We start from the raw sequence: 139282 nt of genomic DNA on the forward strand, positions 1-139282 counted from the left end.
GGGGACCCAGAACAGGAGCAGCACCCAACATACCCCCCTTGTCCCAGAGCTGCTGCCCTCTTGCTGGCTCAGCTGCCTCCTGGCTCTATCCCATTTTGCATTGGTGGTAGCCCAACATGGATCCCTACGTACTCACCCAGTTCTACATGAAGCCAGTATCACCTTTGTGCATCCCCAACGCCTCGCAATGCAGGGAATCGCACAAAAAAACAGTTCTTTTGTGTTCCCAGTGCAGAACCAGCCTATTCAACCACTTCTACCATGGAACCTGTGCCCTGCCTCAGTGTCCCTGTTGCCCTTTGGGGACAGGAATTGCATGTGACACTCCAAGCGTGAGTGCACCAGAGTTCAGGCGATATTTTCTTCTTTTTACTCCTTCCCTAACACTTTCTTTACTCCTGCCAGCCATGGAGCTGACAGGTATTTCATGGAGTTGTTACAATAATCCTGACATGTTGTTCCTGCACAGCGATCCTGGGTTTACAGCCTGCTGCTGAACAGCTAGAATTAGGATTAGTTTCCTCCCAGAAACTGCGAGCCTGTGCCAAATTTCACCTGCCACCTTACTGCCCTGTGGCTCAGGTCCCGCTGCAGGTAAATTTTCACTCTTTAAATGGCTCTGTGAGCACATTTTCATTACAAGCCATTCCTCACGAGGTCTCGTAGCACTGGGTATAAACTTGGTGCTGGACTGAGGACTACTAACACAGACTAGAAACTCAGGCTTTCAAAGGGAAGGCATAACACTTTCGAGCATTAGTGCACTGTTTTCATAAGTAAAACCACTTGAGATTTGAGGGGTTTGGTTTTTGGTTTTTTTTTCCTGTTTGTAGCTTCTCACCTGACCGATTGACTGGTTGCTTCATTACTGTACCTACATTCGAGGGTCCCTCCTGGCTGACTTGAGACACTGGGGCAAAACCTACAGCCGGCTCCACCCTGCTTGCTACTACCCCTGAATCATCGAGCTTTGAATTGAGATTGCACAATCCTCACCGGGCTGTTTGTTAACTTCCAGTACAGCTTAGTGGAAAAAACAGTATGTTTTCAGTAGCTATTTCAGCTTTGGAGCAGAAGCTGCTTGATTTGGGGGAGTATTTTTTCAGTTAAATCTACTTCCCTCATTAAGGCAGGATGTTGAAATATGTGGGGAGTACAAGGGATCACGGGCAGCAGGAACTCATTGCATTGAAAAATCTTTCTCAACAGGAGCTGTGGAACTTCCTCAATCCTGACTCACCAAACTCGGAGCCATTTGAGTGGGACCTCCGTCACTTTGCCTGTTCCTTATCAGCCTGCAGCCCCCGCGGGGAGCAGACCCTAAACCTGTTGCTGTTCCAACCGCAGCCCTGCCAAAAAGGGTCTCTGGCCGAGCCTGCCGGTTGAAAGGCACCTTACACCGTGCTTACTCAGTGCTAATGGCCAAGGGATTTACTTACTTTCTGGCTGCTGGGGCTGTGTGAGCAGAAAAACAAAGCAGCAGCTCCAGAACAGATAAGCCACGCCAGCAGAAGTACAATGACGTGATTCCAGGATGAAAATAAGCCATGCCAGCAGGAAAACGAATGATCCCAGCAGGACCTCTGCAGCGTAGATAAAAGCCTCCCAGCCTTGTTATTCCCTGTCTCATTTCAGTATTCCCCAGGGTAGCCAGCTTCTGGGGTAACGTGGGTTGGCTGGAAACCTGGGAGCAGCCAGAGGAGAGCACAGCCCCCATGCAGGCTCTTGTGCCCAAACATTACTTGGTGTTGGGACCAGAGGGGGTGAAGATGTTTCACTACAGGCAGCAGCTCTACGTTGAGGATAGACCTGAATAATCCCAGGTGATTCCTCAGGGATTATAAAATGGCCCATTTCTATTTCTGTAATTCCAGAGGGAAACAGACTGAGTCAGTAGGAAACCTTAAAATAAATACTACTGCTTTAGCACGCTTGGATGCTTCCGTGTCCTTTTGACATCTCGTGTCTGTCACATCTACAGCCCTACACTCTTTTTTTTTTTTCCTACTTCTACGCTTCTATTGTAAACAGCTAATCCCTCCATTAGTGTTCACCCTGCTTGTCCATTCTCCTACATACCAGAGTCCCATATAGCCCCCCTTTCTAGAGAATGCTCGGCCTCCCCCCTCTTCTCCCCTCCCAACGATTCCCTCCCTCCCCGAGCTGCTGATAGTTGCCATCAACTTCTTAAATCTTTCCACAAGTTCAGATATTTGAAGCTGTCAGCAGCATTAACTAGCTGCAAGGAAAACGATCCTTCCCGCCCCTATTGCCCCCTCCCGGGTTCCCTAGCACATCTCCTGAAATCACAGCTGAGATGCGGTGTTCAGCAGTCTCTGCTCAACAAAAATGCCATTAAGCAGAGCCTAAGACCTTTTGTACTCAGCCTGTTAGATATTCTTTCAGCTATTTAAAATCGCTTTCTTTTTCTGCTGAGCGTTGTTGCTCCCCTGCTAACATTTAAGATGGCTTTTAGTCACCTTTTTCGATCGTTTCCATCGTAAGGCAAGGAGGAAACACCTGCCTCCAACTGGGTGGCATCTGAAAGGGCTTTGTGCCTGTTGGTGCCACTCTGGCAGGAGCAGCCATCGGGTTCAGACAAGGGCAGGAAGCCAAATGGCTGGAAGGAAAGCGCTGAAAGAGACAGAACGCAGGCACTCCTGCCTATGGTGAGACTATAGTGTAATTTCCTAGTACTGAATCAGAAAGCTTTGAATGAGGCCATTTTAATTGTTTACTGCACTTTCTATTAGGAGTAGGTAATTCATTAGCAGGGTGAGGTCAGCCACATACGCATTATCTCAGAACAGCTGACTCATTTTAAAAACACACCCAGTATTGCCATAACACGGTGTATGAGTTTCTTGGAGACCAAAGGGGCCCTGCCCTTTGAGAAAAACAGGAGTAACAGGACTCAACTCTCGCTGGGAGGAGAAAATTGTCATTTTTTCAGTGTTCACTGGACGGTCAGTGGGACTAAGCGCACCTTCAGCAAACTTGCCAACACCAGGCTGTGCGGTGCAGTCGACAAGCTGGAGGGAAGAGATGCCATCCAGAGGGACCTGGACAGGCTGGAGAGGTGGCCCTGTGTGAACCTCATGAAGTTCAACAAGGTCAAGTGCAAGGTCCTGCACGTGGGTCAGTGCAATCCCAAGCACAACTACAGGCTGGGCAGAGAATGGATTGAGAGCAGCCCTGAGGAGAAGGACTCAGGGGTATTGGTGGACGAGAAGCTCAACATGAGCCGGCAGTGTGCGCTTGCAGCCCAGAAAGCCAACCGTGTCCTGGGCTGCATCAAAAGAGGTGTGACCAGCAGCTCAAGGGAGGTGATCCTGCCCCTCTGGTCCACTCTGCTGAGGCCCCACCTGGGGTACTGCGTCCAGCTCTGGGAGCCCCAGTACAGGAGAGACATGGAGCTGTTGGAGCAGGTCCAGAGGAGGGCCACGAAGATGATCAGAGGGCTGGAGCACCTCTCCTATGAGGACGGGCTGAGAGAGTTGGGATTGTTCAGCCTGGAGAAAAGGCTCTGGGGAGACCTAATTGCAGCCTGCCAGTACCTGAAGGGGCAACAGGAAAGCTGGAGAGGGGCTGTTTACATGGGCATGGAGTGACAGGACAAGGGGTGATAGCCTTAAACTGAAGGAAGGCAGATTTCGTTTGAATACTAGAAAAAAATTCTTCCCTGTGAGGGTGGTGAGGCACTGGCACAGGTTGCCCGAAGCAGCTGTGGATGCCCCATCCCTGGAAGTCTCCAAGGCCAGGCTGAATGGGGCTTTGGGCAACCTGGTCTAGTGGAGGGTGTCCCTGCCCATGGCAGGGAGTTGGAACTACAAGGGCTTTAAGGTCCCTTCCAACCCAAACCATTCTGTGATTCTATGACTTGCTCTGCTGTCAAAAAAAAATGAAAGGCCTTTAGCACTTTACCCTGGATTACTGCAGCATGGCCAGGCCTGGCTAGCAGGAAGTAGAGCCCATCTGCCCACCACACTGCTGGGTACCAGCTGCCAGGAGAGTGCTCCCCTGCACATTCACAGCCCCTGGCATATCATCCCTTGCCTTTTTTTCCCATGAGGTAAATTAATTTTTTTGGTCTATCAGTTTAAAATAGGTTTTTAAATCTCTGAATCATCACCTGAATCCTTCCCAATTTTCCGACTTCTGAAGCACTGGCTCCCCATAGGGCACATGCTTCTCCATCAGGATACGCTACTTGACAAATGCCTAAATCTCTTCTTGAAAGGTTCTTCCCAGAGACACTTCATTCAGACCTGTTCTCCCATTTATTCCCATAATTTGAAGGCTCCTTCTCTAGCCAACGCCCTGGCCAGAGGGCTCCATGAGGCCTCATTTATGCAAGAAAATGGAGCATGTAACACTGAAAACACACAATCCACACCACACGTTGCTGCCACCTGCTTTGGATGAGGCCACCCAGCGCGACCCTCTCGGCCACGGAGCCACCGCTGGGACGAGGCCTCCCGCGCCCCGATGCCTCCAGCCTTGCTCGGGGGCCTCCCTGCATCCTCTCACGCCCCCGGCCCTGGCTGCTCTCCACCCCGCTGGCTCCACAGGCCCGGGTAGGGGGGTGCGCACCCTGCCGGCCCCCCGGCACGGCAGACACCACCCGCCCCGGCAGCCGCTGGGGCTGGGGCTGCGCCCGGCAAGGGCCCACATTCCTCTGCCGCCTGGGAGAGCCCCAGGGCTGACCCGGGCCGCTGCAGAGCGACCTCTGCCACCGCCGCCGGCGGGGAGAGAGCAAGCCGGCCCAACGCAGCCCTGCGCAACGCCCCTGCAAAATGGCGGCCGCCGCCATCGCGCCCGCGTCGCCAGCCCCGCCCCTGTGCGCGGCCCCGCCCATCCATCAGAGGGCGCGCGGGAGGGGCGGGGCGAGAGCAGCAGGCCCACCCAGCGCGCATGCGTACGCGGGCCGACATCCGCCCGCGACTCAGCTCGCGCACCGACATGGCGGCGGCCGAGGGCGGTGGCGGCGGGGTGCGGCCGGACGCGACGGTGCAGCGGGCCGAGCTGGGGCCGCTGCTGGCCACGGCCCTCAAGCCGGGGGAATCCTGGTGAGCGCAGCCGGCCGGCCTGCCCCTCCATCCCCTTCCCCTCCGGGTGGCGGGGCCTGTGGGAGCGGGCCGGGCCGGGCCGGGTCGGGCCGCGCCGCCGCTGAGGGGGCCGCGCCGCGCGGTGCCGTGTGTTGCAGGTACCTGGTGGACAGCCGCTGGTTCAAGCAGTGGAAGAAGTATGTGGGCTTCGACACCTGGGACATGTTCGGCGCCGGCGATCCCGGCCTCTTCCCTGGGCCTATCGACAACTCGGGTCTCTTCGGCGGTACGTGCTGGGCCGCGGGGCCGCGGGCGGTGGGGGCCCGGTGCTCGGGTCACGGCTCGGGTTTGGGTGGGTATCTCCCGTGTGCAGTCGTCTCGTCGTGCAACTCTTGCTTTTGAAACCGTGTGTTCTGGGAGGAACGAGCCGTCCCGGCCTTGTAAGTGAGGAGGCTGGTGGTGTTTCTGCCTACCCGTGGGAGTGTTGGTATTTCTTACGGTCATGGTAGTACGTGTGTAGGTCTTGAGAAAAAGGCTTCTGTTTCATGCCGGGATTTCTTATGTGTATCTCCCTTTTAGATCCAGAAGCTCAGAGTTTAAAAGAACACCTCATTGATGAGCTAGATTATGTATTGGTTCCCACTGAAGCCTGGAATAAACTAGTAACATGGTATGGCTGCATAGATGGACAGCAGCCTATTGTGAGAAAAGTAAGTATGGGTGGACCAAGTTCTGGTTTCATTATCCGATGTCTACCAAACTTAGACAATGTTTATTTTGCTAGATGTGAGTTAAGACAGGATCCTTAGCAGCTCTTTGGAGATAATAACATGAAGTCTTTTTGCCTTGTCTGAAAGAATGACCTTCCAGTATTACAGTTAAAATACCTGAATCTTCAGTGATTCTCATTTGATAGGTTATATGGAGTGAGAACCATGAACTTTGTTCTGGTTAACTTCTTCCATTACGATTGTTTGAAGCGGTGCAGTGCTTTTATGTTGCGTGGAATAGTTTGTTGAAAAATGCAAGTTGTTAGTCAACCTTATCAGTCTTCTGGGACAGAATGAGGCATTGGAATAAACTGTCTTTTAGTACAGATGTCTTAGGGACTTCTTCTGGAGTTTAGGGTGGTTCTTGTTTTCTCTTCCAAAATTCTGTGATTCTGAAATCATGAAACATTTGTGATTTTGTTCTATAAGTCTTATTTTTGTTTGGCAAATGCAGTCCTGAATGCATTCTGAGTATATAACCCATTACAGAAAGTGAAATCCTCAAGTTGCTCTTTCAAAAATCGATCAGACAGTTGTTTATGGGTAAAAGGTTTTTTGTTTTTATTTTAGTCTTAGGTTTTTACACTAAGTTGGGTAGTGCTACTCTATGGAGTTTATGAAGGCTAATCACTACACCAAGCAAATAGTGTTGATATAATGTACAGAATTAATATTGCTTAAGTTTGAGTAGCATTATCTTACAGTAAGGGTTGCTTCAAGGTGTGCAAGACCCAGGAAAGTGTAGCATCAGAATGGTAAAAGGAAGTGAGATCCCTGTCTTGCAGGCCCACTCATGCTGATCCCTGGTACTGGAACGTTATAATTCAGTGTGGACTAGAAATTGTATGTAATGAGAAATTCTGGCATCTTCAGAAAGCGTGAATGATCCCACTCTGCTGGGTAGACAAAACATCTACCCAGAAGTGGGGGGACTGGAAAAGAATTCTAGCACATAAAGGAGACATCAATTTAGTAGAAACAGATAATTTCCTGAGGAATAGAAAATCTATACTGAGAAGGAAAACTAGAATTATTACTGATCGGTGCCTCTCTGAGTGAGGAGGCTTTTGTTCATGAACTGGCTAACTGCTTTCACAAAGCCTGGCATGTTATTACACGCTTCCTTTTCTGAAAAATCCGGAAGCTGGACAAGAGGTTTGGAAGCTATTGGGGAAACACTTGGGTGACAGCCTTAACTGTATGAGCCCTCTTTTCTTGGGGTACCACATGCTACTATTCAACACTGTAGTTCTTGAGGGCTAGAGCTTAGACCTAGTGCTGTTTTACAGACATGAGATGCCAAGTTATTGTGGTCCAGTTAAGAGTAAATTTTTAAACTTTTAATTTGCTATGAGAGTTTCTGTCTCTGTTTATTGTTAACCTGATAACTGAAGTAGATTTTTATATTTTAAAAATGTTGAAATATAGCAGAATAGTAGGTTCCTGGGATGTTAAAGCATCTTACAAAAACTATAAAGTGAAACATCAGTGGGACATACAAGCTGCAGCACTGCACCTGAGTAGAACTTGGTTGGTATCTGGTTTTAGTATTCTCCAGACAGCATTGGAAGTAAAGCACTTAAACTTGTGGTCCTTGAATGCTTCAATCCTTTTCCTAAAGATGAATCAACTGTAATTCATACATCAAAATATCCATAAAAGTACAATTTGGGAAGTAATTTTCAGGTATCTTTGTAATTTTACGAGCTGGTATTTCTTCCATCCCTGTGTGCCTGATGATCAGAGACACATACAGGAGGATTTGATTAGACTTACTATGGTTCAGGTTTCTTTTGATAATATTAAACTGTATTTTTTGGCCAGTCTTCTATAGAGTCCCACTGCAAAGTGTATTAATGTGCAGAATATAGAACAGTGTGCAGCTGAATGCATGGAGTTGCTGTCCAACAGGATGACCTGAGTTTTACTTTGACAGAGAACAAGCTAGCTGATCAGATGCTGTTTAAAAAATATCTGCAGGCAATTAGAGACTCTTCTTGCCATTCAGCCATCCTAATGGGCACAGTGATCTGATCAGAAACTTCTTGGAAAGAGTTCTTCCATTTCTGAATACAGTTCTTATTTGTTTCTGACTATAGAATCCTGGAGAATGGGAAGTTCAATTAAAAGAAAATCCTTCTGAGAAAGAAATGGAGAACTTGAGAATTTGTTCCTTTGCATTCTTTAAAAAAAAAAAAAAAGTCTAATTTGCATGTTAAGAAGCTGTTTAAGCAGGGTGTTTTACTTTCTCTTTCTGTTGTAACAGCAAAATACTGAAGATCTTTCCAAATGTGTTTGTTAATTATTTACCTTTAAAGCACCTTTCATATCTAATACAACTCTATAAAAGTTCAGAAGAAGGAAGCATAATTTGGCCAAATTCTCACAATAAATCTTAATGTTATTTCTTCATTTCTTTCCAAAGCTGTGTAAAGTTTTTTTTTCTGTCAAATGATACAGATGTAGGTCATAGCAAGTCTGATGTCATGCCAATAGAATGGACTAGAATATTTCCCTTGGAAGGGGCCTACAGTGATCATGTAGTCCAAGTGCCTGACCACTTCAGGGCTGACCAAAAATTAAAGCAAATTATTAAAGGTATTGCCCAAATGCCTCTTAAACACTGTTACTTTCAAAAATTACACTTGCTGGTTCAATGAAATATGATCTCAATTTCATAGACTTTGGAGCTGCAAAGAACTGTGGAGAGAATTGAGGCGCGTTTGGGGGGGGGGGTGTGTTTCACTCCAGTTACATCACAGTCGTCTCATAACTGGCCTCTGAAATGTGCTTTTCTTTCTGGCCTAATGTGTTTTTATGATCTGGAGGTGAAGAGTAGTGCCTAGTCTTACAGAGTACCTTTCTAAAAATAAGCAGAAAGCCAGTGGGATGGTTAATGTACCTATTGGAGTATTCTCTCGAATGTGAAATTGATTTGAAAATGACTCTGAAATAAAGCAATGTCATCAAAAAGAGTTCTGGCATATTTGTTTTTGCAAGGAGGCAGTAATGAGACAGACTTTGTGTACCATGCAGAAAAATAAATAATGCTTTGTCTTACTGTCATCTAATAGAAAGGATTTTACTCCAGTGTTCCAGGCTTGTATCTTTTTTTTTTTTACGTAAAACTGAGCCAAAGACTAGAGGCAAAATATATATTTTTTTTTTCTAGAATACTCTGTGATCAAATATTTTTCATGGATGACTATTTGACAGTACCAGTTCAGCTCTGATGATAAACCTTAGGAACTTGGAAGGAAAGCGCTGGGATTTCTTACGTCTTAAAAACAAAACCCCCAAACGAGCTGACAGAGAATGTGACTGAATCTGGACTTGAGAGCGAGTCAGTGTTCAGTTTATGGCTTGACTTGCAAGACTCCTAAAGACTTAAAATATTTAGACAAATGTACTTTGCAGAGGACTGCTCAGTATTTTAACTTTGTGTTATTTGGTTTATCGCACCTGCCTTCTGTTTGCAGGTAGTGGAATATGGTCTGTTTGTGAAGCACTATAAGGTTGAAGTTTACCTTCTTGAGCTGAAGCTGTGTGAGAACAGTGATCCTGACAATGTGATTAGCTGCCACTTCAGCAAAGCAGATACTGTTGGTAAGTAGTTCTCTGATACGTGAAGCTGTACTCTGATGCTACCTCAAGAGCTATTTTGTGCCCTCCAGAACAAAAACTGGAGCAAGTCTAGTGGGTACCAACAGAACAGTCACATTTGGAGCATGTCATGTGTGAGAAGAGGCTGAGGGAGCTGCACTTAGCCTGGATAAGAGAAAGCTTTGGGGAGACCTCGTAGCACCTGTGAGGAGGTTATTGAGATCACAGTCAGGCTATTATGGAGTCACAAGCAAGAAAACAACAGACAGTAGTCATAAATTGAAACAGGACAGATTCCAGCTGAGTATAATGAAAATATTTTCTGCATCAGGACAGCTAGACATTGGAACAGGTCTCATAGGGGTGGGGGAATCTTCTTCCTTGCAAGTTTTGAACACCTGATTGGATAAGCCCTGATCAGCTTGGTCCGAATTCAGTGTTGACCCTGCTTTGAGTGGTTGGACTAGGAACCTCCTGAGTTCTTCCAGCTGTAGTGATTCTGTGTGCAATGCAGGAAGCTGTGGTTAAGAGCTTCGAGGAGCACAATGCTTACTAACTCATGTTCATAACATCTTCTTAATGGCTCTTTCTACACTTCTTCCTGAAACTTGGCCGCTCACTCTTGCTCTCTGTATCGTTGCTGTATTTTCCTGTGTAAAAATGCTGAATTTCAGCTGCCATGTATGTATCCATAAAGATGGGGGGTTTTTTGTTTTGTTTGCTGTATGGCCTGACAACAGTAACTGAAAACACTTCCTTCTTGAACTTATGTTTTCAAAATGATGACTGTTTCATAGAAGTTGGCCTTTGGACAGAAACATCTCAATGTGTTCTGAACGTTATTGGTTTGAAATGCAAGATTGCAACCAGAAGTTTTTCATTCTTTCAGACTAAATATTAGACAAGTTATATGAGCAATTGTAACTTCATGATACGTTTTCTACTCAAAAGGATCTTGAAGGATCAATGGTGTACCTCCTTGCTGAATGTCTGACTTGTCAGTTTTTTCAAAAGCACTCATGTTTTAGGCGTTTTGGTGTTTTGGGTTTTTTTCTTCCTCTTGAACAGCTACCATCGAGAAAGAAATGAGGAAACTATTTAATATCCCAGCTGAGAAGGAAACTAGGTTATGGAACAGGTATATGAGTAACACTTACGAGCAGCTCAGCAAGCTGGATAGCACTGTGCAAGATGCAGGGCTTTATCAGGGTCAGGTAAGTGGCCTAATTTTTTATTTTTATTTTTTAGATTGTCACGTACAGCTTTCTGATATGTGATTTTTTTCACTTTTATGTACTTTGAGCAAATATTGAAAATGTGATTTGTTAATGATTTTGCAAAATGTGTAGCACATTGGCAGTTACCTTTCTTTATTACCCAAACTCTCTTTCAGGTTGTTCTAATAGAAGTGAAAAATGAGGATGGCACGTGGCCTGGACAGCGTTTCCTCGCAAAGTAAGCAAGCAAGCATGTTCTAATGGGTTCTAATATTTTGTCAAGCTTGTTCACTTGTTTTTATTGACCATGTGTTCTGTGAAAGCCTAATTATTATTGACTATTGTTGATTTCTTTGTTTTGGGTATATTGAAGGAAGAGATAAAATCTTGAATATAAATATTCTTCAGTGGTTCTGCTGCTGGTTTCTTGTTGTAGCAACAGTCTTCTGTTTTAAAGCCCATTTCAGATAGGTTGTGTAAGGATTAAATAGCTTAGGTTTTTACAGTGCTTAGGAGACAAAAGTGCTATTTACATTGAGCTAGTCTACTTAAAAAGCTACCTTTGCAGACTGCACGGTGGTGGTGAAATCTACTATTGTAGAACAAAAAGAATCTTGGAGTATTTTTCCAAAGTGAAAGTGAAGTGCCAGTAGTGAATACTCAGAGTTCTGGTAGTTCGTCCTTAAAAAGGGTATACAAATAGCTTAACAACCTCCCCACTGCCCAAGACAATTAGAGCCTGTAAATATTACACAGATATTATCTCTCTAATATCTAATTTAGAGAAGAGATGAGTACGATGCGGGGGGGTTTGATGAAATACTGTATGTATAGAGTGCATGGTGTAGAATGGAAGTTGCTTGCAATGATAAAGAACTGCTTTTATCCAGTCAGCCATACTACAGAAAGTAAAATCCTGTGGTTTTACTAGTCTGGCCTACTCGCTTTCCCCTGAGTAGGCCATCAGATTCAATAAAGAAAATGCTTTTCTTTACAGTACAGTTGTAGAGCTTGCTGCCAAGTGATCTCATTTGAGATCAAGATGTTACTAGTGTTAAACTTGAAGAATGGATAAAGTAGGTCAGTGAAACCTGTTTTGAAACAATTCTGCACTTCTGAGATAGAATACTGGGTAAATGGATCAGGAGAATGTTCATAGGATTATAATGAACTTTTATCTCTAAGAGTACAATGTGAAAAGCATCTAAACATTCATATCATGTACATAATTGAGTACTTGTTGACAGCATTAGAGAGGCAGCTGTGCAAGACCAGATCATAGCCTTTTGTTTCCATGTGAAGCAAAGCTAAAAAAGAGCCCTCTGGCATTCCCCAGCCTCAGTCTTTTCTTTTTTTTCAGTGGCTAGTCTGATAGGTAAAGACTTTAATTAACCTCTAGTGACATTTGAATGAAAGTGATTATCAGTATGCAGATTATTTTCTAATGACGTAGAAATAAAAGACTTGCTTGCTATAATGTAGAACTTGTGAAATTTTTTTACTTGATGCTGATAATGGTGGCTGAAAGAATTGTAGTAAGTCATACATCTAGGATTATCTGTTCCTTTGTACTTTGTCTTGGCTAACTATTTCCTTTGCTGTTATCTCTGTTAGTTAAGAAACTTAGCTTGTATATTCCATGTAATGTTTTCCTTATACAATTGGGTGTGTTGATTTAGAAAGTTCCACTCTCTGGTTCTTGTGCCCTTGTTTAGTCTTGTAGGTTAAATGCATAACTGTTCAAAAACACTGTTTGGGAAGACAAAGAGGGGAAGAAAAAGCTGGACTGCCTCTGCTCTTTAAGATTGACGTTGCTATGTGCTGATCAGCACACAAACTGCTGATCAAATGATAAGGACCTTTTTAAATGGCCACAGCAAAGGCTCTTTCTCAGGAAAGCAGTATGCTTAACGTCTGGGTTATAATGAGTCCTGCTGGATTAACATTATGGCTTTCTATGCCAGAGATGGCTGTGTTGTGTAATGCAAGCTGGGTAGAAAGACTGGACTTTAAACTTCTTTCTGTGTTTGAAATGGAAGGAGGAAAAAGTTGAGATCTCACTCTTCCATAGACATATAACAGAAGATGATGATGAGCAGTAAGTATTTTCCTGTTAGGGTCAGTGATGTTTTCTATGTCATAAATGTCTTTAAGCTACTAATATTGTACAGCAGTTGCCTTGATAACTCCAAAAACTGCATATGAATCATACTCAGACTATTGAAAAAGAGGAAGGCTGTACTGGATCTGGACCAGGTGTGTCCAGTAGCCTGCCTCTTAGTGTGGGCACTAGCAGATGCACGTAGGAGGAGGGAAAAAAGTTCCCTGTAAGAAGAGGGCATATTTAGCAATGCATCTGCTATAGTATGCTGCTGTCGTCCAGCAGCCTGCAGTTCAGACTCTTCCTGAGACAGCTGAGTCTAGATATTTATGTTGAATATATGTTGGTGGTCCGAGGGGACTTTACTTTTTGGTGCTTCCTCTGTTGCATGTCATCATTCCCTGTCAAATGTGAGTGGGCTGGTGGTAGTCTAGACTGGATCATTTGTATATGTTAAGTTTTCTTTCTGCTGCACTTTCAAGGGTTATTTCATAAAGCTTTTTGCCTATTTTTAAGGGATTTATATTTTAAAAGGTAATGAAGCTTTTTTTGTTACTTAATATGTTCTTAGCGTGTAAGCTAAATTTAACTTCTATTTCTTGAATCATTGGCATTGCTCCATATTAATGCATTTATAATTGCTCTGTGCTTTCCTTTCACATCAGTCATAATCAGTTATGAAGTTTACTTGGTTTCTTTCCCTCTTTTAGCATATCTTCATATGAATGCATAAATACTTAATACTCTGTAGCTTGTAATTTAATTTGATGTTTTCAGTATTCTCCAGCTAGTTCTCATGTTTTATTGAGAGTCCTTAATTTTTTCAAGACATTCTTTTCTTAAGGCTAGTTTTGTATTTCATTTAATTTTGAATACGCTGCCTAACTTCCAGTTCCCTGTGAAGTTGAAATCCAGCAAAACAGTGCAAAGATTTCTTGCTAATCTCAGGTTGAGTCTTTTACATAAGTTAATCTTGAAGCAGCATGGATTTTTTTTTTTCCTTTGGAGAGCAGGAATTCAATAAATAAAATAATAAATAAAGCTTTTCTGTATAATTTTAGAATTTAGCTGCTTTTTTAACCATGTTCTTTCATTTGTCAGATATCTCAGCAGACAAACCTCAAGTGAAAGCATACTCTGTGACTTAGTGTGTTCTGAGTTGATCTTTTAAATTGGTTTGTTTGTTGGTTTTTGTTTTCCTTTTTTCTGGAAATATTAGATGCCTGTACTGCAATGAAACATTGCCAGCACTTTAACTGTTTCTGTGAGCTGGTAAAACACTCACTAACGTAGAGTGTAGGTTTCAAATCTTGTTACTGGGTTGGGATGTGGTTTGTATTTCCACGGGTGTGTTTGTGCATATACGTACTGCATTAAAGCAGTATTACATGTTTAAGACTCCAGATTAATGACTATAGTACAAACTTGTAGGGACTGTTTATATGTATAAAATCTGTGGGTGATTGTGAGCAATTGAACCAAACAGAACTGGTGAGAGAGGAAGAAGGAGAGAAGAGTGGCCAGAGGGAAGGCCCAGAGTTCCCAGCCCAGAAAAGTATGAGTGTCTTATCCTCTGCGCTGATGAGGTGTTTAGGGTAGGTTACACTGTATAAATATTACAGAAACTAATTCTGTAGTAAAGGAGGTTCTTGTCTGTAGGAAACAACTGATGCTTTTTGGAAGCCGAAGCTTCCAAAGTGAGTTGGAAGCTGCATTAACAGCATGGCTGAGGAAGCTTAAGTGAGACTATCACTCTGAAAACCTGTTCTGCTCTTTTGTGAGGCTAAGCAAGCCTACAATGTTGACAAGCTGTTGTGCTTTCTAAATAAACATACATTTTGAAGTTCTGAAGGATTTGAGTACTTCTAGCTGCATCTGTTGTCATCAGGAACTGTGAATGTTTTGCGCTGAGGTGTGGTTTGGAAGAGAGTTGAGTAACTCCAAATTTTAATCCTATCTCAGGCAAACATTTTGCTCCAATATTCTGTTTCTCAGATGGAGAAAATACTGCTTAGCCAAGACCATGGGGAACTTCTATCTTTGGAGATCTTTCTTTGGGCCGCATCACTATAATACTAAAAGCTCACGAGAAAGTTTTTCCGTATTTAGAGTTTTGATGGCATGAACCAAATGGGGTGTAGAGCTCTCCGCTGTCAGTAGAGGAATGGTGAGCATCTGTGTTGCTGCCTATGTGCCAAAAGAGGCCTTGGAAAGCTGGGAGTTCATGTCATTCACTACTCGCAGACTATGTGTATATGGGGTGAACTGTGGGGTGGGTGGGTTCCCTATAGTACGGATTTTTCCCCACCACTTGCTGCTTGTCAGAAGCAGTGGCTCCTACTAGGGGAAACTGCTTTTCCACATGTTTGGCAGCCTTCCGTATGTTTTCCCAGCCATGAAGCTGGCTGACGTTCTACTGAAAAAATGCTCTTGAACTCCACAGCAGCCCTGGGTGGTATATTCAGAGTATGCCTGGCCACTGTTGTTAGTTTGCTGGTCCCTAAGGAGCAAAATACTTTCTTGTTGTAGTAAAAGCAGTTTCAAACTACTAGACAAGGTTTCAGAAGAGGGAATGGATTATACTTACTCTAGGAATTTCAGAATTGGAGGTGTACTTTGTTTCTGAAGGGAGATTATATCAGTGACTCTGGAACTTAGTCCTCTTTAATTGTTACGTACAAGACTCCCAAAATAAAATCCTGAGCTAGCAGAGTTCCAGCTCAGTCCTAGCACACGCTTTTTTTTTTTAATTTTCTTAGCACAAAAGAACAAGAAATTGTGTCATCTATAAAAATAGCAGGCTTCCATCAGGTATTGCATTTGAAAACAGGAGTGAAGTTGTATTTCGCATGTGCCTGATAGCTGTCTGCCTCCCTCTGCAATATGCAGCAGGAGAATGCCTTTTGTTTCTTCAGTTGCTGCTAAAATTTTCTTGCTGTTTTGTCTTCCCGTTCTTCTACTTACTGATGGCACTGTATACTTGGTGGACTTCCCCCGCCCTGGTACACTCCTCAGTAAAAATGTTGAGGAGTTGTTGCTTAGTTCACCCATCTTGTAACACCTGTGGCTTTTATCAACTACTCTGTCTTGATTTAGGTGTCTGTTCAACCTGATACAACATTCAGTGATATTACATGCCAGAAATTACTGCACAGTTTTAAGACCTCAGTGATTGATGTGTATTTTGTAGATACATATTACCATAATTAAATGCCCTTTCATATTTAAAATTAATCTCCTTCCCCCATTTCCTTGTGTGCTAATGCTGAAGGGGTCCTCTGAAATCAACTGGCTAAATATTTTGTGGGTAGATCTTTATTACGTGATTTTTCAAGTGCTTGAGCTTGCAGCAGATGCCATGCATTCAGAGTAGCATTGAGTATGTAAGATAAGTTGAGGAGGCTTTTGCATGTAAGGATTTTCTAAATGAAAATCCATTATGGCTTCTGCTTTGCCAATTATAAGTACTAGCTTTTCCTGTTTTGACAAAAACTTTGTCACAGTATTTTTAATATTGTGTTTGTTTTTTTTATTTAATATTGGTAATTTAAAGGAGGAGGACTAATTTTACTGTATGCTTTGAAAGTAGCCTCAACTGAATTGAAATATTCTTCCTATCTGTCTTCCATCCACTTGAAAGCCTCTTACAGTATTTTTTCAAGCTCTTCAGCTTAGCAGTTTTTCTACTTACCAACGATATGGCCTCATAGTTTCTGTACTAGATTAATCTAACTTTGTCCTCTGCATGCTGCTAGTCTCCAGATTTCTCCTCACTTGTCATTTGTGTGGGTTTTTGAAACGTTGCGTGGCAAGATGTGAAACGGCCATCTTAAATTGGCAGACGGGGTGCAATGTGCATCAGTGTTGTGAAACGTGATGTCATATATGTGGGGATGAAGAACATGAGCCTGAAATACATGCTGGGGTCTGTGGGAATGTGATTCCAGTCCTGGTTCAGTCTCCTGAATGTGAGCTTCTATAGCAGCTGTGAGACAAAACCAACCAAATAAGCTCACTGGTTCAGTAGGTAAATGCTGAGTGTGCATCAGAAGACTTTTTTCATAACTGGCACACTGATAAAACTGTGTGTGGAATCATCATGTCCTGTGAGGTTGTCAACAAATTTGAAAAGTAGACTAATGAGAGGTTTCAGAAGGAGCCAAGTGAATTGTGGAAGAATTAGCGAATAACTTTTGTGCTAGAAGACTTAGAAGTTAATTCTCACTGATAGACTTTTAAAAGTTGATTTTAACACTTAAAAGCTTCTGTGGGATATGAGAAAGGCAAATTGAAGAAGGAACTCTACAGGCGGCAGATGGAGATGAGCACAAACCAATGCCCAGATGATCAAGCCAGATACTCATGCTGCAAATGAAATGCAAGTTTCTTCTGCCTGTAAGGGTTATTGATCGTTGGAACAGTTTATCTGTGGTCTGCTGGATTGCTCTTGCTGGCCACTGTGAAACCGTGATAGTAGATTTTTCTAGAAGAGGTATTTTAGCTCAGACAGGAGTTACCTTGAGAGACTCAAATTGTGCTTAAGCAGGAGGACTAATTTAGCAGTCATACCATGCAGTCTCATCCTCAAACTTGTGAAATTATTTTCTCAAATCCCTGAACTGTTCCATGGTTAGATGAAGTTTTTCTTTGCTGTAGTTTACTCCTATATAGATTTTGTTGATGAAATGTAACTGAATGTGTTTATCCCTGTCAGAAACATTGCAGTGGTGATCAAAGGGAAGCTGCAGGAGCGTGGCACCTTCCCTTCCAGTGTCTGTTGTGCCTACAAAGAGCAAGCTGAGAGTAGTTTCAGTGGTAACCCACTGAGTAGCCCAGAACATTTTGGAAGGTTTGGAGTCATGAACTTCAAAGAAGAAATGATGTTTATCTCTTCAGAGCAAGGTGTTGGGGCCTCCACTTCCAAGGGAGCAGAAGTCACATACTGTGAGAGACAGCAGTGGAGGGGGCAGGTGACTTTGACCAAAGTCTGCATGTTCCACAGAAACCCATTTCGGGGCATTGGGGATAAATACTTGGCATCCAGGACTTCTGTTGTCACCTTTGTGTGCAAATGAGTCTCTGTGAGAGCCTGCAGTACTGTGGGGTCATTAACAATAGCTTCCTAGGCTTAAAATGGCAAGCTTTCAGAGAAAAACATTTTTCTTAGCTGCTATCTGTGCCTTTCACCTGGAATCACAGCCACCTTTGTGACCATCTTATGAAATGCAGGGAACCAATTGTACTTAGTAAATTCTCAATCTTTAGTTATTACAGATAGATTAGTAACTTGTAAAATTTCAGAGTGCTTAGAATTTTTATCTTCCCAAGTGTATTGACTTATTTTTTATTTTTTATTTTTTAAAAAACCCAAACAACCCCCCCAAAAACCCACCACTTGGAAAACTGTTGGCCTCTTTTTTGTTGTTTTACTTCTTACATAATCCTTCTTCATTTTCTAACAGGAATTCACTCCAGATCCTGTTGACTTTGTAGGTAGACCTTTCCACGCTCTGTGACTGGTCTCTTATCTTTACTTTCTGATCCATTTTTTATCTTCCCCCATAGTTCTTGGCTTTTTTTTGTGTGAGTAGGATACAATCGAAGTACTTCTTGGAACTCTTCAGTTGCCATCTGACACTCGATAATGCACTTGCCTCTATGCTTGTATTGGAAATTTTGAAATTTCTTCATATTATTTTCCGAGCGTCTTAATCTGTTTTCTCACTGGGGTCAAGCAGAGGTGCTATGTTTTCAAGTCTAGCATTTTCTAGATTGCCTTTCTTTGCTTCTAAATAATTCACTTCTATTTAAATCTTTTAAAAATGTGTTCTTAATGGATTTACAGGCTATTGTTAGCTTAATTATTTTATTCCTGACCCTTGAAACTCCCACGTGTGGACCGTGAGTCTGATAATTGTTTTAGTCTAGATCCTCTTGTTCTCTCACTGTTCCTGTCTTTGTGTCCAGATAGTTGTGAGGTTCCACCTCCAGCATGTGATGACCAGAAGGTCATGTGTTGTCCCAGAAATGGTTGTCTTAGTTATTTTGGTAGATCTGCTCATTCTTGCTAGTATACTTTTCAGTATACTTTTTGGTTGTGCTCGCTGGTGGTTTGGTGGGGGTTTTGGGGTTTTTTTTTTTAAGCTTGCTTCAGGTTTAGACTGTGTTTGGGTTTTTGTTTTCATCCGGAAGCTCCTGTTGTAACTTGTTTCCTTCTGTATTTATTTTACTGCTATGATATTTCCAAACTGTCCGGCTGTTCTGCCTCCTCTTGGCCATTATGGCTTGTTCTTGGTCTTTTAGTTTTTGTTCCACGGAGGTTTGCTAAGACTGTTTTCTTAGTAGCATCTGAGCTGTGAATATGTGTTTTTAGGTTGTATCCTTCGAGAATCAGGGCCACCTTAAAAGAGCTACAAGAACAAGCTAAAGCTTGAGGGCACTGTGCTGTGCTTTGGATGTGTTAGCCACTGTTGTCTGGCTGTTGGTGTCCTGCACCTTTTTGCATTCAGTTTTGCATGTTTATTTGGGCAAAGATGGAGAGAATAGACCATTTCCCAGTTAGCTCTTACGATAGAGAAATTAGTATCAAATTAGTTTCTTTAAGCTTATTTATGTAGTACTATCTTGTGGTTTTGCTTTTGTTACAGAGCCAAAGCTGTCTGTGACAGAAGATTGTTGAATTTTAGTGCCTTGGTGGTCTTTTGTAACATTGTGTTCCATTTTTTTTTCTGGACCAGGAGAGTAGTAGTGTGGAATAGCCTGGGATTCACAACTGGATAGACTTGAGACTTATGAGCTGCTTTTAATCCATTTCAATATCTCCAGTCTCAAAATGCTGAGGATTGCTATGTGCGCCACATGTACACAGCAGTGTGTCTTGCCTCCGAGCAATGTAGTTGTATCAACTAGGCTCAGTAACAAACTGTTTTGTGCCCACCCTGGTTATCTTCTTACTAATTAACGTTCTGTTTGAGTGGGCGATTTGGGCTTCCAGCAGGGAAGGACTGACTGTCACTTTTAATATGGGGTGTTTTGTGGTCTTAAGATGGGGATTTTTTTTTTTGCTTGCTTGTTTCAAGGTGGTTTACTCAAACTTAAAGCTTGCTTCCCTGTCACTCATACCATCCAAATTGCCTACTTATTTCAGTCTGGGGGACAGATTTTGCTTTAAGCAAGAGTTGTGCCTCCTGCTTCTGATACCCTTGTCTGAGGTTTCTGTTCCAGACAAGTGTTTGGAAGTGTGATCACACAGATCAAACCAGTAAATTCTGTGTGTGGGAACTAACTGTAATGTGGCAAGTCCTCGGAGTTTTGCGGGAGGTGGGGCTGGGGGTGAAAAAAGTAGTAGCTCTGTTTCTACTTCTTTTTCCTTTCTCCCAGATCAAGCACTGCAACTAGCAGAAACTTTACTACCTCTTCAAAATCATCAGCAAGTTCTTATTCCTCAGTGTCTGCCACTTCTGTCATTACTAACGGTGATAGCAGTAACTCCTATGGATTGAACAGCTCCCACCTGGGCAGGGGGTAAGAGCAGGAATGTTCTTTTTGTTTCTTCGTCCTTCATGTGAATAATCCTGTGCATCCTTGCCTGTATAGAAGAGGAGTGGGGTGGTGCCCTGTGAGGAGTTCTGCTACTCTTGTGTTCCTGTTTATCAAACTTTGCTTTTGAAACCACTGCATTCTGCTATTCCTTGCTCACTTGCAGAAGTAGCGCATGTTCCAGAGCTTACTAACTACTAGAGCATTGCCTGATTTTGAGGGGATTGGGGGTATGAGGGAAGGGATTATATTTTTTTCTCCATCTGCCAGTGTGGTAGAAGCCTTTCCAGCTAGAGATCACAGTTTTCTTACTAGCTCTTACAATATATCATATAGGCTCAGATAGACTCTTGTTGCATTAGGACAGTGTGCTGTGTACGTGTAGACAGAGGAAATTAATGTCTTATGAGCCATAAATTAATAATAGACTGTGTAATGATTAATATTTCCAAAGTTAGCACATATACTTCACGTTGTTGGTATTCAGTATTAGCCACTATGAAGCAGCAGAAACATGTAAGCTGGTCAAACAATTTAATAAACAGTTTTTTGACTTGTATTTGATGTGACTCTTAAACAGTATTGAGACTTGGTAAACTCATTGTGGAGTTCACCGTGTTGTCTTTCTTCCAGAGGTTCTGGATTTGTTTGTAACTCTTACAGCTGCAGGGACAGTGCTTCCCTGTCACAGCCTGGACTCTGTGGACTCAGTAACCTTGGAAATACCTGCTTTATGAATTCGGCATTACAGGTAAGAATTGGAAAGAGCCCTCTTTAGAATTAAATAAAAGGCAGTCTCGCAGAGATTATGGATTAAAATCTGTGGAAAGCAAAGCATGTTTTAATGTGATTCAATGAGGAGACTGCACCTGGAATGAAACAAACCAACCAACCAGTTCATACTTAGTTTGGTTTATGTGTACTATAAAACATTAGTACATATAAAACGTACTATAAACGCATTAGTACTATAAAACGTAGTACAGTACGAAGGGCTGGATCTGAAATACATGGCTTCTGAAAAGGCTATGGGGCAAGTCATACTAAACAGATGCCTAATTGTAACGTAAGGTTCCAGTACTGTGCTCTGACAAAAATCGGTGGACATGGAGGACGTTTTGACTTGTGTGGGCCATGTAAGTGATGTGAGCGTGTCACTGCATGCAGTTCTGGGGTTTGTGTTTAAAGATTTTTGAAAAATTAAAGAGTATGAAAAGCCAGGCGAAGGGTTCAGGGTCATTGTGTGGGGTGTTAAGGTTGTAACAGTTACGCAAAGCTAATAATTAATAGTATACTTTTTAAACTTAATCTCTTAGGTTTATTTGGTTCATTTAAAAAAAAACATACCACAGAAACTTGTTCAGGACAGTTGTTTGCTAAGAAATTCAAACAAAATATGAGCCAACTCATGAACTTTGATTTAAGCAATGGGCAAACTTCTGGTGTGGTGCTAGTGCTATGTCATGACTTCTGTCACTCTGGTAGCTTTGACAGCTAGAACAGCTCTTAAAATAACTATAATGCATTATGCGTGTGGTATTCAGGATACCGCAGTAAACTTGGACTGCCTCGCTTTTTTTTGTTCAACGTGACTTTATTTTCAGTTGTATCATAGTAACCTTAAACCACATTATGTTCTCCTCAACTTTATAGCCAAGAGACAACTTTCAAAATTAATTTTGTCAAAGTAACTTGATCTAAACACACTTCAATCTTAAGTTTGAAGGCAGAGTAGTCATGTTAAGGACCAATTTCTTTCTTCTATTTACCATTAGGATTTAATTTTCTAGACATTGGTATTTCAGATGCAAATTTTTGCCTTAATCTTTGGAAGTTCTTGGAATTTTGTCAGCAACAGTCTCAGTGAGAGGCTGATGTCAAATGATAACAGTCTATAAGCACTTTAATGTAATTTGCCTGGAGAAAGACACTAACACCTGGGCACTGGAACTGGAAAAATTTGATAGGAAATAAATTCCACGAGGTACACATCAAGGCAGTGAAAGTGGAATTGCCTGAAGGACAGGACTGCACTTTGCTGACTCTTTCTGGATTTCCATGTGTAACTGTGCTGGAGATCATGTACCTACACACAGCTGGTGTAGCACTGTACAGGCATCTGCTACAGGTCCTGAAATTTCAGGCAGTCAGAGAGAGCCCAGTTTAATATTTTCTTGATACTACAGTGCCTTGAAGCCCTAGTAATTTTGATCATATCTCAGACTTGTCTCTCTTTTTGTTCACACATCCAAGTCTTGCCTTACTTATCTGAGTATCACTTCTATAAGCTTTGAGTCTTTGAATTACTGAATTAGGGAAACTACTTCCTGTGCTAGTTTTACTTGTGTCCTGAGGTTTATGGTGATTTCCCAGGATGTAGTAAATCATTACCATGATACACTGATAGTAAGTGTATAAATGGGAGAGTAGATACAAAGTGGTATCCTTCCTGCCTTAAAACTTTGTTAACGTTTTGATGTGGATTTTTTTTAATGGCATTTGGTTCTTTGTAGGTCAATGTATAGCTTGTGTTTCACCTCAAGGAGGAACAAGGACCTCTGTTATTCTCACTCTTCCCTATATTAGGATTTCAAGGTTAGAGAGTGACTGTGGGATGTAGACTTGAGAACATTAAGGTGACATCTCTAAAGACATTCCTGACCTGTTCTGTGCAAATTTCTGTGTAATGCATCAGTAAGGTAGCTTACCCTACCACCTCAGTAATGTGTGGAAAAACAGATCTACATACATTAATTATAGGAGTTGGTGAGTATTGGCAGGACTGTGATTGTAATCTTTGCTCTTCTGGCATGTGCAGGCTTGTTTTTTTAAAATCAGACTTCAGCATTACACCAAGAGACTCAAATTGAAGTGTCAGTGGAAGTTACAGAACAAATTAACAAAATGTGGAGGGACATAATATGAAGAGCAGATATCTTCCTTCCAAGAAGTCTGATAGTTTTTTTCAGAAGGTTGTTTCCTGTTTGCTTTCATGAATTATTAAATACAGTAACTTTAAACACATGCTTGAAATTACTCTGCACCAAAGGAATGGAAGGTAACAAGTGTGAGGCCAGTTTTAAAGAAATTTCTGAAGGAGAACCAGAGAGCTGCAGACCTGTGAGCCTTATGCCTTAAGCTAGATAAACCAGTAGAAACTGCTCAGAGGGGAAGCTTACACTTGGGGACAAATAAACCGTGTAGGAGGGAAGCCAGTGTGGCACCTGCAAGAGAAGCCATGTTTCAGAAATGAGCTGTTAGTCTTTTGAAGGCTGTGGTATTTGGTGGTGTTTGTTTTTATTTCAACCATGCTCTGAGTTGTACTCTCCCAATAGATCATTTTTTTTCACTAAATATGTACTCAAATTCGGTTTCACCAGATTTGGTAATAGCTTAGTACACATTCCAGTGTGAAAGCTGGGTTTGTTATTTTGTTGTCACACAGATTTATTGCCCTGTGCGGTAAATTCATTTTCTTAATGCTTTTTCAGTGTCTGAGCAATACCCCTCCTCTGACTGACTACTTTCTGGAAGATAAATATGAAGCTGAAATAAATCCGAACAATCCATTGGGGATGAGTGGAGAAATTGCAGAAGCCTATGCAGAGCTCATTAAACAGATTTGGTCTGGGAGACAGTCTCATGTGGCCCCACGTATGTTTAAAGTAAGTACTCCATTTTCTTGCAACATCGGTCTTTGACAGAAGAAACAGTGAAAGCCCGTACACCTTGCACATGTTTTGGTGTTATGAAAGCAGTAATGACAGAATTGCTTTGTTGTTGTTTCATGTTTTATGTAAATGCTTTTCAGGGTACAAGGAGGAACTTGCCAGTGAATAGCGTCATACCATGGAATTGGTTACTGCTCTTTAATGTTAAATGCCTTACTTAGTAAATGACCTTCCAGCCTGAGAGCTTTTTACAGATGCATCAAAATGATTTGCTAGGAAACTGGGCAAGGTCATGTGAATTGTCAGCTGTGAACTTTAATGAGCGAGAAAAGGTGTGCAAGTTATAAATTTTAAAAATGGAATTATAAAGTGGAGAGCAAAATGCATCCCCTTGTCTATAATGTTACTTCCTAGTGTAATGTTCCCAGGGCTTCAGTGTAAAGAGCTGCTTTCAGCTGAAATACTGCAATGTAGCAGTTGTATATGAACCCCTAGAAAAATTGTAACTTTGTCTTTTTGTTTTAAACATAATGCAAAGATGCTCCAGTGCAGAACAATGTAATTAAAGCATCCAAGAAACACTAAGAGTTTGCTTCTGTAGTGCGATCTCTATATGCTGAGGAAGAATAACATCCCAAATGTGTGAAATAAGCAATGACCTGATATTAATGTAAATGGGCATCCTGTTGCTGTTTTGGTTTTGCATGATACAGTCTCAAGGTTGAGGGTATATGCTTTTGAGAGCTAGAGCAAAAGTCTTACGGACTACAGAAATCTGTCCTCTGTAGAGTCACTGAAACAACAAGATTTTTTTTAATTTCTGTGAGTGGGAGTTGCTGGCACATCATCGACCACTACTACAGTTGTTTCTGTAAACTCCTGTTCAGAGGAAATACGTGAATCTGTGGTGCACATCAGTAAAAGTGTCTTAATGTGGCCTCTTCTTGTTTAAGACTGGAATAGGAATTACTCTTTATTTCCTAACAATTGTTGCTGATGTAGTGACATTGTTAACTATCTCTGTAACATATCTCTGTCATCTTGAATGGTTAAAATGTACGAAGCATAATTCTGCAAGTCTGTTGGACTCTGTTTATGAGAAGACTGGTGATGGTCACTGGGACTGGCCACACCTTCAGTTAATTGTTGGTTTTCCTGTGGGACCCCTTTCTGTTGTTGTTGGGGTTTTTTTTTGGTTTTTTTTTTTTTTAGAAGCAGGAACACTAAAAGGCAGTGTAGTGAGATAGCACTTAGGAAATAAGAGGCAGTATATGGGTGTGCTGTTCCTGGTTCTCACTAACCCAGGCTGTTATGTTTCTTAGCTTCATATCACAATTTTTAGAATAGCTAGAGATTACTGTGGTGAGGATTTCTGTTTTAGTTTTAAGCCAGTTTTGTTAGTTCATAAGTATCTTCTGCAAGCATTTTCCATCTTGCAGCCCACCTGCTGGAAGATGCTATCTTATAGCAAGTCTGCACTGTGAGAACTGTAGGTTTCTGAAAGGGAAATTAAAATACAAAAATGCATCAGGTAGATAGGTTTTGTGTTCTGGTTGTTTGCAGGTTCCTAAATTAATATTGATAACTTAAAATTTCTAGCATCACAGCACTAAATACTTTTTTCCCTCTCAACACTAGTTAGGAAAATTATTCTGGCACCTTTACTGTATTAGCGTCCAGTTCACTGTAGTCTACCGCTAACATAAGGTAGCGTGGAGTTGGTCTCGGCAAAAGCCAGAACATGAGTATTTTTATTCCTGTCTCTTGTGCGTAGGTAATTTTCACCCCCCCCAACTCTTGCCTTTGTGTTTCAGACGCAGGTTGGTCGATTTGCTCCTCAGTTTTCAGGATACCAGCAGCAAGATTCGCAGGAGCTCTTGGCTTTTCTTCTAGATGGCTTGCATGAGGATTTGAACAGAGTGAAGAAGAAGCCCTACTTGGAGCTGAAGGATGCCAATGGCAGACCTGATTCGGTATGGTGCCCTTTATTTGAGGATAGGGCAGGTAGTGCTTCTGAGGGAGTTTAACTGGGGTTTGTGACACTTCCTGGCCTTCCTGCTCACAGGCCACACAAACGTCCTCCCTACACAGCAGTGTAACCTGGGAGGGGAGAACCCTATTGTGCTCTATGACCCAGCTGACTCTTCTTGGCACCTTGCGACACGTTGCTGTTGCTCTGCCTTTACAGCAGAATGTCTGTTCTTGTACTGGTGTGCAGGAAAATGTGCTTATGATACAATACTGATGTGGTTATGCAGTGGAAAGGAAGGAAGTTGATCCTGTGACATAACAGCTACCTAAAGTATTAGGCTGTAGTTACCACCATAACCTTTCCTCCTGACTACTTGGGCCCACCTTCTTCCTCCAGATAGATTGAGCAGCAGCTTTTAGCATCAGTTTGAGGAGGTGCTTACTGCGCAGGCCATCATAATTGCATGTGGACTTGAGTGGAACTGGGAGCATTCTCACATGCAGGTGCAGGGGTGCTCCTCAAATAAGGGTCTGACCACGTGCCCTGGACATGGCATTGTAAGCAGCCATTCCAGTATCCCACTGGTAGACAGCAAAGTGTCAAATGAAATGAGCTTTTAGGCCAAACTTCTCATGTGTGCTCCTTCATGGCCTCTAGAGAAATGTAATCCATGAACTAGATTTAAAACCAGATTGAGTAGGGTGCATGAAAGCACTGGTCAAGAGAAGGAGAGAACCAAGGAAGAAGTGACTTGGTGCAGTCATGGATCTTGATGAATTCCTAGTGTTTGGTGAGCTACCTGCATCTACTTAAGGAGCTTAATTTGATTTTTCTCCTTTCTGGTGCCGTGGAAATGGGTACACTGATATTAAAGTAGCTTTATATTTTTTTAACTTAAATTTGAATTTAAACACCCTTGGGCTCCAGTTACCCACTCTACCTAAATAGAGAAAAGTAATTATCTTATGCCATTTTCCTGACAGATGCCAGAAAAGTATCTTCTGTTCATTTTTCTCCCTGCCTTTTCTTGATCCTCTTATTTCCCAGTCAACATCGATATGTGAGCCCCTTGTAGACACTTCCTTGTTCCTCTGAAGTCAGCAAACACCATGCTTACATTAAAATGAGACACATAATAGTGAAATGGCTTTCCCTAAGTGAGCTCTCACTCTCCTAATCAGGCTTTTACCTCTTGTCACAATACAAACAGCTGCAACATACTGACAAAGGCAGAGTCTGGAGTAAATATATTAGGTGGAAAAATGCTTCAGGAGCCTCTAAAAGCCAGATGCAATAATTATTTTTAGGAAGTATATGTGACTAGTTATTTTTCTTCTTAACTGGCAATAACTTCGTGTCTTTTGCCTTTTCTTGCATAATATAGTGCATGTGGCAATGCCACAAGAAGTAGTATATTTCATCTTTTTTTTTTTTTCCCTCCAAGAAATGCTGATAATTGTGGGATGGAAAGGATGCTCAGCATGCCTTTTATTTTATTTAGGTACTGCCCTCCCCCTGATGTAAGAGATATACATGTGTTTGTCTTGCATCCATATCACTGCAGTTGTTGGAGCTTATTACTCTGTTCCCATCTCAGCATCCTGGTTAGTGACAGTAGCATTGCAGTGAGTGTCTATCTATGGCACTTACTTAACTTGAGATTTATATAAAATATATGGTATCATACCATAAACTAAAAGTCTTATGCTAAGAAGAGTTTCTGATTGCATTGAATAGACAAATGCCAGTTATCAGATGCCCTTAGGTAAGGAGTTTATAAGTTGTATTGTGAAAGTCTTCAAGGGATTGTAATTTATCTATTTTTATACTATTTTTGTGAGACATGGACCATCATTTTCCAAGAAGAAAAACCTCTACTTTTTTCTCAGAAGCTGTAACTGCAGTTGTCTTTCAAAAGCAGAGGGCAGCAGTCCATTCCTCATGGAGGAGAGTGAAGCGTATCTTGTTAGCAGCTTGCTGTCCTGTCTCTGTCCCCTCAGCTCCATTCTTGCTTCTAGCATTGTGTGCAGCAAGGAATACCTGACTCAGGTAAAATAGATGTATTCCATTTGACTTGATGCAAAGCCTTAGTTTCACTGAGGAAAAAAATCCCAGTGTGTTATGCTGGACACACTGGTAGACCAACCCTTTCTGTGGAATTTACGCATCAGCGTCAATTTCCTGAGTTTTCTTTGATTCCTGTGCTTGCCATGCTCTGGAAATGTTTGTGAGAAATCACTTCTAATTTTATTTTTTTTCTCCTTTTTTTTAGGAGGTGGCAAAAGAGGCCTGGGAGAACCATAGGCTGAGGAATGATTCTATCATTGTGGATATTTTTCATGGTCTTTTCAAGTCTACCCTTGTTTGTCCCAAATGCTCCAAAGTTTCTGTGACTTTTGATCCCTTCTGTTACTTAACCCTTCCGCTGCCCTTGAGGAGAGATCGTCTCATGGAAGTTACCCTGGTATATGCAGACCCACAGCATAGACCTGTTCAAGTGAGTCATGTTGAAGACACAAATTTCTTTGTCATCTGAGTCTTTCTCTTAGGTTTTAAAGTTGAGACTTTTCAAGTAATCTAAAGGGCATTGATGACCACTTTTGAGTGAGGTGGGATGGGTTTTTAAGGTAAAAACTGGGCATTGAACATGTGAAATCAAGTGGCTTTGTAAAATCTCAGTTTGTGAGACTAATGTCATGGGTCAGCTGGAAGTGGCTTAACTGTTCTTGTGATGAGATCACCTGTGTGTGCTGTATTGCTCCCTGAAAGCAGTAATGAGTTTGTTTTGGCATGTTCACCTCATTACCTTGGAAAATGTAAAGGGTTTGTTTGGGGGAGCAGGTTTTGTGTGTTTTACTACTGCTGAGCCTGACCAAAGCAAAAGACCAGCTGTTAAGGCTCTTTCATTCCCTCCAAATCTCTGCTTTGTATGGTAGAGCTGAGATCCAGAAGACCTTTAAGTGTGCAGCTATGACCGCACAGAACTTCAGCAGAACTCCTTTAAATTCAAGTTAGGGTTTTTTTGGTGGGGTTTTTCTGGTGGGGTTTTTTTTTTTTGGTAGTGGTGTTTTGGGTTGGGTTTTTTTTTTAAATATTTTGCACTCTGCCTTGCATAGGTTTATTTTGCCTGGTGTAAGCATGGTGCTGTCTTTGTTTCTAGTATCGGGTCGTGGTGCCGATGATGGGGGCCATCTCGGATCTGTGTGAATCACTCTCCAAACTCTCTGGTGTTCCTGCAGAAAATGTAAGGATAAATGCAGCACAGTAGTTTTGAGAAATGTTTGTTCTTGAAGCATTTTTGGTGACTTAGATTTCGGATGGATGATAAGTTCAACTTAATGGACTAGTGACAAAACCCTAACATGTTTGAATGCCGTTCATTTCTGATAGTGTAGTTTTTTTAGTACTGACAGATGTTCAGTGTCTGTTTTGGGTCCACCTCTTCTTGGACATCTTTTAATAACAATGGGATCAGGTGAGCTTTTCCAGAGGGAATAGTTTTGTAGTTCGTGGGATATTTTCAGGATGCCAGTGTAGTACTTAAATATATTTCAGTTAATTATAGATGTGAGTGGTCTGTGCCTGAAATCCTAGCCTGTTGCCACTTTGCTGTTGGGCTCTGTGTTGTTGTTTCCACCAGACTGACTTGCAGCTGTTGGAATTGCATCTCCTCAGTACTTCTGTAAAATCGGTCTGTTGTTTGCTTTGTTTTTCTGATCCATCTTAACAAATACAGCTGATTAGCTGCTGGGCGCTGTTATAGAAAACAGCGCTAATGTTGGTGTGCTGAAAATTGTGATAAAGAATAGGAATAAACTGTTGCTTGAATTTAGTTTACATAAATATATGTAAGCCTTTGTTATAATCTCTTTGCAAATATCACTTGCTGTTCTAGATGGTGGTGACAGACGTGTATAATCATCGATTCCACAAAATCTTCCAAATGGATGAAGGTTTAAATCATATCATGCCAAAAGACGACATCTTTGTGTGAGTAAAGTGGGAAGATGCCATGATGCGAAGAACGCTACAAAACATTCACTTTGGTTTCAGGATGTAAACCCCCAATTTTTTTGTTTTCCCCTCTCAAAACCTAAGCCTTCCTATAGACCTTTTGCATGGCTTAGTGGTAACGCAGTACTTCTCCTAGCAGCAGAGCAGTATGTACAGTGCTTAGTAGGTGTTTTCCTAATACAAAGGAAGTCATGGCCCTGAGTAATAATGAACATTTTGTTTGGTCTGCATTCTGCAGTTTGGAACTTTCTACAAGCCTATTCCAGAGAAGAAAGCTCAAGCTTACTGTTCTTAGGCCCCAAATCAGCCAAAAGCCTTGGAGCTGTTACTAGGATAGCATGAAGACTGTTGTACTCTGCCTCTCCTAACACCCAATGTAGTTGTTCGAGTACCTAGCCAATCATGACTGGAGGTTCTTATAGACTCTTGACTGGCACTTACACTGTTTGTGTCTTAACTGTGGTTGTGAGGGACTTCGGCAAAGCTGAGGATTTGGTTGTGCTTGTTTTTTCACATAGATGTGGTGGATGAGATGTCTCTAGTCATCTGAAATCTGGTGAGAGCAAAAATAATGTTCCTCTGTTGTAGCTGGAAAATGAAAATTATTGCACAGGAAGTACAAAATAGACTTTGAGGCTCACAACTGAACCTAGGGCTTGTGAGGTCAAATCCAGCCCTTCATCACAAGTCCAGTCTTCATTATCTGAGAACGTTCCAGTTGTACGGGTGTTGCTTCCATAAAATTGTTGCGCCAGTGTGAAGTTCTGCTCTAATATACTCTAGTGCAGCGTGTACCTTTCGCTGAGTAGGATGCTGTGACATACTGTTTGGTGCTATTCTGTCGTGCTCATTGCTGAGATGCAATGTCTGAGTTTTTCTGAAAGTTCTTGCATGCTGTTGTTTTCTTCAGTGGTAGCTAAAGGTGTGGCCAATTAGGATGCGCAGGAAGGACATTTAGCTTCTGTGAAATTGTTTTGTGAGGGTATTGTAAAGTGTTAGGCTGTAAGTTTGTCTCCAAAGCTAGTAAAACACTGGAAAAAACAAGAAGTGTGATATTACAATGGTAACTACAAAAATACTCCACTTTCCTACAAGCATAACATGTTGTATATCCCTCCACGGAAAACAACTGTGTCTGAATCGGGTCTGCTCTGGGGTGGGGGGAAGCGTTAGCTGAACTGCAGCTCCATGTGTATTTTCCTTTGCAGTCCCCACGTCCTTTCATGTGCCGTTGCAACTGTAGATGAGGTGATGCTGTGAGTCATAGTGAACTGACCTGGATTAAAAATAACCTTTCAAGGAAGAAGAGAGGAAGTTTTGCTAATCCTGTTTTTCCATGTCAACCCTCTTAAGATGTTTTCAGCACTGTGGGGCAAGAGCAAGCAGCCATGCACCAGGGCAAGAATTAGGAGAAAGCTGCTCATAGGAACTCCCTTTAACAGGTGATGCTGCCAGGAAAAAGATATGTGAAGTAATATTGTAACCTACAGCGAAAGCACAGCATTCTTTTATTGAAAGGGAGTCTTGTCTCAAAAAATGCAACAGAGAAACACTTATTCACTTGTTATTTAAAGGCAAATGTGTAATTACTTTTATTGTGAACAATCTGCTTACCTTGTCTGGTTATAAAAAGTCTACTCTTAGGTGTTCTAAGATTTAATTAAATCATTCAAGAAATGGTAATAGTAGTGTGAAGGTTCTTAAATTCCACTGTTTCCGTCTGTTAAGGTCTTGTATCTGCTGAAGCGGCTGTGAAAGGAGGGATTGACAGTACATCAGTTTTGTGTTAAGACTGGTAAAAGGGGGCAGCGATCAGGGTGGGTCTTCAGCTCAGGATTTCTGAACTGCAGATTTGAGTGGTTCTTTAGGAATTTTTACCCTTTTGCTGTTGCTTGTAGAGCCTGAGGTAATTAGGCTGTGAGAATGTCACTGAAAGGACTCGGGTGGATTAAGACTAGCTGTGTTAGGTTTTTAGTTCATTGGTGTCTTGCAAACTGATGACATTAAGGCTATGCTGAAGGCATTTATTACTCTCTCTTTTTTTTTTTTTTTTTGTTTGTTTGTTTTTTTTTTTTTTTTTTTTTTTACTCCATGTGTTACGTGTTTCTACTATCTTTCTAAGAAGTTATGGATTTCTTTAGTTTTTCCTTGCAGGAAGTGTTTTTAATTTTTCTTTGTATTTAGCCCATGGTCTGAGGAATCCTTGAGATCTCTGAATTAAAACTGTTCAGTAAGTTGAAACTGTCTTGTATAAGTTTTTTCAGGCTTTCTAAGCCTTAACATTAAAGGCTGTGAGAATTATCTGAGTTGCTTTTGGAGGGGTAATATTGTCTGTTTGGACTTGGTACATCATTGCTAAAAGTGCCTAACTTCCAAAGTAATTATTGTCCTGTTGGCTTCAAAACCTGTTTTCCATTGGGGAATGCACTTGTAGCCATGGAGGTGCATCTCTGCCTTCTGCTGCTTGCAGAGAGGATGATTTTACACCTGCTAGAGAGGAGTCCTGCACAGAACCTCACCCTGGCATTTCTAGCTGTCACATTGGCCGTTGTACATTTTCCTTCAGTGCTGGGACTTCTATTGAGTTACCTCCTTGCTCTTTTTGATGAGGAGCAAATGCATCTACCACTGCTACCCGCCTTGGGGCTGGACCCAGACACTGCAGTGCGTGCTCTCTTTGTGGGTCTCTCCAAAACCAGAGCAGGAGCAGCCCCGTTCACTCTTCCTGTTGATTTGTTCCTTCTAGCCTAACTGGTTTAGTGTTCTTAAATATTATTGTTTTGATGTTTTTTGACGTGAAAACATAGCTTATGCTTCTCCGAAGTGCTGGCTGAGTAACACTCAGCATTTGTTCCTGCACCTTAGCTGGGTTGATGTAACTGTGGAACTAGACGATAACCTGTGTCAGGATTCAGGGCAGCATTAAAATAACTGTTCTTTTGTCCAGCGTGGAGTGCCATGTTGCTCTGCACACAGCTGTCCTGGTGTACGTGTGGAAGTGGCTTAAGTAGGGCAGGGATGGATTAAACAGAAACTTCTCAAGTGCTCCTGAAGTTGTTACCTTTCTGGCAGAAGTTATCAACAGTAATCTGTCAGATTAGGGCTTGCTGCCTTCCTGAAGATGCCATGTGATGCATGGCTGGAGAATGCAGCAACCTGGTGGTCGTATGTTCATATTGCATCAGTAACTTCAGGAGTTTCTGATATCCCAGCAACTTACCTTCTTGGATTACAGGCAAATATCTTGCTGTTTACTAAGTGGAAGAAGAAAAAAAAATGTTCAAAAAAAAATCTTAAGTCTTTCAGATTCTTCTACCTTTGAAGAACAAACTTGCTTCCACCTGAAACTAAAAATATGTAATTGAAATAATATATAGTTGAGAAATATTTTGTTTCCCTAAAGTCAATGGAGACTTGAGTGCCTTGTTCCTTTGTTCCTTGCTCTCCTTGTCCCCCTCTAAACAGGACTTTGCTCAGAGTCCAGCAGATCTTCCACCTGTGATCACCTGGGTGACTGTCTTCTGTAATAGAAATCGGTTGTTTCAAAGGTTCTGAAGCTTCAGGGTCTTTTAGTAACTTAAACTGGCAGTGCTTGCCTTCTGTATGTTTCTTAGCATCACATTAAGTTGTCTCAGGACTGAAAAATTTAAACATAAATGGTCAGTCTCTTGCAGTATTTCTCCAGGTTTGCTTTGCTGAAAGTGGTAGCCAGACCTGGGTCTGCACGTGAGAACAACATCCTCACTAGTTCTACAGGCTTCTGATTTTGGGATACTGTGCGCTAGCCAGCTAGCAACGAACGTCTCAATTCAAAATTCAAGGAAGAATCTAATACTGTAGAAGATCTGTGCCCCAGCAGGGATGTGATTTAAAAAACAACAAACCACAAACAAACAAAAACAAAAAAATCACCAAAAAAAAAAAAGTACTTTTGCACTGTTGTCTTGCTTTCTGACATGAAAGTTGAGACTTAACAGACATTGGATTTAGCCTCTGTATTGGTTGGTTTCTGAGCAGAATTTTGATTTCCATGAAATGCTTCAGTTGTAAATGTCACTGAGCAGGAACTCACACAACATGAGTAGCATAGCTGAAATGTGCTTTATTGTTTTTCTTGTATTTGCTTGACAGAGGACACGGTCTGCAGGCACAGATATTGTAGTCCAGACTGTACTGTTGATGAATATTTGTGAAATGTGCAATACGTGGGATGTATAAAATATTGAGCTTGCTTTTTAGATGATTTCAGTGGTTGGAAAAGCTGTATCTTTTTCCTGTTTTCATAGTAGTGTATGGAGACAGACATGTTGATCTTTCTGTGATTTTTGCAGGGCACCTTGGACATCTTGAGACATGCATCATGAATTTTCATGTCCTGCTAAAGTGGTGGGAGATGCTGAGTCTTAGGTGATGGGGGGAAGAGGGATGAGAATTGGAGTCCCTTTGGAATTTAAGATGAATGGACAATAATTTGGAAAAAATAAATCTGCCTTGATGGGCTAAGATATATTTTCCTTTTCAGCTGCTCAATTTCTGGCTCATTGGTTCTTGTGATGTATTACCTTACCTGTTGTGTTCTCTGATAGTAAAACTTTAAAAAGAAAAAATGCAGATCTTACTGGGCTTCTTGATATTTAAGTGACTTTAACTCTCAGATGCATCCTGAAATGAACCTGTCTCCTCTTACACAAAAGGACAGAACTATACATTTTCTTTTCCAGGTCACCCGAAAGGGGAAGAGAATTTGGGACTGGAATTCTCCAAGCCCGTTCTTTCACGAGCCTTTGCACTCATCTCTCTCTCATCATGACAGGCTTGGAAATGTAGCGTAGTCCTGGTGCAAGATATGTTAATATTTAGCATCAGAGAAGAGATGATGTGCTTGCAGAACAGAGGGGTTTGATAAGAGCCTTGAAGCAAGATCACTGGCACAATGTGTAGGGGCAGTGCAGCCAAAGAACAGTGGGACTAGCCTGCTTCTCACAGCATTGTAATGTTTCTCTCGAGGCGTGTTGTTCCTGTGAAAGAACAGGGAGGTATGTGGCAAATAATCAGAAAGTCACTTAGTAAAGGTGGTCTGCAAATCAATTTGACGATGTTAGTTCAGTGTTTGTGCTGAATGCTCTCATTCTCCAGGCTAAGCAGAGAACAGCATGCAGCACATAATCAAAATGCTTACTATTTCTTTTTCTTAGGTTCTGTGAAGTCCGGCCCCACTAGGACCTCCGGCTCCCGCTCCAACGTAACACCCACGCATGCACCATGCTGGTGATATCACATCACCCGGGGATCCTGCTGGAGCTTGGAGCCGGCCTACAAGGGGTCAGGTAAGTACCGCTTGAAAACAAACTCCACAGCCCATTTCAAGGGTATCACTCTTAGTATTTCTTCTTAGTTCTCAAGGCCTAAGAAGAAAAATGTTTTGATGGATAAACTAGATACCCCTGTTCTCTTAGCCTGGCTAATGGGGCATAGAATATAATATGTATTCTTTACATTGATAAAAGTTTCACAAATTGATTTGCAGGTCACCTTTAACCTATAAAAGTGTGTATATTTGAATAGGATATATTTAGCTTGCCATACGTACCGTGTTTTCTGCCTTCTCTTACAACATGCTGTGTATTATGTTTAGATGAATTCATGGTCTTGAAAAACCATGATTGGCTGCGGAAATGTCAGGTTTGTTAACGTGACTGAGGCTACAACAGTTACAGAACTGAGTTAAGTCAGCAAACCAGCTAGTCCAGTAGTTCTATATGAAAGGTTTGAGGTGTGCGAGATCTTGTAGCAGACTGATCCAAGAAGTTTGTTCTCGCTTGCTGAAATTAGTGTTTTCTTGTTTGAAATGAGGGTTTGTGTCCTTTCCAAAATTAACTTGTATTTTTTTAAGGTTTGTAAAAAGAATCTTGATGGTTGAATTTGCTCATCCTTTCTAATCTTGCTCCTCTAAGATTGGCAAAGTCCCACGACCAACTTCTACAGGGCAAAACTACCTGTTGTCTGAAAAAGTTACATTTGCAGTTTCTTATCTCCTAGTTTACGTGGCTGTATATGTGCTGGTATTATGAAAGAAAGCGAACAGATTAGGAGTATTTCCACTTTGTAGAAGAGATCAGAATGTGTGCAGCATTTTCACCTGTTTTCTTCCTGTCCTCTGTTCATTCTTATTGTCAACTTTTGAACCTATTGTAATTTCACAGCAGCATCTCTGGGTTGGTGTGCAGTAGTAAACCTGTTCAGATGGATCTGTTTGTCAGCTTCTGCAATGGCATTTTTTTCTACTGTTCTCTGTTCTCTTAAAAATATACTTCTTGGTTGTTGCTATAGACTGACTTGTGATCCACATAGTGTTTTCCAGCTGGAATTAGTATCATAGATCCCAGCGCTCGGGAGGGAATGTTTCAGTAACACACAACATATATGTATTAGTTTGGTGTTTAGCTCAGAGTATTTTTTTTCTTTCAGTGCCCTTTCATGTTTCTCTACCTTGTCTTTCTGTAGCTTTACATGCTCCTGTGCACTTGCTTAACTTTAGTTTGGAAGGGAACAAAAGTTGCCTACTTCGTTGCTCGCTGCCTCCTTTCTGAATTATAACCACAGACCTGAAGCCTTCATAATGCTGACGAAGACTGGTTGAGTCCTACCCTATTGCTTCACAGTTTTCAGATGCTTTTCAGAGTTGTCATGAATTATAAAGGCAACCAGCCAACTCTGACTTCTAAAACCATGTTGTGTAGTCTGGTGTAGCATCTTCTTTATGTTCTATTATTTCAATTAAGTTGTAAGATACAGAATTACAGTGTATTGTTCAGTAATTCGCAGTATCAGCCTTATAGCTTTCCTTAAACTACAAATAAAGTATTTTCTTTTAGATTATCATTTTTTTAGGAGGGACAGCTCTTGCTTAAGAGATTCAGAAAACGACAGATCCTGATATTGAAATGTCTGCCTCTAATATTAGAATGTAAAAGCTGTTCTGAGGTGGAGCGGGTAGAGGGGCACTTGAGCAACCGAATTTGTTATGTTTCAGTGAGAAGTGTGTGAGATGCTCTTTTGCAGAGTGTTTTAGGGGTACAGCACGCTGTTTGTGATGGATGACCCCTGCATATCGGTAATACTTAGCTTTTTCTTTCTGTCCATCTGTTCCATCGTGTGGGCGAGGCTGCATTCAGCTGCATGAGGGTGGAGTATAAATGGGGGCCGCATTAATTGCTGCTTGCAGAGCAGCGTAGGTGGTGTGAGAGGCAGTCACAAGAATGTCAAGGAACGTGTGTGTGTCATGTACTGATCTGTTTTATAGGAGTTCAGCTTAAGAGTCTCACAGGACCTGGAGTTAATCATAGATGATATTCCAGGACAGAGTATGGTGTTTTGTTATTTAAACACTGCTAAGTAAAATAATTTACCTCTCTGTGGTGCTATTTCTCTGGAAACTTTAGAAGGTGTGAACTGTATCCAGTGCTGGTGTCCAGCTGAATAGCATTGACAGCCTAGAAAACCTCAACAGCCCTTTGTGTTGGACTGTCTTATGTTGAGTCTGATCTCTAACGCTGGTGGGCTGGGCTGGGACTCTCTGGAAGGATATTTTTCTTCTGTACTCTACTCATCCAGTGCAAGCCCCAAGCTGCACAATCCCTTTGTGTTTAAGTAGGACTGAGCAGAACTACAACTTTGAAATTTGTTCTTTTCCCTGCTCTACAGGGTCATTTTGAACACAGGAATAATAAAAAAAAGTGTTTCTTGGCTCTTGAGAGAAGGGAAGTGACTTCTCTACTGTAAGAGAGCTGTTAAGAGTTGGTACATTCAGATACATGATTGTGGTTTTGGTCATTATACGTAGTGACATCTTTCATGAAATCTTTCTTTCTCTTTCAGTTTTAAGAAAAGTTGGGGACAGGTGACTCACCAAATTAAAGAGCAGTGTGACTTGGCATTCCTGAAAATGAATCTTTTGTAATGAATAGTCTTGAAGCAAACAATGTGATAGTGTTGGACCACGTGGTTTCTTTTGACTCTGACACCTGCAAATATCTTATTTGCTGTTTTGCCAGTAGCACAAGCTGTGTCTCAGTCTACTTGCTGTTCTCCAGAGCTGTTTGTTTTCTTCCAGAATGTTTTTCTGGTGTGTTTACTGACCTTGGATTTTTCTGTGAAGCACATGTTTCCAAACTCTTGGTTTTCTGAAACGTTGTCTGCACAGTGATGTGAGCTCAGGCCATTAACTGTACAAGAGGCTGGGAGAATGCAAGACCCAAGGTATCAAGAGGGTTTCTTTCTCAACAGGGTACGGACACTGTCTGAGGAATTTCAAAGTGCATTTAGTATTTTTCACTGACACTGTGATCTGGCTGAAGCCACATGTAGTTGTCAGGGTGATGTCTTGAGAGGTGAGTGGCAATAGGGATGTGAATTAGGAATAAAGACAGAGGGAAGGTGGCAGTCACATCTGCGGTAGGTACGTCTCCTGTGCCGTTGTGAGCTATGGGAAGCATTCAGGAAACTGCTCTGTAGCAAGAAGACAGAGTACAACCCTTTTTGTCCTTCTCAGGAGGACCTGGTGGAGATACTTGTTAGACTGAGTTCATATTGGTTCTACCTGCTGTGCTTCTTGGTAGTGGAAATAACCTGTGGAAATACCTGTCTTTCAAACAGATATGAAGTTTGCAAGCCAAGCGAGGATGGCTCGGAGTATGTTACTCTCTCTGTTTACTTTCGGGAAAAGACAATGAGGCAATCCAGTAATACTTCAGGGACCGTACTCTTTGGTCAGCCACTATTAATATCTGTGCCAAAACACAAGCTCACTGTGGATCACTTGTACAGTGTGGTTTTGGAGCAGATCAGGTAAGTCACTTCTGTACCTTTGACTCCTATGCAGAGTTCTAGTGACCGCTTATTCAGTTACACTGCAATAGCATTGCTGTGTCCTTGTATAACGGGAAGAATTTTTCTTTATTTGTGTGTGGCATGTAAACCAGTATTTGCATTGCATTAGTGTCAGGAGGCCCCAGGGACATTTCAAGGTCCTGGTTTTTTGGGCTCTGTAAAAGCAGACTGTAAGATAATGCTGGTGGCAGTCACAAGGGAAGCTGTCTGCTTGGTGTTGCAGAACAGGTTAGGAGCAGAACTTAGGCTGTGTTTTCAGGGCTCTCAGATGGGGCCTCCATAGCTTATTTTTACCTTTTCTATCTACTGCTAGTAAAACTTGGAACAAGCAGTGAGAACAGAGATTTACTGAATTGTTGTGGGACAGCAAGAGCTGATGGAGGGGGGTGCTGTTGTTCTGATGTACAGCTTCACTATGATTGTGTGATAAACACATTCCTTCTCTTTAGCCGCTATGTGAAACTCCCTTTGGCAGAAGAATACTCTACACCCTGCCCAGACAAAGGAACCTGCAATGGCTCCAATGGTGTGGTTGAAGGTAAAGTCCTTTCACAACTGGCTGGAAGCTTTTTAGCATTTAAAGCTTTTTATTAGCATTTGGTTTGTGCTGCGTGTATTCGGCTTAAGTGCTGGGTTTTTTCCCACAATGATTAAACCATGTTATTGTGTAGGACTTCTGCATGGTATGGTGAGAATTCTTGTTGACCATTTTCCTTCCAAGGGAAATCAGATGTGCGTAAGCAGCAGCAGGAGAACAAGGTGTGGTGTGCATTCGGGGAAGTCCTTGCTTCTCTATTAGGTGGTCAGGTGCCTCCCTCCAGAGGCAGCTCCTTTCCTAACATGCCTTTTAGTGATAAAAACTGGCCTGTTAGGTAACAAAGAGTAGTTCTGGAGAAATAAAGTGGAAATGGTATTTTCTGTTTGTGGACCTAGAATCACAAGGTCTCATTCCTAGGTTCGATGCTTACAAGGAGGCTTACAGTGCTGATGGCAAATGCATGTTTCCCTTTCCTCTTTAAAATTATTCACTTGTGCTGCTCTGAGAGTAACAACTGGAACAAGTTAAATAGGAAATTTTAAAGGGGGGAAAAGTTCTGCCCATTTTTCTGAAAGAATGGAAATAACTTTCCTGGAGACTTACATATTCCCTAATATAAAGACACCCAACTGCAACCCTGCTGATTCTCTCCTGGGATGTTTATTAGGGTGTGCTATCAGAAGGTGTGACTGCTAACCTATTGTGAACTAAGCACTGTCCATCATGTTTGATACCAGGATATAGAACCCAGCACATTACCTGGCATCTGCTAAAATTAAAAATACAGCTTCAGATGTAGTGGTAGCAAGCACAGATTTCTTTTTATTGGTGTCTTTCATTACTTTTTGAGTAATCAGTGTGTGTCATAACAGGCTCTTGCAAGCAGCTCTTCATGTGATGTGTCAGTCTAAACTTTCACTGAAGCTCTTTAATATTGTGCTTATTTTAAATTTTGCCAGGTGACATTGAAGAGATGGAGCATCAGGATGGCGGCCAGGAAGGCAAGGAAAATCTGGGGGAAGTTGATCCCTGCCACTCTGAGGGCTGTATGCAGATCGAGTCAGCGAGAGACCTGCAGCCTTGCAAGAAGCAGTACTTCACTTTTAGCCTCGTGAATTCCTCTGGGACTTCTGAGATAAACTCCATTGTAGAAGGAAAAATCTTAAAATTGAATGGTAATTATTGTCTTGCTATCTTTTTTTTCCCTTCGCCTTGCACCTTTGCAATAAACGTGTTTCTTCTCTTGCAGCTTTTTCTGCACTTGCTATTGATTGGGATTCTGATACACGGAGGCTACTTTTTGATGAACAGGAGGCACAGGTTGTAGTATGCTCTTTACTTACAGCTTATTTATGAAAACTTGCATGGTATTTTAAAAGATTACAGTAAATGGTGAAATGTAGCTGTAGCTCTCTTCACAAAAATTGTAGTCACCAACATATATTTCCATAAAATCTTCTAGAGATAAGGTTTATAGATCTGTAATTGCTAATGTTTCCAATGTTTTCCAAAAAGTAGACATTTTAATTTCAAAGCTAAGTAGTCTAGCTCAAAATCCACTTGACAAACCAATGAAACAAAAAATCCCTCAAAATTTGAAAGAAACTTGAACCCAAATGCATAGAGTCTAGTAAAAAGCTCAGTATTCTGTCTGTGAGAGTTCTGCTGGGTTGTGTTTTGTAATAGAATAACCTGTTGTTACTCTTTTGTGAAAAAAAAACCAAAAAACCCAAGCCTCACCAACTTTGAAGTAAGAATACAGGTTTTATTTTCTCTTACTGACTGTTCGTAACGCAAGAAAGGAGTGACTGGGAGCTTGAGATAATTGTGTGGGTGGGGAAGTGGGGATGCAGAAATAGGCAGCATGGTGGAGGTGAGCATATTCTTTTTAATGATGCCAAGGATTACATTTGACATGGAATTGAATAAAGTATTAATCTCTTTCACTAGGCATTTGAAAAACATGGAAGTATGTTACAACCACAGAAGAAGAAGGCTGTGGTAGCCCTCAGAGACTGCATAGAGCTCTTCACTACTATGGAAACGCTTGGTGAACATGACCCCTGGTAAGAGCCTCTTTCTGCCTGCCACATTTGTTGTAAACCACCATAACTATTTGAGTTCACATTATTTGTCATGAGATTCTGGTAATTTCTTTTGTCTTCATCTGTGAGAAATCTATCAGTTTGTGTTAAGTCATTGACTCAATAGGCTGCAGATGTGGAGTTAATAATAAGTGCAGTTAATAATAAGTATTTGTCTCCTGCCTTTATTTAAACAAAAAAAAGAAGTGGTAGCGGGCACGTAGGTTCCAAAGATTAGGCTATTTTTAATTCTCCAGCATACACCTGTCTTCCAGACAGTATCAGAGGAAGCAGTTGTGGTAATAAAGAGTGAAAGCATGTGGCTGCTTTAGGGTTTAATTATGTATTATTTCTGGCTTGAACCAGTCCTGAACTGCTCCTAACTCTACTAACAATGCTAGTCCAGAGGGGCTAGGTACAGCAGATCCTAACTGACCAAAATGTGACTACTGTGTGGGCAGGACATCTTTGGAGGCTGGTTGCTAGCTGTGTAAGAAAACGACTTGTAGTGTAGTAGGTGATTATTTATTATTAATTTCCAATTACATGTTATAGATGTGTTTGCAACTGTTACCTGAGCTGCATCAGGAGATAATAAATAATGGGACCTTTAAACCTTTTTTCTTTATTTACAAAAGAAAAATTAATCTTTGTACAATGTTCAGTTAGCACACTTGCCATAGGACATTTTGCCTATAAAGTGAAAGCAAGTTGCAGTTTGCAAACCTCTGAGGAAATGTATTCACCTGCGTGTTCCACAAGTCAAAATGCCTTCTATAAGGCAGGGAATGAACTGTGCAATTGAGGCATCTTTTAATGGGAGACCAGAAGCTTTTCTTTTAATGTAGTCATTCATTTCCTTGTTTGTTACTCCTTCCTCAGGTACTGCCCTAACTGTAAGAAACATCAACAGGCCACAAAGAAGTTTGACTTGTGGTCTTTGCCCAGGATTCTGGTAGTGCATTTAAAACGCTTCTCGTACAGCAGATACTGGAGGGATAAACTTGACACTGTTGTGGAATTCCCTATCAGGTAGGAGTCTTCCTTCAAGCTAGGAAGAGCTTGAAGCAGCTGGTCAAGAGAAAGCTAATTCTGATGTTACTGTTGGGTGGGCTTGTTACTACAGCTGTAACTGGAACTCTGTCTTCTGGGTTTGAACTGTAAGACAACAAGCATGAGTCGAGTTGATTACTTTTTTAAAATAATCTGAACTATAATCTAATCAGTTCTACACATCTCAAAACACCAGTTACTAGCCAGTACTGTTTCTTCTGAAATTAGGTAAAACCATGTGATTCTGCTGAACCAAGAGAACTTCTACAGAGAATTTAGCAAATCTGTTTGGCAGAGCTGCACTTGTACTTGTGCAATCCTCAGTATTACAAGATGAAAGCCTGCCGCATTCCTCTGCTTCTGCTTGTCAGCATCCTGCTGCAAGATGAAGCGTATTCCTTACTACTCCTGTCTCACTTTTCATGCCTACACAGGGACACTGAACTGTCTTTTATTCAGCACCTGCCTCTCAATCTTTTGGGAGCACTTGATGTGTTTACCAGGACGTGCCCTGTGTGGGAGGGGTAGCATGCCTGGTCTTCACCCTAACAACACACAGCCATTGAGCAGCAGAGCGCAGCCTTTTCCCTCCAGTTCTGCCCACCCGCAGGACTTTGCTGGTGTCATGCATCACTTTTCTAAAATGTGCTGATTATTGGTGTACTGATACTTTTGGATTTCCTTCCAGGGGTTTAAACATGTCCGAGTTTGTCTGTGACCCAAGAGCAGGCTCATACGTGTATGACCTCATTGCAGTTTCCAATCACTATGGAGCCATGGGAGTAGGCCACTGTGAGTAACTGCTTCTCTGTTCATTGTACACAAGGAAATCTAGGCAGAGGGGTCATGGGAGGGCTCTGTGTGGTGGAGACCTGCAGTAGCCCTCACCAAGGGTGTCTAGTCCAAAACTTATCAGGTGAATATCATATTGGAAGATAATGCCTTTCCTCTTGGGATTTGCAGAGCAGCTAGTTGGTTTGTGTGGTTTGCAGCTCCCCAAGGTCTGACTCTGATGCCTGTGGGACCTTGGTTCATAGTCATTCGTGGGTGTGATGGTGTTCCCCAGTTTGAGTTGAGTCAAGATTTTTCAATGCTGAACGTGAAATTGTGGAAAGAAGCCTGTTACTGGAGAGTGCCGGGGAGAGTCTGCAGCGTAAGCTGTTAGCGCAGCTTCAAGGCTCAGCTCCTTGCCCTGCAGCACACCAGAGGGAAGCTGTTTGTCCAGTGTGGGCACAGCGTCGCAGCTGCAGAGCAGAGATCACCAGCAGTCAAGCCAGCTGAGCAGGAGCTTGCCAGGTTCCCTTGGTGGTGAGGCAAGGTCTGATAAGTAGCAATTGCCCAGAGGCCAGGAAGGCAGAGCAGAGGGTGTGCCTTGTCATGAAGCTGAGTGTGTGATATCTTTCTGCATTTCCAATCCTGAATTCTGTTTGCTGCAATAGCAATTTAAAGCAGATTTTTTCCCCCCCTTTCAGTTTCCTTTGTTCCAGACTTTTTATAAAACAAGCCACAAACATGTAGTTGTTGGGACCTCTTGGTTGCACAGCTGGCATTAGCTTGCAGTAGAATGTCTCTGACAAGGGCTCATACAGCAGTGAAAATGTCGTGCCATCAGGGAAAATCCCCCCTTTTTTTTATATAAGACAACTCTGTATTTTCTACCACTGGTTTTGTTGCAGCATAGAAGAAATGCATCTGTAGGTGGAGTTCCTGTATCAGGTGTCTGTGCAGGTTCGTGCTGTAGGTGACACTTCCAGAACCACCTAGAAGCATTTTACTATGAGAAGATGATGACCTCCCATGTGGCAGTATATGTGCTTAGCTCATAGGGTATGTTGCTGTTGGATAGCATTAGCTGAAGGGGGTATGTTTTGAGGCTGGAGATCATAGTTGAAGTCTTGGAAGAGACTTTGCAGGACTTCAGTCCAACTTTCTTCTTGAGATAGGACTCTTGCAAGCACTAGATCAGATCCATCATCAACAGAAAGCTTCTCTTTCATGTGAAAAATGTGAAAATGCAGAGCCTTAAACTGCGTGTTTGGAAAACTCTGGCTCGAGGGGGGGGAACAAAACACTGATTTTTTTTTTTTTCCCTAAGTTTCTTTGCCCTAAATCTCAGCTATCAGAGGTCAGTCTGGTATGTGGTTCATGATTCTAGGCTATCTGGCCCAGGTAGCGTGTTCTAGAAGATGTGTATGTTGGTGAACTGGGTTTGGGGTAGTTAATGCCAAAACCAGCTCCTGGCCTCACACGAGCTCTCAGTTTGAGTCCCGAGCACCTCTGGTGCAGCGCAGCTGGTGTGGCGTTACCTACTGGTCTTCCCCACAGTACTGAGCTGCAGTTTCTTCTCCTGACAGACACTGCCTACGCAAAGAACAAAGTGAATGACAAGTGGTACTACTTTGATGACAGTAGTGTATCTGTGGCTTCAGAAGACCAAATAGTGGTGAGTATTTGGCCTGAGGCTAATCTGAGTTTGTGCTGAAAGCGTGGTTCCCTGCTTTGGGCCTTACGTTTCCAGCTGAGCTGTGTGGATTGTTTCAGATGGTTTTCTTCTTTGTTTGGTAGACAAAAGCTGCGTATGTGCTGTTTTATCAGCGCCGAAACAGTGAGGAACATACTGCCCCATCTCCTCCCCAAGAAGAGTGTGACGGCATGGATACCAACTAAACATCACTGCCAGCACTGGGCCACCACATTAGCGGTCACTCTTCTAAAGCCATGCCTGAGGCGTCTGAAAACTTTTCTTCCTTCTGTAGGAGTCAAGCAGAAAAATCTAGCACTGAAAGAGTCAGTGCTGGGGGTTGCAGAATAGCACTGGAGAGCCAGGAATAGGTGCTGACACTTGGGTGTTTAGAGGCCAAAAATAATATATATTGGAGCTTCAATAAAGTTCTTTTTAAAATCTGGCTGAGCTGTGTGGCTAGAGGCAGGGGTTGGGGCTGAGCTGGGCTGGAGGTCTTGGGCTGAGGGTGTAGCTGGGGTCGGGAGAGTACAGCCTGGGCTGGAGGTCACAGCGGAGCCTTCTGGGGCCCGTGGAGGAGTACGGTGGGTACGATTCTGTGAATCGGTGAGGGGGCTTCCTGCCCACCCTCTGATGTTGCTGCTGGGCCCTGCCTGTGTCAGGGACGCATGCTGCACCCCTTCTGGAAGCTCAGTTCACATCTCTCTGCCTCTGGCCTGTCTGTTGCAGTCTCTCCCATCGTACTTTGTTCCCCTCACTGCACAGCAAACATTTCTTTTGTCCTTTCACTGATGCATTTGAGACTCTTCTGGGCAGTTTTGACTCAGCATTTTTCATGTGAATGCTGAATCCTGTAATGTAGGAAACTTCACCAGAAGCACATCATACCTGCCTGTGCATCATACATACCTGCCTGTGTGGCTGGCATACACGTGATGACAGGATACAGTGGCTCTGGCTCCCCTTCTTCTGCAGAGAAAACATCTGAAAGGTTGGCAATTTCTTGTTCTCTCCATCCATCTCCTACACCCCTCACTTCCAGCTACTCTGTAAGCATTTTTCTGCCTCTACTGTTTCTCCTATGGTTTGTGCAGTGGCAGAATTTTTATTGTTTTTTTGCTCATTTACGTGGCTCCTTGGAGCTTTTCCTCCAGCAAAGCTCAGCACTGTGTCCCCAGAGCTGTCATCTGTAAAGGTGACAGCCCAATGCAATGGATTGTGTGAGTTTTTAGCCTTTTCTCTTGCAACTTTTGGTTTTGTTTGTTTTTTTTTTAACTGCTCTTTAAGCCTTTAGATCCCCCAACCCATCATCTTCTGTGAGGCTGTACGTGTGATGCTCCTGTCCGAGGTCTCTCTTTGCCTTAGCTAGCTGTTCCATAGTTCCGCCCCATCCTTTTGGCACAGCTGGCAAATGCTCTTCCCTCTGTCCCCCTTTACTGGCTGTTACTGGTAGGACTCAAGTCCAGTCCTCTTGAATGAGGACTCCTCTGACCATGAGATCTGGTCAGTCCTCAGTGGAAAAATGGCTTCCCATGTGGAAAATGGGAAAAACCTAGAGCCTTAGTCTGTGTTTTTTAGGGGAAGGATCAAGGTGGTGAACCAAACAGGAGGGTTTTTCCTTCTTGCAGCCAAGTGCATTGACAGAACACAAGGCTAAGCCAGGCTACTGCTCTGCTTTTTTTTTTCCTTTCCCCCGAAATGCGTGCTCGCAGCCACTCTGTCCTCGCTGTGTGCAGTCCAAGTGGCTTCACTGCTGGCCGTAACCACTTCCAACGGTCAGCGTAACAGCAGTCACCCATTTAACTCCAAATACGCCAGCTCAGCTCCCTTCCGCAGCTCTTGATGCCAAGCCCTGTAGGAAACCGTTGTGTGCCCATCCCCGCACCTCTGTTGTGCTGCAGCTGAGCAAAAGTCCAGCCAGCGACTTGCTGCCTTGTCCTGCTCCAAGCAACGGGGAGGGTGGGCAGTGATGGGAGGCAGGAGGGCTTCCTCTAGCTGACATGCTAGTCTTGTAATCCTCTTCTGCCGAGTTTTTTCTTTTAAAGCATTGACATTTGAATTTTGAGATCAGAATTGCTTAATGCTTCTGCTGTTCTGGTTTTGGGGTTGTTTGGGATTTTTATAACTCTTAATATTTCATTTCTTTGTTTTTTTTTTTTCCTTGTTACTGAGGGGAGCATCCAAAAAGCAATTGTTAAGCTGTAGGACTGCACTGAATGACTCTGATCAGCATTTTTTTTTTGTTTTACCCTGAAAAAAAATAATGTGGGTATTCCAAAATGGGGAAGAGAGGAAAAGGAGGAGAGTAAAAGACCTTTTAAAAAGAAAAATCAATCTGAAACAGCCTGTGTTCTTCTCCTCGCCTCCCTACCTGTGCTGACACTGAGAAATGCATCAGTGGGGCTAAATCTCCAATGCTCAGATGCTGAACAGACTTTGTACTGCAGAAAAAGTGGCCCAGCTCTTACTTTCTCTGTCTCTGAGCTGGTGGGCTTTGGCTGGTGCGTGTGTGTGCTCTAATACCAGACCTGTTTTTTAGACTAGCACTTTGTAAGTGGCTGGCTCTATTGTACAAAGAGGAAAATTAAAGAGTGGTTTGCACTGAAACTGGGTTTTGTTGTATTTTCAGCTTTTGTGATGTGACCTGAGATTGCTGGTTGTGGGGATGCCCAGTGCTCCGGGAGCTGGGGAAGGCGAGTCCTGCGGAGCCACCCCCCCGCTCTGCCTGTGGGGATCTGGGAGGAAAGCAGCCCTTGCCTGCACTGCCCTGTACATCTGAGAGCTCGTGCTCGCTCTGGGGTTGCCTTTCCTCACCTGCAGCGCTGGGCTGCTGATACCTGGTGCTTTAGCAAAGCCCATCCTTGCTTCTCTTTCTGTGATGCTGGGCAGGCTCAGCTACGGCTTCCTCGTCATTCCTCTTCCTCTGTGGATCTCAGGGGTGACCTGGCTTTCCTTCTGTCCATTTTCTCCAGGGGTATCAGAGCTGCTTGTGGCTGTGCCACTGAAAGGGTTGTCCTGCAGTTGCAACCTGACCTAGTACATGTGAGCAGGCTGGAAAAAACAAAGTGAAATGCAAGAAGCTTGTGTGCGTTTAACACTGGTGTGCGTGCAGGGAATCTGTGGGATTCGGGTCAAGGCAGGCTGTGAAGCCCCAGTAAGAAGGTTTCAAGTCTTCATGTTGTGATTACAGTGCAGTAGTGGAGGAGGTTGATCTTAGCTGGAGCCTCAGAGAGGGTTAGAAGAGCCTTCATGTAGAACAGCAGGCAGTGAGCTTCGCTATGAAATGCTGACCTCCAAAGTGTGGCATGAAACAGGAGAAAGGGAAAGCGAAGTGGCAGCTTTTGGATGTGGAGGTGTTTGGGTATTCTCTGTCAGCGCGCAGGCTCGCAGGAACGGCTCATGCAAGAATGCCGAGGGCATGAAGTGAAATTAAATTCCCCATTGCAAAATGGATGGAAAAATAACCTGAAACACTAGTTGTGTCGTCAGTGAAGCACTGTTGTTAGCATTCAGGAAGGAGGGCTCTGAGGCAGAGAAGAACATCTCAGATTATTTTGGTAAGAACAGAAAACAGACTATGTCTGTTCTGGCTCAGCTCCTGCTTTGAAGAGAGTGTGCAAGTGCACCCTGAAACAAAGGGCTCAGAATAAAGGGTGGGCAGGGAAATAACAGCCACAGAGTACAGAAGATCATCTGTTTGAGAAGCATTTCCCTGGGTTAGGATGCTTCACCCTGGGGAAGGGGGATCTGAGGAGCTCCTGCAGGATAAGCCAGGAATAGTTGCTCCCTGTTGTCTGCAGTGCAAGATGATGGTCAGCAGGAGGCTTAGAACAAGATGAGTATTTATTTATTTCCCCTACCTGAACAGGGACTACAGTGAATGGCCAGGCATCTTTGCTAGATCCTACATCCTGCTGCTGAGGTGTTTATAAATGGACTGAGGAAGGATTAAATTAACAGGAAAATAGTCTGTGTGTTTGCTACCTCTGCACAGAAATGCCATCTCTGGTTCTCTGCTGCCCAAAGACCTCTGAGGAGCTGCTCTGCCCAGGAACAAAAGCAGCAAGGGCGGGGGGCAGAAGTTGCCCCCCATGACCACTGCTGTATCTACCAGTGGGTTGGCCAGGGCAGAAGCAAGCAGATGGGATTTTGCAGCGCTGAGGAGCCTTGGTGCAGGCTTGGATACGGGAGGAAGGTGATCTGTCCCGTGCTTTGCCATGGGTAAGTGCAGAGTATCTCCCTCTTGCTTTTGTTTTCTTCTGAGAAAGCTTCAAACCCCAATTACTGTAACAGGAAAAGAGTATAAAGAGGAAGGACAACCATGGCTTTCAGAAACCCAATCATCATTATGAGGATGCATTAGATACCTTGTTGCTAAGTCAGTTTTGAATTGCTACCAGGATGATGATGATGTCCTAATTGTTCAAAGGTAAAGGACAACTAGCTCTGCATTTGTTTAAAAGGATAAAACCAGAAACTTAAGCACTACTTGTAGTTTTTCAGTCTCATGAAGTTTTAAGTTAACTCAAGCAAGCTTGCTCTTTGCATACTAGAACTGAAAACTTCAGGTCTTCTCTCCAGCATACATTTTGTAGGAAGAGAAACAGAAACCCACACAGAGAGCCTTTGGCTCAAATAGAACATACTCAGTCCTGGGGGTCAAATCACGAGTTAGAACTGCTGTTACCTAAACATGGTGTTTTCTTTTATTCTCAGCCTTGCTAAAATACATTTAGTTTTAAGCATCAGATTTCTTTTCAAATTACTTTTACAAGAGACAAAAGTATATTCTCAAATTCAGAAGATGGAGGTCTGAAGTTCTTCCTTAAACATGCCTTCAAAATGGAGGTCTTTTGCCATGAGCTCCTCTTCTACATCTTCTAAGGCCCATTGATGATCAGTCAATTCTAAAGCCTCCCATTCCGTCTGCATTGATGATAAACAGAGGTAGAGAAAGGAAAGTAACACAGTATTAGTTAGACAAGAACTACGCAAAGCAGTGCTTACCTTTAAAACTGCAACAAACCCCAAGTTTTATTAAAAACATCGCAATCCTGTTCTCTCTCTGAAATCAGTGTTCTACACTTAATTGGGTATTAGTTGGTCAATACAAGTACATAATAGAAATTAGAAAAATTACATTATCTACTCTTTGAAAACCCTCTAACCTTCTGGAATAGTCCATTTCTTCTAAAAAAGCTGTCTCTAGAAACACAGCCAAGTCTACTCTGGGGGAGTCAAGTGCTTTGTGGTTAGTTAATTCTTTAGTTCAGAGACCTCTGACAAAAATAGTTACAGGCCAAAAAATGTTGCAACTGCTAAGAGTTGATGTGCCTTGTTAGACTGTTCTCTGACCAACAAGCTCCCTGGAGCTGCAGAGTTTATTAATTCATTAAGCCCAGTGTTCATAGCAGCCCAAGACCTAAGAACAGAATTTCATCCTAAATAAGAGAATGATCTCCCTCACTACTCATCTTCCACCAACTATGAACACAAATCTCTCCTCCTCTTAGTCCATCGAGTGTTGCTCCAGTAATATTGTGGAATAAGCTGCATACAGCCTGCACAATCACATCATGTGATGCCCAGCCAGAGATTTGTATTTCTTGGCCAGAACACTTCTGCAATATGGGCTTGCTTGCTTTGTTCCTGCTGGGACCTCATAGCGGGTTTAGGTCCTTACAGGGCTGAACAGCAAAACCGCTCTGGGTAGGCAGTACCAGAAAGGGAGCGAAGGGATGTGAGCCAGGAGAGGGCAGGTGCTGGCTGTAATCACACCTCAGTGCTGACAGTCTGTGACAGAACAGTCGCTGCTCCAGCAGTGCTGCAAACCACAGCCACCCTCTTCCCTGGCTGCGCCTCTGCGTGGGTGATTTTTTTTTTTTTAACCAGGAAGGTTACTGAATACAAGAAACTGCAGGAGCAGACCATCCTGACTTCCCAAGCAGCAGGTTGTGTGTGGGTAAATCTCTGCTATAGTATGTAAAAACAGAAACCAGGACCTTCCCTTCGTGCATAAACTAGGGTTGTGAAAGGTCGAGGCAGTCTAATAAGCAAGCACCTATGGAGACTTCTTAGGAGAACTTCAAGACACAGTCAAATCCTGACAGATTTTTCCATTGAACTAACTCAGTTTTCTTACCCAAGGTCCATCATGTGCCTGCTGGACTTGTGCTCAGCTGCACTATTAACCCAACTTTTTGGGAGCTAGCTTCTGCTTTGGAACTAGATCTCAAGGGAAAGAAAAAAAAATTTTCCTCTGCAAAAGCAGATGGCACATGAATTCAGCTTTTGTATCAGGAATGACTACTCAGGTTTACCTCAGGCTGTCACGGTAACTAACTGCCATACCCTTCATCAGCTGTCAGCTCTAAGTTTAGGAACAGGAGTTCCCAGAGCAGTTCCCTTACTTGACGCAGGGAGAGGCCAAGTTATATATAGCCTATGATCCTGTGAGCGCACAGCAAACAGGCCTGAGGTGGGAATACTGTACCTTAAATGCTTTGTTGGTATCTGCTGGCATGGCCATTGCTGCCCCTGTCATTTGTTCTTGCATCACCCTAGACTGATCTGCAGCTACAAGAGAAACAAGAGGTTGATTTTTGTGTCATTTAAACAGCATTTCTTGGAGCACAGTGCCACCAGGCTGGTTTCTAGCTATAGAATAGCAAGTTGCAGAAACACCCGGAATGCAACGCTAACGTGCCAGAAAGTTCTCACAAGACCTCTTGTTCCCACCCCCTACATCTTGGCTAAATTTACATAAAATATGCAGAAAAATTGAGAAGACAGTCTTCTCCATTTGCAGTAGCCCCAGAAACAGTATCTGTCCTGCCCCATATCTAGCATTAAGAAATCTTTACAGTTTTCCTTAAAACTGATCCTTACTAGAAATAAAAGCAAGCCGGAGCACAAAATTTCTGCACACCAATTTGATGGGAAGGAAAGCATGGGTTAATTACCAGGGAAGTTTACAAGCAGTCAGCCAATGGCTGGTGCAGAAGATTTGGGCACTGGCTGCAGGTGATGTCAAACCTGGCCAGTCGAGAGTAACCTCACAGAAGTGAGAGGGGCTTTCAAGAGGTTTTTGGCTGGAAATTTAGAAATCCTTCCCCAACCTCCCTTAGAAGTCGTACCATGGAAGGAGATGCCAGCTCTTTCACAGAAATTATGGTGTCTTACCATTATCTTGGCCCAGGATGAGAGTATAAATGCTTCTGAGTCCAAACACATTCAAGAAGTACCAGGAAGCAGAGCTCACCCTGATAAATCAGAACAAGCGTGGTTGATTTCAGTTCAGAGCTGGCTCATAACCTCATTTCAGAAGCACGCATAGACCATTCAAGGGTTATTAAACACATTCAAAATTTTCCAAGTGACTATTCAACCTTGCTTGCTGAGGACACAGGCTTACCAGGACGCATCTAAAGTGAGCAGTTCAATTCCCTGCTGCAACATTGGTTTAAAACGCAGCGTCAGAGGAAATGGGACCTTTGCTGCAGGATTAAAAAAAAAAAAAAAAAGGCCCAGTTTCACAAAGTGCAAAGCAAATGGCAAAGTGAGTAGTTCTTTTATTAAATCTAACAGTAGCTTGCAATGCATACAGTAACAAGTTAACACATACTTTTCAAAAAGCCGTAGTTCTGTATTTATTTTAATATGAAAAGACTTTTTGAAACTTAATCAGATGGCCAAACCAACATAGGTATTGTGGGAATGCCTTTTGTTAAGGAAACAGTTATCACGTAAACAGTAAGAAAAACCCAGACCTGTAAATTTAAGGAAGTATGTTTGATGTGCACAGTGACCAACTCCCTGGACAGGTTCAGAGGAAAATCTACTGTATCAACTTTAAATTTAGGCAGTTTTAATAAATTTAAATATTGTTTTTGCCACTACAATTGTTCCTGAATACATGAGGTATTTTTTTGTGACCATGGCCAGTACTCTGGAAACAATTTTCCCTCCTTTGCTATGGAGCAAGGAAATCAATGCAGTTCGTGGAGTGAATAATGGCAGTGCCACAAGCTAAATTCATGCTGCTTCCAACAGACCGCTTTCAGGTAGAGAAGCCAAGCTCTGACGCAGCCCAGACTCTCAAGGTCGCCATCAGAAAGATGGCCAGACCCATGGCCTGTGCTATTCCAGACACTTACTTGTGACAAATCCTGAAAATGTCATGTTGATCCAACCACCAATGAGGATCATAGGCAGAACGTTGGTTACATTCCCCTTCATCATATCTGTCAACATGGTAGGATCTGCAAATCGTAGAGTTGATGTAAAGTAGCAGTGTATCACAATAAAGGCAAACAAGAGATTACTTTACCTCGCTGTCAGCTATTTTAATTACGAAACTGCATGAGAGGTAGCAGTCCTATCCCACTATCTATCCCATATCTACTATTTTCCACTGTTGTAAAATACTTTGCTGCTGCCAAAAGGGTCTTGTGTTCTCTGCTGTGTCTGACCCCAGCTGCTTTGTCTGTGTTTGACCCCATCCCTTGCTCCAGATCGCTGAACTTGCTGAACCCCTCCATGAGCTGATTTATCTAGAAAAGGGAGAATGAACTATCCAGCTACTTTGCTGCTGAGGTATCTGGCCACGTTAATAAGTTAAATCAATTCAGAGAAGGTCCTGCAGGAGCTGGGACAAAAAACTGACGAAAAGACCCGAGTGAGAGCAGGACTTCCCATTTCTGTCAGCACTGAAGTGGTCATGGTCTTGTGAGACGCTGCAGGCAGCTGGAGGTCAAAGTCAAGCAAAATGAAGTGACCTAACACGTTGCTCCCAAAGAGAGGGATCTCGCTCCCGCCTCCTCCCTAATGCCCAGCTGCACAGTCCCACCCTTCCTTGACAGTCACTAAGCTCTTTGCAAAGTTGATTTGCATTGCCACCTTGGCAGAAAATTACAGTTTTTCTGCACGGCTATATTTGTGGTACCTTAGCATACCTGTCATCGGTGAAGGAGGCACTACCTTTCTTTTTGTTTTCTTAAAAAATCCATCCTCTGGATTATTAAAAAAATATTTCCGGGTCAGGAAAGACTGAAAAGAAAAAGAGTGAATGCCAATACTGTAAGAAATTAAAGGACAGAAGCATTATTTCTTGCTTAGACATGCAGACATCTTATAAGCTCTTTCATAACACATCCTTCTTTCTTGGAGAGGTACTTTGCTGCCCCTATGCTCTCAAGCTCCTCGCTTTTCTGTTTCCCTGGATCCAGAGTACCAGATCTCTGGCTAATATTCTTAAAATATTCTAAGAATTCTCTGAAGAAGAATCCACATTGATTACAGAGCTTTTAGTGCTTTGTGCAAAGTTCTTGCTGGCTCAATACCGATACGGGTATATCTGGTATTTCCATTCCCCCGAGCTGACTTCTGGATTGTACAATACACATATTTCGCAGCCACTGAGCTAATATGAGCGACTGATTTTTAGTTCAGCAAACATTCCAGCTGACATTGCATGACTCCCTCGTCATTCCGAGCTTTTATTAAACCCTTGTGTGTTTCTTAATAGGTATTAGACACAACGGTTTGGAGACAGACTTCACTTTCGTGTGTAGTTAAAACACCAAGTAGCGGAAGCTAAGATTAACACCAGGGAAGAGACATGTACAGAGGTCCTGTGTCCAGTTCTCCTAAGCACCTGCTACCCACCGCACTTCTAGATGCTACTCGGGGCTGGGGGAGCCGCAGCCAGACTGTCTGACCCCACGGGGCACCTCTAACCACGGCACCCCACTAACGCAACTCCTCGCTTTGTGCTCGTGTCCGAGTTACCCTCTTTGTGAAGCATACAGCCATTCAGGCGGCTCCGTACCTGTTTGGGAATGTATTTTCCGTTTTCCCGAAGGACTCTGCTCCGAATCAGGACTTGGCTGGAAAAGAGACACGTCGCGTTAACGGCACGGCCGCAGGCGGGACCGGGCCCGCCGCTGCCCTCCCCGGCCGGCGGGCGGGAGCGAGCCGGGCCGGGCCGGCGGCACCCAGGGAAAGGCAGGTGTGAGGCGGCGGCGCCGCGGCCGAGGGGGCCCGGGCCGAGAGGGGCCCCGGCGGCGGCCCTGACCTGTCGGACACCTGCTCCTGCGTGAGCCTCTTGTCGCTCTGGAGGAGGATGGAGACGTAGTGCCGGATCATGCCCACGAAGAAGGTGATGAAGACGATGGGCAGCACCACCCACAGCCGGATGTTGGAATCCAGCAGCAGCTCGGGTTCGCTCATCGTGGCGGTACCGCTGCCGGACCCGGCTCCGGCCGCCACCGGGCCGCCCCCAGGCCCCGGCTCCGCTTCCGCTTCCGGGCCCAGCCCTTCCGCCGCCGCCGCCGGAAGAACGTCACCGCGCGCCGGTGGCGGGAAGCTCGAGCGCGGGTCAGCGCCTCCTCTGCGCCTCGGCCCCGGCCCGGCGGCCGCCGTGCTGCTCGCAGCGCGGGTGAGGGGCCTTCGGCGGAGGAGCATACCCCGTCCAGCCCGCCCGGGGCCGGGGTGGGTTGGGACGGCGTTTCTGAGCCGCGTTTGGGCAAAGCCTGCCCGTTTGTTATTAAGGGCGTAAAACCAGCTGTAAGACTTGACGGCCTCGGGGCCCAGCTGGGCTCTCCTGGCAGAGGAAGCGGATAGAACCAAGCTCAGGGTGCTGACGCTTTTGTGTACTGCCCTATAAACCTGCAGGGGAGGTAAGTTGGCGGCCGTGGGAATTTCCGAGCATTTGGGAGTAGATATAATAAAGAGAGGACCACCCGGGACCAAACGCTCCTCTTGGCTTGTCAGTCTGCACCTCGGGCCGGGGAGAGCTGCTAAAGGCTCATCACGCTTTTTCTAATTGTTCCGCTTCTGCTCTGGTATTTTATATAACGCATTTTAATAGGCTCTGCCAAATAGTTGAAAATAAACATGAGATGATCAGGCATATTTTTTTTAATATTTTTTAAGTTTTAAAGGCAACCCAAGGCTTATTTTTCCTTTTTAATCACTATCACCCACCAAAAGAGGACGAGTGAGATGGAGGTTTGTGCTGACAGAACTCTTCTTGCAGTTGTACTGGGTTAGGAACCTGAACGGGGTCAGTTAACATGGCTGGGCTTGTAAATACTAAATTGCTAATCCTTTGTAGCTTTGGGCGTGGGGAGAGGATGACAAGTTCAGATCAGTGGATACCATCTGACACGTCTTAGTTACTCAGTTTAACTTGCCATTTGATTTGCCTGGTATCTGAAAGAAAAGCTGAGCCTTGCTTTATGGGGAACTGCATTTTAGAAGAAGTGATGTATTATGCTCTAAAATCTCAACCTGTACAGCGGTGTGGTACTGGTTAACCAAGTCATCTGCCTGCCTTTGAGCAATTTCAATTTCTGGAGAATTTTCCTTCGCTATTTACTAATACATTCTAGATTTGCTTAAAAAAACCCCTGAATTAAAGTCATGTCTCCTTTGCTCACTTATCTTTTTCCTGTGTTTTTATAGGCAACAACAAAGGTTTTGTTACCATGGTTTCAAAAAGGAAATTGTCAAAACCTGATACTTCTGGAGAGAGCTGCAAGACAGACTTGCCGGGTAGGTGCTCAGGTATAATCTTGTGGGGAACGGAGACTCCTTGGTTAGAGGCAGTGGCTGCTGGGCGAGGAGAAGGCCAAAATGATGGTTTTGGTAATGCTAATTGTTAATTACACTGTTGATCTTTAAACACTTTTTAAAATCATAATAAAACAGGAATGCTAAAGGCAGTGCCATATCTCTTCTCAGTCCTTCTGCCCTCATATCTTTGATCGGTGTTTATCATCTTGATCAGTGTTATCTTGAGCTTCCTTGCCTTCAGAGTCTGCAGATTAATCACATTTGATCAAAACTGGTATCTATAAATCAAACCAAAATAAGCTCTCTACATAGCTGGAGGGAAGATAGTTATATTTTGCTTTAGCAGATGGGTGAGTACCTAGGAGACAGGTCTGGTGGTGGGAGAACCTATAAAAATTTGAGCTTTTCAGGCCAGAGGAAAGTATGTGCTCTGGCGTTGCTCATGATCTGTTAGTGGGTATGTCTCCCATGGGAGTAAGCCACTGAAGGTGCATCTTAACTATCTTTGATTATGGATCACTAAAAGGGTGAGTAAGAAATGTTCCTTTCTGGTGTCATGCTGCAGGGCTAACTGCTCTATAGGATCTGTGCATTGGCGTCTGAGTCGGCTAATGACTGTGTCAAATAGCAGTACAGTTTGTTGATCTGGTCCCATAAGTATTCCTGTGCTCCTCTAATTTCTTACTAGAAGGTTAATTTTGAATTAGTTGTTTATATGAAGGATCCTTGCTATTTTTATTGCAGAGTATATTTGATGTAGCATGGCTTGTTTTCTCAGAAACAAAGAAGTCACGGATTTCTGATAAAGAAAATGCCCCTGCCCATGGTGGAGTCGAGAATGAGGGAGTCTTTGAAGAGCTCCTTAGAACGTCAGGAATTATACTGAAAGTTGGAGAGGGACAGAATGAAATAGGTATGGGTTTAACACTTGCTCTCTCTGCTTGTATCTGAAAACCTGCAAAGATGACTGGTACAAAGTGAAGATGCATTTTACTTGCAGAGCAAAAATACTTGAGCCAGCTTGTTCCAAAGTTCAAACAAACCTTTGGCCTATTATTTGTTATATATTTCTTGAATCGCACAGTTCCTGTTGAATTCAGCGCATCGCCTAAACTCCTTATACCAGCTTTTTGGGTGTGTGCATGCTAAATCAAAAGACTTATATATGGGAGAAGATTAGACTGCATCTGTGAGTATTGAGTTACAGAGGCAGAAGCTCTGAAACAGGAAAATGAACATGTTGCATTGCCTTTCAGCTGACAAGGCCTTCAGGAATTTTTGTATTAAGCCTTTTTAATGCCATTATCTACTCTCATCCCAGACTGGAGAAAGCACAAGTGGTGATATCACTCAGGCTTTTGCTAACTGGACTTCTCAATAGAGCAAATGCAGAAGTATTGGTGGATAGGCTTGAGAGCTTGTATTTCATGTAGCTGTTGTTATGATGTTGTATGGATAAAATGTGTCTGGTTCTTTATTTTCTTTTTAAACTTTCTCCTTAGCTGTAGATCAAATGGCTTTCCAGAAGAAGCTCTGCCTGGCTCTGGAGAAGCACCCTACTTACCCAGGCGTAAGTGATGGACTATGCTTTGGCAAGAGCCAGCTTTAAAACTGGTTGCTGCGTAGCAAAAGATGCAAATGCAGCTGCCTGTCCCCACTAGTCCCATACAAAAGTATGGCACACAGTAGCTTATCTTGGATTTCAGTGGTCCAGACTCTCTAATTCTCTCAGTGTTGCCGTCCCAGCCTTTTGGTCCCATTTTCCTCCTGCTGTACCTGTCTCTTCTCAGCTGTTATATCTGAATAGTCAGACATCGAGATGACCAACATGTGCCTCTTAAACCAGTCTTGGTGTGCGTGCTCCAAGTTTGGTTTTGCGTAATTCCAAGCAAAAGTGCTGCACTTCCACCACCTCACCCTGTCAAAGTAATTAATTGGCAATATTATTCAATAGACAAAGACTCTTAAGGGAGAAAAATCACTTGCTTAACTTTCTAGTGGGAACTGTGTTCGGTTTTGCGTTGGCTGGGAGGGGGCAACATTAAAACTGCCACAAAGTGGTGCTCCTCTCCAGTCAACAAGCCCAGTGTGAAGTCCTGAGGCCAGTGATTTGAATCCTGCAAATGTGTTTTGGGCGCAGCTCTTGTCACATTAAATGTTGCTGTCTCAGCTGAACAGGAAGAAAGGCAAAGCCCTTTTAAATCAAAGGGGAATGTGAGAGCGTTGCTTTAGTGTTATTTTGTAGAAAAAGTGGTTGCTTTTGGAAATGGTTTAGACTAGAGTTAATTTATTATCCAGCGTTCCTTCCATCACAGTTTCTGTCTGTCTGCAGTTCCCTGGGTAGCTCTTCCCTGTTCTCATCTGTTCACAAACAGCATCCTGAAAGACAGCAGCTGATCGGGGGGCCTTTTCAGGAAGTGGGTAACTTCTCTCTGCTTTGCAGGTTGTGAAGCAATTTATCAGTGGCTTGGAATCTCACATCAAGGACAGAAACCAGTTCAAGAACTGCCTCTTGCCGTGCACTCCTACACGGACTGAGGGGTCAAGGTCAGAGAAAATTTATTTTGTTGTCCTCTTCAGTCAGAGCCAGTCTCTAGTTAATGTCATGTAATGTTGAGCAGAGTGGAGGGAAAGGCCATAGCTCCAGCTGATACTCAACAAGACTTGTTTCCTAAGCAAAAGTGACTAGTGTTGCTATTTAATAGCAGTAAGTTTAAAGTGGTAAGTCACAGAATTTACTAGCTGCCTGTTGCGTACCTTGGGCTCCATGGCATTTTATGGCAAGAACCAAATAGTGGGGAAAAAGAAATTGACATAGCTGGTGAAGGTTTTTTGACAATTTTTCCAGGAGATACAGCTTAATCACAGAGACTTTTGCATTTCCAGCTCACTCTAGTCTGGTAGAGAGTAAGCTCGTTCAGAGCTAAAGTGCAGTCTTAAATTTTTTTTTGTGTATCTGTGGTTACCATATGTTACCATAAGTCGTTGTAAGTGGTTTTTTTTTTTAAAAAAAAAACAGTAATGGAAAGAGTTACAGCCTATTCTTCTAACACGTTTTTATTACAATTGTGGTGGAATCTTTCGTCTTGCAGGACTCTGGTGCACTCGTATTGTGAAAGCCTCATTAAACTGCTTCTTGGAATTAAGATCTTACAGGTATGGGCACCTTATTCTGCTCTTTACAGTGGTGTTGATTTACTTAGGCATCCTTTTGCTTATATAAGTAAGGGATTAATAGAACTGGTTTTGAGGCAGATGAGCCTGCATCTGGAATAGTGTCCAATTTCTTGTTTCTTTAGGGGCACAAAGATGCTCAGGGCCTGGAGCACCTGGCATACAAGAAGAGACAGAGGGAACTGGGTTTGTTCAGTCTTAAGAAGAGAAGATTAAGGGAGATTTTGTGGTCTTCAGATGTCTAGTTGCATGGTATAGAGCCAGACTCTTCTCAAAAGTGAACAGGGGCAGGATGAGAGAGGCCCAGAGAGATTGTACATCCTGCCTGTATGCTCTGCTTCTATTAGATTATGTGGAGAGTTTATACCACTCTCAGCATTTGTGGTTTTCAGCTGTCAGGCTGTATGCCTCCTTTCTGGCATGAGAGAGGAGATTTCTTATACAGGAAATATTTTTTTATTTGTCCCTTTGAGTCTTTTATTCTCTGTGCATGTTTCATCTTTTGTGAAAGATCAGTTTTGGTGGCAATGCCACAGCACAAGCGGTAAATCGTCATCCTAACACTGTCTTTTTGCCTTTCTTCCAGCCTGCTGTCATAACACTGTTGTTGGAAAAGATCCCTGAATTCTTTTTTGACATGTGAGTATACACTGTCTTCTCTCTGCCTTGAAATGAGATTTCTTCTTTTGGACTCATTTCTTTCTCGTTAGAAGAGTGTTTAACACAGTCACAAGGACTGAATTGTTTTCGCCCAAGAATTCTAAAAGATCTTGCGTGTAAAAGTGATAAGCTGTTAATTGTGCTGTGAACTCTTTAGTAAGTCTTAGAAATGGATGATCTTATGTTTGTCTCCTATCAAGCTGTAAGAAGAGTGAAGTTTTTTCTATGTATTAATGACCAGTTAAAAATGGAAATGAAAAATAGAAATAAGTGGTCCATTTTGCAGTAGAAGGAGGTTGCTGGGATGGCCCATGGAGATCTAAGTTGTTCAGCATGTTTAGAAATGAAAAAGGAAACGAAAAGTGAGGTCACGATTTATGGTAACAATTTCCAGGATAATCTAATCTAAAACTAATTGTAAAGAACAATAGATTTATTTTTTTTCCAGTGGATATCCTACTGGTTTTTGTTTTGTTTAATGATGGGCCAAAAACCAACACTCATTACAGGTAATCTGTAACCACACCTGTACTGACCGGCCAATTTCTCCCAAATCTGATGTAAAAGCATAGACCTTCAGACCTTTACAGGTTTAATCCAGTTGATGCCTGGACAGAGGACGTTCAGTTTATTGACTTACTGTAGGAAGGGTTGGAAGAATTTGATTTATCCGTGCAATTTGGCAATGGCCAACTGATTAATACGTATGTGCTCACAGACCAGCGTGACCAGAAGTTACGGGGGGGCGCATCTTAGTACAGCTCCGTAAACCTTGTTTTCGTAAAAAATCAGACTAAAAATAATCCTGATTGTATAAACACAATGACAAACTCAGTGTTTTCATCGAGGAAAGGTATCTTGTATTGGTGTTTCTTTTTCTTTCTTATTTTTAGTATCAGTTCCATTCTTAGCAGTAGTCAAAGCAGCAAACAGAGTATGGGGAACAAAATCACATCACATCACTGTAAATGCATGGTACAATCACATTTTGAATGTTGCATACACTTTTGGTCAGGCTGTCACAAAAATATAGTAGAACAGTTTCTTTGTAAGTAGGGAAAAATATTCTAACTAAAATAGAATTCTGCCTGCCTTCAAAGGAGATGACTGGCAGAGAGATGATAGATGTCTGTAAAAGCAAGAAAGATTTAGAAAAGTTAATTGAGGAAGGTTTAACCACTGTTTCTAACTATGCAAGGCAGCAGACAAAAAAACCCAGAAGTATTTTTTCAGATAATGCATAATTACCCTGTCAAATTCAGTGTTGGAGAATGTAGAGGTTAGAAATTACACACAGTTGTGTTTTTTGTTTTGGTTTTTTTTAAGGCTTAGGGAAATTAATGGAGGATAAATGTACTGCTGGATAGCAGACATGGAGTGGGTACCAGCTTCTGCCTTGGAGATTTGCTAAACTGCTTATTGTTGGAGACTGAATGGAAACTCTGTGAAAAGATCGCCTTGTTACCCTGTTACCCAAAACTTATTGAAAACCGTCTAATACTGACTGCAGTTGGGGACAGGGCTACTGGGCTCAAAGGAGATTTAGGCTAAGCTAGTGTAGTCACTGTCACGGTAGGTAGCACAGGAGATCTGAAGTAAGGTCACAGTATATGTTTTGCTTTTTGTGCAGTGACTTAGGAAGTTGTTGTTGGTAGTGTATTGGAACAGGCTGGTAGTATCCCTGTTTTGTCTGCATAGCAAGTAAGAAGTAGGGTTCTGCCTAGATGGTGCTAAAATCTGTAGGGATGTTAATGGTATTTTCATAACATGGTTTTGATAGTTGGTTAATTTGAATTGAATCTCACGATCCTGCAGCAAAGCTTTTGAGTCTGTCTGTAGGTCTGACTAATCTGTGTTTCACTTTCTGCTGTTTTAGTGTGGGCACCTTTGGAACAAATTTTCCACGGCTCATTGTCAATCAATTTAAATGGCTTGACAGGCTTCTTGACAGCCAGGTGGGTACTGATGGTGCAGTCACATCTGTGTTTTTTCCAGTCAAATTCACAAATGCCTATCAGGTGGGATGAGATCAATTATTATGCTAACGAGAACTGATAATGTCATATTTACCTGCTGAAGGAGAGATTTAATTCTTTCTGGTTTATTATGCTTGCATTCAGTGACTTTTGAACATCCCCTTTTACTATTTTTCTTCTTCCCTTTCTTTTAGTCTCCTTTTTCATAAATTTGTATCTGTACATATGTATCCACATGGGTGACCCCATTTTAAAGCTGTTGCTGATGGGAAGTTACAATCCCCTCTTGCTTAATTTTAACAAGAGATATTGGAGATTTGGAGATTACTTGCAAGCACTTGGGGATTAATTCTCTGTTCCTGCTTTGGTGGTTCTTTTCCTTCTTTCCCTAAGTGAGCCAGTCTCTGTGGGTTACTTTGTACTGGAGGGCTGTTACAAGAGAGTTCTGGAATGAACTGAATCAATGTCCGGATTTAACCCCAGTGGGTAACTGAGCACCATGCAGCCACTTGTTCTCCTCTCCTCCCCAAGGGGATGGGAAGGAGAATGAAAAAACAAACTTGTGGGTTGAGATAAAGACAGTTTAATGGGATAACAGAGGAAGGTAATAATAAAACAAGTGATGCACAATTGCAATTGCTCACCACATGCAGAAGGAGAAAAAAACACCAAAAAACCAATCTGATACCCAGTTTGTTTCCGAGCAGTGATCCCACCTCCTGGCTAGCTTCCCCAGTTCTATACGGAGCACGATGCTGTATGGTGGGGAATATCCCTTTGGCCAGGCTGGGTCAGCTGTCCTGGCTGTGCTCTCCCAGCTTCTTGTGCACCTGGCAGGGCGTGGGAAGCTGACAAGTCCTTGACTTAGTGTAGGCACTACAACTACCTAGCAACAACTGAAAACATCAGTGTGTTATCAACATTATTCTCATACTAAATCCAAAACACAGCACTATACCAGCTATTAGAAAGAAAATTAACTCTATCTCAGCCGAAAACAGGACAATCAAGAAGTCATACTAAACACTGAGAAGCTTGCTGCTGTGTTTCTCAGTTTCCTTTGCTCACCAAGGTAGTTATATCCTACCTGTAAAATACCATAGTTCCATAAAAGTCTATGCTATGATTCACGACTAACAGGACAATAAGTTAAGGGACAGTTGGCATAAATCCAGACAAATGACTTACTGAGAGACCTTACATGCATAATATCATTGTCATGCTAATAAACTGCTTGCTTATGGTGAGACTCATGCGTTTTATAAGTGTTCCTCTTGTCTGCAGGATCTTGTCAAGAAGTTAATGCAGATGGTTAGTGTCTCTCCAGTACCAATCCAGCATGATATTATTACCAGTTTACCTGAGATCCTGGAGGATTCCCAGCAAAGTGAGGTTGCCAGAGAGCTCAGGTACAGATGATTCTGTTGGGTTGGTTTGTTTATTTGGTTTTGGGTTTGTGGTTTTGGTTTTTTTTCCTCCTTTTTTTTTTTTTCCCCCTTACACTTAGCAGAAAAGTACATCATGCATTACTGCAGGTTGCACCAGGACTGACTGAAGTAGTAGGACAACAGTCCATTTCTGCTAACAGTAACATTTCAGGACAGCTAGCACTGGCTTAGGACACTTCATTTGTGTTGTTATGCTGTTATAGAGAGGTCTAAATGCTCCAAAAGTGCTTTTATCTAAACAAATTATTAAATTCTTGACTACGTGGATACAGCACAGGTAGAATCCAGTTAAATACTCATTACTTTTACTGGATCAGTCTGTGACCAGTCACTTGGATATTATTATAGACAGCTTTTGATTTGGCTTGGATTCTGCTGCAGAAAGGGTCAACATTGTTTTTATTAATAAAAAAGCCCCCACACCACAAATGTGTATGAAGCAGAACTTTCTGGCTATTTTATATATGTTTCTCAAGCATATTTACTGACCCAAAGAACAGGGGGACCTAATACCAATAGCTGTCCTCCCAGAGAGTGCTACCTTAAGCTATCCCTTACATCTGTCTTTTTTTTTTTTAATAGTGTATTCATTTTACACAATAATTTTTTCAGTAGTCTTAGCCTATATTTAATTTTACACATAAGTATTTCTAATTCTTATCATTACACAGATCACTTACATTTGTGCCTGTGCTAATCATCTTTTCACATCTGTGGTTATTTCAGCCTACACCTGCAAGTAGTGCATCCTGTTCTTCTACCCTCTCAAAAGTAGTTGTAGCTTTGTGTTTCCATTCTCAGTTTACTGTCTCAGCTGCTAGATAAAAAAGCCCCACACTAATTTTTTTAATGCTAATCAAACTCTTCAGACTTCTGTTTTCTCTACGTATATTTTTTTCAAAGCTGAGAATCTAAACAGTATCAGCAAGGCATATTTATTTCCATATTCTTAATAGCCTCTACGCATATCTGATGTGGAAATGTACTCATTGCTTGTTGCAATGAATTAGGGAGCATAAATAGAGTTACCAGGAAGCTGAAAATGACATGGTTTTCAACTAAAAAAAAATAAGTAGAACTTCTTGCTAGAGAAAGTTTATAGAAACTTAGATGGCAGCCGAGAATGATTAAATTAATTTCAGGAAAGGAAAGTCCACAAGGCTGTTAAACACAGCTGCAGTCCCTTGGTCAAGAAGGTGCCAAACCACTGCTTGCTGGAAGCCAGACCAGTTTATATAGGAAGCATTTCTAAATACTTGTCCGATTCTTAGTCTGTTTGTTCCCTATTGATCAGTGCTGGGAAAAGGACGCTGAATTAAAAACAGATGTCTGGCTGGACCTATTGTGCCTTTCATTACATGGTTGCAATTATTAGAACAAATACTGTGACTAGGGGAGAGGTCACATGTGAGACAGATTCAGTCCCTGGCTTTGGTAGCAATCTCAATTACACTTTGCTGATGGCACGTCCATGGGACAGAACTGTGGCTAGAAGGTATCAGGCCTGAGTGATGTGTGTGGTTAAATCATATACCAGCAATCTCACTATTTTTTTATATTTATGGCCAACCCAGGACCTTCCAATTTTCAAATTCTTGCTTCAGGTTTGTACCAGGTCTTTGTCCATGCTCCCCGTGTTTACAAGATTTTAAAAAGGCAGATTCTTCATATCTGCTTCTATCACAATTCAGTGTGTTCAGAGAGGAATGATAATTTAGCGAATAGTTTTCTGTATCCAGTGGCATATTTTGTTGTCAGTTTGAGAATTATTTTTTTTTTTGCAGTGACCACAAAAACTACCGGAATCATGTAATTTACTAAAGATCCATTCATAGCACTGTTAAGAGGATCATTTGTTTTTCTTTTCCTTCTGTATCAGCTGCTTACTAAAACAGGGCAGACGGCTAACAGTTCCAATCCTGGATGCCCTTTCTCGTCTGGATCTTGATGCAGGGCTTCTGGCTGAGGTAAGGCTTTTACTGAGCAGTTGAGCAGAACCCGGCCCCTGCTTAGCAACATGAGAGCTAGAACTGTTCAGTCATTGGAAGTATTTTGCCAAATCTGGCTCCTTTAGGCCTTCGAAAGTCCTGAGCCAGCTGAAATTGGAAGGGAGTCAGAGAAACTAAAACTGTTTTGGAAACATGCATGAGTTCAGTGAGGAGCAGAGAGAAGTTTTCTGGCTGTTACAGTATGCATTCAGAAATTTTGAACACAGCTCTTAGCAAATGGAAAAGCACTTTGTTCTGCTGCAATAAATGTTTACTGCCCATCTTAAACCTACTTATTGTCACTATTTCTTTTTTTGAGGTACAGTGATCAGACTAGACTGCTATATTCTAGGAAAACGTAGACTGGTGATTAAAACATCACATGGTCATAGTTTTTCCCTGCAGAATAATGGTAAAGGAGATGAGATGATGTGCCTTGGGTCTTCTGGATGTGCTGGATTGTTGCACTTCTTGCAGTTAGGCTTCTTCTGAATAGAATAAAATTGGTTCATTTGAGTGCATTAAATACTATTTTGCATAGTTGCCAAAGGCTTTTGCTGCCTAACAGGCTACACCTCTTCCATGATTTTCCTTTTTGAAAGCCAGTTAAAAACAAATGGAGCCAAGTTCTTGGCAGTGCCAGGTGATGTGATAAGGGGCAATGACCACAAATTACACCCTAGGAGGTTCAGATTGGACCTTTGGAAAAATGAGGTAGGGTCTGCAGCACTGACATAACTTATCAGAGAAGCGTCAGGGCTTGGGGGGGTTTCCTCCATCCTTGGGTATCTCCAAGACTCAGTTAGGAAAGTCAAGGCCAATCTGATCTAGTAGTGACAATATTCCTGCTGAGGAGAAGGCTGAACTATAAACCTCCAAAGATTCCTTCCCACTAACATAACCATGTTTCTCCTAACCGTAGTCTTACAGCTGATCCAGTTTTGCTTTCTCCTCAGGTGCGGCAGTCTGCCATGACCATTGTGCCTTCTGTAAAACTGGAAGATTTGCCTGTAGTAGTAAAATTCATCCTCCATAATGTCAAGGCAGCAGACGCAGTAGAGGTACAGTATTTTCTCTATACTAAAGACCAATAGGTTATCTCATCCAGTGCATATTTTAAGAGACCAGTTGCTTCACACACAGAGGTGTATGCTTTAATATTTTTAAGTAGAATTTTTAATATTGCCAAAGACCAAAGCACATGTAGAAACTATATCCCGTGACATGGATTTGGTTCTGATTTCAGGTGTGGGAATTGAAACCTCCTCCTTTTTGCTGGCTATTACAGATTTTTCTCATTTGTTCTTAGATTTTTTTTTTTTGATGTAAACATCTTAAAAAACTGAAAGCAGTCAAATTGTCTTGAGTTAAACTCTTAGACTGAAAAAATGTGGTTAGGTGGCAACTTTAAGCCTTTGATTTTTATCTAAGAATTTTGCGTTGTACAGACCCCCTAAGGGTTTTAAATTCCAGAAGTATCCAACAGACCTGGGGCTGTGACTTGGTAATTCTCTTCTTGTTTTGTCCACTGAGTCCTGTTCTAAATCATGTTTTGGAGACATCCCTACAAGGGTGGTTCTTCTGTTGGAGGATAATTTTAATTCTAAGATCTAAGCTTCCTCAGTTTTTCAAGTTTTCCATCTAAGGAAACATACTCGGAATATTTTTTTAAGTGAACCAGATGTGTTTTGTCAAGCCAGCCTTGCTGAACTATTGAACATGCTTTTTTTTTTTTTTTTTTTTCCCCCCTCCATACTTGGAGAAAGCCTAAGCTTAAGCCAAATGTGGATTGTGATCTGCCCCAATCTTACAGGCAGATCATTGTGGAAACAGCACATGTATAATATGCAGCCTAGTAGTCTGTACTGATCCACTACAATTTGATGGCAGTTAAATTGGTAAATTCACATGCCCCAGAATTTCTGTGGTTGTCATTTATCTTGCTCTGCTGCTAAACAGGATAGAACTAGTGCACAGCAACATACAGCAGATAGAGGTGGGAATTTCATGGAGTAACTCTTAAGAAATCCTCTTGTGCTTTCTGCATGCATGTGCTTGACAGTGAAGAGCAAAGTGTGGCTGGCTCACTCTCTAAGTATAAAAAAAAAGTTTGAGCATGGTTAAATGCTTATGAGTCTTAACAAATACATGAGGTTTTGATTTGTAATTTTAAGGTTATTCTGTGAGATTGTGTTTTCTTTTCCTCAGCCTTTTCTTTCCTCATATGTCACAGTGATTTGTGCCGGGATTTGTGTTTTTCAGGTGATTTCTGATCTTCGTAAGAGCTTGGATCTGTCATCATGTGTCCTGCCCCTGCAGATCCTAGGTTCCCAGAAGAAGCTTAAAAGCCAAGTCCAGGCCAGGTACTTGAGCTGATTTACATGATTCTCCAAGGGTAAGATAGGCAAGGGAGCTTTGTCTCTTCTTTATCTGGTCTTTGGCACACATGGTTACATTCATGAGCCTAATTTATCCCCAAATAAAGGTGCTGACATCTTTATTCCTTCCCGCTTGATGCTAATATAACACATTTGTCAATCCTTATGGAGCCAACTTCCCCTGCCATGCATGTAGTTCCTTTTGAGCCATCTGCATCCATGTCTGCATGGGGGAATGCAACTCCATTTATAATAATGCTGCTGCTGGTTCGTCTGTCTGAAGTTCCTTCCAGTATGTCTTTGGTTGATTCTGTAACTTCTGCTTCCACCCTTTACTGAAACTCTTTTTTGAAACTCCCTATCCTTGCCACAGCATTCCCTCTAGAGAATGGCTGCTCTAAGTAACTGCCATGACGGCTAGGCTGCCTTGTTCCTGTTACTACAGTATTTACAATGACTGAATCTCCTCCCTTCTGATCATTTACAGTTCTTCCATGAGCCAAGTAACCACCAGCCAAAATTGCGTGAAGCTACTTTTTGATGTGATCAAGTTAGCTGTGAGATTTCAGAAAGATGTCTCTGAAGCTTGGATTAAGGTAAGATGCATGCTTCAGTCCTTGTTTCTTTATTTAATTGGACTCCTAGGTTGAGCCTGAGCCTGTCAAATGTGATATCAAACGTGATATCAAAAGACAAACGTTAGCCCTTCATCTTGCTGATACAGATTTCATTCTGTGTTGCAAATTAGCAGTGCTTTTTCAGGATTCTGCTTGCTTCCTCAGTTACGGATTTCACAGTGCTTGCAAGATGGCCAGCGTGCTCCACTGTACAGACCCCAAATCTTGAAATGTGGGATAAACCTGGTTCTACATGTTTATGAGAGAGTTTTGGAAATAATAATCTTAGATTTTTTTTTTTTTCTCTCTGCAAGAGAGCAAAAATGTATACCCATATGTTGAGACTGAGCTGTGTAAAGTCTTACAGTGCTTGAAAGTGTCCAGCAAGAAATCAATATTAGCTGACATAGGGCTAAATTTAATTTTAAGTTGCATTTCAGTGTAAACCCCGAGACTATGTTCTGTTCTCAGCCATTCGTTGCTCAGTACCTTAGTTCCTTTCTCAAGCCTGATGTTGTCTGAGAACATCCTTGCTCAAGCTGAATTTTCATGCTGGTTTTTTGAGTGTCTTCTGGATTCTTTGCTATTGGCAAGATCCAGTTTGCTGGCTTTGGTAGCTGTCCTTCTGTAAAGAAAACTGTAAGCAGTGAGTCTGCCTTTTTTGGTTTGGTTTTGGAATATAGTATCATACTCTAGCATAACAGCTTTCTTGGTTTTTTGCTCTTAGGCCATTGAGAACAGCACGTCTGTATCTGACCGTAAGGTAATACTTCTGACTCTGCACTTGTGTCTGGGAGTGTCCTCTTCTGCTGGTGTTTTCAAAGGCTTTTTCATGGTTGTAGATGAAGAGATTTTTCTAGTTGGAGCAGAAACTGCCGGTGACGTTGCATAGGTGGTTCTTTTGGTATTTGACTTGTTCCTGTTATAACAGCTATCTGTTTTCTTTGTAACTCTTAGTTCATCTCTTCTAAATATCAAGGGACAGAGTTATCCTGCTTTAATTCTGTCCTGTTGGACTGATGAGGTTTTTCTACAGTTGTGGCTGTCAGGGCTTTTTGAGCTCTTGATTTTCTTCTCAGTTTTGATTTCAAAGTGTGTAGTTGTCTGGACTGTTTGATACATTTTCAGCATAATGATTGGTGGTTATTTCCTCAAAAAGGTTCTGGATCTGATAGTTTTGCTGCTAATCCATTCTACAAACACCAAGAACAGGAAGCAAACTGAGAAAGTATTGAGGAGCAAAATTCGACTGGGCTGCATGCCAGAACAGCTGATGCAGAATGCCTTCCAAAATCATTCAATGGTTAGTGCTGATTCTGCTTTGTGACTCCCTCTTTTATCTCTTGAAGATCTTGTCGGATGATGATTTAAGCCTCTGCCACACTGTTTATACTATTCCTGTTATGTACGCTTCTGGGTTTTAATTTTTGGTCCCAGATCAATCTGTCAAGGCACACGTCCTCTGTCGTAACTGTCACGTGTTTTTTTTAGATATGAACTTTCCTCAGAATTGGATGGGCTTTTTATTTTGGTGCAAAATCTCTCAGCCTGAGAGATGTTGTCTAGCCCAAGATCTCTACTCTGTGTGTTCCTGACATGCTGTTGTCTCCCACGGTATTTTTAGAAGTTCATGTGTTTACGTGCCTTGTTTTTCAAGTGTAATGGTTTCTAGGTCTAAGTATGTGTATATATATTGGGCATATGTTTGTAAGGTAATGTAAATTACCATTTACTTTGAGAAAACTGAAAATATTGACAAAAAACAACACAGTGCTGCTTGTTGGAGGTAGCAGGTGGATAAGAAATGCTGAGTTATGAATTTAAAATTAATTAATTGAACTATAATAATGCCTTAAGTAGGCATGTTTTATTCTGAATATAAGTGGGTTTAATTCAGTTTTAGTTTAACTCCCTTCCAGAGTAAGTTAAGATAAAGTAAATTAGACCACTTTACATCTGCAAAGAATTTGTTGTTCAAAGGAGCTCTGTGTGATTAAGCTAACTTCAGAAGTTAACTTAGATTTTTCTGAGTGTCTTGATGGAGTGGAGTCCTGTTAAAGTAAGGCCAAGACTGTGTCTGTCATGGGGCTTTTATTTAGTGGACATTGCTGTAATGCGACTTCCCTGGTGTCACCAGTAAGGGATATGCTGCTGTGAGCTCTGCAGCTTTGCAGGTTGGCTTCTCAACCAATCTGTAAATCCTTTGTGCAGAGAAGGTTGGAGAAACCCGTTCTGGTGTGCCTTATCTGCTCTTGTTGCCTGTTTGTGTGAGAGAGGACAGTCAGAGAAGGCAGGAAAGCACCTACTGAACTAGGCAAAGCGTTTGGGATGAGCTATAGCACACCCTTTATTTAGGGAGCTGTGTTTAAAATGAGCAACAATAATCTCCTCTTTCACAATGTCTGTATTTCAGGTTATCAAAGACTTCTTCCCTTCAATCCTAGCCCTCGCTCAGACGTTTCTGCACTCTGTGCACCCAGCCATAGTCTCCTTTGGCAGCTGCATGTACAAACAAGCTTTTGCAGCCTTTGACTCTTACTGCCAGCAGGTACAGTGTGATGGATGGCACCTGTTTTATTTGTGTTTGCACTTTGTTCTAGAATGAATGTCATGATCCTTTAGGGGGGAGAGGATCTGAGGCAGTTGGAAGCCTTTGGAGAGAGGTCTGTGCTGGAGAGTAGGCCAAGCAGAAGATGGGGAAGAATAACAGCAAGGCTCCTGCAGCAACTCACTCAAGCACAGAGACTGCTGGGAGGAGTGGGGAGCAAACAGGCAGGCCTCAGAAGTGACAGAATGAAAAATACTTCTGGAGCGGAGAGGACTGTGCTGGGTTTGCTGCCATTCAGAAAGCAAACACATTGACTGAGATCTAGCAAGGACATCAGGACTGGCCCCTAGGATCACGGAGGAGATTTGTTCGTAAATCCATGTTCCTGTTCTGTCTTACCCAGTTGCTTTGAGTATCTTCTATTTTAAAAAGCCATTTTTATAGTTTGTATTGAAACTTTTTTCTCTTTCCTTGCATAACTTCCTGTGGCAAAAAAGTTTACACAGATTTCCCTCAGAGCTGTGACCAATTTGAACTCCTGCTGCATACTCTGAAATAATCATAGACTAGACTTTCAGCTCTGAGTATGAGTTCCTGCAGACATGCTGACATGAGAAAATTTGGGGATTGAAGACAGCTCTGCACAAACTTTTGAATGTATTTACACCTTTTTGGGCACAGTATGTTTATAATTAAAACTGTTTCCAGCATTGTATCTGTATTACTTATTACAGCAAACTTAACAAATAGACAAACAAAAAAGCAACTAGGAAAAACCTGAGATGTGAAAGCATACGATGTCATCTGCAACAAGCTAGTGAGTCTAGTAATACTTAAAGATGTTAAGAATTTCAAAAGAGGATGGCTGTATTAGCGATTAATAATGTAGGAAAGACCCAGAGCCTCAGACTGTGGATGGGAGTGGAGAGAGATCCCTGTCCAGAAGTCAACTGAAGTAAGACCATAAAAATATTTTTGAAACAAAAATGTCAGTTTTGAACTGATGTTGATAAAGATGGCAAATACACTGGAACTGCTGAAGTTAGAGGCAATGTCTTCCTGGGTATGGTGCAGAGTTCTGTGCACCTAAGAAAATAGGATAGATTTTTATTGTCTTATGTGTTGGTAGCAAAGAGCAGAAGCTGCAGCAGTGTTAGCAAGCAGGCAGGAAAAATTTGGTGAAGAGCTGCTTTATGGAATCATGGGAGCTTTCAGAACTGAATAAAATTCAGGCTCAAGGAGAAGGTCAATATTGTGGACATCAGGAATTAAAAAGCAAACTGAGAAGGGATTAGAATCATATGGTTGAGTTTCAGGATGATTATCTGTACTTGATCAGCATATTCTGTATGCAGATATTTTTCTGTTGATATTTCACTATGGTTTCTTTGGGGGCTTTTTCCTTAGGAGGTTGTGACGGCTTTGGTGACTCATGTGTGCAGTGGAAGTGAGACAGAATTGGACATTTCTCTGGATGTGCTCACTGATTTGGTGATGCTGCATGCATCCCTGCTGATGCGCTATGCCACCTTCGTGAAGGTATGTATATTTCTGGGGGCATACTATGTTTCAGGTCCAGTACACCACTTTGCCTCAGATTCAGAATAGGTCATTACTTTTCAGAAATAGAGGTAATGGAACAAGTCGTGCCTGTAAAGCTATCTGTCTTGAGAAATGCAGTGGTCAGAAGTGAAAGGTAGCTGCTATGAAAGGGTGAGCTGTAAGATAGGACTGTATGATTTTTTGACAGGGGAAATTGAGATAGACAAAGAAAAAATGTTACACTTTCCTGTAACTGGAGAATGCTTAAATTGCAGGCATGGAATGACACCTATGATGGAAGGAAAATGCTGTCTTTATTAACGTCAGCTATTTCAAATACTTGCAAAAATCTGCCCTCTTTGTAGGCTGCCAGTTCTACCACACTGGAAGGCTGACAGTATTTGAATCCTACAACAAAACTCCTGGCAGGGATGAGAGAAGACTTATGTCCTAAAATTTAAAAGAAGAAAGTACTCAATGGGGAGAGAAAAAAAAAGGAGGGTTCTTGACTCCTAAGAACGACAAGCAGGGTCAGGCCTGCCCAGCTGCCTGTTTCCAAAAGTAGTAAAAGTGGACACTGAGAGAAAAACAAAACAGCAAGGCGAGCATGCAGCAATACTTTTCTTGAACACTTCCCCATCTGTGGTGATTTGTAGCTTAAGGACATCCTGTATTTAAGAGCCCTTAAAGTGTCACCCCTCTGACTTTTTTGGTGCCTGCTTGGTGTCAGGATTCTGTAGTTTAAGTACACACTGTGGGAAAGCTATATACTTCTTGCTGATTAGCTGGTTGATTGTTAAATTTAAATTACTTGCTTGTAATATGCTAAAAAGGCATCAAAATCTGCCATAAGAATTTGCAATGTTATCTATCATGCATTTGATGGGTATAACAGGAAGAAATGGAATTCGCTTGCTTTGTGGCAGAGGGAGGATGCAATAAGGACTCAGGGTTGAAAGTAGTCCTTGAAAGAGACAACCTAAAACTCCTGCTCACAGTTGAATAGGTCATCAGAAGTGTGATGGGGATTACTTGCCCACAGCAGTCTGCTGAGACCTGCTGACCTTCCTCCTGACCTTGTTTGCTTGTTCTTGTGCTGGCAGATGATTTACAGATTATGGTTTCTATGGGCTTATCTTTGATACGTTACCAAAGCTTGTATGTGCTCCGGCCAGACCTCAAGGTCTGGCAGTGTACCATGTTTGGCATACATCTCAGAGGTGCTTGAGACACTAGCCAGTTACCTGTAAAAAGATCTGTGGTGTACTGCAGTGTGGTATAGCAGATGCCTGCTGTATTTGACACTGAACTGGAGCCTCTCCAGCACAGAGAGAACATGCAGAGCTTAGCACAAATCACCTCCCCAAACAGCTATTTTTTAATCTTAAAACTAGGTGAATTTTCTTGAGGGTTGCAAAAGTGATTATCTAATCCTGTAAAACTCAACACCTCATTCCAAATCCTGCCTGAGGTTGGCCAGTAGTAGGAGAAAAATAATGGCAGCAAAATGCCATGTCAATGGTAGGAAAGCTAGCATGGCTCTGCAAAACAGTTGGACTGTTTTCACTGAAGCACTGGAAGCAGAAATATCCTGAGGATGCCAGCCAGCACAGAAAATTCCAGCCCTAAATTGTTGACAACTTGACTGTTAATGGAAGGCCTTGTTAATGGAAATATTAACAAAACCCCATAATATTCATTTTGTCAAATATTTTGAATGCTGTGACCAAACCTATGATAAAAGATAAATAGCTGTCACTAATGGGATGAGAGCAATCCCAAAATGCGTATGGTAGCCAGATTGTTATTCCCATTCAGCCTCTGATAAAATGAACTGCAATAATTGAGGCCATAGCAATAGTTCTACATGTATGTTTGTTTAATTCGAATGTAGCTTTTCCTGCCTGTACAAAAAAGGTGTAAAGTTAATTGGCTTCCCTGTAGTTGACAATTTGTGTATTACTGGGAACACGGAAAGGGATTCTTGATGTATCTGAGCTAGTTTGTGGCTTCTCTCTTACAGACCATTTTAGACTCTACACAGAAATTGAATCCATGCCAGATCCGGAAGCTTTTCCACATTCTCAGCACACTAGCCTTCAGCCAGAGGCAAGAAGGAAGCTATATTCAGGTAAGCAGAGACACAACAGAAAGGAGTTCAGGCTGTGCTTTGGTCCTTTTTGCTAGGTTAACTTCCAGAGGTTGTGTTTTGCAAATAGTGGCCTCATCTATGAACAGTGATTGATGTCAGGATGTCCTTCAGCTTAAAATTCTCTTCTTCCCAACTGGCTGCAAGCCAGCTTGTGGGTCCAGACTTTTCACCCTGTATAGCAAGGGCTTATCACAGTGACTGCATACCTCATATCTTTCCCGGAAAGGTCCTCTTCTCTTGCATGTCCAAGACAGGTAGAGTTGATAGAGATGTTGGTGGAAGGGGACTGATGGCAGTTTCTAATATAACCTCCTAGTCAAAGTGGGATTGTCACCAACATGTGTGGTGGGTTGACCCTGGCTGAGGGCCAGGTGCCCACCAGAGCCGCTCTATCACTCCCCTCTTTCATTAGACAGGGGAGAAAAGGTACAATGAAAGAAAACTTACGGGTCAAGATAAGGACAGGGAGAGATCATTCTCTAATTATCATCACGAATAAAACAGACTGAACTGAGAGAGGAAATTCATCTAATTTATTCCTAAGCAAAACAGAGTAGAGGAATGAGAAATAAAATCAAATCTTAAAACACCTCCCCACACCCCTCCCATCTTCCCGGCTCAACTTCACTCCTGGCTTCAACCTCCGCCCCCCCCAGCGACACAGGGGGACGGGGAATGGGGGTTAGGGTCAGTTCATCACACGGTGTTTCTGCCGCTTCTTCATCCTCAGGGGGAGGACTCATCATTCCCCCGCTCCAGCGTGGGGTCCCTCTCACGGGAGACAGTCCTTCACAAACTTCTCCAACGTGAGTCTCTCCCACGGGGTGCAGACCTTCAGGAGCAAACTGCTCCAGCATGGGTCCCCCACGGGGTCACAAGTCCTGTCAGCAAACCTGCTCCGGCGTGGGCTCCTCTCTCCACGGGTCCACAGGTCCTGCCAGGAGCTTGCTCCAGCGCGGGCTTCCCACGGGGTCACAGCCTCCTTCAGGTGCCTCCACATGCTCCGGCGTGGTGTCCTCCACGGCCTGCAGGTGGAATCGCTACACCCCCTCATCCTTCCTCCATGGGCTGCAGGGGGACAGCCTGCTTCACCATGGTCTTCACCACAGGCTGCCGGGGGATCTCTGCTCCGGTGCCTGGAGCACCTCCTGCCCCTCCTTCTGCACTGACCTTGGTGTCTGCAGAGTTTCTTACATCTTCTCACTCCTCTCTCTGGCTGCAAAAGCGCTCTCTAACTGTTTTTCTCTTTCTTAAATATGTTATCACAGAGGCGCTGATTGGCTTGGCCTTGGCCAGCGGCGGGTCCGTCCTGGAACTGGCAGGCATTGGCTCCATCAGACACAGGGGAAGCTTCTAGCAGCTTCTCACAGAAGCCACCCCTGTAGCCCTCCTGCTACCAAAACCTTGCCACGCAAAACCAACACAACATGATATCAGGTTGGCTGTGGCTTTGTCTAGCTGAGCCTTGAAGACTTGCAAAAGTAAATTCCGCAGCCTCTTTGTGAGCTTTGTTTCTCCATCACTTGGAAGCATTCAAAAAGCATAGTTCAGCTTCTTCCCTGAAATGTTCATCTTGATTTAGCTGCTTAATGTTTGTACAGCAGAGACAACAAAGACACTTGTTAGAAGAACTGAGCTACACAGAACAGAGGACTCTGCTGTTAAGTGGTAGACTTCACACCTTTTGTGCCTCTAGTTTAAACATAAGAAGATATGAAAACTAGTCTGCCTAAATTCATATTCATTTTACATAAGATACCTTGTATGACTCAGTTGCAGCATAATAGTGGTGGCATCAGATACCCTTCTCTAGATTTCTGGCTCCTTGAGCATGGCAGTGATCACATAAAGATAAAGAAATACCTCAAAGACATTTATTTCACAGTGGAGATGTCTGGGTTTAAAATCTTCCCATTCATAAAGCTCAGGTTCTTGAAATTAGGACTATTTGTCTTTGAGTCCCTGAATAGTTTCTAGTTGTGGATATGTTTGCACATGCTAGCTTGAGACTATGAAGGGAAACTGCGCTTCCTCTCTTCCTTATTGGTCTGTGGCATGTAAAACAGCATGTCTGTAGTCTTTTCTTCCCACTCACCCTGCTAAGATGGAGCTCTTCGCGGCCAAAATTTCCAATTCTAAGGTAAGTTTAGCTCCTTTCTGAACTACTTTCCTCAGTAACTTACCCCTCACCCCCCTAAGTCTGTCTTACGTGCAACTTGTGAAAATTGCCTTGGCAACACACAAAGTGACTTTGCAGCCCAGAAGGACTAGCTGTCAGGAAGAAGTGTTCTGCCTGTCACCCTCATAAAATGCAAAAAGAAGGGGAGGAGTGTAAGCTCTAGAATTTATTCTGAGCTGAGAGTTTGTGACTGTTTGGGTCCAAAGTTGGCAGTGTGAATCTCTCCTCAGAGTGCTCAGTATCTCAGTACCAAAGATGCCAGGGGTAGATCACCAGTGAAGTCAGTATCCTGGGAACCAAATTTCTCTTTGCCTTCTTTTAAGTGTAGTTCTAAAACTGATGCTTCTTGGACATGAGAATCTCTACAGGCAGATTAGGCATTTGTCCTTGCACTGCCCAGGTCATTTCAGAGGAACATTGCCTAGTGAAGGTCAAGAAAAGATGGCATAACCATGTACTGTCCTATTCTCTGCTACCAGTTTGATCTTGTTGGCACTGGTAGTTTGCGTAGTGTAACTCAAGCCTTCATTTCCTCTGTCTCAACGCCTCTCTGGTCAGAGCTCGTTCTTTCCTGCAGCTCTCAATCCCTGAGGGTCTCTGTGTGGGCAAACCTCCTCCTTTGCAGACCAGTAGGAAGAGTTAATAAGAATCAATGCGACCAGGGCTGTTCTGATTCCATAATGTTTTTCTGTGGCCTGTGAGATCTTTGCTGCTTTTATGAAGCTGCTTCTGAGTTCTCACACATGCTCTGTCACAGTCTGAGAATGCTGCCCCTCATAACAGGGAAGCTGCTCTTCTGCAGTGATCGCTGCTTAAGCTTGCAATAAGTCTGTTGCTAACAGGCTAAAATAAACGGATTTTCTGCTTAGTGCATTCATTGTTCCATCCCTGCTTGGAAATCAATTACTTCCCGATGCCTGCTTTTAGATATCAGGAAACTGAGCTGTCCCTTAGCTTTGGTCAGGACCCACTTGGCAGCCCTCTCCCATGATTGTCTGCTTAGCTAAGGCTTCTGTCATTTTTCACCTACAGTTCATCAGTTTAAGGGATCAGGCAGAACATATTCTGGACCTGTTGGTGACTACCTTGTTTTAGCCTCTGGTTGGCTGTTCCATCCTCATCTCTGAAAATGATGACTTTCTTGATTAGCATTCCTCTGCCAGCAGTACAGGTGCAGCTTGGATGCCTTGCTGACTTGCTACGTGCTCTTCTGTACTTTGCCTTCGATCTCTTTGGCGAGTACTAGAATTCTCATCCAGAAGACTGGTCTCCCAACTTCCCTGAATCATTACACTTCTATGACTGAGTATGCTTCCTGCTCTCAGTGTCAGGAGACTTCTTAGTCTATCATTGGTGGTCCAGACTTTCAGAAGTCTTCAAAATTGTTTGTGCCCATTTTGGGAAAGTGCTTGACACAGCTGTTGAAATGCATGCTGCATTAAGACCTGCCGTGGACTTAGGGAGCTGCTGCAAAGAAAGCTTTACAATTGTGCATGGCACGCTTGCCCACAGCCGGGGACAAGGGAGGCAGCTTGAGAAATGTCTTAATCCCAGGTGTCTGGCATGCTGTTACCTACAGCTCCATCCCTCAGCCTCCTGAAGTTGACAGTGTTTTGGAGGGCAGCTCTGCTGCTGCTGTTTGTGTGTGAAGGGCTCCTAGACCATCAGCTATTATTTAAATATATTATTCTATTAATTATAGATGAAACTGGACCAACTACATGCTCTAAGTAGTAATTAAAGCAAAGTCAAAGCAAGTCACTTTAAATGCTGTTTGCAGCCCTACCTAGAGTTGTGACCAGTGTTTTCATAATAAAAGAAAACGCAGAGTGTACATTCCTTTTGCAAAGCTGTAATCCCAATAAACCATCCCCCTACAGCCTTTGGAGAAGACATTAAGTGAAGATGCCAATGGAATTGAGTGATGCACAGAAGTAGTTCTGTGGTGACATGGTCTGTGTTTTTCTTTTCAGGATGATATGCACATGGTGATCAGGAAATGGCTCTCCAGCACAGTTCCCAACCACAAACAAATGGGCATTATTGGTGCTGTTACTATGATAGGCAGCATGGCATTAAAAAGGTGAGAGAGACTGTGGCAAAGATGAGTTCAACATGCTTTCAGTTCAGACCAAACCGGGAGTGGGACAAAGAAAAGGGGGCATTGCACACCTTGGTCAAATCCAGGAACTTAAAACTCTTTCCTGCAGACTGTGGTGTTTGGTGTTACAACCTGTTCAATACTGCTCACCTGCTGCTAATCTCAAAGGCATCCTGAATTTCATGTTAATGCCTGTTCATGGATGCCTTGACTAGCGCCAGCAGGAACTATTGCTGAAAAAAAAAAATTGAACCCTGTGATGGGTTGACTGGAGTTCAGCTTCTGACACTTAAGAATGAATAACCTAGTGTGCTCCATGTTTGAATACAGGGAAATCCAGAAGAGAAGCAAGGCGAAAAATTGCTACTGCTGTGCTGGGCGTTGGCATGACAGTTTCCAATGTACTGTGTAAATAATTTGTGAACAGCATTCATAAACCAGGCAAACTCCTGGTAAGAGCTGTGACAAAGATTAAAGGACCTGGAAAATAAGAATTTGACTGGTGTTGGGAAGCATTATGTAGCTTGCTGAGTTGGCACTTCTTAATAAAATGCTTTTGCTGTTTATTACCTGAAGAGAAAAGTCCATCTTAGCTCCAGGCCCTGAGTGAGTTGAGTGGACTTCATTATGGGGATGACTGGAGGGCTTTAGGTTTCAACAGGTTAGAAAAAGCATATCCTTGAAGAAGACATTGAGTCTTATCCTGAAGGTCCCAAACAGCAGCAGGTCTTTTCCTAATAATGTTCCAAAGAATATGTTTTTCATGCATAATTCTCCAATTTCTGGAGAGACAACCTTGTGTGTGTGATGGGTTTTGCCATCTCTTCAGTGTTGTGCAACAAAAGCAAGGTTATCATTGCTTTCAGAAATGAAGGAGATGGTGGCTCATTGGAGAGACCAGAGCTGAACAATGAGCGTGATGGGCAGGTGAGTACCCAGAATGGGGCGGTGTCAGAGAGTGGGAGGATATGGGCAGCAAGGGGGTGTGACTGGAAACACAGTCCTAGGTGAAGCAGTATGCATGTAGCTTTACTGGGTCTGGGATTCTTGTACACTGACTGCAGAGCCAAGAAAATCTATTAAACATTGTTTTGGAGAAACAAAGATCTATATTAAGATAGCACTTGCCTATCTGGACTGCTAGTCCAGATCAAGCAGTAGTGAAAGTCTTCTATCCAGACATTACTTCAAACACAAAGGAAAGTAACAGGACAGTCTGCTCCAGTGAGCTAAAGGCAGCTTTTGCCTTCCCGCAGCTTGGCAGCGATGCTTTTCAGAGAAGGTATTTCTGCTGTACAGAGTTAGTCTAGCCTTGGCCTTTTTCCTTAATTCCTGTTGAAGAATATTCTTCTAGGCTGGCACTCTGTTTAGAGGTGGTCCTGGACAGACTCTTTTCTGTTATTTCATGGTGGAGCAGGGCCAGGACCTTAAAAGACCCATGTTCCTTGTTAAAACTGGGTCTTTGCAAGACCAGTCACCATGGGTTGTCACCCCAGAGATGAAACTTTGGATATGCCTCAGAGTAAATTAGTGTAAAAGCTTGAGCTGGATCCATTTACCTTACCCATTTCTGCAGACTGCTCTCTCTCTCCTTTCAGCTTTCTACCTTACTGGACCTTGTGGGCTTCTGCTGTGAGCAAACACCAGAGGTCTTGGCTCTGTACTATGATGAACTCGCCAGTTTGATTGAGAAAGAGAAGGGGAATTTGGACTTGCAGCTCCTGGTATGTTGCAGAGTAGTTTGAACTTAATCACTTAAATGAATTCTTCAGAAACATCATGTTTTTCAGGCATTGGTGGGACAGAGTCAATTTGAGGATTTGACTCCAGTATGAGAACTGGGGTTTTTTGATTGGTTTTTTTTTGTTTGTTTGTTTGTTTTTTTGTTCTAGGCATGCTTAAGGTTCCTGTAAGAGATTGATCAGATACAAAATCCTCTTTCAGCTCTCTCAGACTTTTGATGGTGGCAGATTCCTCATTGTGCTCTAACACCTTCCTTTATGTGAACTTTTACATGACAACAGGGAAGCCTTTTAATGGAAATTAAATGACATTTCAGAGCCTGCTTTTAACATTCATAAATAAAAGTAGCATCTGATAGAGCTTTAAACTTAGTATTGAAACTGGTTTCTGGTCAGACTATTAAAACTATCTGATGCCTAAGGACTTGCAAGAGCCACAGTCTTTCTTTGCATGTGTGCTGTGTCTGCCAGGAGGGTAGCAAGCCATCTTGGGGCCCCGGAGAGCATTGAGGGCTGCTGTGGAATTCATCACTCTTTGTGGCACAAGTGTTGGTTACAGAGAGGAGGAGGAGCTGTGTGTTAGAAGGAGTGAAGGTGACCAGGGAGCTGTGAAATGCTGGCAGTCACTGTGAACATCCTATGTCCAGGGCTAGAAATGCCAGTCTCCTCAGGTCCAGCTGAATGCTCCAAGGAGGAAAAGCAAGGGAAAGAGGGTTTCTTCTTTTTTCCTTGCAAGACTGAAATATAAAAGCAAATTAAGGTTCTTCTCACAACTTCTGTGCAGATTTTTTTGGGGTCTTTTCATTGTCCAGTCTCTGTGACATCTATTACTTTCTTCTCCCTTAATTGTTTCTAACAGTGTAAGCATGTGAAGTATGTGGGGGACACTGTGTGAAATAAAACTTTGCCAGTGCTTTATAGCCATTTCATTCTGATGATGAGCTCTTGGGATAGAGAACTTCCCATGGCTGATTTCCTCTTCCAGCCAGCTGCTCTGCCTCTCTGCAGCACTGTGAAACTTGTAGACAAGCCCATGTCCAAAGAGCAGGGAAAAACCTGGTTGTGCATACTTAGTAATGTTTCCTGGCTTTGTCTCTAAATTCTCTAAGTTCTGCATTTTCTACTGCTGCTGTTGAAGCTTTCTTCACTGAGAGCCTTGGCTGAGCAGATTTTTTTTCCTTTCTTTATAGGATGAGTTTGGGAAGAGTTTGGTGGAGGATTTTCCCAATGACTTTGTGGTGGATCTCAACCCCACAATAGAAGGGTATGCTAATCACAGGCTAAGTATTTGTAATGTTTCCGTCACTGAGAACTGAGTTTGTCAACAAGAGTTTGTCTGTCTTTCCTTGCAGTTCGTTTTTGTTCCCAGTGAAGTCCTTGTATAATCTGGATGAAGATGAAAGCCAGGGAGCAATTGCTATTAACCTCTTACCATTGGTGTCGCAGAGCGAGCTTGGCACGGTCACTGATGCAACGAGTAACCAAACTAAAAGGTACCCTGACACTTACTTTGAAGTCATCCCACAGTTAAAGGAATTGTTTTCATTGGGTGCATTACACTGCTATCAGCCCTGCCTGCCAAAGTGCCTGATAAGGACCTGGTCAGAGAATTTACCACTTTCCAGCATTCTTTTCCTTCTCTCACTGTTAAACATATTCAGATAGGTCTAGAGGCATAAGCTGGTGGGGAACTGGCAGTCTGTTCTGGCTCAGGCTGTTCAGATGATCTTGGGTAAGTCATGCTGCATCTGCCTTGTTTCCCATCTGTCACATGAGAATAGTAGTTCTTTCTTTCAATGTTATGGTGATATTGAGTGTTATATTGAGATGGACAGGCAACTTTGAGGTGGCAAAATTAATATTTTGAGCGATGATTCTCAAATAGAGGGTCACCAAGGACTTAGTGTGTGTGTCAACAGTACACGATTTGTTCTCACCTTCAGTTGTACTTTTACAATGTAGACTTGCGGTCCAGAGCAACACCACAAATGTGCAGCCACATGTGAAATTTGACTGAGAATTGTGGGCTTTGTCTTTGTAGAATGGAACAGGAAGCATGTAAGAAATAAAAACGTCCAATTAAACAGTAGGGCATCAAAGTTAAAAATAATAAAAGGCGCTTTTTTTTAAACTGGCACCTTCATATCCTGCATAATTTATTGTCATAAGATTTTGTTGAGATTTCAGTTGTGCATAAAAAAAAGACATGCTCACTTTAAAATATAGCTACTTTACATGCATCTATGGAAAAAAAAATTTCCTCACTTAGAATGTGAGCAGCAGCCCGCTACAAAACATTCAAGAAGGTTTCTCCACTGCTCACAGTTGTCTTTTGCACAATTTCTTAGAGTTCCTTCTGAATTATTCAACTGCTTTCTACCAGAAATAAATCTGACCGCATTTTTTGTCTATTACAGCAGTTTTTCTGTCCTCATGTGCTTTTCCAGAAAACTGGTGATCGCCAATTTTTAATTATTTTTTTTTTTAACCATATGATGCATTTCTGCTCTGTGTCGCTGGGACGTGCAAGAAGCAAAATAGAAGGCATAGGCAAGGTGGCATGAGAGGGACATAGGACATAATGGAAAAGTGATAGGCAATCTGGAGGCATATAAAACATATGATCTGCTCAATTTCTTTTTTTTTTTTTTTTTTTTTTAATTTTTTTATTTCCCCTCCAGGATAGTGTCACCAATATGTCTGTCACCCTCTTTCCGATTGCTGAGGCTCTACACTGGAGAGCAAAACGATGGAAGCCTGGAGGAGATTGATGCCTTATTAGGTATGGGAAATGGACCTTTTATAGAGTAAGTCTGTCTGACTTGTTCCTGTCCCAGATCTGCAAAGACTTCCCGCAGTTGCAGGAAGAATTGTGCGGTTTGTGAAGGAGGCTGAGATGCTCTGTTGCCCACAAAGTGGAAGGGAGGCAGGGGAGACAATTGCTTTGTCTGGGGATGGAGTGGCTGACAAAGCTTACTCCAAATAGCCATTGGAATTGTTACAGGCTTTGGTAAGAGACTTTGTCCACGCAAAGACCAAAGGATGGGTAGCAAACCCAGTCCATCATGTTCTGTTCCTGCTCTGTTCCAGGCTGCCCCCTGTACCTGACTGACCTGGAGGTTGAAGGGAAGCTGGACTCTCTATCCAAGCAGGAACGGGAATTTCTGTGCTCGCTCCTCTTCTATGCTCTCAATTGGTTTCGTGAGGTAAGTAGAGCCTTGTCTGCAGGTTCTGGACTGTCACTGAGGAGCAGCACTTAGAAACACTAACCCTAGGCTTCAGGGGTGAAATTGTTTTTGAAGAAGAGTCTTGCCTCTTGGAAATGTTCTCTAGCAAGGTCCTGGTGATCTCTCCATGTTCTTCTCTTCATTATCATGTTTCCTTTATCCTGCTGCTAGCAACAACTCTGCTTTATTGGGCAGAGGCTCTAAGGATTGCCTTGCTGGTGTGAATTTTCCACCTGCTACTCAGCTGCAGTCTGTACAATCTGGCAGATTTTGGTGTATGAAAATTGGTTTTGCTGTTGCAGGGAGGGTGCTGTAAACCCCAAATATATGTCTAAACTTTGCGGTGATATATGTCTAAACTATGAATGGGGCATCAGAAGAAAAAGGTCAGTCTCCATGTTGGAGAGCAGAGGAATTGCCAGCTGGTCAAGGGCACTCGCCTTCTGTTTGGCATGTGTGAGGTCCTGCCTGCAGTACTGTGTCCAGTGTGGGGCTCCTGTTGTCAGTCTGGAGTGCATCCAGCGGAGGCCACCAGGCTGATGAGGGGCTGGAGCACATAGCGTATGAGGGGAGGCTGGGAGAGCAGTGGTCGTTCAGCCTGGAAAGGGGAAGCCACAGGGGAGGGCATGTTGTTGTCTTTTACTGTGGTCTTCTGTTACCTAACAGAAGGGCTGTGCTCCCCTTTCAGAGAAGCTTGCCTTTTTTGGAGATGCTCAGTGCTCCACTAGAAAAGGCTATAAGCAACCTGTTTAGTTAACGCTGCTTTGAGCAGGGTGTTGGACTAGAGGCTTCCACAGTTCCCTTGCAAATTAATTTGTGATTGTGCTTTGTTCTATACCTCTATGAGCTTACAGAAGGGTGAAATGCACTGCCTTCAAGCAGATTTGGACTGTATTTGCTAACGTCGATGGTCAGTGGGAATGTTCCCTGCTGGGGTTATTCCAATAACATGAGCTAGGTCAGAGTTGGTGCAATTCTACATCCTCAGTCCTCCCTGTTCCTGCTCTTCTCTCAGGACTGCCTCTTTCCTGGCTGACCTGGGAAGTGCCAGGTAGTAAAAGTGGGTACAAATCTCCCAAGTCAGTGACTTTGATTTGTATCTCTAGGTTGTAAATGCCTTCTGCCAGCAACAGGATGCTGAGATGAAGGGGAAAGTTTTGACTCGATTACAGAACATCACAGAGCTGCAGACTGTGCTGGGAAAATGCTTGGCAGGTGAGTGTGAAACATTTGTATGTTCTGGGCCTGCACCAGCTGTGAAGTGAAAGGGCTTGGCTTAAACATCAATGGGGGAGGTCTATGGTAACACATACTGCGTTTTTACAGTAGCCTAAGAGTTCATGCATGGGCAGCTATTGTTTTCAATTTGTCTGAGTCCAAACTGCCCTTCAGCTGGTTAAGACTGAGGTTCACTAGTGAAGGCACACACATGACACGCTCTAGAGTTACAAGCACACGAACATTTGCAGATCCCGCAAGTATTGGCATAGCCCCTCTGCCTGCCCAATGGCCTGCCCAGATCCCAGCCCCTCTAATCTGCTCCATGGGTCCCCTACTCACCAGCTGTTCCAGCTTGGCTGCTCGCTAGCAGACAGACACGCACGCTCAGACACTCATCTCACAGGCTCCACACACAAAGTCTGTAGAGATGCTCCCAAGAACTATGGCACCTTTACTGACTGAGACCCTCGCTCACTCCAGTTTCTGATGCTGCAGGCCCAGGGTGGTCCAACTCTAGTTGCTGGCTCAGTATTTACTCACACAGGTCTTATCAGTAGTTGGCATTTAGTCCTTGCGCGCACACACGCACAGAGGATAGTGAGATTAAACTGAAATATAGTTAAGAAAGTACTTAATTAGAAGATAGGACAGACTGCAGTGATCAGGCACAGGGTTCACTCAGACAAGCATGCTGATCAGACAGTTCTACTGACCGGCAATGCTTTACTCATGGCCAGTCCCTTTTACACTGTTTCTGCCCATTTCCCTCTTTTTTCCTCCCACCCCTCTTCCCTGCATATTCCTTCAATAATTTGCATAGTTCTACTTCCCCCCCCCCATCAGAATATCCCAAATTCTCAAATTACTCTTTTTCCTCCCATCTTATCAGTTAAAAAGTTCAGGGATCCATTCCCAAAGCCATGCCTGGAGTTTTTTAATGGCCTGTCAGTTACTAACTGGAGACTTTTGGTCTTTGTCATTGTCTCCATTATCCCTTGTCTACCAGGTTTGTGTCTGTTCTTGTTTGTGGCTTCCCCCTTTAATTATTATCTCCTTTTACATTGAAAAGGTCTTTGATAAGATAAACGTAATGAAGAATACACTGTCACCTTCCGCATACCCTTACACAAGCTATCCATTAGGGGCTGTGTTTGTAAACCAGCAGACCAACTCATCCAAAATAAAGTGCTGCCTCAACATCGTTCTGCTGCTCCAAGAGCATTACAAGGCCAGCACAGAAAGGGCTCAGATGTACTAGAACAGCCCTTTAAGCTTCAACAGATGTCTAAGAACAGCTGAGCGCTTGTTATCCTCCCTTGTTGGAGTAATTCCAGTGCAGGGCAGACATACGATAAGGCTAATTGGAGCTAAATGCACCTAAGCATAAGAGCAGAGGGACATTCACCAGGATGGTGAAATGTATGGTACTTTCTCCAGATATGTATCTTGCCTGTATTTTGTCATTCAGGATGTGAACTAACCCAATTTCTCCATTTTGACTCTTTCAGCAACCCCTGGCTATGTCCCACCACCAGCTACTTTTGATTCAGAAGCCCTGGAGGCTGTACCGTCCATTAATGCTGTTGGTCCAGTGAGAAAAAGGAATGGTAAAGAAAGTTTAAAACATTTAAGCCAAAAGATGTGATGTGGGGTTTGGCTGGCAATATTGCACTACAGCCATTGCACTTCTGTGTGCATAAAGTGCAGAATTCCTGGCAAGATCTATCTAGCTTGAAATATTATCTGATCAACTCCTGTTGCAGCTGAAGCGGAGGTGTAAAAATATGCTACTCCGAACAGGTGTTGGATAGTCTGTCTCCTTGGGAAAGCCGATGCTTAGCATTTAACAGTGAAAATCTAGGGCTTTCATTGACTGTTTTCACCAGCCAAAGTATTTTCTGCAGCAGTAAGTTGTTCTGCCTTTGATGGGTTCATGCAATTGTCCGGTACTGAACCTGTGGCTTGAGCTGCCTTGCAAATCCTTGACCGTGAGGTTGTACATAACTGATCTCCTGGGAACCTTGTCATGGCTCTACTGCCCAGGGAAACACTTCCTCCTTCCTTTCCCATTGCTAGCTCCCACAGAGAAGTAATAGAACTTGCTTTTCAGTTTTTCAAGCTGAAGAAGGTTTGCTTTGTTCTTTCTGTCTCTAGTTCTATTTCTAATTCACATTAATGTTTCCTGGGAACATGTCTGCCTTTGAGCCAAGCTGGATAAAAATTCACATTCCATTCAATTAAAACAACTGGAGGAGGCCACAGATTAGAGAGCCCTTTTCTCCTGTGCCAAACCCATTCTGCAGGGACTGGACCTGTCACGTAAGAGTGATTAAGGCAGAAGAAAAGTTATGACTATGTTCTGCAGACAAGAGGAGGATCCATCACTTTAGATACTTTATTTTGAAGGAGCAGAAGTAAATGCTCAGACTAGTAAGCCCAGACCAGACCGAGAGTTCCTGAGCTTAGCTTGTCTTGCCTACAAAAAAAAAAAAATTCAGTTAGTGCTGTGGCCATGGGTTGCAGCCTTGAGAACATACAGTTTTGACACCAACCTTGCTCTTCCTTTAGGTATGCAGCATCTCATTGTAGCTGAGCTAAATTAAATAGTTTACTGCCAACAAATAGGGGAAGGCTTCACTCTCCCCCTCACACCTGCACTCTCAGCTGCCTGATTTCCTGCGCTGTATTATTCTATGGTAGCTATTTGGGCTATTTACTTTTTACTAGGTTGGGTTTTTGCTGTTTTAACTAGTTGACTGCTTAACCAGTGATCAGGCTTCCTGAGTCAGTGCAAGGCAAGTGTCAGGTGTGTGTGGCTGGGAACAGGAGAAAGAGGTGGTAGGAGCAGCAGGGCTACCCCTGAGCCTTTAGATCAGCTCAAGCACTGTTATAAAATCTAGCCTAAGACTGTTCCTCAGAGGAAAGAGAACAAGAAGCTCCTTAGGAGAGACATAACATATCAAATTCACTTTCCAGTCTGATTCAGAGGGTTTATTTATTATGACATGGATGACCTTCTCATGTCTTCTGCTCTTCCAAAGATAATATCAATGAAACTGCATCTTTTATTGCATTGTTTCACTTCATCTATGGCCTGGCCCCCAGAAAGGATCACAGAGTTACAGAACTAGAAGTCACTGATGTCATCAGCACAGCAGTTATAAAATGGCAGATGAAAGTGTATGCCAAGCTTTGCACTTGTTGGGGATTTCCCTGAGCATTCCCTTCTCCAGGTTGTTTATGAAGTTGAATAAAACCAATTCCTGAAGGACTCAATGGCTGATTCTGTCTGAAAACTGCACATTAAGTACTACCCTTTGTTGCTTCCCCTCTAACAAGCTTTCAGTCCAAGAAAGCACTATTCCAGTTCAGTTCCTTAATAGTTCCTGGTGTAAAGCCTTGTCAAAGTCTTTCTGGAAATCTAAATCTCTTCTGGCTGATGGATCCCTTTTATCCATATGATACCAACACCCTGGTAGACTAGTGAGGCAAGGTTTTCCTTTGCAGAAGCCCTGCTGACTTTTCCCCAACAGACTTTATGTCTGTGCTCAGTGATTTATTTTTTTTTATTGTAGACAGCTCTGCAGTTTTCCCAGTGATGGAGGATAGACTTGCCGGTCTTTAATTCTCTGGATTCTCATTAGATCATTTTCATTAAGAGGAATTATGTTCACAAACTTTCGGTCCTCTGGCACTGTGGCCAGCAGTTCTGAAATGTTGTATTTGAATTCCTTTAGGGACCTTGTGTGAATGTCACCTGGCCCTAGTGACTTATTTGCCATCTCTTTGGTCTAATACAACCTGTGCAATTATTACTACAGGGAAGATGGTGAGGGATGATCAGGGAGTGTAGTGACAGGACAGGAGTGTAGTGACAGGACAAGGGGTAATGGGTTTAAGCTGAAGGAGGGTCAATTTAGATTAGATGTTAGAAAGAAATTCTTCACTCTTAGAGTGGTGAGGCACTGGAACAGGTTGCCCAGAGAGGTTGTGGAGGCCCCATCCCTGGAAGTGTTTAAGACCAGGTTGGATGAGGCTTTGGGCAACGTGGTCTAGTGGAGGGTGTCCCTGCCTGCAGCAGGGGGGTTGGAACTAGATGGGCTTTAAGGTCCCTTCCAACCCAAACCATTCTATGATTCTATGATTTGAAATCAATGTGGTTTCTTTGATCTCTCCGCGATGTAATGTATCAGGTATGAGAATCTCCCTACTGTTGTCAGCAGTGAAGACCATTGCAAGGAATTTATTGAGTTACTCTGCTATTGGCTTGGCATCCCTGGAAGTCCCTTCTGTAGTTGTGTCTTACGTTCCTCTTCCAGGTCCTCTTCCTTTCTCAATACTGTGTCTGAGGAAGAAACACTAAATTTTGGTTCAAGCATTTTTTAAGATGATGTCCCACTCATTTTTGCAATCACTTCATAATGTTTACACTACAGTAAGAACAGTGAGATTTGCTTTAATTTCTTACTGTGATGTTTATAAAAGAGAAACTAGTTGTGGGGGAGCTCCAAATACATTTGACTCTCTTTTGGACCGTGACCCTGGCCATGGATGGCACAACCTGTGCATGCTCCATGCTTTCTTAGGGCTGATTAAAGTAGACCCATGCCATTTCCCTGCTGCAAGTGCTGTCTAGTGTTGAGCACAGTATAGCCTTTATTTCTGAAGTTGCTTTTTCTCTTTAAGGACGTAAAAAAAAGGCTGATGGCAGCAAAGCTGGATCTGCAGATCGTTCTCAAGCAGATGACAGTTCTGAGGGAAACCAGCCTGATACTGAGCTCTCTGAGCTGGAGAAGGTAGGTGTATACCCCTGGGGACTTGCAAGACAGACTAGAGGAGATGACATAGGAGCATAAACAAAAGCTTTGAGTGAGGGATTGTTCATTTCAAAAGTTAATCACAGTTAAGTGGTTCAATTCTGCTTTCTGACACCTGCCTCCCATCTGAATTTTGAAAATTGTCTGCTGCAAAGGCCAGCCACTCTCCAGCAGGAAGCATGGTTCAGGGCAGTGCAAATGTGCAGGATTATCAATAATACTATTAGTTATCTCTGGTGAAGACTATGGAAGGTTTCTATTTTAAGCCAGTGCCCCATCTCTCAAATTACTGCAATAATCTGCCATTCCTAGGCTCAGGTCAGAAATTGCAAGGTGAATCTGGAAAATATAGTCCTTACCAGGGTTTGTACCTCCTGCTGATTCTAGTCTGCTTCAGTCACGGTTTGCAAATTTTACTTGAGGTATTTAATCAATGTATTAATGATAAGTTATCTTTAAAATTATCAATTTTCATCACATGCTAAGAACTATTTCCCAAACCTGTCAACTCATGAATTATTGGATTTTATTACTTGTTCTTTTGGACAAGTTCTTACAGTATTATCATCAGGTCTGGAATGCAAAATCTGCACTGGCTGAGAGAAGTTGGGGAAGTGTGCCCAGCTTTGGGCTCAGCATCCTGGAGCCCATAAGGATGGGCTGGCATCTCATAAGCATCCCATAAGGCCCCATTTCTACCACTGTTACTAATAAATGTTATTCAGAGTCCATTTTATCAAATTCAGCCAGGCAAATACACTTCTACTTTCCTGCTGTTCTACAGATATGATGAGTCAGATATAACAAAGTCACTTAAGTTACAGGGAATAAGAAAAATCTCAAATCATTTTGGGACGGAATGTATCTAATCTTTCTTACTTAACTAGAGTACTGGTCCCAGACTAGTCCTTAGATGCTGTGCCCTGCCCAGCACAACAGAATACCCTCCTGCGGCAGGGTTGTGAGGAGTGAATCTCTAAGAACTTACAGATTTTTCAACAAAATGCAACAGAACATCCCATAGTTTACCATCCTGGTAAAAGATAAAAACATTTACCTTCATCTCTTGTGGTACATAAGCAAGTCCAGAATGCATTTCACAATGGCCACTGATTCACAGAAAGGAGATAGCAAAGATTATTTCAGTTTTCTAAGTAATTTTTTTTCTAGAAAATTTTTAGTGACTTGTACAGTCCAAAATGAAAATGCTTGTGATTCTATATGCTTGTGTCGCTACTAGCTATCATGAATAGCTAGTCTTCTTTTCAACCTGGCACAAAATATAGAAATCTGTGTGAAAGAAATAGCTTTATTTGAGCTAGAAGTCCTATAGGCTTGCAGGTTGCAACCTTAATTCTGCCATTTACTTTTCAGACTGCTGCTGAGAAAGAGGCAGGAAATCCTCTGGCACAGCTGCAGAGCTATCGCCCGTACTTCCGAGAGTTAGACCTCGAGGTGTTCACTGTACTCCACTGTGGGCTGCTGACAAAGTCTGTCTTGGACACAGAGATGCATACAGAGGTGAACAGAACAGCGTAAAACCACACTGATAAGGCTTTGTGTAACTGCCTCTCTTGGAGGCTGTAGGCTGTTAAATGTATTGAGAGGCAGCTTACCTATTAAAAAGAACCTACATTTAAGTAAAGCCCATTTTGCAAAAAGGCAAGTCTCTCAAGGCATCAGCAGGTTGGAAACTCAGCACAAATGTGGGACTGGTGTCATGGATGTGCCCTCAGTGATCAGGGTCCTGTTTATCATCTGGGAGCTTATATAAAACTGCATTGCCATGGATGTGGAAAGCAGAAGTGTTTCATTTTGTTACCTTCTTTGTAGGCAGGCTGAGCCCACCTGGAGCCTAATGTTGTTAGGCTACAGTAAGATTAGTAAAATGTGAAAAGGCCATGGCAGGCTGGAGACAACCTGGCCTGCTCCAAGGACAGCTGTCTGTGCATGCAGATCACAGGCCAACTGGAAGACTGTTTGGCAAGTCTCTGGGCTATTATTTCAAATTACTTCTTGACTGTTACTCGGTGAATTTTGTGACTTTTTGGGCTTAAACCTCTTTTTATCCTTAGGAGCTTATTTTCAATGCCAGTGTATATAAATCAGTTGTGTCTCAGTAGTTAAGTGTTACTGATGTTGCCTCAGCTCTGTTCAGAGCACCAGGTTTGCTTCATGCTTTGAGTAACCAGAATCAGTGCCCCATACCTGCAACAGGGGAGACAAAACCCTAACACCTAGCAAAAAAGTCCCTAGCTGAGGTTAACTAAGCCAGGAATCATAACTGGCAATGGAAGGGGTGAACTTGAGCTTCAAGGCACTACAATTACATGCTGGGTTCTGGGATTGACTGTTCTTGTAATTGCAGGCTCGTGAAGTTGTGCAGCTGGGGGCTGCTGAACTTTGCTTCCTTCTGGATGATCTGTGCTGGAAGCTGGAACACATGCTGACCCCGAGCTCCACAAGGAGAGTGCCGTTTCCAAAGGCAAGTACAGAGCAGCCAGTGGGTCTAGAGACACATCAGTGGCCTCCAGGCCTTTCTTGAGAGAAATGTTTTTCAGACTTATTTTCACCTAACAGTTAAATGGAAGCCTGATGCCCAACTGTGTGTCAGAGCAGCACTTGATCTTTCAAAAGAGACTTCTGTACTGCTTCCCTTGCTGAAGTGTTTGCAGCATCTGGTTCTCTGCATGTCTCAGGAAAGGGTATATAACTGAGGGAAAGCCTTGAGCCTCAAAACTCAAGTGACTCTTTTCCCTTCCCTGGGGAGACTGGCTCTTCTGTTCAAGCAGCAGCTTGGGTCAGGCAGACCAGATAGCTGCCACGTCCAACAGAAGCTGCCAGATCCGTGTTTCTACTTTTTCTGCAGTCTTTACAAGAACACCTAGAGTGCAGTGACTCCTTGCATTCCCGGCTGATGCCTTCAGAGGGAAAGTAAACATGTGTGGCCAACTGCATTAAACTATGGGAAATTCATTACGAGCTGATGGGCTCAATCATATTCCATGTTCTTTCTCCTTATCTTTCTACCTATCTTAATTCCTATGTGCAGAGACTGCCTTCTCTTAGGGTTTGAGTAAAATGTTGGACCCTGATCTTAAAGGTATTTTCCAACCTAAATGAATCTATGATTCTAGAAAACAGCTACGTGTCACATCAGTTTTATTCTTTTCATCGAATGTTATCCATTTGTTTGAGTTGGTGCTGGTTGTTCAGCAGAAGCCACCTTTCTTGGTCTGTGACTCTTCCTGACAGAGTGTATGACATCAGGAGTTGCACTGCTCAGAAACAGTCCAAGAGGTAGCGTTTGATGTGAAGTTATTCTCAAGTATGGCTGATGAAGTGACTTTAATCTTTTGGATTTGCTGCAGGAAAGAGGCTATAAGGATATTGGCTTTTCCCACCTGTGTCGGAGATCTGCCAAGGAAGTTGCTATGTGTGTTGTCAAGCTACTAAAGCCACTGTGTAATCACATGGAGAACATGCACAACTACTTCCAGGTCAGTGGGCAGCAATTTTGACTCAAAAAACTGTCAAGTTTTGTCACCTCCTAAAGGTATTTTTAGTTCTGTTTGTGGGGAAAAGAAAAAAGAGTCGCTTTGTTTCCTTCAGATTTTTTAAACTTGGAATTTATGGAAATGGATTCTTGTGCCGTTACTTTTCCTTGGAATAGCGTTTAATGAATTACTTGTTCTGTACTAAAGGCAGTTATACAAAATCAAGGCATGGAAGATGAACCAGGAGTGAACATCCAGGAGCACCAGCTGATGTCCTCTTGTTACCAACAGCTATTACTAACTTTTCGCTCCCTATTTGCTTGGTGAGTTTAAACAAAAGAGCACATAGTTGCTGACATGAGCAAAGTCCATTTATTACTTCCTCTTCTTGTTCCTTTTCTTTAAAGTGTTTGTACCCAGCAAATGGCCTGTCAGCCATGCAGAACACCACACAGATCTCTGCAGTTTTCCTCCCTGTTAGGCTCCTACCCGTTGTTCAAGAGGTGACCAGCCACTATCACTGCACTTGTGCAACAACTGTGATTAGACATCATCTTTTTTTTTTTTTAGGACTGCATAGCATTGTTTTAGTACATATGGACCTCCATTTATGGGAAATGGCCTGTCCTCTCCTAGCCAGGTCTGCAGTCTAACTGGAAAGTTAGTATTGTGTGTGCACAAAGTTTTCCATTCCCTGGAACAGATAAAGCATGTATGAACTAAGTTTGCTGTCAAAATCAGTTTTCAGGTTTTTGCGTCCCCTTATAACTTTCATACTGCAGGGTGGTTCTTGCATATCCAGCTTCTTTATTTTTCTTATTGCAAAAAATATGCCCAGGTGTGCTTTTGCATCTGATACCTCTCTTCCTTCTAGTCTGATGATGAACTGGATTTTTTTTCTTTCCCTTCAGGAATGGTTTTTCTCAGCATGAAAATACTGACTTGCTAAGGTCAGGTCTCCAGGTGCTTGCAGACAGGCTAAAGCCAGGAGAGACAGAGTTTCTTCTTCTTGAGGAGCTGATAAGGTAGAATCAGTTTTCCTAAGCTCTGAAAGGGATGAATTTCAAGCAGTTTTCCCTGTTTTGTGTGGGCATTATGGGTAAAGTGTGTTTGGGAGCTCTCACAGAGACCATACTACCTTCAGAGAGCTTTGTATTTAATTGAATGGCAGTGCAGTCCAACCTAATGAAAAGGACCTACTGGATTATAAAATATGCATTAATCTATGGATCTCACTTGTTTGTATGCAATTTAAGATTAGAAGATTAGTAGGATTCACAGAAGGAACGAATTTCTTCTGGGTAGTTGAAATGCCTACAGGAACCCTAGGCAAAAGCAGTATATAAAGGTGTTGCTAGACTTAGAGTGACTGGGGCTTGAGAGAAGTTTCTTGGTGACTGAATTTTTATCTACTAGTGGTTGACTACCCCTTCTTCAGAAAGGCACTGCCAGAGACAAAATACTGGGCTAGGGACATCGTGGATCTGAGCTGGTCTAATACTTCCTTTTTATTTATGTGGTTTTGGGATATTACCCCATCTACAGTGTTTCTACCTTTTCCCTTTCCTGTCGTTCCCAGTGAGAGTTTTCACTACCTACTGAATTTCCAGCAGAGTGTTCCCAGCTTCCACTGTGCGTTCATCCTCACTCAGCTCCTGATTGCCATCGCTGAGAAACCAATGGCCGGCTGGAAGAAAGAGAAAATGGGTAATGTGTGAAGAACCTCTAATCTCAGATTAGTTTTCATGCTGTCCTTTGCCTGTACATCTTGGGTTCTATCTCTGGAGTGCATCTTTGGAGGGAGAGATTTTGCTTTGGTATTTGAGTAATCTCACTGGGCGAACAGTCCTAGTGGTTAATGAAAGGAACAGCAGTAAATATATTGGAACCTCTGAGGTATTTTGCCTTAGTCATGTGCAGGAAGGCAGATTCCAGCTCTCTTGGCCAATGTTTTTAAAAATCACAGCCTCACAGCTTTTAAGAGGTCTAAGAACAAGCCTGCTGTTCAATTTTGGTACCAGTTTAATCACTGGTTATGGAGGTGATCATAGACCTAATGTGGTGTAGCTTCCTAGTGTGAGTACAGATGTCTGTGACCGCTCATTTCCAAAAATCATGGAAATGAACTGCAAATACAGCTTTCACTTCAGAGCAGAGAGAGGAAAACCTGTATGTTTTTAACCCCATGCAACAAATCTCTTCAATTAAGAGAGCTCTTCTCAGGGATTAAGACCCATTCTGTAAGAGGAACAGCGTTCAAGCAGATAAGGCGCAGACATGCTTACAGGGAAGGCTCCAGAGAGTTGTGGTGAACGGAGTTAAATCCAGTTGGCAGCTGGTCACAAGCGGTGTTCCCCAGGGCTCAGTTTTGGGGCCAGTCTTGTTTATCAGTGATCTGGATGAGGGGATTGAGTGCACCCTCAGTAAGTTTGCAGATGACACCAAATTGGGTGGGAGTGTTGATCTGCTTGAGGGTAGGAAGGCTCTGCAGAGGGATCTGGACAGGCTGGATCGATGGCTGAGGCCAACTGTATGAGGCTTAACAAGGCCAAGTGCTGGGTCCTGCACTTTGGTCACAACAACCCCAAGCAATGCTACAGGCTTGGGGCAGAGTGGCTGGAAAGCTGCCTGGAGGAAAAGGACCTGGGGGTGCTGGTTGACAGCTGGCTGAACATGAGTCAGCAGTGTGCCCAGGTGGCCAAGGAGGCCAATAACATCCTGGTTTCTATCAGGAGTAGTGTGGCCAGCAGGCCTAGGGAAGTAATTGTGCCCCTTTACTTGGCTCTGGTGAAGCTGCACCTTGAGTACTGTGTTCGGTTTTGGGCCCCTCACTACAGGAAGGACATTGAGGTGCTGGAGTGTGTCCAGAGAAGGGCAACAAAGCTGGTAAAGGGTCTGGAGAATAAGTCTTAGGAGGAGTGGCTGAGGGAACTGGGATTGTTTAGCCTGGAGAAGAGGGGGCTGAGGGGAGATCTTACTGCTCTCTACAACTACCTGAAAAGAGATTAGATATTAGGAAAAATTTCTTCACCGAAAGAGTGGTCAGGCATTGGAACAGGCTGCCCAGAGAAGTGGTGGAGTCACCATCTCTGGAAGCGTTCAAAAAACGTGTAGACATGGCACTTCGGGACATGGTTTAGTAGACATGGTGTTGTTGGGTCGACGTTGGACTTGATGATCTTAGAGGTATTTTCCAACCTTAAGATTCTACGATTCTATGAATATACAGGAAAACTAGTTGGTCTCCACTTTGTCACACACTGAAGCAAAGGCTCCAGACACGGTCACCTCTCAGCCATACCTTGTCATACAAAGACACCTATAGTTCCCTACTTTGAGATTCTTTGACTATTTTAAACAGTCCCACATTGGGAGAAATGCCCACTGAGTGTGGCAGGGAATAACTGATTTTAAGTAATAATTTCCTGGTTTTAAACATTTCTGCAAGAGGCAAGCAGGTTTGTTAGTAGTTTTGATTTAAGAATTCTGTAAACTTTAATATAAATGTGAACAGGCAAGTTTAGACTGCTGTGGCCAAAACATCAAGTCACTTGTTATTGGAATTCCATTTCTAGAAATGGATGCCCTAAGGGTTGCATATTGCCCTAATTAAAAACAAACAGTGGGCACACTGTAGGAGCTGCCAAACAAATGATGCTTAATGTAAGTTTGTCAGGGAGAAATGGCCAGAGATGGATCACGGTTCTGATGTGAACAGGTATTCCAGACCAGGAACACACTGGATGTGCATATATTTTATTATCATGATGTATATTCTTGTGGCCTTACTGCTTTTTAGAGGAAATCCATTCTGACTTACAAAGTTCAGGCGTATTGAGGGGTAGTGATACTGTGATCTTTCAAAAGGCCATTTAGACACATTGCCTTTATATGGAAGAAGGAAATTGTCTTGGATTCTTCCTTCAGTAAGTTATCCCTTATCTTTTACAGCTTCACTAGCAAAGCAGTTCCTCTGCCAGTCATGGGTGAAGCCCAATGGAGACCAAGAGAAGGGCAGCCAGTTCAACAGTGCACTGTATACTCTGCTCTGGTAAGGCTCAAGCCATTGTCTCAAGCAAGCTGAGACACTTTTTCTAACAATTACTGTTGCTGCAGAGCAATGGCTCCTTTCAGTCATAATCCTCTCACTTACACAGTTTGGCCTAAAGCACTGTTTTACAGTATTGAAAGGCAGTGAGTGATAGGAAGAATTCTGTTAGCCATTGGCTGTAGAAGCACGTTGAACCTTATGTTTGCTAGACTATAGCTTGTCAATGTACATCAGCACATCTATACATGTATCTGTGTAAACATACACATCTAAGTGTAGATCTGGACCAAAGTGTCTGGTTTTGTTTTCACTAAACTGAAAGAAAATCAGCTCTCACTAAAGTCAAGGAGAGCAGGACTGAGTATTAGGTGAAATACAGTCACAGAATCACAGGATGGTTGAGGTTGGAAGGGACCTCTGGAGGTCACCTTGTTCCAACCCCCCTGCTCCAGCAGGGTCACCTAGAGCAGGTTGCCCAGGACCATGCTGGGCAGAACCCTCTGAGCTTGGCTGTTCAGCCAGTTTTTAATTCCCTTCACTGTCTGCTCGTCCGGCTCATACTTCAGCAGCTACTCTATGAAGATCATACAGGAGACAGTGTTTAAAGCCTTACAAGTCAGGGTGGACATGACTTCCCCTTGGTGAATCCACACTGACTACTCCAAACCACCTTCTTGTCCTTCGTCTGCCTGTAAATGATTTCCAGGTCAGTTGTTCTACCACCTTACCAGGGATCAAGGTGTGGCTGACTGGTCTGTAGTTCCCTGGGTCCTTCCTCCTGCCCTTCTTGAAGACAGGCATGACATTTGCTTTCCTACAGCCCTCAAGCATCTCTCCCAATCACTGTGATCATTCAAAGATACTTGAGAGAATAGCCTTACAATGACATCAGTCACCTCCCTCAGCACTCAGTACATAAGGCCTGTGGACTTATGTATGTCCAGTTTGCTTAGCTATTCCCCAACCTAATCCTCTTCCACAGTCTTCCTTGCTCCAGACTTACCCCTCTTCTGAGGCATGAGATTTCTGGAGGCCAGTTTTGGTAGTAAAGACAGGTGATGAAGGCATTCAGTCCCTTAACATTTACCTCAGCCTTTTCCATGTCCTGTGGCACCAGGTCCCTGCCCCATTCAACAGTGGACCCACATTTTCCCTAGTCTTCCGTTTGCTACTTATGTACTTCAAGAAGCCCTTCTTACTGCCCTTGACACCCCTTGCCACATTCAACAGATTCAACTCCAGGAGGGCTTTGGCTTTCCTGACTACATCTCTGCATACTTAGAGATGTGTCTCTGTATTCCTCCCAGGTTACCTGTCTCTGCTGCCACCTTCTGTAATACTCCCTTTTTGTATTTCAGTTTTGCCATGAACTCCTAGTTCATTTGTGCAGGCCTCCTGGCATTTTTATTTGACTTTCTGCTGTTTGGGATGGACTGTTCTTGAGTTTGGAGGAGGTCATCCTTGAATATTAGCCAGCTTTCTTGGACCCTTCTTCCCTCTAGGCCACTGCCCCATGGCAAGAAGATCCACGAAGAGGCCAAAGTCTGCCCTCCTTAAGTCCAGGGTTATGATCTTGCCTTCGGTTCTACTCCCTCCTCTCAGGATCCTGAACTCCTCCATCTTGTGGTCTCTGCAGCCAAGGCTGCCTTTGACCTTCCCATCCCCAAAAAGCCCTTCCTTGTTTTTAAGTGTGAGGTCCAGCAGAGCACTTCTCCTCATCAGCTCCTCTGTCACTTGTGTCAGGAAGTTGTCATGGATGCTCTCCAGAAACCTCCTGGATTGTTTATGCCCTGCTGTGTTGTCCTTTCAGCAGGCATCCCCCATGAGGACCAGGGCTTGCAAACATGGGGCTACTTCTAGCTGTCTGTAGAAGGCTTTATTTACTTGTTGTTTCCAATCCAGATGGCCTATAGCAGACACCCACTACATCATCACCCGTACTGGTTGGCTGTTTCATTGCTACCCATAAGCTCCCAGTTGGCTCGTCACCTATCCCTGGGCAGAGCTCCGTGCATTCTAGCTGTTCTCTCACATAAAGGGCAGCTCCATCTCCTCTTCCCGGCCTGTTCTTCCTAAATAAAAGAATGAGGAAATATTAAATCCAGGTTTGTTTCAGATCATGGTAGCTTTTAATGACATTACTGTGACAGTTCTAAGTATTGCTTCAATTTCCTACATACAATTGCCTTTGGCATAAGAATGAGCTTGACAATTTTAGGTCACATGTTTCAGGTAGGGCAGTGTTCAAGACCTTGTGTTATTCTGCATAATATTTACTGATGAACTAAGCTGGTTTTGGATTTAGTGTCTACCTGGAGCACACAGATAACGTCTGGAAAGCTATAGAAGAAATCTCTAGTGTTGGTGTTCCTGAACTGATCAACTCTGCCAAAGACGGATGTTCTTCTACTTATCCTACACTAAGCAGGTAATTATATCAATAGAGACTTTAAATTTCATGACATGCACAATGGCAATTTCTGCTTTTTAATATTTTATTTTCTTATTTTGTGGCCTATTATGGTTCATGTTAGTAGTGCTGTGGACTACTCTGGGCATTTGTAAACATTCTTTTGGCAGTATGCAACAGGTTAGTAGATGGTAAGCTTTATGTCAAGGTGGAATGGTCTTGTGCATAAACTCAATACTGAGTTTATTATTTGTGAGCCATTTTAATTGGAGAATGAACTGCTGTCTGTCGTCAGGGATGTTGTCTCTTTCTGTGCTACTGTGGTTTTATGAAGCACTCTAAAAATCAGCCTCAGAGGTCTGAGGTGGCTGTAGGCAGTCCTGGGCTGGTAGGCAGTGTGCAAAAGCATGGTCAGGGTATTTCTGCTCCTAGCACAGGAATTTGGAAGCACAGTTTATGCAGGGATGGCCAAAGTTCCTGCACTTTGGAACTACCAAAATCATCTTATGCTGACAGCTGCAAACCTTTCGCTGTGCATCCCCCAGAGCAACAAAGTAGTGGGTGGTGTCTATGTGTGGTTCATACTGGGGAAGTGGTAATGACTTCCCAGGATTCTCCGTCTGTCTGGGTGATGAGGCTGGACTAGACATACTTATGAGTCCTAGGGTCAATCTCCTGTGATTTCCTATTGAGAGGGATGCCCAGCTGGGTAACCTTTAGGTTTTCCATGTTGTTCTCGGGACAAGAAGTCTATCTAGATGCTCAGAGCTGGCTTTTAGTTTTGCTCTCGCTTTCTCTACAGGCAGACATTCCCGGTTTTCTTCAGAGTAATGATGGCTCAGCTAGAGAGTTCAGTGAAAAGCATCCCAGCTGGGAAACCGTCAGACTCAAGTGAGGTAGGAAAATAAATGCACTGGACTTTTTGAGGGGAAGAAAACATAAGTTAAACTGTACAGTACAATGAAGGTGTATACATTGGAAAGGAATCCACTGCTGAACTTTGTCCAGGAAATGCTGTGAGACAGCTTGCTTCATCAGCCAAAACTGATATACAGGGTAATATATCAGTAGCATCCTTTTTTCCTGGTTTGTACCATGTCAAAAATCCAGTAAAGCTATCAGAAGCTATAACCAGAAAACAGGTAGTAATCAGCAAAATACTAAGCTGTGCAATTGGTCTGCAAACCTCTGTGGGAGTGCAAAATTATTTTGCAACCAAGAGCTGCTCTGAGAGCAAGGAAGTGTGTTAACTCTTAGCATTTTAAGCCATGTGGGCACTGATCAGGCTGGAATTGCCATTGAGTGGTTTTGCTGTGATAAATCTGCCTGCAGTGAAGCTTTGTTCCTCTGTCTTCAACAATAACAGTGCTTTGGGTACAGCAAATGGTGAGAGACCATCCAGCAAAGTGAGAGGAAATACACCATCTTGGGTTATTGTCCCCTTGCATCCCAATAGGTGCAACTGGAGAAGCTGCTGCAGTGGAACATTGCTGTGCGGAATTTCCATATCCTCATTAACTTGGTCAAGGTGAGGTTCTGGTATGTTTTTCTGACTTTCCCTTCAGATTCCCAGCAAAAAACAGTGTACTGAGCTTCATGAGCACAAGGGAAAACGTGAAGTATGGCTGACTAGTGGAACAACCTGGAGGTGGTAAATAAAGCCAGTTATAATCTGTGTGCAAGGGTTTCCATTTAGCTTTCACTTCAATACTATTTAATTCTTACAGCCTGTACATCTTACTAACATAGTTATCACACAAATATTAAGTCTGCACAGAGGCAGGATGATGTAAGGAAGTGAAGAAAAAGGACTGAACAAACACCCCAATTCCCTAGTACAGTAGTTTGCGTCTGACAGAGTCCACTGCCAGCTGTGGAAGACAGATAGGAGAAACCCTTCAGGTAGATCTGGAATAACATCTCATGAAAGGAAACATTCTCCTCATGTACTCAGCTGAAGGCAGGCTATTACTCTGAACAGGAGGCTTGGATTCCTGTCTGTAACCTGCATTCAGTGCTTATCTGATAGCCCTCAGCTTCACCTGCTCTTAGGGTAACATACAGTCTTCCTTTAAATCCTGCTGACCATTCACGTCATCCTGTGGTGATGAATCCTAGAGGCCAGCCTCGCTGGATGAAATATTCCCTTCCATCAGTTTTGGAGTTGGTACATTCAGTGTCACTGAGTGTGGTGATGTTTTGGGCAGAAGGCTGCGCTTTTCTCCTTGCTTAGGTTGATCGTTCCTGTTTGCTTTTATCATATCCAAAGTGATGATTGGCAAGTCCAGCTTTTTCAAGTTCAGCTTATGAGCTCTAGTGAATTGAGCTGGGATTCTTGTATGCAGCAGCATTCACTGCAGCCCTACCTGTGCTCCGGATGCCTTTTGAGAGCATGAAGGGTAGAGCTGGACCAGCTGGTTCTGTTTTTTATAGTCCATAGCAGCACCAGGGTGCCTTCACAGCTCTCAAATCTGTGTGCTGTGCTAGTTAAAACTTTCACTAATTAGTTATAGAATTGGTCACTGGCAAAAACATATTTGCAAATGTATGCCAGAAGAAAGCATTCAAGGGAGCTGAGACCACCTGTTCCATTTCTTTCTCTGCTGTTGGACCACAGCTGTGTGTGACACCTGGTGTCTTTTGCCAGCTGGCACACTTAATCTAATAACTTCATTATTTCCTCCAAAATACATTATTTCACACATCACATTTTGCTTTGTCTGTTATGTGGTTTCTTGTCCATCAGCTGGACTTGGGTCTCTTGGGTCCCAAACTATTAAGAACTTCAGACTCGTTGAGACAATTTTGTGCCATCTGCAAAAGGTGTGCCTTAGATCACCAAACAGCCATCCAGCCAAGTACTTCCGCCTGATGGCCATTACATTTCACATGCTTACATGGTGTTCCCTGTTGAAACTTGAGCATGGATGTTGCCTTAGAACAGGTTTCACATTTTAATGACAGGTATGTAACGAAGGGCTATTTTTAATTGGCTGCTGTGCTTACATTGTTTCTTTTAGACTTGGGGACTGATCTGGCTCTCTTTTTCTTCTCGCCCAAGTAGGTATTCGACAGCAGGCCTGTACTCAGCATCTGCCTGAAGGTAAGCAAGAATTCAAAATAACTGAAGAGAGCAGTTTAAGGTGGAGCAACGTGGTTACAGAATTCTCTGGAAGAAGCAGATATCGTTTCTTAACTTTTAACTGTCTTTAACTAATACTCATTGTGTGGCTCAACCATAATGAACTTGCTGCAATTGGCACGACTGACTTTCGACCCTTTCCCCTCTCTCTTCCCCATGGTACTCTAAATGAGAGGAGACATCACAGCAGACAGATCTCCCTTGGAGCCCAGAAATATCATGTTCCCCTCTGCAACTCTCCCTTTTCTGGCTAGGACTCGTATATATGTACAGTGTTTCTAATATTTTGTGTTTAGTTCAGTTTTATTCCCAATTTGCTAGTGAATAAAACCAGGGATGTGTACAATGATGAGACCATGTCCTTCTAGCCTCTTTGCAGTGATTAAATTGGGACCCTTTACTGATCCTGTTTATTCCAGTATAGCTTTCACATGAACATAGTCTTTTACTAAGCGAGAACAGTCTCTGGTGTAGCTTGAAAGAATGTGTCATTATCTTATCTGACTTTGTGATGGTTCTTTGAAAAGGAATTTAAATTTGTCTTCTGATATATTTATCATTCTTTTATAGTACGGCCGTCTCTTTGTAGAAGCGTTTCTGAAGCTTGCCATGCCTCTCCTGGACTACAGCTTTAAAAAGCACAGGGTAAGCCTTTTGGAGACAGAACTGTCTGGAACTGGTTGGGAAGCATGACTGATGCTTGCTAGAAGGAGATTCCTGTCTCTGGTCACATGTTGGCATGACACTTATGACACTTCACGACAAACATGTCTAATGTCTCCAGCTGTGCTCTGCCCTGTTTACTTGCCCGTCCAGTGCTCTTATAGCAAACAGATCACTGTTTCCCAACTTGCCGTCACTCTTCTGGTTGGATGACTTCACTGTTAGCAAAGGAAGCCCTTTCAACCTCCATCTCCTTCAAAAGTTGTTACCACAAAGGTGTCACTCACAGAGTAGGGAGCTCATGTGAGCAGTCAGGTTGTTGAGGGCTTGCGGTCCAGATGGACAGTGACATTGATGTCTTTGCAATAATTCTTGGAGCTTTGAGCAAGACAACATGCCTGAGTGCAGATGGACAGGCCAACCTTGCTGCACTACACGACAAGCCAGAACAGGCCACTTATTCCACCTGCTTTGTTGTAAGACAATCTGCCTTTGCCTGAGACTCATTCTTTGCCTCAGTCTTCACAACTTGTCTCTCTAATAGATAACTCCTTTCTATTGCAATCGTAAGAAAGATCTGTTCTTGTGGACGTTTGAGAGAATGAGGTTATCAAACAGATACCTAGTCATTGCTACTGGACAATAGAAAGTGCCACGTAATCTGCTCAATAGCAAGGATTGATATCCAGAGTTCATGTTGGATGCATTCCAAATACCACAGTCTAGCAGTATGTTTTATACTGTTCTTCTGGTTCTTTTATTTCAGAAGGTTGTACTCAAGGCAAGATGTGACAAGGTTGTCTTGATTTTAATTGCCCCACTTTCACTGATATGCGTTCATTCTGAACTCTGATTCAAAATCAGTTTCAGTTCAAAGTGCTTGGCCTTATGTGGTCATACTTTTATTACCAGTTACTTGACTTGATGCACAGTGCAAGTCTCCTATGGCTTAATCCTGTTTTGTCTGATGTTTCCTGCATTATGTGCATATCTTTATCCCATAACCTTTTGAAAGGGCTGCTACTACTATTGCCATTTCATTATTCTTGTTTCCCTTACAGAAAAATCCTTTGAGAATGACTTACTGGTCTACTTATTTATTGCAGGACGATGTGCAGAGTTTGCTGAAAACCTTGCAGCTGAGTACCAGACAACTTCATCACATGTGTGGCCATTCCAAGGTAAGATAAGTTCTAATTGCAGCACAAACTCCCGTCCTAAGAATGATTTATTTCCCTTCTGCTTTTCCAAGGCATAGGCAGGTTCTACTTGCAGGCTTCGAGCAGTGTCTGTACAAGGAAAAATTCTGAGAGGAGGAGAAACAGCCTTGGTTAATAGTGCAAAAGTTGAAGTATTTGATCTAGAAGTGTCTGGCTTGGATGTCAGATCAGGTTAGCATACCCATTTTTAGGACAGAGGTTCTTGACATCTTTGTTGGCATCAGTAAGAGGGTGTTTCTGAGGACAAGCTAAGACTTAGAGACCTTGCATAAAGTATAGATGCCAGATTGATAATATGAGAGAGAAGCTTTGGCAAAGATCAACAGCCTTGCGAGTCAGAATAATCAGCAACAGGAGACAGACAAGGGAAAAACCTGACTCAAGGTCCTCTTGAGGTGTCTTTTTGGGATTGTTAACGTTGATACTAGGAAAGAGGACAAAGGGAGGGGAGGAAGGTGGTAATAGGCAACCAGTCTGCCAGTCTTTCTGTAGGAGACTTGGGGCAGGAAGGAAGGAGAGGATTAGCACCCTGTTTACTGTGTGGAGAGCCACTGCTTGTTGCAAGAGAGAATCACACAGGAGAAGGAAGTTAGAGATAACTTCACGTGTGCGTTTGTTCCCGTTAGACTCCTGAGAGGTTCAAGAACACATGACTGAGAAGGGAGCTTTGCCAAAGTAGTTGAAGGGAGAAAGCCAGCTATTAGTGTGGCTTCCCAAGCTGGATTTGCTACCAATTTAGTCCAGAGCTGGCATCAGGAGCGTAAAAGCCTAGCTGGAGATCAGAACATGCCATTGCAGCTATCAGCATAGAGGAGAACCGGAAGCTGGCACAAACCCTGGAGATGCTAAAAAGTCCTTATGTTTGAAAGTGAAATCCTTATGCCCACTTTAAAGTCACAATTCACCCTGTAAACAAGATAACATCATTGCAGCTTGCGATGTCTTGTTTATCTTTGCACTTGACTAGCATTTTCTAGTGCTGTGTCCCATGGCCCCTGTTAGGATGTAACTGCAATTAGGCAACACCTGCGGTTTACCACTCTTGTATCTGTTGCAATCTGATTAGGTCTCTGTGCCAAATAATTTTTGCAAGAATGAGAAGGCAGCAGCTGAATCTAGGCAAATAAATGTATGCAATGAGTGCTCCATACCTGTTTGAAGAGAGTTGATGTCAACATTTGTTAAACCATTCTTAATTTCACTTTCACACAAAACTAGTAGGTGCTCACTGACGTACCATGTGGTGTTACCTAAGATTTCACTTATAACTTCCCAAGTATTTGTCACTTATTTTCCACACCAAGCCTCTCTTCTGTTTACATACCTGATGCTGGACATAAGGACAGGTTCTGGAAACAGATTTTTGCAAATGCCATGGTACTTTGTTGAGTCTCCAAGCTGCCTGCAGATAGCTGGGCAGGTTCCAAGACCCAGGGTGCACTGTGATTGTTGACTATGTCATTAGCGAGGTTTTCCCTGATTTGGTTCCAATTAGTGCTGATGATTGCTAGGTCCTGCCTGTTACACAGGCTAGAGAACAGATTGGTGTTGGTACTCGGTTACCCATTCCTCATTGGCAGAACATAAAGCAAAGCAGTGTCCCTTTTCCCAGGCATGTTGAATTCTTCCAAGAAATGAAGCTGATCTGATTTCAGAGTATAGCTAATGAGAGTATCTGAATGCAAGAAGGTTACAAAGTATCCTCATGAAAGAGGAAAATGCTTATGTGCAAAATAATTGTTTATTGCTCTTGGCAAGTTGTCTGGTTTAGCAGTGGCTTTATTCTGTACTGCAGATTGAAGCCTAGCAGGAAGAGATGCTCACCTGGAGCTAAATGTCACACAATACCTGACATAGCTGCCCTTCCTAAGCTGGTTGCTTACTGCAACTCTATCTGTTCCCTCCTGTCCTAGTTCTCCAAAAGCCTGTGCTTCTTTGGTCTAGACAGGTTGGCTTTGGAGTTTATAGTGCGCACAAATTCCGGGTAGCTAGTGTAAAGGAGTTGCATCAGACACTGAGCAAGAAAAGATTGTTATGGCAGTGGCTTATTCAACGCCTCTCTCATTCTTTCTTCTCTGTGCTTGGGAATTCAGCAACTTCCTCACAAGAAACTCCCTGCAGCATCAGTTTGTGGCTTATGGCTATCGGCAAGTAGCTATCTTCCTTCCTAGGTAGGGAGTTTTGCAATCTGGCCACTTGTAGCATTGCTTTTCGCTTTGGACTGGAGCGGTGTATTGTCCATTGCTGACCTCCATAGATATCTGCTATTTCACCAGCAATAGCTTGTATGCTAGTCAAGCTTACCCAAACATTATGGATTGCACACACCACCAGCAGCAGTGCAGCTTCGACATTCATATGCCAGCAAGCTGTGGCTGCCATGAGCAGGATGGCAGCAGTGTGAGATCTGTGCCTTGTTCTTGGAGAACAGAGCAAGTGACACCAGTCTGTTGCTGAGACAATGGAGCAAAGAAAAAGCAGATTCTCAAAATAATTTCCCAAGGGTCAGCAGAATTCATCTGACATACATAGAGGAGTTACTGGCCTTTCCCTAAGGTTCATGAGAAAAGCTGAGGCTCCTTCTGTTTTTATCCAGAGAGAATATGGCTGTTTGGATTGTTGCAAAGGATTGTTTTGCTGCTTTAGACAAAGTGCTTACCTGAGTTTTATCCTTTAACAAAAGATACAAAAGAATTCGGCCAAGAAATGACATAATCTGGGCAAGCTTTGTGGGGATCATGTCCCATCCCTCCCACCTGTATAACCAATGGCTTTTTAAATAGCTAGAATACTTAGGCAAGAATCAATTGTAGTCACGTTGTACTGTTTGATATTTAGATTCACCAAGATATTGGACTGACCAACCACGTGCCTTTGTTGAAGAAGTCACTGGAACAATTTGTATACCGAGTGAAGGCAATGCTGGCGTTCAACCACTGCCAGGAGGCGTTCTGGGTGGGCATCCTTAAAAATAGGGATCTTCAGGTGAGAATCACTGTCCTTCCTGTGGCAAGTAAAACCTGGGAAAGGACGATGCTCATCTGGCCCAGACAGCTGTAACTCTGGCGTTGGGTGCAGGTGGAGCTAAAAGGGTCAAATTCAATGTGGCTGCATAACAGCCACATCTAGTGCTGCAGAAAGAAGTGGTTTATTTCAAGAGTCTGTATCTCTGGGGGCTTCCTTGCAGTGAGGCTCTTGCACCTTTTAGTGTTTGTAACAAACGGGTGCGGGGGATCCTGCCAGTGCTTGGTGTTTAGTGTTTGTAAGGACGGGTGCGGGGGATCCTGCCTCCGCTCGGTGTCAAGAACACCATGCAAAGAAGGGAAGAGGTAAGGGTCACTTGAACACCTTCACACACTTGTGTGGGGCTTTAACAGAAGCCAATTCTGGCTGTTGTATTCACCTTTCACTATAGAAACAGCACAGTTGAAACAAAACCTGCTTTTTACTCAAAAGCTTTTTATTTAAGATGGTAACAAAATGCCACTTTCTTCCAGCCTAGCACGCTTTGGCTACTTCGCATACACTCAGTACAGGTCTTTTGTGTTCAAATAAGGGAGAAGAAATTTTGTCTCAAGCCTCTGAAGAGAGGGATTCGGCTGAGGAGGACTCCGCAGAAAGCCCTGCTGAGGTACCTCTTCACAGACGACACTGCCCGCTGCGGCCAGCGGCCCGCCTGATACTTGTTATAATGCAGGGGGGGCGGGGGGAGTAGCTCCGGTTCTGACGGCGGTGTCCTCCGCAGGAGCCGAGCGGCAGCGGCACGGACGACAGCGACGAGGACGGCGCGGCCGGGCCGGGCCCGCCTCCCGCGGACCCCTGAGACACCGGGCTGCGGGCGGGGCCTGAGGCGGCACCGGGGGCGGCCCCGCCCGGCGACGCGAGGGGGGGGGGGGGTGTGCGTGCGTAGCGCCGCGCAGGCGCGGTGCGCGCCGGGGTGGCGGTGGCGGCCATGTCGGTGCAGGAGGACCCGGTGCAGCGGGAGATCCACCAGGACTGGGCCAACCGCGAGTACATCGAGGTGATCACCAGCTCCATCAAGAAGATCGCGGACTTTCTCAACTCCTTCGGTGAGGGTGCCGTGGCGGGGGTGGGGGTGGTGGTGGTGGCGGCGGGGCGGGGCGGGCGCCCGCGGTCTCTCACTGCCGCCTCCCCGCAGACATGTCGTGCCGGTCCCGGCTGGCCACCCTGAACGAGAAGCTGACGGCGCTCGAGCGCAGGATCGAGTACATCGAGGCCCGGGTGAGCAGCGGGGCCGGGGCGGGGGGGGTGGAGTGGGGGGAATGGCTCGGGCCGCGGCTGGACTTGGCTGAGGCGTTTCCTCTTCCCGGCAGGTCACCAAGGGCGAGACGCTGACGTAGGCCTGGGGCGGCCCCGGGCCCCCCTCCCCGCCGGAGCACCGCCGCCCCGCACCCAGCTCGGGGCCTGCCGCCACCGCTGCCTCTGCTTCTGTTGCCAATAAACCGCTGTGCTCCTGCCCTGCCTGCTCTCTGCCTGCCTGCCTGCCTGCCTGTGGCCAGGCCACGGGATGCCGGGCTCCCTGCCATCTTCTTGGATGTCCAGAGCCTGCCCTTCCACCCACGGGGTTCAGGCCCGCCTTCCTCCCCACACATGGGAGCTGCCATGGGAGGGGATGTGCTCCAGGGGCTGCAGGCCTGGCTGCTGTCACCTCCGGGAGGCACCTGACCACTGTGGCTCAACCTTCGAGGTGTTTTGTGCTCCTGCTGCAGTCACAGCAGAAAATCTGGTGATCCCGATGGTTTGGAGGGTGTCTCAGCCTGCATATGTGCACGCTGTCAGGGCTTGGTGGGGACAGCAGGCTCACCTGTTGTGGTGCATGTGCCACAGGAGAGTGCACTTTTCTGGCACCTAGGAAGAGGTGCGTATTCCCCCTCTCTAGGGAAGCAAGTGGCAAGAAGAAAGAAATTTCTCTTCCCACTGCTCCTCTATTTATCTCAGTTTCTCAGTGGGCACCTAGAGCTGCAAACTGATTGCTCATATTTAATGTTTGTTGGGGAGTCTGTGGAGTTGGTATGGTGTCAGTAAAGGTCATCTTGCTTCCCAGCAGGCCTTAAATGTCTCAGTATATTATTCTCCAACTGGAAGCTATCTTTTTCATCATGGCAATGTGATGTCTGCAGTGTTTACTGGGCACCTGGGTAACTTGATGTTCTTTATCTTTGAGCCTGGCAGGTCTGACATCAGCTGGTTGCTCCTCAGCATAGGTCCTCCCCCAAGCTCATGCGTTTTTTTTCTCCATAGGAAGCTGTTTTCCGTTGTGTTTTCCATATGTCAGTAAGTGCTCCTCCAACCTTTCAACTCACCTAGCTAGTTAAGCTTTACTGTCAGGTTGGGCTGCATATCTGGGAGGCTTGGCCGCTTCTGGTGCGTAATCCCAGGGGAAGTAAGTGCAGAGCTTACAGCGGAGTGGAGCAGCCACAGATCGTGCTTTTGCTCGAGGGCAATATCAAATGAGAGAAGGTGCTGTCATACAGGATTGGTAGGTGGAGGGAAAGCACCCATCTCTTTCCTCAGAGGCAGTTGCTCTATGGCCCTAATAAATCCAGAGTACACATGTGGCTCATACACTGCTTGTTCCTTGGGAATAACTGGATGCTTGTCTGGACAAGGCCCTGAACAGCTCGATCTGACTTTGCAGTTAGCCTTGCTTTGAATGTGGGGTGAGCTGGAGACCACTGGAGGTCCCTGCCTAAGTTATCCCAAGGTCCTTCACCCCAAGACTGAAAGGGAGACAGAGGATACCACAGACATCCCTGGGGCTGAGATCACATGAGATCCATTGCTTGTTCCTGTTCCCAGCCAGGAGTGTGTTGTGTTTTGTGGGCTCCCTTCCTGGTCTGACAGGCTGTGGTAATGATTCTCCCTTCTTCCTCTGACCCCAGGGTTTCTCACCAGAGTAGGTGTTGCCACACAGTTCGTGTAGCTGTTGTGGTTTAGCCCCGACTGGCAACCAAGCCCCACACAGCTGCTTGCTAACTCCCCCCAGCGGGATGGGGATAGAATTGGAAGAGTAAAAGAAAAAAACTCATGGGTGGAGATAAAGGCAGTTTAACAGGTAAAACAAAAGCCATGCACACAAGCAAAGCAAGCCAAGGAATTCACTCCCTAAGTCCCATGGGCAGGCAGGTGTTCAGCCATCTCCAGGAAAGCAGGGCTCCATCACATGTAACAGTCACTTGGGAAAACAAATGCCATCACTCTGAATGTCTCCCGCTTACTCCTCCCCCCAGCTATATATGTTGAGCATGACATCGTGCTGTATAGAATATCCCTTTGGTCAGTTGGGGTCAGCTGTCCCAGCTGTGTCCGCTCCCAACTCCTTGTGCAGCCCCAGCTACTCGCTGGTGGGATGAGAAGCAGAAAAGGCCTTGGCTCTGTGTAAGCACTGCTCAGCAGTAATGAAAACATCCCTGTATAACACAGATGTTTCAGTATTATCAATCAGCACTGTTTTCTGCACAAATCCAAAACACAGACCCATACCAGCTGTTAGTTAATTTTCTTCATATCTCAGCTGAAACAAGGACAGTGGCCAATGCAGTTTTGGTGTAGGGATCTGTCTGCTACAGAGTGCAGCTCCTCCCAGGTTACGTGCTCTTGCAGAGCTTGAGCAGTGTGGGATCTGCCTGCCTGCTTCACGTCCCAGCAGGGACACAGAACAACTCACTGCCATCGAGAGCGTGGCCATTTTTCTTTCCCTTTCAGGGAGTCTCAGTAGTTCTTGAGGGCTTTGCAAAACCAGGCTTTCCGGTCTGGATGATGCTAATTCCAGGCCATCTCTGGGAGGTGAAGAAGCCTACTGGCGCTCGGGCTAATACCACCTCCAGCAGCTGTTGTGGTCTGCAGCTGCATAGTGGATGGGGCCATAATATATTTGATTGTGCTAAAGATTGGAGAATTCTGCTTATCTTTTCCTTGTACCGTGTCTTTTTTGGGATATAATACCCCAGGAACCCACATTAAACTTTTCTGGAGTGGATTTTTGTTTTCTAAATTGGGAGATTGATTGGGATTGAACATGTTAGGACACAGCTGAAGTGTTGAGGGAGAGCTGCGCTTTGTCCCCAGTAGCTTTGCAAAGCTGGGCTTTATTCTTTAAAGACCCCAGAAGATGGTGTCCGCTTGCATTCTGGGGCCAAGGCCCTGCCAGCAGCGGAAGTCAGCTCCAGTAGTTGTCTCTCAAAGAGAAGACTGGCCCTGCCACAAAAGTCCTCCCCAAAAGGTGAGGATTGAATACTGACATCCTTTGCGATGCCTGTGCGCTCAGGAAAGGGGCCCTATCGAGGGAGGATCAGCTGGAGCAGGGAATGGTGTCTCGGGCTCCCTGTGCTTGCCAGGGAGTGTTGTGCTCCGCTCTGCCTCCGCAGGCGCTTCCAGCCCCACCGCGAGGCCAGAAGAATGGAGGCGGGAAGAGACCCCAGGGAAGGGGGAGGATGACGAAGAAAAGCGCTCATTTTGAGCGGGTTTGGTTGCAGGTTGCTCCTGGAAGACCGGTCAGGGCGGTAGATGGGGGAGCGTGCCCCCAGACCCTGCACTGATCCCACGTGCTTGCTGCAGGATTTGTGGGCTCAGCCAGGTGAGCGGCTGGGTGTAGCTCACTGCTCTCCATTTCTCAGGCAGCCAGCAGCCCCTTGCTTGCATCCCTGGCCCAGCAAGCCTTGCCCTTCCTCCTTCGCAGCCATCTGGGAGCAGGGCAAATGTTTTTGCATTCATAACAAGGGAATTCCCGAAAAGGAGCTGAAAATGGATGTGACAGAATGGACAATCTTCAAAATCACTCACCCTTTAGCCTCATGAGCTGCTGGTAACAGCACCCGAGGAGGTCAGTAATTCTCCCGAGAGCAAGACGTCCCAGTGTACACCTTGGATTTATTTAGACTACTCAAACAGAAGAATTGTGCGGAAGCAAGGGTATGCACCAGGCCTGTGTCTCTCCCACCCCCTGCCAGTCCCTTGTTTGTTCATTAACTGGCAAGGAAAGTGACTCTCAGTGCGCAGTCAGTGCGCACTAACTCGTGCACGGACAGGCTGAGGCCAGACACGTCACGCCACGGCACCTACAATAAGGGAGAGCTCCTTCGGTCTCGAGTGGCCGGGCTGCTGCTTCTCACTGGGCCCGAAATCCCTTGTCTGTGGTTCCCTGTTGTTCTGGGGCCTGCAAGCTCCTCGTACCCCCGTGACAGTGCCCGGAAAACGGCAGAGCTGTGGGCTCAGCCCGGTGGGACTGTGTCCCAGCCCTTGGACGGAGCTGCCCAGCGGGACATGCTCCCCTCCCCACGAGGGCAGCTCCCCCGGCTGTGCTCCAGCGGCTCTCTGCCAGCACCCTGAGAGCTCTCCCCACGCAGCATTGGCCCAGCCATGAGGTCACAGTGGGGCTGTGATGTCACAGAGCCCAGCAGTGCCGCATCAGCCATATAAACTGAGTGCTCAGCCTCTGGCCCCTGACTACTGCAGCAGCAGCAGCAGCAGCAGTGTTCTTGTGAGAGTGCGGGGGAGCATGGCCCCCACCCACCGCCTTCTCCTCGTCTTCCTCCTCCTGGTGGCCCTGCATGCCAGGGCTGCCCGGGCTGCTCCATGGCGAGCACAGGGAGCAGGTAAGCAGGCGGCGCTGGTGCAGCCTTTCACGGGCCAGTGGGCTCCTCTCCCCGAGACGCGTGGGTGCTGGTTTGTTTCCTCCAGTGCTTTAGCGAGGGTTTCCGCTGTGTGCGTGAGAGCTCTCCCGGAAAGAGCCCCCGGGGGCCGCATGTTGGTCCATCCGCTCCTCCAGGGTGTTGCAGATGGCCTGGCAAGAGTGTGTGGAGAGCTGCCAGGAGCCAGCCAAGAGGCCACCAGGCCCCTCTGCACCTTTGCCAAGCTGGACCTTCGTCTGGCTCCCACCTTGTTACCTGAGCCCCTTCCAGAGCCTGGAATTCACTGAGGCAGCAGTGCATCCCAAAGTGCAACGGAAACATTTCTCATCTGCGCTTGCTTCTAGATGAGGATGCCAACAATGATGCTTCTCGGCTGGATGTTGATCTGGAGCCCTTGGAGCACCCTGGAGGTAAGTAAGTTCTCAGTGTCCCTTTCCCTGAGCCTGAGAGCAATCCCCCAGAGACGAGTGCCGTGGAGTGCCCCTCTCTTTGCATTGCACTTGCCTGCACAACTCTGATGGGAAGTATTATCTTAAACTTTGTCACGGGAGCTGTTCTGTCCTGCGCTTGTTTGCAGCTGTGCCTGCGGGCGAAGGCAATCCCGCTTCGCGGCTGGCTTCCAGGAGCGAGGCTCCGGCAGATCGCATGGGTACGTTGTGGCTTTTCCCTCCCTCTGCGAGCTGCCAGCCCAAAGCCCAAAGGTCAGCCAGCCGGGCGCCTCTGCAGCTGTGAGGATGGAGCCCTGCACGCGTGTGCCCCCTCCTCACGTGATCCCCTCACCGCTTCTGCCGGTCAGTTCTGCCGATGCAGCTGGCAATCCATGATGGAAGCTTCTCTGCCTGTTCAGTTACAGATGTGCCCGAGGGAAGGACTTTTCCGGCTCCTGGGCTGGAGTCTGTGCCACAGGCCGGCTGGCACCGCAGGGGTGAGTCAGTCTGTCTCTGCTGACCTCACAGGCTAAGCACTGGTTTTCCATAATTTAGTCCTGTGAAACTGAACCAAATACGTTCTGTTAAGGTCCTCCGAGCGCGCAGTACCACCAACCTGAAGGAGGAAAAAAGCTCCTGGAGCCAACCCCACTCCTGAGGAAAATGCTGGATGAAGTGGAGAGACGACACGGTGGGTATTTTTCACTCTGCCTTAGCTGTGAGACTGGGCAGCCGGAGGTTTTAGATACACGTCTGGAGACGCTGTGGCCTGCGCTGATTCAGCAGGCTTTTTGGGCTGCGCTCGATTTCCCGTCTGCAGATTGAGAGCTGGGATGGGACGAATGTGACTGTTGCTGGTGCTCACAGGGAAGGGCGTGAGGGCCCTTCTCAGAAGGGCTGTTTCCCCGGCTGGCCTGGCTGCAGCTTCTTCCCGTCCTCTTTGAAGGAGGAAGGCACTTAGCATCATCCCCTTGCCGTTCGCCCAAAACGCCCTACGTGCAAGGCAAGCCAGAAGATCACACGCCATTTCCTGGTCTGCCGGCAGGTCAGGTGTGACTGTGGTTTGGAGTAGTGACCAGGCACAGCCCCAAAAGCCCGGGCCTCGTTCCTAAACCTTATCGGTGTCTTTGAGAAGTCTTGCCTCCTGATGCTGCCATCTGCCTGATGGGGAACAGTTCCATCTAATCCAGCTGTCCTGCTTGCTTTCTCAAGAGACGGACCGAGAGGCTGTGAAGAAGCTCTCGTTTCCAGACGGAAGCAGCGGCTCCCTGCCAGTCCCTCCCGACGAAGCGCAGGCAATGCAAGGCGCCGGCACGCCAGGTACTTGCTGTCCCGCGGTCAGCCGGTGCCAGCCCTCAGGATGGCTGTGTCTCAGCAGGCTCTTCCCCCAGCGCCCGCTCTTGCACGTCCCGTCAGCACCTCAGGCTTTACCTGTCATCTTTGCTTTTTGGCAGTGCTGTCAGAGTCCGGAGAAGACCACCAGGCCAGCAGATACCATTTTATTCGAGCGGACTCAGGTACTGAGCAGTCTTGCTGGGGTCCCTAAGTGGGAGGCACATCCCAAAAGCTGGCCATATCAAAGAGAGGTGCTGCAAGCTCACCAGTGGTGCACAGGACGGACTAACATCCTGAATTGCTCCTCCAGATGTGCTCGGAAAGAGAATCGCAAGTGCTGACCGTCCCCAGAGGACCGCAGGTGTTTTATGCCCCCCAGATGTGCGAAGGCGCTGTATGATAGGCACAGCAGCAGGCGTGATTGCCGTGCCAGTTATCATAGTGGTGTGCTGTATCGGGATCCATTGGCGGCGGCAGAAGAAAAACAAGAGTCGTTGATTTAGTTCTACGCACGCACACACACGCTGCTTCCTCAGGTGGCTGCTCATAGCCACAAAGCTTTTCTCGCCAGGCTGCTGCGGAGCGACGAATTAGTGGTTGGCGAAAAACTCTGCTGAGGCTTCTGCTGCTGCCGTCAGACGCTTCAACTTAATTCCTGGGCGGCGTTCTCAGGAGCTCGTTCTGACTGGGGTTCAGGGCCTCAGCAGCCTCCTCTCTCCACAGGCGCGCCTTGGCAGGTTCCGGAGACCGGCTGGAAACCGGCGGCCGCCCTTCGCGCCCGGACAGCCGTACGAGCAGGAGCAGCATCGCCAGCTGGACCAGCCGCCCCGGCAGCCCTGAGAGGTGGACCGAAAGCCAGCATCCAGGGCTCCTGCCTGGCAAACCGGCACCCTCGGCCTCCCCACGGCGCCCATGGCCCCCATGCCCGGCCTCCACACAGCCCTCGCGCCCGGTCAGCCCCATCAGCCGGAGCAGCATTGCCAGCTGCACCAGCTGCCCCGGCAGCCCTGAGAGCTGGACAAAAAGCCAGCAGCCAGGGCTCCTGCCTGGCAAACTGGCGCGCTCTGCCTCCCCATCCCCCCACAGCCCATATGCCCGGCCTCAACGCAGCCATCATGCGCAGAGCCCCATCAGTCGGAGCAGCATTGCCAGCTGGGCCAGCTGCCCCAGCAGCCCTGACAGTTCGACCGAAAACCAGCAGCCAGTGCTCCTGTCTGGCAAACCGGCATGCTCATCCTCCCCACGGCCCCCATGCCCGGCCTCCACACAGCCATCATACCCGGACAGCCCCATCAGGCTGAGCAGCATTTTCAGCTGGATCAGCTGCCCCGGCAGCCCTGAGAGCTGGACCAAAAGCCAGGAGCCAGTGCTCCTGCCTGGGAAACCGGTGCACTCGGCCTCCCCACAGCCCCCACAGTCCCCGCACCCGGCCTCCACACAGCCCTCGTGCCTGGACAGCCCCATCAGCTGGAGCAGCATTGCCAGCTGCACCAGCTGCCCTGGCAGCCCTGAGAGCTGGACCGAAAGGCAGCAGCCAGGGCTCCTGCCTGGCAAACCGGCGTGCTCGGCCTCCCCACAGCCCCCGCACCTGGCTTCCACACGACCCTCGCACCCGGCCTGCACACGACGATCATGCATGGACAGCCCCATCAACCGGAGCAGCATCACCAGCTGGACCAGCTGCCCCGGCAGCCCTGAGAGGTGGACCGAAAGCCAGGGGAAAGAGAAGGGGAAGGTAAGAGTAAGCAATAGGGACAGGGGCAAGGGATGTTGCGGGAAGGAAGAACTATGTGGGGTATGGTAGAGGAATGCTCAATAGCAAACAACATTTAACTTTGCAGAATAAACTTGAAAAATCAGGTTAATGAGGTAGTTTTCCCTTATTGCAAACATATAACAATGGGCAGGTACAATATGTGTACTAACATGCAATCTTTCTCTCAGACAATTTGGGAATTTGGAAGGGTTTTAACAATGGGTACTGTGATTGGCTCTGACTGCTGAACGGCATGGGTCCGTTTTAGGCCATCAGGTGAGGTAGTAGGAACAAATTGCATATTAGATACTACATGTCGGATTAATTGAATAAAACAAGGGATTACACATGGCAAAAATATTAAAGTGACAACCACGCATAGCAAACACAATAGCAGCTGTTTTACCCACGGCGCTCCCGGTAACCAGGACCACAAATTACCATCCCAACCGTTCCAGGTTTGGACAGGGACATGGGCTAATTTTCTAATGTCTTTGGTCAGTTGGAGGACCACTTCACCTAAGTCATCAATTTCTAAACAGCAGTTGGAAGCATTTCGCTTCCCACACACCCCTCCCTCTTCAGCTAACAGGTAATCTAGGACCACGCGGTGTTGAAGGATTGCCATGCGCATCTGTTGGGACTGCTGGGTTAAAAGATCTATTGCATCAGCAGTCTTATTGGTAATAATTTCTAGAGCCACTTGCAATCTGATTATCCAATTTAAATTATAAATTGGTTGTCTTGCTCCTGATACGGGTTCATTAGGGTTGCAGGTGGCAGGTCCGTAATGTTGAATTATTCACTCAGGAGGCCACTCATTGTTTCCCCATTTTTGCGTCCCACCTAAATTTACCTCAATAGATCGCATCTTACGGGCAATACTTCTATCTCCGAGGTTATCATAGAGTTTTACTCCTAACCGAGGTCCGCCTATCTCCGACAAAAGAAAAAATAAGGGCCCGATAATCCCTATGTAACAGATTCCTGACCAGCTTGCGGGTAAATGTTTATATGCCATATGTCCGCAGATCCAATAATGCCCTTTCTTAGCCTTAACGCCATGAGCAAATGGTCCAGCTGCCCCTTCTGGGAATTGAAAATAAGTTGTGTTCTCGTCGCCCAGAGGGCTAAAAAACATGGTTGGGCGATTATTTGTTCGGCCAGTGCAATACCAAGCACCAGAATTATTTTTCCACTCACAAATTTGCTTATAATTGGTTTGTGGGACAGACAGGGTTTCATTTTTGTTTGACCAGTATCCCTTGAATCCCTGAGTGCACCCAGTCTCATAAAGCCACATCCACATGTAGACTCTCCTATCTTTATCAACTAGCTTATGAGTGAGTGTCCATTGACATTTACTTTCCCCCACGTAGACCTCCCCTTTGAGTACGGCTTAGACAATACTGCCCTACAGTCAGCCATGTCCCACTGTCGCCCCAAGTGTCTTTCATGGTTTCACTATAGTTGCTCATGATTTGGTCTGGGGTGAGGGGTGCGGACGTCCATGGCCAACTCGACAACCCCAGAGGTCCTCCACAAACCCAACAATGACACAAATTGAAGGTTCGGCTTACTGCTTTAGCCAATAATACAAATTTGTTGTCCTTAAAGGGATCATATGGGTCGGGGGAAGGTAGAGGAATTGGTTTTTCATCGCTGTCATAAATACACTTCTGAATTAGAATAATCAAAAATAGCATGCGCATTCTGATCAAACTGCAATTGATGTCTGTCTGGCTTCTTCTGGGGGTATGTGTCTGGGTCAGTTGCTTCGTCCTGAAAAACAAGAACAGAAACAAACTCGCTCCTCGGGTTAGAAGGAAGGAATAATCCACTTAGGGTGAATCTTATGGATTTTCTCGCTGGCATCTTTTGCTTTCCAAGTGTATTTATTTATTGGGGTGTCTAATACTAACGGTACTGCTCCCACGGTGGGGAGTTCAACTAAAACAGGTTGTCCGGGGAAGTGGGATGGGTTGTCAGGGTGATCAGGGCTGTGGGAGGTGGGTATGATTATCGGGGCTTGTGGGCAAAACGCCGCAATTTTTGGGCACCCCTTCGTTCCCCAGCGGCTATTTATGCTGGTCATTGTGTCTCCCACCCGCTCAGCCCATCCTGGTCTGTGTGGTTTCAGGAAGCGTTTGAGTAGCCCGTTTGTTCTTTCCACGATTCCATTCGTTTACGGGTAGTATGGGGTGTGGAACACTCATGAAATTCCCTCCCGGGCTGCCCATTCCTGAGCTATGTTAGCTGTAAAGTGAGAACCATTGTCCGACTGAATCGACCGTGGTTTGGGGAAGGTACCAAACCACTCTTTCAATGCCTTCACCGCGTTCTCTCCAGTAGCTCTGGCAAATGCTGCGGCTTGGACCAACCCTGACACTACCTCCACTCCGACCAACACATAATGCTTTCCTTCTGACTTCTGGAAAGGACCAATATAGTCCACCTGCCAGGTTTCCCACAGCCCCTTCCCCTCCCTGAAGTGTAGGAGATTGTCTTCCAGGGGGTGTCTTTCTAAGCGGGTACGGCATTGTTCACAAGCGGACACACAAGTCTTACATTTCTCTTTAGTAACAGGCCAACCTTGAGCCTGGGCCTCACAGTGGAGGTCTTTGATCCCTGAATGTTTCCTCTTTACATGCAACCATTCCAACAATCGCTCCCAGCCTTCTGCTATTTGGGTGTTTCGAAGGGGAGCTAACCGAGCTAACTCATCTACTTCAGCGTTCCACCGGCTCGCTGGGGTGTCGCTTTGTTGGTGGGAGGCCACCCACGCCACTGCAAATTCCCCACGTCTAGCAATTGCAAGGATGTCTTGCCACTTTTCCTTTTGCCATATCGGTACTCTGTTAACCTCCCACCCATTTTGCTCCCAAAATGGTAGCCATTCCATGCAACCTTTAAATACTGTGTAAGAGTCAGTATAAATGTATACAGGGGAAGTGGTTTGGGCTTCATGTTGGAACACGCTCCATACTGCGACCAGTTCTCCCACTTGTGCGCTACCCTCCCCTTCGGTAATGATTTGTTCCTTGGTTTCTACCTGGAGTGCTACAGCTCGGTATTTCCAGACCTTTCCTTCTCGCTTTGACAAGGTATCTGTGAACCACACGTTGTGCATTTGTTCAGAAAACGGGGAAGCTATCTGTATCACGGGGGGAAGCTCAGCTGTTTCTCTATCCGGGCCCACCTCTTCTTGGATGGTTAACCTCTTTGTGGCTCCCTCAGACACTGTAAATATGTCACAATGTTCTATCTGGGCATACCATTTTCATACAGAGGCTCTCTGAGCCACCCTGTCAGGGGGTGGGGTTCTCGCTAGGACTGCTTTAGTCACCTTAAACAGGCCTCGAAGAATTATGGGTTGCTTTCAAATGGTTCGTTCAGCCTCTCTCAAAGCTAGACTAACTACAAATAGGCCCTTCTCCCACGCTGTGTATCTTTTTTCAGCATCTTTAAAACTGCGCGAGTAAAACCCAATAAGCCGAACGGGCCCCTCTGACCCCTTTTGCCATAAATGAATCGAGAGCCCGGTCTGGGCAAACCCCGACTCAATTTGGATAGGATCTGTGGGGTGAATGGGACCGAGAGCTCGATGGGCAGTTGCTTCAAATATTAGCAGTCGTAATGCCTCATCATGGACGGGGTCCGCTCCCATTGGGCCTTTTTTTGCAATAAGTCATACAGTGGTCTTGCAATAATTGAAAAATCAGGAATATGCTTTCTCCAAAACACAAATAATCCTAATACATGTTGCAAACCCTTTTTCGACTCTGGCATTTTAATCTGATCTAATGAGGAAAGGGTTTCCGGTGGAATGCACGTCATTCCTCCTTTCCACCAGATCCCTAAAAACTTTTTTGTACCTGCTCCGGTGGAATTTTCAACCCCAAACTTTCTAAGTGGGAAATTATATTATCCTGAGTTATCCGAACTTTCTCTATTTCATCCCCTCCCACAAGAATGTTGTCAATATATTTGTAAACACTGACTTCCTTCTCTACTTGGACTGCCTCTAGTTCCTGCGCTAACGCATGGTGGGCTAGAGTTGGGGAATGCTTATACCCTTGTGGGAGTCGGGTGAAAGTGAATTGTTGGCCTTCCCACGTAAAAGCAAAGCGATCTTGGTCCTCAGGTTGCAGGGGAACCATAAAAAACATATCTTTAACATCAGTTGTTGCCACGAGGGGGTAGGCTTGTTCCTGGATAGTCGCTATCAACTCAGCAATATTTGGTACCGCTGCTGTCAATGGACCCGTATTTGCATCAAGCCTGTGATAATCTACCGTTAATCTCCACGTGCCATTAGGTTCGTACTGGCCACACTGGAGAGTTAAAAGGAGATTGTGCTGGGACTACAACTCCTTGTTTCTTCAAATCCTCCAATACTGGCGCAATACCTCCTCTTGCTCCCAATGGTAATGGATAGGGTTTTACATTGGTTAGCCGGGAAGGAGGGAGGGGAGGCGCCGCTTGTAGCAGGCGCACTGCTGCACCGAAGGTTCCGGTCAACTGCCTAATTTGGGGGACACCGAAAGACCACGAATTCCCCTGGGTATCCCACCATTGTTTACCCTTCAGGACATCTCTACCTAAGAGGTTCATCTGGAAGGGCCCCACTGCTGCCATGGTGTTAACGGGACCACCGGTTAACTGGTAGCCACAATGTCACCAGGGTCATAGGTACGGTTTGGGTTTTACCCAGGGCATTTAGGACTATGAGGCGTTTGGATGGGATTAAGATACCACATTGTTCCGCCTCAGTTCGTCTCAGTGCTGTAATTTGGGCTCCGGTGTCAACTAAAAAGGTTACAGGCCTTTTCTTTGGCCCTACCGCCACTGTAATCAGTAAGTCCCCTTTTTCGTTGCAGATGAGTTGCCTTATAAACATCCACCCTCCGCCTCCCCCCTCACCCCGGGGGGGGGGGCAGAGGATTTAGTTTCCCACCATCCTTTCGTCCCCTTTTTGTTCCTCCCCCACGTTCACTATTGGTCTGGTATTACAACTTGGTCTAGGAGTAGTTCCCTGCCTGGACCATCTTTGCACAAGCAACTCTTAACTTTGAGGTCGGGAGTCCATCCGTCAAATCCCTGGGAACGCCCTTTTGCAGCCCCAATTGCCATAACCCTTGTTGGGTTAGGGGCTTTTCTCTTCCAGTTAAATCTGGGCTCCTCCCAGAGAATGGCAGTTGCCCGCTTCCCTGTTCTGCTGCTCACACAGCTCTGGTTTCAACCTTCTGGTATGATTGGCTAACAGGGCCATACTTTCTCCCATAGTTAATTAACTCTTGCACTCTCTCCCCCCATGTCCACACCTTCCTCCCTAGCTGCTGATGCTCAAAGGTCACCATTCCCTCCAGGACAGCTGCAATTCTCTCCTCCCTGGGTTATTTTGAATTTTCCCCTGCAGTTGGATCCCAATAGGTTTTAAGGAGTCGGGAAGTCCCCGTATCAGGGGTGTCATTCGTTCGGGATCTACTGGCAACAACATTGGGGAGCTCAGGTTGGGCTTAAGTTCCCGATCATACATCATTTGCAGACAAGCTGCTTTCTGCACACTTTCCAACAGCTGATCTACCGAGCCTGTTACGGCTAGGGGGTCTCCCCTTTCCAAGGGGTTCAACCCTCCTGCCCAATATGCAACCCTTTGAGTTAATGACCATGGGGCTCGGCGGTCGCCAGTGGTTAAAAACACGCCTGGGCTCCAATATCATTCCGCCTCTTTCTCTGACAGCAAAATCCCATCTCCCCCCGACAGGGACACCCTCCAAACATATTCAGTTTCAGATTCTCTCGCAGTCCTTGCAAAGTCCTTTCGCAGCTTGGCCAATTCGGTTGCCGTGAAAGGAGTTTCTTTGGTAATAACCTGGGGGCAATTGTCATTATTGTCTTCATACATGTATTCTGTTTTAACTAGCGGGCACATACGGTGGGGTTTCTTTATGGCCTCCTTCACTCCCTTTAGCTCTCCCCAGGGGTAGACTTGCCATATCCCTTTCTCCTCGGGCAGTACTTCTGCCTCTACTAGAGTGTCTGTCTCCCTTAGGAGTTGGTTTCTCAACTCCTCCTTCAATATCAGGTTTTGGCACTTCTCCTCCTCCAGCGCCCATTTATTTTCCTGTAGCTGTTCCTGGTGCCTGCAGAGAAGCTACCACAGCCTCAGCCTGACAGGACCTCTGCTTCCTTTCCTCCACCGCAGCTGCCAAATACACTCCCAACACAGCGCAAATAATAGCCTTTCCCTTCCCTTTTTAACCTTAGCTTCCTTCTGCACTACTATCATTCTGTCTATCATACTCCACAACTGGAACCAATGGTCCCTTGCCTAATCTTGTCCCGAGAGTGAGGGACGAGATCGATATATTTCCAAAAAATCATATAGCTTATCAACCTCCTCAGTCCATACAGGCACACAGTCACAAACATCACCTGCCTTCTGGGCAGCCATGTCCTACAAAGGGGATATCTTCCTGGGAGGGTCACGCCTTAAACTCCAAATTTCCCCTATACACCCCCGGAAGGCCAAACCGTATGCTACTATATGCATTATCAATAGAAAGAAACCAACATCCGCTCCTTCCTTACGCTTCGTTCGCCTCCGGCTGCTTCCCTCGCGGGAGAGCAGAACCGCGGATCGGAACTCCGCACTCGCTTCGTACTTGCTTGTACGTCTCGTTCACACGCACTTGCACAGCACACCACAACAAGGCTGTAGGACACTCTCGTCTTAAGGGATCCTGTCCGTGATGCCAATTAAAATGTCCCGATCCGATATCGGGGAGGTTTCAATACGATCCCAAGAGCAAGATTAAGACACAAATAAGGTCAGATGTCATACAACCTTTTAGCTTTATTTTTTATGAACAGGGGGATAAGGACTGTATATGAAGAGACAACCAGAAGAGCAGGGAAGGGCAAAGGAGAGGGGGAGAGAGAGAGAGAGAGAGACAGGGAGATAGAGAAATAGAGCAGTAGGGAGATAGAGGGGGGAAAGGACCAAGACGGGAAGAGTCTAATTACCACCACTCCGAGTCCAGTGATGTCCCGTTAGCTCCCTCTATGGTGTCCAAGCGTCGCAGGTTTTGTCGAAGCGGGTCCCGGAAGATGCACGAGAAGAAAAGGAAGAAGGAGAAAAGCCCCACCGCTTACCGGAGCACGTGCGTTCCTTTATACAGGGTCCCACGCTCATGCGCAGATCGCGGCTGCGTACGTGCCGTTCGTGCGGCACGTGCGGTACGTGTTGCCTCCTCGGGAAGCCTTTTCGCGCCCTGGCTGTTGCGCATGCGCATGACAGCACCCGTCGCGCGGTACATGCTGCCTCCTCAGGAAGCCATTTCGCGCCTTGACTCTCGCGCATGCGCATGGTGGCGCTCGTACGCAGACCGCGGCGGGGGGGGGCAGTGCCCTCTGACGCAGGATGTTAATGCAGGGAAATGGTGGTGCGAGGCAGTGTCGAGACAAATGCCATACTGTCACCGAAATTCGGGAATGAAAGAAAACTCCTTAACTCCTCTCAGCTGCGCACGCGCAGTGCCTCTTGGTGGTCGTGGGCCGGGGTCTTAGGGATGAAGGCCGTATGTCTTCCTCACTGTGCGCTTTTCACCTTCACCACAAAACTTACTCAGACCGGTTCCTAATTAGCAGAGAATCCTCCGTGTTCATTCCATTCTGATTTACTACCTCTTTACCTTGTGATTGGTTACAAAAATGCAAGCAGACTGAAGGGTCATCTTGACCCTTCCTTACGCTAGTTCTTGTTAAAACATCTTACGTAAGGGTTAAGATTACTAGATATGTGGCTTAAGCTAGTTAATGGTCCTGCTATTTCCCTTAAGTGTTAGTTCCCTCTATCAATCCCCCCTTTTCAAAAAGGTTAGTAAATTCGTTTACTACAGCTAATACAATGACTCTTTATCTAATACTTTCTCAAAATACTTATTTGATTCTAACCTTTGCCTTAGTTGATATTTCTTCCATTCGCTGTAAGAATTCCCCATGTTTTGACAACACCCTAAAGCACATCGAACTACTACACACAGAGCTATAAACAGGATTATAACCATAATTGTCATAACAAACAATTGTTTCAACCATGTCAAATTCGGTAACACCCTTTCCACTAAGTCACTAAACCCCCAAAATGTGTTATCTTGGGCCACTTCATGCAAGATTTGGGGTTTTTTTCCAAATTTGAGATAAATCCTTTTCAATCCTTTTGTCTTGGTTGACATAGGTACAGCAATGTTCACCAATAACCGTACATAAACCTCCTTCTTTAGCAAAAAGCAAATCCAGCAATCAGACCAGTTCATGGCATTAGCAATTTTGTCATGTAGCTGCAAAAAGGCATTATTCTCCCATGCCTCAAGTCCCCCTATTAGGCTTACAGTCAGTGTCATGACAAGGTAAGCTTTCCTTGCTGTACTTGCATGACTCTCCATGGAGATTTAGGTGCCTTCTTCACACGGGAGTGGTGAATCCAGGCATTCTGTTCCTTAATCTTTATTGCTGTGAAGGATGTGAGGAGTACCTGGAACAGTCCTTCCCATTGTGGTTCCAGGGTCTTTTCTGTAAGAGACTTCATATATACATAATCTCCAGGTTTTATGTTTTGGTCTTGGTGGCCCCAAGCTGGTGCGGAGCCATAGCCAAGTCTCTGGGGCTGCAGGAACCCATGCCAGGGGCTGTGCAGAGGGAGCTGGGTGGAAAAGGGACCCACCTCCCCATCCATCTGGGCGGCAGGAGGAGAAAGGCAGCAGTGGGCAGGGAGGGGGGCTCTGCCTGGTCCTAGGGACTCGGCAAGCTAGACCTCACGGTGACACATATTTGAAAGGGTCCGGTGTCAGCGTTGCCCTGCCCAAAGGACTGGTCAGGTTGGGAATCGCACCTTGGTCACACTCTTGTTCTGGTCGTGCAGGTGCAAGAGCAGCGGCAGCAGGCTGTCCCACACCTCCTCGTTCATCAGCTTCTTTTCAGCGCCCACCACAAGCTCCATCGTGTTTTGGAAGAGACGGATGGAGAGCTCCCGCGTGGTGTCCAGCTCCTGGGGGAGGAGGGGAGGAGGACCTCAGCCCCAAGCCTATGGCGAGCAAGGGGCTGACGTGGAGATGGACATCCCCAGAACGGCTGCATGCAGCCCTGCAGAAAGGTCTCCCCGGGGGGGCTGGAGTCCCCGGGGCTGGGGGCCGGAGAGGGAGAACCTGCGGAGGGCTGGGGGATGCTGCCAGGGCAGGGTGCACATCGGTGGGGCTCAGCACACCTGCCCCCATCCTGCCACCACCGTTTCCCCCGCAGGAGGCAGGCCAAGCCAGGGTGAGCCACGTGGAGGGTTTGAGAGGCAGCACAGAGCAGCTGAGGGCAGCGATGGGGTGTGGGGGCTGCAGGACAAAGCGTCCCCCCCGCAGAGCACGGGGGCTGCAGTGGAAGGCGCAAACAGAGGTGCCTGGTGAGGGGGCACAGGGCTCTCCCCCAGCCTTACGTCGCTGAAGAACGGATGCAGCTTGCCAGCCAGCGCCAGGGCGGTGAGGCTGGCCGTCTTCCTGTCCAGCAGCTGGAGCATTTCGCAGAGCACGGGCAGGGCCGCGGCAGTGGTATCGTCGGCACCCTGCAGCTGCTCCATGATGTACGGCAGCAAGACGAGGGTTTTCTTTGCCTGCGTGAGACACGTCACCTCCTTTTTGTAAAGCAGCAACTGATCACAGGGGTGAAAACCCTTTCCGCGAACACCAGCCTCCCCGCTGGCTTCTTGGCAGGCAGCATGGCTTACGAGGGCAAGGTCCCGCAGACAGGGCTCACCAGCACGGCCACGGGAAGAGTGGGGTGCAGAGGGGGAGGACAGACAGCGCTGGTTCCTTGCCAGCCCCTCGGCTGCCCCCTTCTCCACCAGAACCCCTGGGCAGGCTGGTGGGCCACCGGCACCGCCTGGAAAGCTGCCCGCGCTGCCAGCAGCCCCCTGGGGCTCAGCACCCCATGGCCAGGCTCTGCAGACCCCGCGCTCCGGCTCAGACCCCTGCCGGGACGTGTTGGCAGCAGGAGCCCATTCCCCTCGGCACTGGTGCCTCTCTCCTTGCACGGCACAGCCGTGAGGCAGAGGGCCGGGGAGGCAGGAGAGCTGGCAGCAGCCGGCACAGCTCCTGAAACTCAGAAAAGCCTGCGCTGCCACGTTACCCACCGCCCGCTGCTCCACCCCGGGGCTGCTGTCCCGGCTGTGCCCTACTCACCATGTCAGGCTTCTTGATGAGCCTGAGGATGCCCGTGAGCGCCAGTCTGGGCATCCCCAGGCACTGGCTCTGCAGATAGGTGGGGAAGATTGCCAGGACACGGTCCAGCTCTTCGTTAAGGTCGGTGCAGCCCAGCATCTGAAACACACGCAGCAGGAGCTGGCGAGGTACGGTGCTGGCTCTAACCATCAGCTCAGGGAAAAGATGCCAGGGCGAGACCAAGCCCGGACAGAGGCAGCAGGGATTGCGGAGAGCCCCTGTGCCCCACACCACATGGGACTGGTTGCTCATCTGCTCCTCCACGGTACCAACCGGAGCCCACCCACTGCCCCAGCTCCTCCCGCAGTGGTGGGCATGGGAGAGCCAAGCGGTGGAGGGAGCTTGGAGCAGTGCCAGCAGGCTCACCTCAACAAGGAAGACCATGGCGATCATCTCCCAGCAGGGGTCCTCCACAACGAGAAGCTCTGCCAGATAGCAGACGATGGTGGAGCGTAGGAATCTTGGGGTCTTCATCATCTCCCTGGCAAGGGGAAGGAGGCACCATCAGGCCTGAGCCAGGCGGGCACATCTCTTTGGGGTTTGCACCAGTCCGGACATCACCAGTCTGCAGCACTTTTTCCAAGCGATGGGGACCCCCTTGCCATCAGCCCCAAGAGAGGGGGTTGCATGTGGTGCCTGGTTCCCAAGGAGTGGGGAGAAGGGGCTCTCACCTGGCCACGGTGACCACTCCCATGAGGTGGGTCTGGGTGCTGAGCAGAGCATGCCAGCCACCCTGCGCCTCGATGGCCAGCACATGGCTCTCAAAGCCCATCCTGCAGAGCAGCAGTCTCATGGACTGCACTGCAGACCTGCACAAGGAGAAATGCTCAGCTCCCTCTGGCTTGGTGCTGGGTAGCTGGCAGGGGGGAGAGGACAGGGATGGAGCACCTGATGGGAGCGAGCAGGTCCTGATGAGGCTCGCTCCAGAAGATGTGCACCTCCTGCAGCGTCAGCTCCGTGGTGAACGACACTTGGAAAAGCAGTGCCAGGAAAAGCTGGGGGAAAATCTCTTCCACTGCCTGCAGCAGGCAGACGGACTGCGGGAGGATCTCATTCATTGCCCTGGCTGCCTGCAGAAGACACCCAGACACCGAGATGTCCCCGTGGCCCTGGGAAGGTCAAAACTTGGGGTGGGCAGGGAAGCGGGGGGGGCCCTGGACAGCTGAGAGCAGCCCTGGAGGTCAGCGAGGCCTCATCCAGCAACTCACAGCCAGGGAGAGGATGCGCGGGTTGTCCTTGGTGGAGGTGGAGGTCTTGCGCAGCGACTGCTTCATCAGTATGCTGACCAGCTCCTGCAGCACCTTCTGCGCAACTGGGGGCTCGGAGAATATCACCTTCCAGATGGCCACGGCAACGCTGTGGAGACCCAGGGCTCTGTCAGTGGGGACACCTCAGAGGATGGCCAGGCTGAAGTCCCTCGGGAGGGTCTTGGGGCCCCTCTCCCAGTGTGAGAGGAGCCCCAAAGGCTGGCGGACCCCGTACTTGCTGCACATCGGGGAGCACTGCAGCAGGCTGGACACCACCTCGCTGGTAGATTTGTCCGTCAGCAACAGCAGGGCCTTGTGCAAGCTGTTGAGGGCTGCCGCCGCCTTGATGGAGGGAAAGTTTCTGTAGATGGCCCACATGATGTTCAGCACCTGGAGGGGAGACACGAGTGGGAGTGGGGATGTCAGCAGGGTGAGCGCGGCCGTTTCCCTGTCTCCCACTGGCAGCTGCTTCCGTGCCCATTGCAGGACGCCGGCTTGAGACGGTGTCAGTGCTGGACAAGCACATTGCTGGGGGAGCAACGGTCCCCCAGTGGGCTGGAGCATCAGCCGTGCCACCCACGGGCTACTCACCTGCCCCGACTGGAAGGCAAAGTCTGCCACAAGGACGTCCACCATGTGGGCAGCCACTTTGATGCTGTAGGCTCTTGGGTCTCTCAAGTTCTTGATGGCCATGAGGATGATGTCCACCCGGTCAGAGGGCTGGAGGTATTTTGTGAATATCTGCAGGATGAAGGAGCAGAAGGGAGATTTGTCACCTAGAGCATCACCCAGAGCATCTGGGCTGTGCAGTGAGAACGGAACGCAGAGCCGGGCCGCACTAGGGAGGAGACCGACGGTGAGGGTCAAGCCTTGGCCTCGTCCCTGCTCAGGAACAGTGCGAGCCCCCATCATCCCCATGTGCTGGGTGTCCCTTCACTCACGCTTCAGCCCCGCCGGACCCAGCCCGGGCTTGCCGAGCCGTACCGAGGGGGAGCAGGGGCACCGGCCCCGGGCGCTGGGCGGCGGCGGTGCCCCGAGGGCGGTGTGGGCACAGAGAGGTGGGGGTGTGAGGACGGGCGGGAGGGGGGGGGCGAGGGGCCCGTGGGCAGCGGGAGCAGCGGGGCAGGCCACAGCTGCGGACCCGCCAGACTCCCCGCCGCAGCTGGGCACCGGGCCCCGGGCCGCGCGGTTCGCCGCCCCGCGCATGCGCACACGGAGTGCGGCGGGCCCTAGCCTCCGGCCGCCAGGGGGCGCGGTTGGGACGCCAAGACGAGGCGGCGGCGGAAGTGAGCGCTCCGCGGCGGAAGTGGCGGCGGCGGCGGCGGGGCCGGCAAATCGGTACGGGCGGGACGGGGCCGGGGGAGCGGGGGGAGAAGGAGGGGAACGGCCAGGAGGAGAGGGGTCCGGTCCTGGGTCAGTGATGGGCTCAGTGGTGGGGTCAGTGATGGAGTCAGCGGTGGGTCAATGAAGGGGTCGGTGACGGGGTCAGTAACGGGTCGGTGATGAGATCAGTGGCAGGGCCGTGTGTTCGGGAGGGACGGGGGCACTGATCGCCTGGGTGCTGCCGGGCCGGGCTGTGCACCACGCGTGGGTGCGCTGTGGTTTGGAGTGACGGGGGGTGCCCTGTGCGGGGGTGCAGCGTGGTTTGTGATGTGCGGAAAATCGGACTCCACAGCTGGGAAAGTTGTAAAGTAGGTATGTTTATTCAGCGCCGGGCAGCACGGGGGGTCATCCCACCAAAATCGTGCGCACCTTGCGGCAATTCCCTTTGAATTTTATACAACAAAATGTTACATATTCAAAAAGCGCCTATACATATTCATGATCTTTCCGTGGAAAGGCGGTCTTATTACAATGAGGTCATGTCCATTGTCTCCGCCTTTAACGCCTCTCAGCTGCGCACGCGCAGTGCCTCTTGGTGGTCGTGGGCCGGGGTCTTGGGGATGAAGGCCGTATGTCTTCCTCACTGTGCACTTTTCACCTTCACCACAAAACTTACTCAGACCGGTTCCTAATTAGCAGAGAATCCTCCGTGTTCATTCCATTCTGATTTACTACCTCTTTACCTTGTGATTGGTTACAAAAATGCAAGCAGAATGAAGGGTCATCTTGACCCTTCCTTACGCTAGTTCTTGTTAAAACATCTTACGTAAGGGTTAAGATTACTAGATATGTGGCTTAAGCTAGTTAATGGTCCTGCTATTTCCCTTAAGTGTTAGTTCCCTCTATCATATGGGTTGGTGGTCATGAGGACCCTGGCCCAAATTACCTTTCCCCTAGTTTCTCAGCATTTCGGTGTTGGTAATTGCTTGCTATATGTCTCAGCAAGATAAGGATGTTGCTGGAGGCAATTAATGTCCTCCCTTTCTGCAAAGTATGTACATAAGAACCTTGAAGTGTCTAGTAGCTCCTCCTTTTTCTCATGATGTGTAGCAGGTGCTCATTCTAAGAATTGTTAGCCTTCTACCTAAAGTAATAATGAATAGTTTCTTATCACATATACTACAAGTAGGCCTTCATTACAAGCCTTTCTTCTTGGCTACATTTTCTTATTATGTATAATATAAGCAGGCCTTTGTTACAGGCCTTTCTTTTTGGCTACAATACAGTAGCGGTCCGCTACACCGTCCCCAGAGGACCGCAGGTGTTTTATGCCCCCCAGATGTGCGAAGGCGCTGTATGATAGGCACAGCAGCAGGCGTGATTGCCGTGCCAGTTATCATAGTGGTGTGCTGTATCGGGATCCATTGGCGGCGGCAGAAGAAAAACAAGAGTCGTTGATTTAGTTCTACGCACGCACACACACGCTGCTTCCTCAGGTGGCTGCTCATAGCCACGCAGCTTTTCTCGCCAGGCTGCTGCGGAGCGGCGAATTAGTGGTTGGCGAAAAACTCTGCCGAGGCTTCTGCTGCTGCTGTCAGATACTCCTGCCTGGAAAACCGGCGCGCTCGGCCTCCCTACGGCCCCCACAGCCCTCGCACCCAGTGTGCACATGGGCCTCGTGCCCGGACACCACCATCAGCCGGAGCAGCATCGCCAGCTGGACCCCGGCAGCCCTGAGAACTGCACCAAAGAGAGCAGCCAGCACTCCTGCCTGGCAAACTGGCGCGCTCGGCCTCCCCACGGCCCCCACGGCCCCCGTGCCAGGCCTCCACACAGCTATCATGCCCGAACAGCCCCATCAGCCGGAGCAGCATTGCTAGCTGGACTAGCTGCCCCGGCAGCCCTGAGAGCTAGACCGAAAGCAAGCAGCCAGCGCTCCTGCCTGGCAAACTGCAGTGCTCAGGCTCCACACGGCCCCCACAGCCCTTACACCCGGCCTCCACACAGCCCTAGTGCCCAGGCAGCCCCATCAGCCGGAGCAGCATCGCCAGCTGGACCAGCTGCCCCTGCAGCCCTAAGAGCTAGACCGAAAACCAGCAGCCAGTGCTCCTGCCTGGCAAACCGGCGTGCTCGAGCTCCCCACGGCCCCCACATGCGGCCTCAACACAGCCATCATGGGCAGACAGCGCCATCAGCCGGAGCAGCATCGCCAGCTGGACCAGCTGCCCAAGCAGCCCTGAGAGCTGGACCGAAAGGCACCAGCCAGCAGTCCTGCCTAGCAAACCGGCGTGCTCGGGCTCCCCACGGCCCCAACGGCCCTTGCACCTGGACTCCACTCGACCCTCGCACCTGGCCTCTACACGGCCCTCATATCCGGACACCACCATCAGCTGGAGCAGCATCGCCAGCTGGACCAGCTGCCCCGGCAGCCCTGAGAACTGCACCGAAAGCCAGCAGGTAGCACTCCTGCCTGGCAAACTGGCACGCTCGGCCTCCCCACGGCCCCCACGGCCCTTGCACCCGGCTTCCCCATGGCCCTTGCACCAGGCCTCCACACGGCCGTCATGCGCGGACAGCCCAATCAGCCAGAGCAGAATCGCCAGCTGGACCAGCTGCCCCGGCAGCCCTGAGAGCTAGACCAAAAGCCAGCAGCCAGCGCGCCTGCCTGGCAAAACAGTGTGCTCCGGCTCCCCATGACCCCCATGGCACACGTGCCTGGCCTCCACACGGCCCTCATGCCCGGACAGCCCCATCAGCTGGAGCAGCATCGCCAGCTGGACCAGCTGCCCCAGCAGCCCTGAGAGGTGGACCGAAAGCCAGCAGCCAGAGCTCTTGCCTGGCAAACCAGCACTCTCAGGATCCCCACGGCCCCCGCGCCCGGCATCTACGTGAGCCTCACACCCGGCATCCACTCGGCCCTCGTGCCCGAACACCACCATCAGCTGGAGCAGCATCACCCGCTGGGTCACCTACCCTGGCAGCCCTGAGAGGAGGACCAAAAGCAAGCAGCAAGCGCTCCTGCCTTACAAACTGGCAAGGTCGGCCTCCCCACGGCCCCCACAGCCCTCGCACCCGGCTTCCCCACGGACCCACCACTGACACATGGGTTAGGACACAGCTGAGGTGTTGAGGGAGAGCTGCGCTTTGTCCCCAGTAGCTTTGCAAAGCTGGGCTTTATTCTTTAAAGACCCCAGAAGATGGTGTCCGCTTGCATTCTGGGGCCAAGGCCCTGCCAGCAGCGGAAGTCAGCTCCGGTAGTTGTCTCTCAAAGAGAAGACTGGCCCTGCCACAAAAGTCCTCCCCAAAAGGTGAGGATTGAATACTGACATCCTTTGCGATGCCTGTGCGCTCAGGAAAGGGGCCCTATCGAGGGAGGATCAGCTGGAGCAGGGAATGGTGTCTCGGGCTCCCTGTGCTTGCCAGGGAGTGTTGTGCTCCGCTCTGCCTCCGCAGGCGCTTCCAGCCCCACCGCGAGGCCAGAAGAATGGAGGCGGGAAGAGACCCCAGGGAAGGGGGAGGATGACGAAGAAAAGCGCTCATTTTGAGCGGGTTTGGTTGCAGGTTGCTCCTGGAAGACCGGTCAGGGCGGTAGATGGGGGAGCGTGCCCCCAGACCCTGCACTGATCCCACGTGCTTGCTGCAGGATTTGTGGGCTCAGCCAGGTGAGCGGCTGGGTGTAGCTCACTGCTCTCCATTTCTCAGGCAGCCAGCAGCCCCTTGCTCGCATCCCTGGCCCAGCAAGCCTTGCCCTTCCTCCTTCGCAGCCATCTGGGAGCAGGGCAAATGTTTTTGCATTCATAACAAGGGAATTCCCAAAAGGAGCTGAAAATGGATGTGACAGAATGGACAATCTTCAAAATCACTCACCCTTTAGCCTCATGAGCTGCTGGTAACAGCACCCGAGGAGGTCAGTAATTCTCCCGAGAGCAAGACGTCCCGGTGTACACCTTGGATCTATTTAGACTGCTCAAACAGAAGAATCGTGCAGAACCAAGGGAATGCACCAGGCCTGCGAATGCCTGCGTGCTCCTCGTACCCCGGTGACAGTGCCCGGAAAACGGCAGAGCTGTGGGCTCAGCCCGGTGGGACTGCGTCCCAGCCCTTGGACGGAGCTGCCCAGCGGGACGTGCTCCCCTCCCCGTGAGGGCAGCTGTGCTCCAGCGGCTCTCTGCCAGCACTCTGAGAGCTCTCCCCACGCAGCCTTGGCCCAGCCATGAGGTCACAGTGGGGCTGTGATGTCACAGAGCCCAGCAGTGCCGCATCAGCCATATAAACTGAGTGCTCAGCCTCTGGCCCCCGACTACTGCAGCAGCAGCAGCAGCAGCAGCAGTGTTCTTGTGTGAGTGCGGGGGAGCATGGCCCCCACCCACCGCCTTCTCCTCGTCTTCCTCCTCCTGGTGGCCCTGCATGCCAGGGCTGCCCGGGCTGCTCCATGGCGAGCACAGGGAGCAGGTAAGCAGGCGACGCTGGTGCAGCCTTTCACGGGCCAGTGGGCTCCTCTCCTCGAGACGCGTGGGTGCTGGTTTGTTTCCTCCAGTGCTTTAGCGAGGGTTTCCGCTGTGTGCGTGAGAGCTCTCCCGGAACGAAAGCCCCCAGGGGCCGCATGTTGGTCCATCCGCTCCTCCAGGCTGTTGCAGATGGCCTGGCAAGAGTGTGTGGAGAGCTGCCAGGAGCCAGCCAAGAGGCCACCAGGCCCCTCTGCACCTTTGCCAAGCTGGACCTTCGTCTGGCTCCCACCTTGTTACCTGAGCCCCTTCCAGAGCCTGGAATTCACTGAGGCAGCAGTGCATCCCAAAGTGCAACGGAAACATTTCTCATCTGTGCTTGCTTCTAGACGAGGATGCCGACAATGGTGCTTCTTGGCTGGATGTTGATCTGGAGCCCTTGGAGCACCCTGGAGGTAAGTAAGTTCTCAGTGTCCCTTTCCCTGAGCCTGAGAGCAATCCCCCAGAGACGAGTGCCGTGGAGTGCCCCCCTCTTTGCATTGCACTCGCCTGCACAACTCTGATGGGAAGTATCGTCTTAAACTGTGTAACGGGAGCTGTTCTGTCCTGCGCTTGTTTGCAGCTGTGCCTGCGGGCGAAGGCGATCCCGCTTCGCGGCTGGCTTCCAGGAGCGAGGCTCTGGCAGATCGCATGGGTACGTTGTGGCTTTTCCCTCCCTCTGAGAGCTGCCAGCCCAAAGCCCAAAGGTCAGCCAGCCGGGCGCCTCTGCAGCTGTGAGGATGGAGCCCTGCACGCGTGTGCCCCCTCCTCGCGTGATCCCCTCACCGCTTCTGCCGGTCAGTTCTGCTGATGCAGCTGGCAATCCATGATGGAAGCTTCTCTGCCTGTTCAGTTACAGATGTGCCCGAGGGAAGGACTTTTCCGGCTCCTCGGCTGGATGCTGTGCCGCAGGCCGGCTGGCACCGCAGGGGTGAGTCAGTCTGTCTCTGCTGACCTCACAGGCTAAGCACTGGTTTTCCATAATTTAGTCCTGTGAAACTGAACCAAATACGTTCTGTTAAGGTCCTCTGAGCGCGCAGTACCACCAACCTGAAGGAGGAAAAAAGCGCCCGGAGCCATCTCCACTCCTGAAGAAAATGCTGGATGAAGTGGAGAGACGACACGGTGGGTATTTTTCACTCTGCCTTAGCTGTGAGACTGGGCAGCCGGAAGTTTTAGATACACGTCTGGAGACGCTGTGGCCTGCGCTGATTCAGCAGGCTTTTTGGGCTGCGCTCGATTTCCCGTCTGCAGATTGAGAGCTGGGATGGGACGAATGTGACTGTTGCTGGTGCTCACAGGGAAGGGCGTGAGGGCCCTTCTCAGAAGGGCTGTTTCCCCGGCTGGCCTGGCTGCAGCTTCTTCCCATCCTCTTTGAAGGAGGAAGGCACTTAGCATCATCCCCTTGCCGTTCGCCCAAAACGCCCTACGTGCAAGGCAAGCCAGAAGATCACACGCCATTTCCTGGTCTGCCGGCAGGTCAGGTGTGACTGTGGTTTGGAGTAGTGACCAGGCGCAGCCCCAAAAGCCCGGGCCTCGTTCCTGAACCTTATCGGTGTCTTTGAGAAGTCTTGCCTCCTGATGCTGCCATCTGCCTGATGGGGAACAGTTCCATCTAATCCAGCTGTCCTGCTTGCTTTCTCAAGAGACGGACCGAGAGGCTGTGAAGAAGCTCTTGTTTCCAGATGGAAGCAGCAGCTCCCTGCCAGTCCCTCCCGACGAAGCGCAGGCAATGCAAGGCGCCGGCACGCCAGGTACTTGCTGTCCCGCGGTCAGCCGGTGCCAGCCCTCAGGACGGCTGTGTCTCAGCAGGCTCTTCCCCCAGCGCCCGCTCTTGCACGTCCCGTCAGCACCTCAGGCTTTACCTGTCGTCTCTGCTTTTTGGCAGTGCTGTCAGAGTCCGGAGAAGACCACCAGGCCAGCAGATACGATTTTATTCCAGCGGACTCAGGTACTGAGCAGTGTCGCTGGGGTCCCCAAGTGGGAGGCACATCCCAAAAGCTGGCCGTATCAAAGAGAGGTGCTGCAAGCTCACCAGTGGTGCACAGGACGGACTAACATCCTGAATTCCTCCTCCAGATGTGGACAGAAAGAGAATCGCAAGTGCTGACCATCCCCAGAGGCCCGCAGGTGTTTTATGCCCCCCAGATGTGCGAAGGCGCTGTATGATAGGCACAGCAGCAGGCGTGATTGCCGTGCCAGTTATCATAGTGGTGTGCTGTATTGTGATCCACTGGCGGCGGCAGAAGAAAAAAGAGTGAGTCGTCGATTTACTTCTCCACACACACACACACACACACATGCGCGCTGCTTCCTCAGGTGGCTGCTCATAGCCACGCAGCTTTTCTCGCCAGGCTGCTGCGGAGCGGCGAATTAGTGGTTGGCGAAAAAACTCTGCCGAGGCTTCTGCTGCTGCCGTCAGATGCTTCAACTTAATTCCTGGGCGGCATTCTCAGGAGCTCGTTCTGACTGGAATTCAGGGCCTCAGCAGCCACCTCTCTCCACAGGCGCGCCTTGGCAGGTTCCGGAGACCGGCTGGAAACCGGCGGTCGCTCTTCGCGCCCGGACAGCCGTACGAGCGGGAGCAGCATCGCCAGCTGGACCAGCCGCCCCGGCAGCCCTGAGAGGTGGACTGAAAGCCAGCAGCCAGTGCTCCTGCCTGGCAAACCGGCGCACTTGGACTCCCCGAGGCCCCCACGGCCCCCACGGCCTCCACAGCCCCCACGTCCGGCCTCAACACAGCCCTCACAGCCGGCCTCCACACAGCCCTCGCGCCCGGAGAGCCCCATCAGCCAGAGCAGCATGAGCAGCTGGACCAGCTGCTCCAGCAGCCCTGAGAGCCGGAATGAAAACCAGCAGCCAGTGCTCCTGCCTGGCAAACCGGCGCACTTGGACTCCCCGAGGCCCCCACGGCCCCCACGGCCCCCACCTCCCCCACCTCCACCCTCAACGCAGCCCTCACAGCCGGCCTCCACACAGTCCTCACAGCCAGCCTCCGCACAGCCCTTGCGCCCAGAATCCACACAACTCTCGCGCCTGCCCTCCACACCATCCCCACGGCCCCCGCATCCCCACAGGCTGACCCCAACCGCCCAGCAGCTGCAGGAACAGCGTCGCGCCCTCAAGCCTCAACCCAAACGGCCCCCCTAGCCCTCCGGACACCACTGAAGGTGACCCCGCCAGGGTCGGCGTTGCGGCGTGCTCACCGACTCCTGACCGGCAGCTTCTGGGACCAGTCGGCCGTTTGTCTCTGAATAAAGATGGACGGAGCTGTTGCACAAGTGTCCGAGTGGTACCAGCAGCAAACCCCGCGAGGCACCAGCCCGGTGCAGCCGTGGATGCCAACGGTGGCGGCAGGCAGGTTCCGGGCACGTGGCTCTTCCAACCAGTGGCAGGGCCACGACGCGCTGGGGGAGCCCATGGCCACAGCCAGCGACACCAACCCGAGCGCCGCACGGTACGAGAGCCCCACCTGGGCAGTGGCACGGACTGGTGAGGGAACGTTTATTGCAGCAGGGTCATCTGGCCACGGACCTGCTCAAATGGCATACCCAGGCTTTGGGCAACCTGGGCTAGTGGAGGGTGTCCCTGGCCCTGGCAGGGGGGTTGGAACTAGATGGTCTTTGAGGTCCCTTCCAACCCAAACCATTCTACGATGATTCTATGATCCCTCTGTGTGCGTGAGAGCGCTCTCTCCCGGTAAGAAAGGCCCGAGGGGCTGTATGTTGGTCCATGCTGGCAGCCTTCATTGCTTCGTTAGGCACGTGGAACTGCACTTGTCTTGTGATGGCATGTCCCTGAGGCTACAGCTGCCAAATCAGACCTCTGAAGCGTTTCCCCACTTGACAAGTAGGAGAGTGTTATCAAAACGAGTGGCTTGGCAGTGGCAAGCCTCCAGATCCAGGCTCATCCGAACGCATGGCAAGGCAGCTGGCTGGTGCCGGTGCCCCGCTGCCTGGTCGTGCACTGGAGCATGGCTCGGGTTTCCTGAGCTCCCCTCTTTTCTTTGAGCTGAGCTTTGGCTCAGCTACAAGAGCTACTCCGATAAAAAAATGAAAAGATTGATTTAGGTGCCGTGTTAGTGGTGCTGTTCTCCCCCCTGCACAGTTAAGGTAGCAGGAGAAGACAATGCGCTCTGTGTCCTCAAAGCATGCTTTCCTCTTGTCCTGAGCGAGCTGGGTGCTCGGGCAGCCTTGCAGCTCTGGCTATTGGTAGCCGAGACCTCTTCCCAGAGCCTGAACTGCAGAGCAAGCTGTTTTGAAGGTGCCAGGATGGAGCAGTTTCACGAGAGCCTGAGCCACATCTGTAGCTCGAGACAGGTTTGCACTCCCAGATGGTAACCGGTGGGCTTTTAGCGCTCGCTGCCTGCTGGACAGGCAGCCAGACCCCACGGCATGATGGGAGCAATCCTGCCGGCCTCATTGGAGTGAAGAGTTGTGAGCTTTGGGAACGAGCGGTAGTACTGAATTTTGACCTCGGGCGGGAGAGAAGGCGATACTG

The 139282-nt window shown here is 45.9% G+C and overlaps 6 protein-coding genes across 12 annotated transcripts; 5 read left to right on the forward strand and 1 right to left on the reverse strand.

The window, feature by feature from the left end:
* The first annotated feature begins 4899 nt into the window (after positions 1–4899).
* On the forward strand, positions 4900–47567 carry USP4 (ubiquitin specific peptidase 4). 7 transcript variants are annotated; one of them, XM_075761962.1, is made up of 22 exons: positions 4900–5069; positions 5207–5334; positions 5628–5758; positions 9298–9424; positions 10490–10635; positions 10815–10876; positions 20120–20263; positions 20912–21029; positions 23770–23943; positions 25764–25922; positions 28194–28418; positions 29082–29165; positions 29817–29911; positions 38591–38782; positions 39274–39362; positions 40322–40537; positions 40612–40682; positions 41313–41428; positions 42329–42478; positions 43188–43291; positions 44854–44942; positions 45065–47567. In XM_075761962.1, the coding sequence occupies exons 1-22, from the start codon at positions 4915–4917 to the stop codon at positions 45164–45166; spliced, it is 2877 nt and encodes a 958-aa protein (XP_075618077.1). In that variant the 5' UTR covers positions 4900–4914; the 3' UTR covers positions 45167–47567. The 7 variants fall into 7 exon arrangements, 3 of the variants coding, with proteins under 3 accessions (XP_075618077.1, XP_075618078.1, XP_075618079.1); XM_075761963.1 differs by lacking the exon at positions 20120–20263; XR_012837004.1 differs by lacking the exons at positions 38591–38782; positions 39274–39362; positions 40322–40537; ... (4 more) ...; positions 44854–44942; positions 45065–47567 and adding exons at positions 30524–31201; positions 31289–32165; positions 34657–35023.
* Positions 47568–49647: 2080 nt separating this feature from the next.
* Positions 49648–55276, reverse strand: EMC3 (ER membrane protein complex subunit 3). The gene is made up of 8 exons (XM_075761968.1): positions 55036–55276; positions 54790–54847; positions 53915–54008; positions 53117–53221; positions 52375–52456; positions 52143–52222; positions 51454–51536; positions 49648–49886 (listed from the first exon to the last, which is right to left on the reverse strand). The coding sequence occupies exons 1-8, from the start codon at positions 55188–55190 to the stop codon at positions 49758–49760; spliced, it is 786 nt and encodes a 261-aa protein (XP_075618083.1). The 5' UTR covers positions 55191–55276; the 3' UTR covers positions 49648–49757.
* A 159-nt stretch (positions 55277–55435) lies between these two features.
* On the forward strand, positions 55436–109211 carry FANCD2 (FA complementation group D2). The gene is made up of 44 exons (XM_075761975.1): positions 55436–55639; positions 56427–56516; positions 57316–57450; positions 58040–58107; positions 58981–59084; positions 59630–59693; positions 60298–60350; positions 62248–62326; positions 63632–63756; positions 65675–65762; positions 66740–66844; positions 68046–68146; positions 68649–68757; positions 69506–69541; positions 69938–70081; positions 71192–71326; positions 72734–72865; positions 74892–74999; positions 79173–79282; positions 80167–80227; positions 80899–81024; positions 82233–82306; positions 82395–82535; positions 83724–83824; positions 84133–84248; positions 85376–85484; positions 86999–87097; positions 90177–90286; positions 91682–91828; positions 92676–92792; positions 93679–93807; positions 94012–94127; positions 94716–94829; positions 95384–95511; positions 97756–97855; positions 100161–100283; positions 101068–101161; positions 101722–101793; positions 103330–103368; positions 103978–104052; positions 105177–105251; positions 108129–108275; positions 108847–108921; positions 109036–109211. The coding sequence occupies exons 2-44, from the start codon at positions 56450–56452 to the stop codon at positions 109111–109113; spliced, it is 4329 nt and encodes a 1442-aa protein (XP_075618090.1). The 5' UTR covers positions 55436–55639; positions 56427–56449; the 3' UTR covers positions 109114–109211.
* On the forward strand, positions 109196–109768 carry BRK1 (BRICK1 subunit of SCAR/WAVE actin nucleating complex). The gene is made up of 3 exons (XM_075761974.1): positions 109196–109360; positions 109450–109532; positions 109625–109768. The coding sequence occupies exons 1-3, from the start codon at positions 109243–109245 to the stop codon at positions 109649–109651; spliced, it is 228 nt and encodes a 75-aa protein (XP_075618089.1). The 5' UTR covers positions 109196–109242; the 3' UTR covers positions 109652–109768.
* Positions 109769–109915: 147 nt separating this feature from the next.
* On the forward strand, positions 109916–117216 carry LOC142603226 (uncharacterized). The gene is made up of 10 exons (XM_075762601.1): positions 109916–113905; positions 114286–114351; positions 114519–114590; positions 114789–114866; positions 114959–115060; positions 115582–115689; positions 115824–115886; positions 116015–116194; positions 116428–116525; positions 117199–117216. Exons 1-10 carry the CDS (start codon positions 113692–113694, stop codon positions 117214–117216), a joined length of 999 nt encoding a protein of 332 aa, XP_075618716.1. The 5' UTR covers positions 109916–113691.
* Positions 117217–134483: 17267 nt separating this feature from the next.
* Positions 134484–136840, forward strand: LOC142603227 (uncharacterized). The gene is made up of 7 exons (XM_075762602.1): positions 134484–134750; positions 135133–135198; positions 135366–135437; positions 135636–135713; positions 135806–135907; positions 136429–136536; positions 136671–136840. The coding sequence occupies exons 1-7, from the start codon at positions 134654–134656 to the stop codon at positions 136838–136840; spliced, it is 693 nt and encodes a 230-aa protein (XP_075618717.1). The 5' UTR covers positions 134484–134653.
* Positions 136841–139282: the final 2442 nt, after the last annotated feature.

Source organism: Balearica regulorum, chromosome 10 (genome assembly GCF_011004875.1).
Source record: "Balearica regulorum gibbericeps isolate bBalReg1 chromosome 10, bBalReg1.pri, whole genome shotgun sequence".
Classification (NCBI taxonomy): Eukaryota; Metazoa; Chordata; class Aves; order Gruiformes; family Gruidae; genus Balearica; species Balearica regulorum.

Excerpts from the sequence above, each read along its gene's own strand:
- BRK1 (XM_075761974.1), top strand. The coding sequence starts at position 109,243 with ATGTCGGTGCAGGAGGACCCGGTGCAGCGGGAGATCCACCAGGACTGG. Across the intron at positions 109,361-109,449 it reads GGACTTTCTCAACTCCTTCG|ACATGTCGTGCCGGTCCCGG; the intron begins GTGAGGGTGCCG and ends GCCTCCCCGCAG. Across the intron at positions 109,533-109,624 it reads TCGAGTACATCGAGGCCCGG|GTCACCAAGGGCGAGACGCT; the intron begins GTGAGCAGCGGG and ends TCTTCCCGGCAG.
- LOC142603227 (XM_075762602.1), top strand. The coding sequence starts at position 134,654 with ATGGCCCCCACCCACCGCCTTCTCCTCGTCTTCCTCCTCCTGGTGGCC. Across the intron at positions 135,199-135,365 it reads GCCCTTGGAGCACCCTGGAG|CTGTGCCTGCGGGCGAAGGC; the intron begins GTAAGTAAGTTC and ends GCTTGTTTGCAG. Across the intron at positions 135,908-136,428 it reads TGAAGTGGAGAGACGACACG|AGACGGACCGAGAGGCTGTG; the intron begins GTGGGTATTTTT and ends TGCTTTCTCAAG.
- LOC142603226 (XM_075762601.1), top strand. The coding sequence starts at position 113,692 with ATGTCACAGAGCCCAGCAGTGCCGCATCAGCCATATAAACTGAGTGCT. Across the intron at positions 114,352-114,518 it reads GCCCTTGGAGCACCCTGGAG|CTGTGCCTGCGGGCGAAGGC; the intron begins GTAAGTAAGTTC and ends GCTTGTTTGCAG. Across the intron at positions 115,061-115,581 it reads TGAAGTGGAGAGACGACACG|AGACGGACCGAGAGGCTGTG; the intron begins GTGGGTATTTTT and ends TGCTTTCTCAAG.
- USP4 (XM_075761962.1), top strand. The coding sequence starts at position 4,915 with ATGCGTACGCGGGCCGACATCCGCCCGCGACTCAGCTCGCGCACCGAC. Across the intron at positions 5,070-5,206 it reads CTCAAGCCGGGGGAATCCTG|GTACCTGGTGGACAGCCGCT; the intron begins GTGAGCGCAGCC and ends CGTGTGTTGCAG. Across the intron at positions 29,912-38,590 it reads CCAAAAGACGACATCTTTGT|ATATGAAGTTTGCAAGCCAA; the intron begins GTGAGTAAAGTG and ends TCTTTCAAACAG.
- EMC3 (XM_075761968.1), bottom strand. The coding sequence starts at position 55,190 with ATGAGCGAACCCGAGCTGCTGCTGGATTCCAACATCCGGCTGTGGGTG. Across the intron at positions 54,009-54,789 it reads GAAAATACATTCCCAAACAG|TCTTTCCTGACCCGGAAATA; the intron begins GTACGGAGCCGC and ends TTTTCTTTTCAG. Across the intron at positions 52,223-52,374 it reads CTCACTTTAGATGCGTCCTG|GGTGAGCTCTGCTTCCTGGT; the intron begins GTAAGCCTGTGT and ends CTGATTTATCAG.
- FANCD2 (XM_075761975.1), top strand. The coding sequence starts at position 56,450 with ATGGTTTCAAAAAGGAAATTGTCAAAACCTGATACTTCTGGAGAGAGC. Across the intron at positions 70,082-71,191 it reads CCTTCCAAAATCATTCAATG|GTTATCAAAGACTTCTTCCC; the intron begins GTTAGTGCTGAT and ends TCTGTATTTCAG. Across the intron at positions 92,793-93,678 it reads GGAGAGTGCCGTTTCCAAAG|GAAAGAGGCTATAAGGATAT; the intron begins GCAAGTACAGAG and ends GATTTGCTGCAG.